The 144,179-nt window shown below is 35.9% G+C and overlaps 13 protein-coding genes across 15 annotated transcripts; 6 read left to right on the forward strand and 7 right to left on the reverse strand.

The window, feature by feature from the left end:
- Window positions 1-4,159: 4,159 nt before the first annotated feature.
- Rbm13 (RNA-binding motif protein 13) lies at window positions 4,160-7,889 on the reverse strand. The gene is made up of 8 exons (XM_028172743.2): window positions 7,731-7,889; window positions 7,616-7,662; window positions 7,382-7,525; window positions 6,638-6,820; window positions 5,675-5,804; window positions 4,951-5,154; window positions 4,383-4,454; window positions 4,160-4,271 (listed from the first exon to the last, which is right to left on the reverse strand). Exons 1-8 carry the CDS (start codon window positions 7,743-7,745, stop codon window positions 4,170-4,172), a joined length of 897 nt encoding a protein of 298 aa, XP_028028544.1. The 5' UTR covers window positions 7,746-7,889; the 3' UTR covers window positions 4,160-4,169.
- Window positions 7,890-8,829: 940 nt separating this feature from the next.
- Window positions 8,830-35,752, forward strand: LOC114241728 (uncharacterized). Of its 2 annotated transcripts, XM_089732229.1 has the most exons (27): window positions 8,830-9,177; window positions 9,291-9,525; window positions 10,242-10,398; window positions 10,931-11,005; window positions 12,617-12,822; window positions 13,744-13,869; window positions 15,030-15,165; window positions 15,939-16,138; window positions 16,621-16,769; window positions 17,488-17,547; window positions 18,410-18,522; window positions 19,078-19,245; window positions 20,716-20,863; window positions 20,954-26,483; window positions 27,574-27,748; window positions 28,174-28,321; window positions 28,814-28,919; window positions 29,247-29,274; window positions 29,864-29,984; window positions 30,496-30,716; window positions 30,907-31,000; window positions 31,666-31,837; window positions 32,400-32,565; window positions 32,780-32,915; window positions 33,670-33,758; window positions 34,795-34,911; window positions 35,045-35,752. In XM_089732229.1, exons 1-27 carry the CDS (start codon window positions 9,027-9,029, stop codon window positions 35,174-35,176), a joined length of 9,159 nt encoding a protein of 3,052 aa, XP_089588355.1. In that variant the 5' UTR covers window positions 8,830-9,026; the 3' UTR covers window positions 35,177-35,752. The 2 variants fall into 2 exon arrangements, with proteins under 2 accessions (XP_089588355.1, XP_089588356.1); XM_089732230.1 differs by lacking the exon at window positions 17,488-17,547 and having other exon boundaries at window positions 8,843-9,177.
- A 1,206-nt stretch (window positions 35,753-36,958) lies between these two features.
- LOC114241749 (gem-associated protein 5) lies at window positions 36,959-63,588 on the reverse strand. The gene is made up of 18 exons (XM_089732231.1): window positions 62,987-63,588; window positions 61,205-61,364; window positions 60,415-60,631; window positions 59,553-60,147; window positions 59,138-59,317; window positions 58,647-58,889; window positions 57,251-57,437; window positions 51,201-51,354; window positions 49,703-49,862; window positions 48,455-48,591; window positions 47,349-47,473; window positions 45,993-46,170; window positions 44,715-45,122; window positions 42,922-43,069; window positions 41,700-41,779; window positions 39,321-39,453; window positions 38,509-38,595; window positions 36,959-37,916 (listed from the first exon to the last, which is right to left on the reverse strand). Exons 1-18 carry the CDS (start codon window positions 63,181-63,183, stop codon window positions 37,625-37,627), a joined length of 3,681 nt encoding a protein of 1,226 aa, XP_089588357.1. The 5' UTR covers window positions 63,184-63,588; the 3' UTR covers window positions 36,959-37,624.
- On the reverse strand, window positions 55,246-57,244 carry LOC114247813 (uncharacterized). Its single transcript, XM_028180863.2, has one exon. The coding sequence runs from the start codon at window positions 55,942-55,944 to the stop codon at window positions 55,369-55,371; it is 576 nt and encodes a 191-aa protein (XP_028036664.2). The 5' UTR covers window positions 55,945-57,244; the 3' UTR covers window positions 55,246-55,368.
- Window positions 63,589-65,228: 1,640 nt separating the features above from the next.
- On the forward strand, window positions 65,229-70,248 carry LOC114241740 (protein FAM50 homolog). Its single transcript, XM_028172676.2, has 6 exons — window positions 65,229-65,769; window positions 66,194-66,295; window positions 67,791-67,995; window positions 69,146-69,300; window positions 69,664-69,776; window positions 70,147-70,248. Exons 1-6 carry the CDS (start codon window positions 65,425-65,427, stop codon window positions 70,244-70,246), a joined length of 1,020 nt encoding a protein of 339 aa, XP_028028477.1. The 5' UTR covers window positions 65,229-65,424; the 3' UTR covers window positions 70,247-70,248.
- A 1,861-nt stretch (window positions 70,249-72,109) lies between these two features.
- On the reverse strand, window positions 72,110-78,672 carry Dhdds (Dehydrodolichyl diphosphate synthase subunit). Its single transcript, XM_028172790.2, has 5 exons — window positions 78,300-78,672; window positions 78,024-78,157; window positions 75,330-75,478; window positions 73,506-73,681; window positions 72,110-72,724 (listed from the first exon to the last, which is right to left on the reverse strand). The coding sequence occupies exons 1-5, from the start codon at window positions 78,489-78,491 to the stop codon at window positions 72,521-72,523; spliced, it is 855 nt and encodes a 284-aa protein (XP_028028591.2). The 5' UTR covers window positions 78,492-78,672; the 3' UTR covers window positions 72,110-72,520.
- A 4,282-nt stretch (window positions 78,673-82,954) lies between these two features.
- LOC114241761 (tRNA-splicing ligase complex subunit RTRAF) lies at window positions 82,955-84,625 on the forward strand. Its single transcript, XM_028172717.2, has 4 exons — window positions 82,955-83,121; window positions 83,199-83,423; window positions 83,774-83,857; window positions 84,166-84,625. The coding sequence occupies exons 1-4, from the start codon at window positions 83,052-83,054 to the stop codon at window positions 84,462-84,464; spliced, it is 678 nt and encodes a 225-aa protein (XP_028028518.1). The 5' UTR covers window positions 82,955-83,051; the 3' UTR covers window positions 84,465-84,625.
- An 842-nt stretch (window positions 84,626-85,467) lies between these two features.
- Tim8 (translocase of inner membrane 8) lies at window positions 85,468-86,476 on the reverse strand. The gene is made up of 2 exons (XM_028172744.2): window positions 86,285-86,476; window positions 85,468-86,087 (listed from the first exon to the last, which is right to left on the reverse strand). The coding sequence occupies exons 1-2, from the start codon at window positions 86,378-86,380 to the stop codon at window positions 85,914-85,916; spliced, it is 270 nt and encodes an 89-aa protein (XP_028028545.1). The 5' UTR covers window positions 86,381-86,476; the 3' UTR covers window positions 85,468-85,913.
- A 2,924-nt stretch (window positions 86,477-89,400) lies between these two features.
- On the reverse strand, window positions 89,401-94,452 carry Ada (adenosine deaminase-like protein). The gene is made up of 7 exons (XM_028172688.2): window positions 93,917-94,452; window positions 93,670-93,818; window positions 93,195-93,383; window positions 92,713-92,932; window positions 91,888-92,044; window positions 89,727-89,827; window positions 89,401-89,624 (listed from the first exon to the last, which is right to left on the reverse strand). The coding sequence occupies exons 1-7, from the start codon at window positions 93,953-93,955 to the stop codon at window positions 89,433-89,435; spliced, it is 1,047 nt and encodes a 348-aa protein (XP_028028489.2). The 5' UTR covers window positions 93,956-94,452; the 3' UTR covers window positions 89,401-89,432.
- A 1,363-nt stretch (window positions 94,453-95,815) lies between these two features.
- LOC114241805 (N(4)-(Beta-N-acetylglucosaminyl)-L-asparaginase) lies at window positions 95,816-100,587 on the forward strand. Of its 2 annotated transcripts, XM_028172783.2 has the most exons (6): window positions 95,816-96,048; window positions 96,116-96,269; window positions 96,345-96,573; window positions 97,326-97,516; window positions 99,675-99,782; window positions 100,345-100,587. In XM_028172783.2, exons 1-6 carry the CDS (start codon window positions 95,895-95,897, stop codon window positions 100,568-100,570), a joined length of 1,062 nt encoding a protein of 353 aa, XP_028028584.2. In that variant the 5' UTR covers window positions 95,816-95,894; the 3' UTR covers window positions 100,571-100,587. The 2 variants fall into 2 exon arrangements, with proteins under 2 accessions (XP_028028584.2, XP_089588365.1); XM_089732239.1 differs by lacking the exon at window positions 99,675-99,782 and having other exon boundaries at window positions 95,835-96,048.
- A 3,947-nt stretch (window positions 100,588-104,534) lies between these two features.
- On the forward strand, window positions 104,535-106,011 carry RpS2 (ribosomal protein S2). Its single transcript, XM_028172786.2, has 3 exons — window positions 104,535-104,692; window positions 104,992-105,511; window positions 105,704-106,011. The coding sequence occupies exons 2-3, from the start codon at window positions 104,993-104,995 to the stop codon at window positions 105,968-105,970; spliced, it is 786 nt and encodes a 261-aa protein (XP_028028587.1). The 5' UTR covers window positions 104,535-104,692; window position 104,992; the 3' UTR covers window positions 105,971-106,011.
- On the reverse strand, window positions 106,009-108,745 carry l(2)37Cg (RNA polymerases I and III subunit AC2 l(2)37Cg). Its single transcript, XM_028172722.2, has 3 exons — window positions 108,596-108,745; window positions 108,236-108,336; window positions 106,009-107,574 (listed from the first exon to the last, which is right to left on the reverse strand). The coding sequence occupies exons 1-3, from the start codon at window positions 108,608-108,610 to the stop codon at window positions 107,388-107,390; spliced, it is 303 nt and encodes a 100-aa protein (XP_028028523.1). The 5' UTR covers window positions 108,611-108,745; the 3' UTR covers window positions 106,009-107,387.
- An 8,778-nt stretch (window positions 108,746-117,523) lies between these two features.
- On the forward strand, window positions 117,524-134,239 carry Cyp4l6 (cytochrome P450 CYP4L6). The gene is made up of 11 exons (XM_028172657.2): window positions 117,524-117,733; window positions 119,229-119,335; window positions 122,145-122,235; window positions 122,728-122,913; window positions 124,370-124,439; window positions 125,819-126,015; window positions 126,498-126,607; window positions 127,656-127,789; window positions 131,820-131,920; window positions 132,680-132,859; window positions 133,781-134,239. The coding sequence occupies exons 1-11, from the start codon at window positions 117,583-117,585 to the stop codon at window positions 133,951-133,953; spliced, it is 1,500 nt and encodes a 499-aa protein (XP_028028458.2). The 5' UTR covers window positions 117,524-117,582; the 3' UTR covers window positions 133,954-134,239.
- Window positions 134,240-144,179: the final 9,940 nt, after the last annotated feature.

Raw genomic sequence — 144,179 nt, forward strand, 5'->3', positions numbered from 1 at the left:
TTTTGTTCTACCTAATCGTTGGTGGTAACTTAAAAGGCTATCCCAAATACGCGCAAAGAGCTAGTTCCGAGAGAACTTGCTAACACTAGCCCTAGCAAAGAAACTATACTCAACATTATTCAACTTCTTCGATAAAGCGGTACGACGATCCTCTCATCGTGGCCGCCGGAAATTACATAGCCGACCATGCGGACCAAATGGTAAACAGTCGATGTCGCCCAAAACACGTCATTTCGGATCCTCCTAATCCACTAACGGTACTGTTAGGTACCCCAAGCACCGGTCATCGTTCTCGTCGAACCCGTCGCTTACGGCGAAGGGCTCGGCGAGTAAATTAACCCACAGGCACAGCCCACTGAGTTTCTCGCCGGATCCGATCCGGTGGTAGATTCTGCGAAGCACGGCTCTTGCTGGGGTTCGTGTTAGCAATATCGTCAGGTTTGAACCCCGTGAGCTCACCTACACTAGTTAAGGTTAAGGTTACGCTGCTAGTTAAGGTTACGCTGATATGGTCTCTCCAGACCATCAACTTAGGTAGGAAAAAAATTGTTTGTGGTTAAATGTTTCCATTAAAAAATGTATCTCGAACTTCACAATGAAATAAGTTATTTGAAATTAGGTACCACAAAGAGAATTCACGATTGCTTCAGCTAAAAGTTCGGATAAAGTTTTAACAAGAGTTGATGAAATGAATAGCCAATCAAACGTTTATTTACGAAATATTTCTGTTACGTAAACCTAATCGAGTTACCGCGCTCGGACCACAATTGTTAATAATATTAGGCATTAAAATCTACACCAAACTCTTGCCTGCTCTAAAGAACGTTTTAAGAACCTCATTTATAGACTTTGCATTAGTATTATTAGCATTAGTATTTCTAATTGAAAATAACTGGACTCTATAAGTACAGGTACTAGCTCTACTATAACACGGTATTTTACAACACGGTTCCACCGAAAAGGAACATTCCCCAAAACTCTCTTTTTTTTCTTTTTTTCTTACCTATGCTAATAGCCTTGAGAAGCTTTACCCTAACGTGTAGGTGAGCTCACGGGGCTCAAACCGGAAGTGTTGCTAACACTGGCCCTAGCAACAGAAGTGCTTCGCAGAATCTACCAGCGGATTCGAAACGCGACCCACTGAGAAGATCCGGCGAGAAACTCAGTGGACTGTGTCCGTGAGTTGATTTCCTCGTCGAGTCATTCATCGCAAGCAACGGATTCCGCGAAGACGGTGACCGGTGCTTGATGTACCTTAAAGCACCGTTAATGAATCGAGAGAATCCATAATGACGTGTTTAGGACAACGTCGACTGTTTACCATTCGGTCCACAAGGTCGGGTATGAAACTCTCTAATAATACAGTACTTCTACAACGCGATAACGAGATTTTTGTTTAAAATTATTCAGAAAATCACATTAAGCACTATGAATACACAATATGTATAATGGGAATAGCCGAAATTACCTACTGATTATTTTTATGTGTAATAAGTAAAAATATACATAGAGGCATAGTTGAAATGTTTCATTCAAAAAAAATACTCTTGTTTTTGTACCTACTGGCTTCTAGACTCATAAAACACGGTTTCGCACAACACGGGACTTTGTAGGAACATATCTACCGTGTTATATGAGAGTTACCTGTATAGGTATATATATATCTCTTCGATTTAAAATTAAAAGTACATAATTTGTATGTTAGTAAAGTTTTACCAACATTTAATTTACATACTGATTAAATATCCAATGAATGGCAGTCGGAAATAATTGAATTCCCTTCAATCGGGCATCGGAAGAGTTTGCAATATTATATTCGGAGCACGATGATTTCGTTCAATGTCCAATTTCGGCTTCATTATCGTTTCTGTGACTATATTAATTAGTGAACAATGCTGAAATAATTAAACGTGAATATTCGTCAAGTTTCATTGAGAAGCGTTTAATTAACTTTGATAACGAAGGGAAGACTCGATTCCGAAAACGTGTTTACCTACTTTCAATCGAAACCTGAAATGCATTCTTAATGAGAATGTATTTGAAATATAATATTTTATACATGCAATAAAATAAAATATTACAAATGTAATTCAATAAATCGATGGATTCATACAAACTTGTGGTAGGACGACTTGTGAGTCCGCACGAGTAGGTAGGTACCACCACCCTGCCTATTTCTGCCGTGAAGCGTTTCGGTTTGAACTGGAGGCCATAGACATTACAACGTAAATTGCGCCACCTACCTTGAGATATAAGTTCTAAGATCTCAGTATAGTTACAACGGCTGCCCCACTCTTCAAACCGAAACGAATTACTGCTTCACGGCAGAAATAGGCAGGGTGATCGTACCCACCCGTGCGGACTCACAAGAGCTCCTACCACCAGTAATTACGCAAATTATAAATGTGCGGGTTTTGATTTTTATTACACGATTCTATTCCTTCACTGTGGAAGTCAATCGTGAGCATTTGTTAAGTAGGTACGTATTTCATTAGAAAAATTGGTACTCGCCTATTGGATCCCACGACAACTTCGAAGTTAGGAAGTTCTTCTAGCTCATTTCTACTTAATATGTATGCCTATACTCTATCGTTACATATTATTATTAAATTCAAAACGTTCTTTTACGAACTAAAAATAAATTCAGCTATGTCAAAACATCCACAAATAGGTATGTACACAACGCATCTAATAGTAAACAATATTGTTTGGAGCGTACAAAATGGCGTCATAACACAAGTTATGGCCGCAATAACTGGTGTTTGTCGGTAGTCGCGCACGCCCCCACATTCTGTACGATATACGTGTAAGCTCTGAATCAAATCACGCAACATTGCTTCTACAACACTGAATATAACTAACGAATGTTACACGATATTTATACTAAAGGTAAGAGAGTCTTGTTTCAAAATCTATTTCGGAGTTTTCTTTTCCGAGTTTACTCATGTCTAATATCAATTTAAACTAATGTATCTATTCTTATAACTGAATTCGGTGTTTGTAAATTGACGTAAAGTAATGAAAAATAATAAAGGGGTAATTAAGAAGCCTAATTGAATATAAAATAGCTAATTTTAGAATGATTTCTTCGGTCTATTTATTTGTTCACTCACGTGAACGTTGCGCCTTCTCCTGGACTAACTAGTAATTAGGTTTTCATAGTTTCAGTTATAAAACAGAAAATATTATTGAGCAAAGACAAGACTCATTAAAATAGACTGTTACAAAAAAAAAAACAAGTCAGTCAAAGATTTTTTGAATTCACCTCCAGTTTAGATGGTAAAGTTACGTCTACATTTAATACGACAATAATAAGGTTTTGACGAAATTTCGTAAGTAAATAATTTGACTCCTGGAAAAGGCAACCCTGATTCCACCGCTGTCCACGGATATCCACTGACGCGATATAAGTTGTAATCCAAACAGGTAAAGCTGCGAGCGGAAAGCTAGTTAATATAAATAATAATAATAATATGTGTAATGAATAATTTAAATCGTCTAACACACACTCGTCATATCTACATTAAAAAAACTTCGATTTCGTGTCTCCTGATGAGCTGCCTGTAATTTACTTAAAAGGCGAATAATGTCTGTTTATTTATGAAGAGATATCGATACACATCGTTTATTTATGAAGAGATGTGGTGCTGGAGACGCATGCTGAGGATAAAATGGACTGCTCACTGCACTAATGTATCCATCCTCAAAGAGCTCCAAATCAAACAAAGGCTTTCGTCGATTGTGCAATTGCGAATCCTTAATATGTTTGGACGTATCATTCGTAATGAAAGCTCATTGTAACGTTTAGTGGTTCAAGGAAGGGTAGACGGTCAACGCTCTCGCGGCCGATCATCCACAAGGTGGACAGACTTGGTTAAGTTATCTACGAAGTGTTCCCTTACTGAGTATACACGTACCGCCACAAATAGAGAGAGATGGAGAAGTCTCTCAAAAGCCGCAACCAAACATAAAGACATACGTAACCACGACCACTCCGCCCGTAGTGTACTACTGAGAAGAATCGATACACAAGCATTATTAAGCATTTATTGCTTTTGCCTACAGATGGTGTTACCAGAGCACTTCTGAACTTGGACTAACCTCTGGAAAACGGACTTATCTATTTTTATTAAAAAAATTGCCATAATAAAATAACAAATTTATTTCTGTCAATGCTTTAATTTCTTTTTAGAAACGCTAGCGACGGACTCCGTTTCATATTCAATTTCAACGCGAGGCTTTTTCTTTCTCAGTACCGATTCCGCCACGTCCTGCGAATGGAAATACACATTTATCAATGTCCTTTATTTTTATTAATTATTCGTTTCGTTTGTTTTCATTAGTTACTTATTTTCAAACGAGTTAAATAAAATTTTTTTTACCTCGATATCAGAAGTTTCAGACTCAAAATCACTGTTGACATCAACATTTTCTTTCCTTCCAGAATCACTCTCCTGGAATTTGATAAAGAAGAATTTATAGAATTTTCTAAGAATTCAAGACATGTTTGGAAAAAATCAGATTCACAATGATTGATGATGTAAATACACAGAATTGGTGTGAGACTCAGGAATTCCATGATATCAAAAAAAAAATAAGATTCTACAAAATAATGCAATACAAACATTCTTTTTTAAACTATAACTTTTAAACTATATATGGAATTTTGTAAAAAAAAGACATTTATCAAAACCTGTCACAGTAAAGCAGTAATAAAGCTTTCACTAAGGATTCTTTTACAATTTTGTACAATTACCAGTTAATATATTTTTATGTAACGATATAATAAACTAAAACGGGAGACATGTAAAAAATAATGGATGTTGCGGTTAATAGATTTACAAGCCAAAAAAGGTTGAAAACCTCTACTCTACTCTATGCGACTCTAAAACTTTTTGGATTGGATTGTATTGGATAATGCAATAACTCATATCAGCTTATTCTGCATACCTCAGCACTGTCGATATCACTGTCAGCCTCAACAAACTCATCAGTTTGTTCGACTGCCTTCTCCAGTTCCCTTTCCAACTCTGGTTCAATTTCTCTCTCCACTTCATCTTCATCTTCCTTTTCAGATTCGCTTTCATCAGATATCTCTTCTGCTTTTAGTGCAGCATCAAATGCCATTTGTGGGAAGTTGTAGATGTCATTATACTGAAATAATTTAAAATATCATAGAACTAATAGAAAGCTCTTAATTATATATTAAAAATGACAAATTAAATCAATAACAGTTTCATATTTACATCAAAAGCTAAAATATGCGTATTAAAATATTCAACAGAGATATTGACTAACCAATAATCTTTCTTATACCTGTACAGAGTTCAGAGTTACTACATGAATTAAACCATGAGAATTTAATATATATATATAAAATGAATTAAACCATATATATACCAATATATTATATATATTTAATTCACTATTTTATTTTTATTATATTTAATTTAACCTCACTTATTCTGAATTATGCTTCAAATTATGAAATGATGAAATTATTTTAACAATTCACAAAGGTCCACAAATAAAACCCTTATCAAAAAGTCTCAATTAATTATTAATACTATTTAATATCTATAGGATTTTAATAAAATTTTATGTAAATATACTAATTGCAGTTTCCACTTGAAACTGTGACGTCTTGTATAGATACCAAAAAAAATTCACTTACAGTGCCTTTTTTTAATCTCTCTAACAATTGCTTTTCTATTGCATTATCTATTCTGGCAGCAACTAAAGCCTTCTCTTCTCTTCTTCTCTCCCGTCTTTCTATCTTACGCTGTATTGGTACTAATTCTTTCCTGGAATTCAGTATAACTAGATTACTATCAGAATATATATCATCATCAGATATCATCCTACATCACGAAGTTCTGGTGCAAAACTCAACAGAATGTGAACTTGATACAAATGATGTCATTTTAGACTAAAAAACATTAATTATCATTGATTACAGATTACAGATTTAGTCACTTATGATATCACACATTTTGATTCAGGTTTGAATCGAAAATTAATAAAAATTAATTGATTTTACAAAGTGATTTAGCATAAATATTTTACAAAAATAATTATTAATACTTTCACGGCAGGCAATCTGTTTTATTAGGACATCCTAGAAGATCCTTCTCCTAGATCATATCATATTCATCACTTCTCTACACGAAATCTAATTGCAGTGACAACTTCAAAACAACAAAGATGTCTTAGTCTTTTTCAGCCCACAGAGATACAGAGGAGACATACTAACCCACTTCCACATTTAAGGTGTTAATATTACATTATTATTGTCTAATTATAATTGCATAAGTTGATAAAAATGCTATGCAATAGCTTTACTGCAGCAGTCCCTGAGTGCCGCACGTGTTTTTTTAAATAATAATTGATGTCCACTTAACTGTAACTCTTATTTCTGTGTTAGTGTGTAACTCTTATTTCTATTGTCCCTTAATAAACCAATATATCAACTTATTGGTAATTTTCAGTGTGCGTTGTTTTGATATCCACAACATAATATTGTAGCTATCTCTTACAAAATGTATTGTGTGTGTTTATTCCCATTCAGATTAGTGTACAGGGTTTATAGGTTTATTTACTGTTTAAATTTATAACATAGAATAAAAAGGTGACTTACACTCTCCTCAATTTGAGTTTTCTCATACGTATCAAATACTGTGTTATCTTCACAAATCTTTGTTTGCATTTAGCTTTAATAAATGCAGGCCAGTACAATAAGTTTTCATTTATTTGATGTATTGCCTTCTCAAAGTTTCTGGACAGTTTCACTTTCTCCCATTGTTTTGCTGGGAACATTATTCTGAAAAAATTTAAAGAAGTAATTTAATTTAGTAATTAAATGACATCTGTACGTACTGTTAGAAAGACCCAAACAATAATATATGTATTCTATGCAGTGGACCAGTTTTGAAAATTCATATTTTCAGTTCCAGAAAATTTTAAGCTTTATATATTGTTTACAATATTATTTATTACAAAAATTGCTTCTTTGGACATGTTTTCAGGAAATATGGGGTGGGTAAGATAAGAATTACTTTAAGCCTAGGAAAATAATCTGGTTTTCAGTTTATATCAAGCTATTACATAATTACAATTTAGGTATTATGACACGTATTATACAAACTACTGTGTATTATACAAACATTTTTAGTATAGTGTTTTCTTACTGACACCAACACAGAGTAAAAATTTTTTTAATGAAAAATCAAAATTAACCCAATTTTCTGTTAAGACTTTAAGCTTCACTTTGAAGTTAAATTGAATATTATATGAAACTTTAAAATTTAAAAAAGTTACAAAGTGGATGGCAATGTTCTAATAATAGTTTTCAAAAACTATTTAAAAATAACACTTTACTAACCTCTCAGCTGTCTTCATATACAAATAAATAATGCCATTTTCTTCTCTTATTGTAGCATATTTGCTGTTGGCAAGTGGACATGAAGATCTACTACATAGACCGGTCAAGTTGTACTCATTCCGACAAAACTGCTGAGTCTTTGTACTAAAACGTAATCGAGTTAAAATTTAAACTTATTTTCAAATAAATAAATTCATAAATCACGAATAAACAGTATAATATGGTAATTCTTACGTTACTTTATGCGAACAGTGTGTTTTATTTATAATGGCCCACACAACCTGTAAAATATCAATCGTTAATTATTTAGCACAGCACAAAGAGACATATACTGTAGTATGGAACTTACGTCATCGTGCTGCATTTTAACTATTAGTGTAAATTCACAATCAGTGACGAGAAGAATGTTTGGTCAGTATGAATTCTAACACATGTATCACACAAAAAATTAAACAACATAACCTTAAAAAAACACCCACATATGTTGGCTATAATCTATGTCTAGGTTTCAGAACTGTTTTTGTCACTTGTCGTTGTCTTCTTGTTTTTTTTCCTACTAAGTAGGCAAAGGATATCTGGTTTAATTTTTCTTAAATATGTATGCATTTTTCAAAAATCAAACGAATTAACTAAGATAATCTAAATCTTAGTATGGCACAAAATTTAATAAAATAAGATAGGAATAAAAGATACAAAATTCAACAACTTTTCAGCAAAATTATGGAATTTACTAAGGCTTACCCCGGAAATTTTGTTCCTATTTAATTTAGATATTTCGTACAGCTTTGCACAGATATTATGTGGTTTTTAAGCTACAATTACGAACTTTAGTTCGATCCGCGTTTTCTTGGAAGATACCTTCTATAATGAGTACCGCTTTTTTGTAATAGGAATACTGAATTGGGAAACTTGTTCCAAACCATTCCAAACCACTACCAAAATCTATTCATTAAGCCTTTTTGTTATGTTTTGTTTTTAACATTGTTTTGAGGAGGATACTTTTCGCAGATTACTTTTTCAGATTCTTTTTTTCCCTACGTACCTATTCGCTGGTAGCCTACGGGGCTATTCCAGCTATGCCCGGGCGGGTGGGTGAGCTTACGGGCTCAACTTGAAAATTTGTTAACAAGAGCTCTAGCAACGGGGCCGCCGTAAGCGGGCGTACAAAGCGGGCGTCACACCGAGGGGGTGGTAAATCGAGCAACTCATCTCGAATTCAAGTCACCCACCACAAAAGCTTAATAAGAAATGTAAGAAATGTAAAGAAATAATGAAATGGTAAATAATTTGTAAATATGACTCAGCAAAGATATCGGTCGGTAGTTTACAACTTTATAAATTAAATAGTCAATTATCTATGACAATAAGTTTATTTTACAAATAGGTATGTACCTACGTATGTACCTACTTAATGCACTAATCGATTTTGTTTGAATTAATGTCGGTTACAATCTGACGTCTGACTGTTGACATTAGCACAATTAGCGGGTATTTTCTCAAAGTTGAAAGACGTTAGTTGTGTTAAATTCCTCAACATTGAAAGACTACCGAAACCTAGATTATTCCTTAAATGTTAGAATAATGAGCGTGTTGAGATGTGAATTAATTAAAATTTTAATCTAAAGAACAATATAGTAGCTTTATAATGAGTGATAATATCAAAGTGGTTGTCAAAGTTCGGCCTTTGATTACAAGGGAAATTGAAGAGAAACTCCCTTACCAGTGGCGCATTAAAAATAATTCCCTATATCAACTAGATCAGAATGGCAAAGAGTTCGGATCTTCATTTACATTTGGTAAGAAACAAAAAAAACTCAATTTCACTGCATCGTATTTTACAATTTCAATGGTAATGTTATACAAAATGACTTGGAATTAGTCGAGTTTAGCTGAATTTATAATGTTTTAGACAAAGTTTATGATGAAAGTACAAAAACCAGTGAAGTTTACAATGATATTGCAAAGCCTATCGTTGAAGCAGCAGTTGCTGGATTCAATGGTACTATCTTTGCATACGGGCAGACCTCCTCCGGGAAGACTTACACTATGGCAGGAACCGAGAGCTCGCCGGGTATAATAACATTAGCTGTTTTAAACCTATTTGAAATTATCAAGAATATACCTGACCGTGACTTTTTAGTAAGGTAATTATGTAATTTAAAATGCTGCCCACACTCCTATTAAGCATGCTTTATAAGGTCTGAGTTACTAAAAAAACGATAACTATGCTTAATAGTTTGCTCTACACTTAAAAGTATGATATATTGCTTGGGTACTCTTAATAAATGTTTCTCAAATAATTTTATTAGATAACTGAAATGATATTTAAAAAACAATACACCATCACCATGGTACCATAACATGAGCTACTAGCTTAAACTACACAGACAAAGTTTTGTGTGTGATTTAAGTGGTAAGGTAAGTAAGGACATCTTGTGAGTCCGCACGGGTAGGTACCACCCAGAATACCGGAAATAGGTTTCTGCCGTGAAGCAGTAATGCGTTTTGGTCAGAAGAGCTGCACAGCCATTATGTCATAACTCATGTCTCAAAGTGGATGGCGGCCTTTACATTGTAGATTTCAATGGGCTCTGGTAACCACTTAACACCAGGTGGGTCGTGAGCTAGTCCACCCATTGAAGCAATAAAAAAAGTACACTGTTTGTAATTGGATTAGTTTAGATTATTGAATTTTGGATACTGGATCCAGATTTCAAGGTTGTTTTTTGCATGTCGTAATATGATATTGGTTTTAGTCATGTTACAAAAGAAGCTTAATATTATTTGATATTTATTCCTAGGTCAGAAGATATTAAGTTTATCCGGTGATGTAAATAAAAATAATGATTAAATATTTCAGAGTATCTTACATAGAAATCTATAATGAAACTGTGAAAGATCTTCTTAACATTGAAAAAGACAACATAAAGATCCATGACACTTTACAAGGTATTAAAGTGGATGCAACTGAGAAAGTCACTTCCTCGCCTGAAGAAGTACTGGAAATTATAAAACAGGTAAACAAAAGATTCAATGTTTCAATTACTCACTAAGTTATATTTTAATCAGTTATTGTATTTCATTAACACTATATGTTTAATGGTTTCTCATCTGCCACTGATCTTCCTTGGGAAGCTCACAATTTTACAGATGAATTTGTTTTGTCATATATATTGACAATAGCGTCATATATATCCCATATAGAGTATATACCCTACAGCATTCGAATGTGAGACGACAAGATAACTTTAACGTGGTCACCTCTAATAACATAACATTGAACTCATTAAATACTTCAACGTGCAGTCTAGCCCACAGACAAAACCTACTGAGTTTCTGATCTGATGTTCTCAATGGGTCGTGATTTCGATTCGAAGATATAAGTAAAAAAAAAGGAGGCTCTTGCTAGGGCTAGTATTAGAAAGTTCTCACAGGTTGAGCCTTGTGATCTCACCTACCCGTCCGCCCGTATTTAGATTAGCATCTTAGGCTACCAATGATACAAAGTAAAATTAACTTAACAGATAAATAGTAGAATCTTTGTTTTAGGGTGAAGCAAATCGGCAAACAGGGTCAACGAATATGAATGAGAAAAGTAGCAGATCACATTCTATCTTTCAAATAGTAAGTCAACATTTAGTACTTAATGCACTACTGAAGAAATTCTATCTAAAATCTATACCTAAAATAAATCCTTAACAAAACGTAACCTTTTTGTGAATTAATTTCTAATTAAACTTATAATGTGGTATAGCAGAACATGTTAGCCTTAAGCAAGTTAGTGCCGCAGAATTTCGTACAAAAAAGCGTACGTAAAAGCGCTCTTAAGCTAGGTTGTAGTCTAGACTCCCTGGGACCTGGAAGTGGAGACGCTTGCTGCGGATTACGCGTGGCGTTGCGATCCGCTCCAGGGGGGAGCCGCATCCCGGCGCGGCGAAAGTTCGGACGCGAAAGCTCGAAGCGTGGTCTTGCCGCCTGGCGGACCCCTCCTTTGGGCGACGGACCGTCGAGGCGATCCGCCCGGTCCTATTGGACTGGGTGAATCGCGACCGAGGACGTCTCACCTTCCGGGCGACGCAGGTGCTCACGGACACGGCTGTATCGGTCGTTATCTGGACCTCGTCGTCCGGAGAGAGCCGGCGCCGAAGTGCCACCATTGCAGTTGCGTAACGAGGACACGGCGGAGCACATGCTCGCGTACTGCCCCGCTTTCACGGAGCAGCGCCGCATCCTCGTTGCAAAAATAGGACCAGACTTGTCGCTTCCGACCGTCGTGGCTACGATGCTCGGCGGCGACGAGTCCTAGCAGGCGATGGTCTACTTCTGCAAGTCCACCATCTCGCAGGAGGCGGTGGAATAGGAGAGCGAGAGCTCTTCTTTCTTCTCGGTGCCGTGCCGCCGTCGCCGAGCCGGGGGTCGGAGGAGGGCGTTTGTTCAGCTCCGGCCCCTGTGGGGAGGCAGTCTCCTCCCGGTGATGGTCACGGGGCAGCCTGAGGGAGTTGAAGCTGCACCGCACGCTACCGTCACTCTAACGCGCTGGCACCAGGAGGACGACGCGTCGGCGGTCCGCATTGTCGTCGTCGCTGTCATCGCCGAACATAAGTGGAAGAGCAACCTGGTCGGCGGCGTACCGCGTTCCGACCCGGCAGGCTGGTTCTGGCCCAGCGGGTATCCTGGAACACCAGCGGCATCGCCCGGGCAGCCTGGTAGAACCGCCGTACCGCGGAGACAGGCGTCGTTGGTCGTCGGCTATCGCCTCTACGACCCGTCGGTCGGGCGTCCTCGGGTTGGCGTCTCATGTTTTTTTTTTTTTAGGATTAAAGGATTACTGGTGGCCCGGAGGCCTTTCCAGTTTCACCAAGACATATAGTGTTGACCGCGGAAACCCCCCTACTCTGACCGGGTTCTGACCCCGGACGGAGATCGGACGTCGGGTGTAAGAGTGCAGGAGAGTCGCTTAGTGCGGTAGGGCCCTAAGTTTTGCTTGGCCCCGCGGTCATCTCCCAACACCTGCAGATCGTCAAGTCCCACATACTGTGAAAATACGTCATCACAACCCAGATTCCGAAATACGTAGGCATTATTTTGCTACATATAGTAAAGTAAAGTAGATAAACATATATCCTGCCAATGCTTAGAACTGAATAATAATACTTGGAAGTCCATTCCAAGTTAAGCAGCCTACAATAATAAATCCAGTACTGTAAATTCTAATACTACAATATTTTTTCACAGACCATTGAATCTAAAGAACATGTTGAAGGTAAAGAGGAGGTTGGTAGTGTTAACGTATCACAGCTGAATCTAGTTGATCTTGCGGGCTCTGAACGTGCAGGACAAACAGGTGCTAAGGGCTTACGATTCAAAGAGGGAACCCATATTAATAAATCGCTGTCTGCCCTTGCTTTGGTCATCAAAAAACTTGCTGAGAATCCTGGGCAGTATGTTTTTTTATTTATTTATATAAAGATATATCTTTTTTAAACTCTCTTTTAAATGTGATTCAACTACGTATCATAAAACAATTAGTATGATGTTCTTAGCCATAACACTAGCCAGTATTATTGAGACACTCTGTATTTCTCCATAATCTCTATTTCAATTTTACTATTGACAATAGCAGGTGAAAATACTATTCCCATTAGGTGCATAAGTAACTATTGCTTAAACACCTCAATAATATTAACGCTACAGTAAAAGAATTATTATCTTATTCAAAATTAGTGATTATTGTTAGACTAATACCACAGAAAACCTATATGATTAAAATAGAAGTGCCGTCCAGTGGTGGTGTTTAAATGGTTTTACGCGTCCTAGTGGACGAGCGTTGCCGGCTTTGAGTTAACCACTACATACAAACAGTACTAAGATATTTCATATTTTTTGATGACTGATAATATGGAACCTTCATGGTCGAAAGTCAAATTTGAAATATGTCTTATTAACTAATAAAAGTTATACCTTGCATTACAACAAAGTGACTCAGAAAAGGAAAAGTATTATTTTTAGGTCATATTGTTTTGTCACATTTAGTAGGATGGCCAAAATGAAGAATTCATTAAGTTAGTCATTTTATTGAAAGTGGCGGTATAACTTTGTACAGGTAACGTACCTATACAAAGTTATCAAGATAGCTTTTATGTGCAGCACCAGTCTATAGTGTCTGTTTCTTGTATTGACCTCGAATAAAACCTAAGCGGAACAATTGCCATTGTACAACTATGAGTCTGACTTTAGTGAAAAAGTCTCAATTGATGCTACGAGTATATTTTTCGCTAACTAATTTATTTTCATTAGATTTCATTTACATAAATTTCCATGAATTCTAAGAAAAATTAAGTAAGCAAGCAATTTGGTTATAGGTTCAACAACTATCGTGACAGCAAATTAACAAGAATACTACAGAACTCACTCGGTGGGAATGCTAAAACAAGTATCATATGTGCAGTTACACCAGCTGCTCTAGAAGAAACAATTTCTACCTTACAGTAAGCCCTGTAGTTCAGCCTTTCCCAAAGTCGGCGATAACGCCCCCTTGTGGGCGCTGTAGGCCCAAAGGGGGGTGGTAAGGAACCCAGAAAAAAGGGTCGTTGTGTAGAAGTTTGGGAAGCGATTTGTAATTTCATCTAGGAGGACTCTTAGACACCGACTGAGCTCTCGCTATAGTGGTTTTTAAGTAGGTGAAAAAATGGGGACGCTAAAAATTTATTTATTCTCAATGTGGGCAGTAAACAACATAAGTTTGGCAACCCCTGCTGTAGTACAACCGTACAGTTACTCTGTAGGCCACAAACAAAACGATACACATATATCTCTTTTTTCCCACTCCTTATTTTATTAAACTTAAACTAAGAGGCAGTTACTAAAGGGTATCTTAGCCAAAACTTATTTATATCATTGATAACATATTATCGTAGAAAAACTGATTTATGGACCTTTTTAAACAATTAAAAGAGCTCGGATGGATGCATGATAGCTAGAGAGATACTCCCGTCACCGAGGAAGATCAAAAAGAGTTGTTTGAGATCATTCCGCATCCCCATTCGAATACCGCAGGCGGGTACCAATTTTTCTAATGAAATACGTACTTAACAAAAGTTTACGATAGACTTCCACGGTGAAGGAATAACACCGTCTAATAAAGTGAAACCCGCAAAATTATAATTTGCGTAATTACTGATGGTAAGACGTCTTGTGAGTCCGCACGGGTAGGGTACCATCACCCTACCTATTTCTGCCATGAAGCAGTAATGCGTTTCGATTTGAAGGGTGTGGCAGCCGTTGTAACTATTCTGAGACCTTATAACTCATATCTCATGGTGGGTGGCGACATTTACATTGTAGGTGTAGGCTCCAGTAACCACTTAACACCAGGTGGGTAGTGAGCTCGTCCATCTATTTAAACAATAAAAAAAAACATAATTTCCTTTCACCGTCGACAACATTCATTGATACCGTTTAACAAATAAAAATCACTACCTTAGGACTGCTTCAAGAGGCACAAGAATACCCACAATTTTCAAGTTATTTATTTTTAAACATCCTATACGCTAAGTTAGATCTTTTATAATTTGCGGGTTTCTTTGTATTAAATGAAGAAATTTATTCATTGTAGTAAAACGCATTTGTGAACTGATTTTTTTTTTAGATTCGGAAACCGTGCGAAATTTATAAAGAACGAACCTATTTTGAATGAAGTACAGAGTAACGCTACAATGATCCAGAAGTTAACTAAGAAACTTGGGGCCCTCCAAACTGAACTTGAATGCAAGAAACATCTTGAGGTAAATATATTTCGTATACTGTTGTCCACTGAGCTTCTCGCCGGATCTTCTCAGTGGGTCGTGATTCCGATCCCCTGTTAGATTCAGCGAAGCACTGCTCATGCTAGGGCAGATGTTAGGCTTTTGATGTTAAGCATGATGCCCTGTCAATAACTTCTAACGCCATAATGACTGAGTCGGCCATTACATGATCATGATCCTTCTCACCCATAAGGAGACCACTCCTCATTTCTTATCTTTTCGGGATCTATTAGCAATCGTTCGTTGTAGCGGATATCCGTTTGAATATTTGCATTTAATATGGATTAATTATAATATGGATATTATAGAAAGAAGTACAAATAATATCAACCAAAAATGTCCATTCAAAGGATGTTGTCCAATGTGAATCCTACTATGCTAGTTTAAAGTTTTGGATCGATTCATTCACAAACAACTATGTAAGCGACCGTCCTATTTTAGACAAGCATTTTAGGACAAGAACTTTTATTTCTTAGAAGAAGAATTTTAAATTTCAATCCGCTCTCCTTCTCCAAACAGAGGTCATGTTGATTGACAGTTCATAATTCATTTCAATAAAATTCTTGATGACAGAATACCGTTCTGTACACACTAGTATCATTTAAATATTAGTGTCCACTTTATATGATATCTAGTATAAAACACTAAATTTCACTCTGCGGCTGGCTTGATCTTGAAAATCCACAGTTCTCCCTTACCACGCACCACGAAATCTTCGAAGCATGATTTAAATTTACTAATATCTTTTGCAGCAAGACAACTACAACCTCCAGAAACAGATAGCGGGATTACAGAGGCTAATATTAAGTGGCGTAACGCGACATTCTACCGAAGACATCATCAGCACCCGTCGCAAACATCCTCAACGCAGGATTACAATATCGGCTTTGCACTCCGTCGAAGAATCCACAACTAGCATCCCGAGGTTTTGTACTCCTGTCTTGAAATACAAGTACGTTATACTTTAAATAAAACTAGTTATGTGCTTAGTTCGCATCCTTAATCTATATCTATACTAATATATAAATCTACAGTGGTTTTACGGATGTTCCGTTATAACTACTGAACCATCTATCCATTTAGAAAATACATGTACTTAATGGATAGGCTAATATTTATATGAGTGTTCGACTCCCTAATAATAATGACAATAAATAATAATGTTAATTTTAAATGCCCAGCGAAGCGGGCGAGTACGGTTAGTGCTAAATAAATTAGTACAATAGTTCAGTTCTTAATAAGGTATATCAGCAGCAGCCCGGTCTCAAAAAGTGGGTTAATATTATCTACTGTAGTACTGTATTACAGTTGACTCATGTCTCAAGACGGACCGCCGCATTCTCATTTTGACATCTATGAGCTCCGGTAACCACTGTGTACCAACTGCTATTTAAGAAAATTTGCTAGAAATTGAAATATTTTGCCTTGTTGTAGCCCGATGACGTTAGGCGGTTGTTCATCAGACTTAGCTCCGTTACAACGTCCGGGAACCTTATCCACTGTTCCTGAAGAAACTTCACGGATGGTCACCCCGCCCCCTGGGGACAAGAGAGTCAACTTTGAGGATGAAATCATCGAGCTCGGTATGTATTACTAAACTTTGAGAATAAAATCACTGAGTTTGATATTATTATGCATTGCTACGTATACTTTGAGAATAAAAACATTAAGTTTGATATGTATAACTAAATTATGAAGCTCAATATTGTTTTTTTTTAATATAACTTTTGAGAATGTATTAATTATGGTATGTTTGTGTTATTAAACTTGTTTGTCTAAACAAAAATTCTTGCACTATACACAGCAGTATTGAGGTTTAACTATTTTTCGTAAAACACAAATTTTCGGTAAGTACTTCTTTGAATTTTATTCAGTTACAGCTTGACTGACTCTGCTGATGTTTTCATGGAAAAAATACCTATTGTCGCATTTAATTTCTAACTCTCATACTTTTTTCTATATCTTTAAACCTGTTTATTCGTTTTCTGTATTTACATTTTAACTATTAAATAAAACATTGAGCAATACGGGACCATAATGAAAATAATCCAACTATTCAAATACTAGCAAGCTTTTATTATTCAATCATCGTCTTCATCCATATCTAGCCTATATTTATATTAAATTTAAAATAATCTCAGTGACTGACTATGTATCGAAGGGAAATCAATATAAAAAATCCTTTTTTTTTTACTTTTCCTAACAAAATTTCACTTCATTTTCTAGTAAACTAAAAATAACATTTTTCATTTAACAACTTTCATTACAAAGAAATGCTTTTGAACTTAAAATCGCTTTCAGATAGCGACGATGACGAAGTAGCAAATAATGAAACTTGTTCACCTATTCATAAATGCTATGGTAAGTGCTAACATAATTTAGTCTCAGCTTTTGGTGAAGTGTTTCTTCGCATTGTTATTATCTTTGAGCTCGTATTTTTCATGCCATATACACACACAGATATATAATTCTTATATAAACTTTCAACACCTATTTTACCTTTCCTAGGAATGTTTTTTTTTTAATTATTCTAACTTACAACATAAAAGAAGAACAATTATGCAATTTTCCAAATTTTTCTCCGATTTTGTAACCTCAATGACTTAGGTACTCTGCATTGATGAGTGAGTTTATCTATTTAGATATCTTATATATTATGTAGGTGGTGCCTTGTTTATGTGTGAATGGATTAATATTAAAATACCTTTCAAATAAATAATAATTAAAAAAACTAAGAAAATACGCTTTTATAGAAAATCCAACTATAAAATAGAAAATAAATTTTAATAAATTTGAATTAAAAATAATATAGGAAAAAATGATTTTATTGTAAAAAGCGTGGGGTGCATGGTATCATTAGTTATAAAATTTTTACGAACAGATATGAGTAGAAGGGTTATTTTGATAATATCCTGAAAAGCACCGCACGCTTTTTAGTTTTTTTTAACTATTATTTATTTTACATTTTTTAGTTGAATTTCAATTCTTTCAATTTTATTTTCTTTCAATTTTTTTTTTATATTGAATTGTCATCGCTCCTTAATAAGTAAATAAAATTTCGAGTTATCAGACGTTTTGAATGGGGTCAAAATTATGCTCAAAGATTCCGTTACAAACATACATACGTCTGGAGCTAATAAAAGCGTATTAAAAATGAGTTGGGATTGCAAAAACAAAGATTGATAATTGGAACGCAAAGACTTATTGTTACAAATCTCTACAGACAAATCGAAGACGCCTCCTTGTGTACTGAGGAAGACAGCGAAACGAGCCGAGAAGAATCTCAAAGACATAGTCGAGTTAACTGAACGAGAGAAAATTTATCCTCCTAGAGTTGTAAGTAAATTATAACAAAACAACATCACATTCACAATACACATATATTAATTGTTAGCAGAGTACTAAGCTAGCACTCAGCTAAGCCTGAATACTACTTACTATTAGTAACTGGTGGTGGGACCTCTTGTGAGTCCGCACGGCTAGGTGCAACCACCTTGCCTATTTCTGCCGTGAAGCAGTAATGCGTTTCGGTTTGAAGGGTGGGGCAGCCGTTGTAACTATACTTGAGACCTTAGAACTTATATCTCAAGGTGGGTGGCACATTTACGTTGTAGATGTCTATGGGCTCCAGTAACCACTTAACACCAGGTGGGCTGTGAGCTCGTCCATACACATAAGCAATAAAGAAATTTTTTTTAGAACATTCTTTTCTCACTAAGAATGCACAGATGAAATCTTAGCACGTACGATGTTTATCGGATACTGAAGACCGCAGGTATCACAAAGAGTGCTGTGGCCTAATTTGAGATGTAACACATCTTAATTAAATTGACTGTCATTAGTGTAATTATTGTAGCGTATAAAACAACAACCACCATCGATATGTTCTAGGCGGAATTATTGGAGAAATTGGAAGAAAAAACTTATGCTATTACGATGCTACAAGACGAGATGGAGACTTTCGATAAACAGAGTAAAGAAAAAGATCTACAGATGGAATATTTGAAAAAGAAAATCCAAAAATTAGAAGACACAATTGTTAATGTCACTTCGCAAAAGGTATGTTCAGTCTCTATATCGGGCAAGGATTAATAAGACACGTGTTTAGTTAAGTGACTAACGTATATTGGGATTACAACCTAACGTGCTATCGACAGCCCGACGATCCCGAGACTGACGTAGCAGCATTGCAATATAATTATCGCTAACACATGCATATAATTATTAGTTGCTATGGGGACAGTGTGTTTGTAATTACATAAATTAACGGCCGTCTGGTGTAGTGGTAAGTGACATGGTCACTACACAAGGGGGTCGCGGGTTCGAATCCCGTCAAGGGAAGATATTTGTATGATAAATATAAAATGTTTTTTCCAGGGTTATGGATCTATATTAAATATATAGACGCTTGAAAGGCAAACGTGACTAAGCGACAATAACTGCTTTATACATAATTATAGGCAATAACCATATTCGATGCGCAAAAAATATATATTTCTAGGTCTATTAAAATCATTTCAATCCTACAGCTAGATTCGTTAAAATATAATTTTTTTAAGTATTTCAAATTTAAATTAGTCTACTGTAAAGTTCACGCATTGTCGCTTAGTCACGTTTGCCTTTCAAGCGTCGATATGTATGTGTATAATAAAAATCTTACATTTATTTCCGTTATCTGGTAACTGTAAAACAAGTTCTTTACGAACTTAGCACGGGACCAGTCAACGTGGCGTGATTGTTACTTTAAAATGACAGTCCGTTAGCATCTGAATTTGAATATAAAATATTCATAAACTATAGGTGGTCGCGCAAAACGAACGTACGCCTGTGAACTCTCCTCCTTGTTTGCATTTATTATTATTACAATAATTTATAAATGATATGAACTATCAACAAACGAAATATGTACGAATAAATAAATGAAAGTTTCAATTCTATCAGATAAAAGATGTAGGAGCACACAGATCACGAACACAGAACAACAAATGCCTAGACATTCATTTTATTTATATATGTATATAATATATTTTAGGGAGTTGAGTACATGAGCGACGGTGACCACTTACCATCAGGTGGGCCGTATGCTCGTATGCCTACAAAGGCAATAAAAAAAAAAAAAAAAGTTGAGCGTACGGCCCACCTGATGGTCATCGTAGCTCATGGACGTCATTAATGCCAGGGGCAGAGCCAAACCGCCTCCATCCGTATGTATGAGATTAAATAAGGTTTAACAGAATAATAAATAATACATTCAGGTGCTAATCTGCTATTCATAACTGCTATGCACACGGACCAGTTTTTTTTTTAAACGGTTTTTTTGACGGATTTATTAGTAAATGTTAACCTAAATAACAAAAACAATTGATTCTACTGGTAAACGTATGATAAGCATAAGTACAATCACCTCAAGATTTGAGTCTGTTCTCGGAAAGTAGGGATGATACCTGGGCCCTTTATCTCAAGCCTCAAACGCAATCTCCCCACGCGCTAGTTGTAAATAGTTAGCTAAAGACATCAATTTTATCTTAGGAAAAATTAGAAACCCGTTGCAAAGATGTTGATATCAAACTAACGGACTGGGAAGTTAGTTACGACACTTTCAAGAAAAAAGCGAAACGAAGAGAAGAAGAATTGCTTTCGATAGTAGAAGAACTGAAAACCAAATTACATACAGGAGGTAAGGCAAAAACATTAAGATTATCTGCAGATAATATTAATTTTACAAGCAATTTTAATTTAAATAAGCCTATTTCTTTTTTCGTTAAAGGTATATCGCTAAATCAAAGTCTCAAAGAGCAATCGATTTTAAAATGTCCAGAAATCAGTACAAATAAAGAAGATGAATCTTCAACCCCAAATTTAGTCTCAGATTTACAGTCACAACTGGTCGTCAAAAACCAAACTATCGTAGAATTAGAGGCGAATATCTGTGCACAAAATCAAAGGATCACGTTCTTAGAAAAATCTAGTCAAGAATTAGAAGACATGATAAACAATTACAAGGAAAATCTAACGGATAAAGAAGAAGAAATCAGTTTGCTTAAATGTGCCATAGAAACATTAAATTCGACTATAAAAAGCCAAAAATCTTGCCTAGATACTGCAAACGACGACATTAAATCATATAACAGTGTTATACAGGAATTACAAATAAAACTCACGGGTAAAGAGACCAAATTAAATTTAAACATAGAAGACGATCTTTTGCAAAACATGATTGACAATGAAGCAACACTTTTTGCCAACAACGAAAACATTAGAAACATAATACACGCTTTCAAAATTAGACTTGAAGAATGCTATAAGGAAATTGGCCAATTAAAATCTAGTTTACAACAAAATATTGGCGTTGGAGACAAAACTGTAGCAGAACTAAAAAATGATGAAATTAATAGCATGATTCGTCAGTTGGAAGAAGAGATTGAGAAATGTAAAATAGTCGAGGAAGAACTCACCGAAAAATTAACAATAGCAGAAACTAAACATAATGATTTGAAAAAATTATATGAGGATAGTGCATCAGAATTGGAAGCATTAAAAAGAGAAAACATACAAGTGCACACAAGTGAGGGTGAATCAAAAAAAGTAGTCGAACAATTATTGGAAAAAAATATAATATTAATACATGAAATAGATGCCATGACCAAGAAAATCACAACATTACAAGAGAACATTAGTTCAAAAGAAATAATAATAGAATCTTTACAAGAAAACAATAAAGACAGAATGGAATATTTAGATAAAGCTAAATTAACCATTAAAAAACTTCAAGATGTTTTCTTAATTTTATCAGGTGATGTCATGGTGGTTCCAGAAATTATTGATAGTTTAACAGAAGTAATCAATACGTTGACTAACGGTTTTGAGTCTTTAGAAGAAGTAGCACTAGAAATAGACTTAAAGAAAAATTCAATAACAAAAGATAATATATCCATAAAGACCTTGTTAGATAAATTAATAACCAAAAATGAAACAGACATTAATGAGTTAAGGAACTCTATAAAATCTCTTGAAAGTGTAAAAAGTGAATACAATACTGCTAACGAAAAGCTTTTTGAACAGTTAAATAATGCAGTAGATAAACAAAATTGCATTCAGGAAGAAGTGGATTTATTAAAAATTGAAAATCAAAATCTATTACAAGAATTACTATCTCGTAAAACAGAACTAGAAAAATTGGAGTTAGAAATATTAGCCCGCGACAAATTTATTACAAATTTAGAAGAAATGAAAACTATGCTCGTCGAGGAGAAGCTGTCAGAAATTAAAGAGAAGGACGAAATTTTCAAACAAGAAATTGGTATGTTGAATGAAAGGTTAATCTGTGATCGACGTGAATTTAATGAAACTATGCAAGAGAAAAACATACTACTCTCTGATTTGTCTAAAAAAGTCAACAAAACAGAACGCGAGTTAGAAGAGAAACAAGATCAACTTACCCATCTAATGGAGCAACTAAATGACACTGAGAATAACAGTTACAAGCTTATCGAAAATATGTTCAATAAAGTTTCTCAAATCGCATCAGATTTTAAAATTTCCAATCAGCTGTCCTGTGAACTTGATGATGAGAGTGAAAACACATACGAAAGAATTAGTCTAACGTTGGACAAGATAACTAATCACATAACGTATTTAAACACGCAAATAAATGAGACACAGAAGAATGATAATGCGCAGTTATTATGGGAAGCAAAGAAACAGATTGCAGATCTAACGGAACAAAATATCATTTTAAAAGAAAGATTATCACAATTAGAAACCGAGAATAAAGAAATTCTTATTGAAATCCAAACAGTTCAAGGCAGTAATGAAGAAGTAACACTAAATTTAAAAGACAGCAGCACATTGCTGAAACAACTCAAAGAAGAATTGAAACAAAAAAGTGACGAGATAGAAAATATGAAAACTAAAGTGTTGGAATGGAAAAGCCAATTCGAGGATTTAGATGACGTGATGAAACAACAACAAAAAGAATTAAAACTGGAAAATAAAAAACTTCATGATAAAAGAACTGAAAAAAGTGCAGAAAGCTTAGATTTTGAAGAGGACGAAGAATGTGTGAAGAATCTTTATGAAATAAGCGTGAGCACAGACACTGAAAATACATTAGAACAATCAGCCTATTCTCCAAAGAGCCTTGTTACAATATGCTGTAGCAAGATTTTAGATAGCATTCAATCTAATGATACAAAAAAAGACATATCGACTTGTGACGAAGACGAGACGACGAAGTGCAGCAACTGTGATGAGTTTTCCTCCCAATTGACTTCTGCGCAAGATAAAAACGACAAATTGACGCAGAAGGTACAACAGCTACAAGCGTTTAACCTACAACTAATGGACGAACACGAATTAGTTCGTTTAGAACTACAAAAACTAATAGAACCAGCTCACGAATTACAAAAAAAGATTATCAATCATAAAACGAATTTGTCGATACTCACCGCGACAACGTATGCTGAGAACAAACTACTCAATTCTCAGGTTAAGAGTTTACAACATCACCACGGTCGCTTTCACTACGTATGTCAAAGAGATTTGCCAGCGTTTAAAAAGCAATTGTGTGATCTCTTAGCAATCCTAAAAAACTGTCCTACATTAGTTGAATCAGAAAATGGTAGTTTGAAAAGATTTTCCTTGCCAGATGTCTTAGAAAAAAATACAACGATTGCAAGAAACGAATCCGTTTTGGATGGTGATTTATTAATGCTGGATACAAATGTTAGTCTTACAACAGCTGACAATACCCTGGTAGCCTGCGACCAAACATGTCTAGATTTGACCCAAAACCTAATAAATGAAATCTCAATACAAACTAATTTCAACCAAACTATAGAAGCAAGTGATGTCAATTCTCAAATCGAAATGTTAAATAATGATAACCGAATTATGTTTGAGAAATTAGAAATTTTGAAGGAGGAAAACGAAAAATTACGTAACCAATTAGATGGAGCTAAAAATAAAAATGACAACATTATAGAAACACAAAGTAATCTAATAAAGTTACAGGATTCCGGAACTATAACAATTTCTTGTAAAATGTGTCAGAGTCTAAAAGAATCTTCAAACGAAACCAATCTAAAACTTGAAAAGCTATCCGGAGAGTTATTCAATATTAAAGAACAAAAGAGTGCTTTAGAGGGTAAATATCAAAATTTAATACTGGAAACACAAACGAGAGATCTACTGATGTCCCAAATTAAGTCCATAGAAATGGAAAACCTCACTAAAGATAAAGAAATCAAGAACTTAACAGACTCTTTAAAAACTAAAAGTAAAAAAATTAATGAGCTGCAAGAAGAGAATGATACACTTTCCAATCTTATAATGGAAAACGTTACCGAAAGTGATAATTTGAATAAAGAAGTAGATGATCTAAAGAAAAATAATGAATGTCTTACACAAAAATGTATTGATTTGGAAAAACTTGTTAATGAATCCGAAAATAAAATTGGACCTAAAAATATATGCGCTCAATGTAAATTAAAAGAAAATTTAATACAATCTTTACATATCGGTTACGACAACACTCTATCAAAACTCAATCGAAGTATTAGTGACTCGAATACTTCAACACGATACAATAAAATTTGTACACTACAAAGCGAATTGGACGCGGGAAGAGAAGATTGTAAAGAACTCTGCGAAGATTTTACGTCAATAAAGAACCATTTAGAACTACACGAACCTAATATGACCATGGATTTAGATGAAAGTATTGAAAATGCAAACTTTTTACCACAATCAACAGCAAACCTGTCTAAAATCGCTGACGAAAAAAATCTTGACATGTCTTATGTAATGGATAAAACGATGTGCCTAAATTATTATACAGAAATTGTAGGAGTGGAAGATCACGATCTAAAAGAGAATATTAAAATAATTGATGTTATGAAAATGCTGCATAATCATTTGTTAACGAGTCACGGTAATGAAGTTGAAAATCTAGTGAACAAGCTTAAGGATTATGAAGAAACGAAAAATGACTTACTGAACCAGTTGGAGACTACTAGTGCTAAATGTTCAATAATAAACAAAGAACTTGGAGAAAACAATGAATTTGAAACTAAAGCCGTCAAGGTCATGTTTGAAATCAAAAGAAATTTAAACTCCCTTAGCGAACAATTAGTAAATAATGAAAGTAAGAAAAGCAAAGATCACATAGACAGATACAAAGATAACTTACTTGCTGTTCTGGATGCAGAATTCGGAACTACCAGCTTAGATGTATTTGAAATTCTAATGGATAACATAATAAACAAATATCAAATAGACTTAGATGAAATCTTGGAAAAATACACCAAAGTACAAGGAGATTTAAATGAGTGCACTTCGGAACTAAAATCAGTAAACGAAAAATTGTCATCACTGAATAGTCAATTAATTGAAAAAGAAAACGCCTGTAATATTTTGAGAATACAGAAAGAAAGAATACATGAAATCAGCTCAGCGGTTACAATAGATATTGTTAAGAAAGAAAATGAATTAAAGGAAATACTGACCAAAGAATGTTTGAAACTTTCAAAATTAAAAATAGATATTCCACGCGATTTAGATCAGAACTTACCAGCGCATAAAAAAATTACTATTCTGTTTGATGCTCTCATAACACAGTATGAACTCTCGCGAACGGATTACGAAATGGAAAAGGAAAAACTTAGCTTGGAAACTAGTACGGCGAAAGCAGTGTTAGAAGAAAAAGAAAAAGAATTATCTGAACTTAAATTAAATTTCGATACACTCGAAGAGGCGCACAACGAAGTAAAATCATTGCATGAAGAATTAACGAAATTGTACAAGAGTAAAGTAGACGAAAACAGTGCGAACTTGAATTTAATAAAAATATTATCCGAAGAAATCGATGCACTTAAAATAGCGATAGCTAAAAACGAAGAGAAAACGCTGTCTCTATCTGAAAAAGAAAATAAATTAACAGAGCTGGTCTCTACAATAAACGGCTTAAAAGAAGAAAATAACTCACTGAAGTCGCTCAATTATGTTATAACAAAAGAAAAAGAAACTCAAGCTTCAGAATTGGAAAGGTCGTGTCAAGTAATAAAACAAAACGGTTTCGAACTGGACAAGATGAAAGCCGATATATTGATGTTAAATGAAACTATCAAAGAGAACACAGTAGTTGTTGAAACTTTAAAAGATGAAGCTAAATCACTGTTGGAGCAAAATCTAGCTTTGAAGGAACAGTGTGAGGAGAAAACGCGCGATTGCTCTCGCCTCGAAATTAACATCAAAACACACGAGAAAACTGCCGAAATCCAAAACAGAATGATTATGAGGTAAGTGAAAAAAATATCGAATTAAACTTTTGGTCTCGAAGCTCAAACCAACTCTAATTATTATATTATTAAGAAAAACATATACAGTTAATTAATAATGCTAGTAGGTTCTTGAAGCTCCAATGTGAAGTGAAAGCATCTAGAGCAGTGCTTCCCAACCTTTATTGCGCCATGGCCCTCTGTAACAATATAATAATATACAATATATAATTTTAACATTAAAAAATTGATTTGTTCACTTAAGAAACATAAATAATAGGTTTTAGGAAGAAATCACTATGAAATTCTTATCAAAGCACAGTAAGTAATATTTCAAAACATATAATAAAAAACTGAAATTCAAATTCAAAATAATTTTAGTATGTACGGATTTTCTATATTAACTTAGTGCGATTGCCCCCCTTAGTTATCGAATTGCCCCCTTGTGGGGTGTGGGCCCTACGTTAGGAAACACCGATTGGAGGGTGACATTGCGAACCCAGGAATTGCGAAAATTCGTGCTGGCTGGTTTTAATTTGTGTATAAAAAAATGCACATAATGCAAAAAAATGTGCATAATGTGCTAAAAATACATTGCCTGATTATATTTTGCCACTGATCTAGACCGCAGACATTGTGAGGAAGAGAGACAAACCCCTCTTCATACTGTGTGACTGTTGCACCCATAGCTAACAGTGGTCGGAAAACATTTGTTCATATCCACAGGGCAATGTAACTCAATAGATAAGACGGTGCATTTGTATTGAGTCATGCGACTGCGCCAGTGTTCGAATCCCGCAGGCAGCTACCAATTTTTCTGTTGAAATACGTACCTAACACAAATTCACGATGTAGGAATAGCATCTTTTAATAAAAATCAAACCCGCAAACATTTTAATTTGCGCAACTACTGGTAATAGGGCATCCTGTAAGCCCGCACTATAGAAGTCATGTCTGAAGATATATGATGGTATGTACGCTGTTGATGTCCACGGGCTCTGGTAACTATTTAACACCAGATAGGCCGTCAGCTCGGTCAGCTCGGACTATAAAAAAAGACCACCTATCTTTGTTGCAATACAAGCAATCCTTATCCTTATAATCCTTACAGACTTCAAAAACAGAAACAGGAAGACGATAAACTATTCATAGAGAAAAAAACTAAATTGAACGAACTAACGAACAAATATGAAGCTCTGAAGAGAGATTATGATGCGGCGGTAAAGGATCTCGAGTCAAGCAGAGAAGCGGTGAACCAATTGACTACACAGAAAGATCTTGTTGAGGTAATCTATCTATATAGATAAAAATGAACTGCTGTTCATTAGTCTCGCTTCATCATCATCTGACCCATCAGGTGACCCGTCTTGCTCGTTTGCCTCTTAGTTGTTATAAAAAAAAAAAAAACTCAACGGCAATTTTACACGCGGGAGGAAATGTCCTACTTTTCTCCCCTGGTGCACAATGTACTATATAATTGTTAGAAGAAAAAAAAAATGTTTTTGGAATATAATATAATAAAGTTTCTGCAATAAATTAGTTATTAGTAATTTTGAAAAATAAAATATATAAACTATAAGTTTTAAGTAAAATTTCAGCATTGGTGCGGTTTTTTTCCGGTGCCCAGGACCGGTATTAAGTTTAAGTCCGGCCCTGCAACGGACATGACTATAGTCTGACAGAATCCTTAAAAGCGCGTGCTTTGTTCTAGGGTCGTATAGCCGAACTGGAATCTGATATACGAACGGAACAAACAGCAAGAGTTTCGCTAGACGACGCGTCCAAGTCGTCTAGGAGCCGCCGCCGCAGTCTGCACGACTCGAAGAGGACGCTTGGCGACGAAAACCGTGACCTGGCAGGTACAATCAACACATTACAGTAGATTGGGGGGAATAGTGACTAGAGTTAGAATAGGGGCAAATCTGGGATGACCCAATACTTTTGTTGTAAATTAAATATACTAGCCAACTAGGCTTTGGGTTCCTTAACAACGCCATTTGCTGAAATAGCTTTAGTGTTATTGTGTCTTTAAAGCAGTTAGTTGCTCTCAATTATGAAAAATAGTATTATTATTCGCCAATAGATGTCAGGAGGAGTCATAAAGTTAATTAACGATAAAGTTGATTATTGAAAACACGAATAAAACAATATTTTCTGAAAATAAATCGTAGCTAGATCGATTTATCACCCCCGAACTCCCCCGTATACTAAATTTTATAAAAATCGTTGGAGCCGTTTCCGAGATTCAGATTATATATATACAAGAATTGCTTGTTTAAAGATATAAGATAAGATAAGATATAGGTAGTAAAATAAAAAGCACTTTTAAAGGACCTCATTCCGATTTCCAGAAAGCAATTTGGAAGCTGTTTTCGAGTCGCGTCGCCAACCCGACGATCTCTTCATGGATGTAGACGGACACGATTCAAACAGAAGCACACCTATTCGACTCAAAGGGTAATAATTTTATCTCTAATTCCTAAAAAAAAAAAGATACCTGTTCCCAATCTATGGATTCGCGTCTGTTATCCGATTGAGCTGAAACTTTGTATAGTTCTTTTTGACTCCACAACTAAATTTTAATTATAGTATCATCAACCTACGACAGATGGCGCATGAAACATTTTACCAAATGTGTTGCTTTCCATACATTTTTTTAGCTAAAGACCAGACGTTGTGTTATTCCACACATGAATGTTCTCAGAGCCCTTAGAGTCGATACAATATTAATAAAATCTTATTACAGTATATGTGTGACTAATGTCTGTCAATTCTGTGTTTCAGACGTGACAGTTTACTAAAATCAGATAATGTAAGTTTTTTATTTTTATTTATTTTATTACTACAGGAGCATCCTACTTATGTTAAATAGGAGTCTGTGTTATTTTACACCAAAATTGTTATTCACCATGACACTATGATGGTGAATCTTCATCACCATCATCATGTGTCAACATTTCGCCACGCCATGACGTACCGCCATAAGTTAATACGACTTAACATTAGTTGTTGATTTATTAAAACCGAGAAATAAAAAGATATGATATAGTCAATTAATTATAAAGGTAGCTCGGACTCAAGCTTTTCAAGCTTTTTTTATTATTTTTTTATTGCTTAGATGAGTGGACGAGCTCACAGCCCACCTGGTGTTAAGTGGTTACTTGAGCCCATAGACATCTACGACGTAATTGCGCTACCCACCTTGAGATATAAGTTCTAAGGTCTCAATATAGTTACAACGGCTGCCCCACCCTTCAAACCGAAACGCATTACTGCTTCACGTCAGAAACAGGCGGGGCGGTGGTACCTACCCGCGCGGACTCACAAGAGGTCCTACCACCAGTAAATACCAAGCACCCGGAATAACTTCGTTTACTAATCTTGTATGCGTTTATGTTTAGAGCGACGTAGGAGAGGAGCACTCGTCCCGACCCGGCAGCGTGCAGGCCTCGCGACGGAGGCGACAGAGTATACACGACTTCCACAGGAGTATAATGCGGTCTAGCCGAGATACTTCCCACGGTGAGGACTCAATAAACATAACATAAAACCTATACCTAATACCTATACCTATACCTATACGTAATATCAATACCTATACCAAGACCTAATAATAACCTAAATAACCTAAATACTAATAGTCGAAATGAAAAGGTTATTAATGATTAATTTAATTAATAATAACTAATTAATACAATTGAAGACACGAGTAGCTAAAGAGGATATTATTATACAATATACAAAACTTTTGTTACTTGTACTTTTTCTTCGTACATAACTTCTTCATCACATGCAATTTCTAAAAATAGCCTTTCAATCCGAAGCTTTAAGGTCTAATATGGTTTATAGGCACATAACATCTTCATTCAATGTAAAAATTCAAAAATCTTAAAAATGGTACTTAACCCACTCATGTCTTCAATTATCCTTGAATAAAGTGAGTGTCGAGAGCAAATTGGGACTCTTCATACATACGGCAATATTTTAATTAAATAATAATTATAAGCAATACGTAAAACCTGTTTAATTTCAGAAAATCCAAAACTTGACGATTCCCCAAAGAGATCAATATCAGTTATTAGTGACAGCGAAGTGTCTCAGCTTAAGGAGCGGCTATTGTCATGTCAACAAGAACTAGACGATCTAAAGGAGAGGTACAAAGAATTGGACGACGAGTGCGAAACCTGCGCAGAGTACTTGCAAGAGAGAGACGAGCAATGCGCTCGCTTGAAAAAGGAAAAATTAAGTTTAGAGGTAGTTTGATTAATTGTACAAGTAAAGTTTTGACTGCATTCAGTGATGCTGGGCGAAATGTAGGCATCACATCGAGATCTGATGTTACAATAGAACCTTTTTTGTTTTATTAACATATCTGTATCTTTTTTGTTTTATTCACATATCTATATCTTTTTTGTTTTACTTACATATCCGTATCATTTTTCAGCAACAAGTATCAAATTTGAAAGAACAAATTAGTACACAGCGACCTGTTGAACGTCAAGCAAAATTCGCGGATGTCGCTGTCAACACAGACGAAGGTAAAATCAATAACAACAACTATTATTTTGTTTGAAAGGAGGTACTTGGAATTTCGACTAGTTTTTAACTGGGTTAATGCTTAAAACTATCGAAACAAACTCGATTTTTTTTATCTCTCCTAAAAAGTTATTTAAATTCTACAGTGAACTATAAATGGAACTTCTTAAAGTATGTCTTCAATCAAATTATAGACATGGCTATTATATCTAAAATATATCAGTAGATTTATACAAATTTTCAATTTTCTGTCAAGGTTTTGATTGTGGGTCATCAGTTTTATGTTTATAAATGTGTGTGTTCACTGTCAAATACAAGTTGAGTTATATTAATTACTAACTGACCCGGCAGACTTCGTAGTGCCTCAATTGATAAATAAAAGACCTAAACTTTTGTATAAAATAAACTTAAAAACAAACAAAAGGAATCCGTCCGACGGAGGGACACATCAAAGGGAAAACAAAATTGTTATTTTTATTTAATTCCGAGCATTTTCATATTTATCTACCTTTGAAACTTTCTGTGGACTCCCACATTTGTGGATTTGGCTAATTTTGGTCTGGATTAAATAAATCGGCCCAGCCGTTCTCCAGTTTTAGCAAGACCAACGAACAGCAATTCATTTTTATATATATTAATTATTATATAAATAAATTGATTGTATTAGATTGGGCCAATCTACATTCGGTGGTCGTCGATCGAATGTCGTACGACGCGGAGGTCGAAAAGAACAAGAGGCTAATGAAAACCATTGAAGAACTGCGATACAAGAAGCAAGACCTGAAGAATACTGTCACAAAAATGCAAAAAGCAATGGAGAAATATACTAAAAAAGACAAGTAAAATCATGTTTTAATATAATAATCTACTCTTATCACTACATAGTATAAAACAAAGTCGCTTTCTCTGTCCCTATATCTGTCTGTCCCTATGTGTGCTTAAATCTTTAAAACTACGCAACGGATTTTGATGCGGTTTTTTTAATAGATAGAGTGATTGAAGAGGAAGGTATGTATAATAACTTCCATTAAATAGTGGAGAAATGAATAATAAATTGCAGTTTCCGAAGCGAAGCGAGGGCGGGTCGCTAGTAAAATATAAAATTAGGTGGGATAGCCATTATATATAGCTCAAAGTCACAGTTGTATAAATAATCGTAATAGTCGATAGTAATAATCGAGTTTCATATCTAACTAGAAGTGAAACCTTCAGATTTTTTTTATCTCATTCTCTCTTTTAGGTTAAATCCTATAGATGTATATATTGTATTATTTAGGCTAGCTTTTCGTTTTGTATTATCAAATAACAATGGTGCTAAAGAAGTTTTTAGTTTAAGAACATTAAAATATTTCACTCATTCAAATAGCTCATCGAGATATTAATTAAATATTTTTTTAACAGAGAATTCGAAGCGAAAAGGAAAGAGCTGGAGGATTGTAAAGCAGAACTTGAAGAATTGAAACAAAGATATAAGGAGTTGGACGAAGAATGCGAGACATGTGCAGAGTACCTTAAACAAAGGGAAGAACAATGTAAGAGGCTTAAAGAGGCTAAAATCGCTCTAGAGGTAAACAAACAATGTTTTAGAACTTACAATCAAATACCTTATTGTAATATTAAACAGATAAATATAATTAAGAATCAAGTTAATATGATTTTTTCTCTGGGGGGCAGGTATTATTAATTAACAATACATCACGAATTAGTATAACATAAACTACACACCATTAATATAAAGATATTTGCGTGCGAGAGAGATAATGATAAACTGATTGTTTTAGATGAAATTACAAGAATTCCAAACCGAAGCCGGTATAGTACATCTGCAATCCGTACGTAAGAAACGAAGGAGCATACACGATCAGAACCGAGCTTCCAACCTCGATCTTGTGGATGCATCCACTCAGATTGGTGACGGTAGGTTTAACTCACACCACAATCAAAAGCCATGACTAAAGACAGTGTCTAATTTAGATGTTACTTGAAAAGTTAAATGAACGGATAAAGCCAGTATCTTGATCGACCGTTATACCATTCACACCTTCTGTTACTGCTAGCGTTCTGATGTACTTACCTATTGTCGATCTGGTAACCTTTAATCAGTAAAAGTAGTAATGACTTGTGGACTTGTTCACCCATCAATGAAATTGCAGTTCAATGCAATAGAGAAAATTGACTAACAAAGGTTACTTTTACTTTTTACTGGTGGTAGGACCTCTTGTGAGTCCGCGCGGGTGGGTACCACCGCCCCGCCTATTTCTGCCGTGAAGCAGTAATGCGTTTCGGTTTGACGGGTGGGGCAGCCGTTGTAATTATACTGAGACCTTAGAACTTATATCTCAAGGTGGGTGGCGCATTTACGTTGGTGTATGGGCTCCAGTAACCACCTAACACCAGGTGGGCTGTGAGTTCGTCCACACACCTAAGAAATAAAAATAAAATAAAAAAAATACTGTTTATGTAGGATTGTGAAAGCAAATTTCGCATCATGCTGAGATATAATAAAAATATCTCATTGTCGTATTTAAGTTTTGAATTTATATCAAGAAGGAATTTGTGCAAAAATGAAAACTAGTGAGTTTTAAATGCAATTTGCAAACGACACGTTTTGAATATTTCATGATTAAATATGAAATTACTAATCTCGATTTTTCTTTCATGACAATTACAGATTTTCTAAATAATCAAGTTGAACGCGACCGCGGCTCCGGTAACGCAACCGACGAATCTCATGTTCGTGAAATCCAACGACTTCAGAAGGTAAACCTCACTTATAAATTTTTTTTACGTACTATACTAGCGACCCGCCTTCGCTTCGCTTCGGAAACTGTAATTTATTATTGATTTCTCCACTATTTAATGGATGTTATTATACATAACAAGCGACCCGCCCTCGCTTCGCTTCGGAAACATTAAAACACACATGAAATAAAAAAAATAAAATTAAAAAAAAGTAGCCTATGTTCATCAGGGACAATGTCGGCTTCTAATGGAAAAAGAATTTTTCAAATCGGTCCAGTAGTTTCGGAGCCTATTCGAAACAAACAAACAAATCTTTCCTCTTTATAATATTAGTATAGATTATAAACCTTCCTCTTCAATCACTCTATCTATTAAAAAAACTGCATCAAAATCCGTTGCGTAGTTTTAAAGATTTAAGCGTACATAAGGATATAGGGACAGATAAAGCGACTTTGTTTTATACTATGTAGTGATAGAGGTTCATGCTGTCAAGTAATTTCCAAAGCACTAACATCATAACACGAATGGCATCGCTCGTCTTGAGACATGAGGACGACTCGCTAATTGCAATACTGCTAATATACACGTCAATGTGCATAAATATAACGATATGAAATTAACAACAGCTATACATTTAATAGAATAAATATTAATTGTTCATCTCTTATAAATTTCGAAATCAAGTTCTTATTAACCGTTTTAGTGCTGGGCTTATTTTCACATATTTTGCAGAAATTGCTAAAGTATTTTTCAAATAAATTACCTAATAAAAAAACTTAAACCAAATAAAACAATGCTAAATTGTTTTAAATTGTTATTTGTAAATGTTATTAACTTAATGAAAACCTTGTACATGCGCGCGCTAAGACACGTCCCTACAGTCCCGTCCGTCCCAATACCTACCCATAAAAAAACTGCGCAATGGTCGGTATTCCGACGCTCTGTACTTTATGCATTACGCATTATTAGAGAATCTATTAACGGTTCGCGCTCTAAGGGTTATTATTATAGAACGAAATAGGTAGTCAAAAAGTAATTTTTTTATTATTTATAGATTGTGGACAAGTTAAGCAACCAGAAGGTCGCCTTGGAGAAGCAAATAGAATCTTTGAGTAATACGCCTGTATCGAATTCCACTATGTATGTGGCCACTGGCAGTGCGATAGTGCAGGTACAAAAAAACCTATACTTTTTAATTTACTTGTAAAGCACAAATTGTGCTAAAACTACAGTAATATATTTGATATAACTTTTTAGTAATGGCTTCAATAATTTAAATTAAATTTGTGTTAAATTGTTCTCAGAACCAACAAATAACTGACGTGATGAAGGAAAATCAAAAACTAAAGAAGATGAATGCCAAACTGATTACGATATGCAAGAAACGAGGCAAGACAGGCGCCAACAGAGAGAATGAGGATCCGTCCGATGTTTGAATGTATTTAAACTTTTGAGAAGTTTAACGACAAACTAATTTAAAGCCTTTACTAAATATTGACTAATACTCAATAACAATTAGAGAAATTAATCTGAAGAGTGATTTAGTTTTAAATGTAAATTTTATTTAGATTTTGAATTATAATAATTTAATTTTTGTGTTTGTTGTGTCTCATAAATGGCCAGTCCAGGCCGTTTTTAACTGACTATAAAAATATATATTTTATGGCAATTCTTTCAAGCAAATAGTCTGAAACATCTTACATTTTCATACATTCCTTGCGCATTTATTTACAGGAACGATTTGTACACACATGGACCAGATATTTGTGCCATTTTCATTGAAAAACTAGAATGTACAATATAAAGTATTATTAGTACTTAAAATTTCCTAATTTTAATTATATTTTGTTATATGAATACAGATTGAACCGAGCGAGCGAATAAAAGAACAATCATATTATTGTAATGGCAATAATTTAATTGAATAATAAGTGTTGTAACTATTATTATGTGATTCTAATTAATATTTTCTTGTGGTGCCGATATTTGTAATTAAACATGGTTGATTTGAATACATTTGTATTATTTTAAATCGTTTATAGAATATATAAATCAATCCAGGTTAGTATACCCTACTTATGCTGAGAGCCTTGGGAGGCTATTTCATCGGAACCTTAACTAGTAGGTGAGCTCACGGGGGCGCAAACCTGACGACGTTGCTAACACTAACCCTAGCAAGAGCAGTGCTTCGCAGAATCTACCACCGTATCGGAAACGTGACCCACTGAGAAAATCCGACGAGAAACTCAGTGGGCTGTCTGAGGGTTAATTTACTCGTCGAGCCCTTCCTTCGTCGCAAGCGACGGGCTCGACGAGAACGGTGACCGGTGCTTGAGGTACTTAAAAGCACCGTTAGTGGATCGGGAGGATCCGAAATGACGTGTTTGGGGCGACGTCGACTGCTTTCCATTCTGTCCACAGGATCGGGAATGGGGGTGCACCAACGAAGACTTTTTTCTATGAAACCTTTATTGTATTGCCTAGATGTGTGGACGAGCTCACAGCTCACCTGGTGTTAGGTGGTTACTGGAACCCATAGACATATACAACGTAAATGCGCCACACAACTTGAGATATAAGTTCTAAGGTCTCGGTATTGTTACAACGGCTGCCCCACCCTTCAAACCGAAACGCATTACTGCTTCACGGCAGAAATAGGCGGGGCGGTGGTATCTACCCTTGCGGACTCACAAGAGGTCCTACCACCAGTAATTACACAAATAATAATTTTGCGGGTTTGATTTTTATTACACGATGTTATTCCTTCACCGTGGAAGTCAATCGTGAACAATTGTTAAGTAGGTACGTATTTCATTAGAAAAATTGGTACCCGCCTGCGGGATTCGAACACCGGTGCATCGCTACATACGAATGCACCGGACGTCTTATCCTTTAGACCACAACGCCTTAAACTTAACGCGAAAACTTAAGATTTGTTAAAGTTATAAAAATAGTAAATTGAAATAAATGTCTCTTTTTAATCAGCTTAGGTGAAGACATCCCATCTGATGTTAAACGGTGATCAGGGCGGCGAAACATGTCAATAGTGTTACCTATCTTAAGCATTCACATTCATTCACACATCTGCAGTCCTTCCTACCCTTCAAACTGAAACAAAGTTGATGGCTTCGCGATATAAACAACTTATGCAGGTTTGATAAATGCCCTGCTAGGGATTAGGTTAGTTTATTTTATTATCACTCAGAATAAAAGTAAAATTAAGTTGATTTTGTTTATTTGTAATATCACCAAAAATATAATGTAACAAATGCAAATACGTGGATAGTGATGGATAACTTTAAAACTAAAAGGATTCACAGTACGCATAGTTATATTAAAGCTTTATTGATATTGACAATCAACTGCGCGAATTATAAAGTTACAGGACTAATATTAATTTACCTAACGCTGATTTGATGCAAGAACGTGCTGACGTGAGCACTTTATAGAGTTTCAACAAGCCCATAAACAGTAGAATGCAAATGCCACCAGCTACGTTGAGATATTAGGTTAAAGTCTTAATATAGTATTTTATTATTTTATTTATGGATGACAAAAAACTGTACTCTTAACATACAACATAACTTTACAATTTTATTTGAAAAAAAAAAACAACATGCATTCAGTTTAAGGTACTAAAAAACAAAAAGTTTGACTGTAACACACATAACCCGAGTATTTTCATCGTTTCAAACCTCAACAATATTTTAGTTGTAATCGAGATCGTGCACAAGATATCATTGATCGCTTAAGCCTATTTTGCACGTGTACACAGTTAAAAATACTTCACAAAACTCATAAAACAAAAAGTGTGGATTTTTAAAATCCTTCCACAATACAAAATCAACAAATATCAATCACAACAGTCGTCAATCCCTGTATTTTTACTCAACTAAGTTTCCAACCGGCTCTTCGTCTTTCGAATTCACTGCCTTATCTTCTGAATTATTGTTTTGCTTTAAAAGCAATTCCATTTTAGTGGGGAGCTCTTTCAAAATTTCTTCGGTCTCATCTGAAGTTGATGGGATTGTGTTTTGTGCCTTTTTCTCGATGTGATCAGCTAGAGTGGCCCGACCGGCTGCCTTAGCTATTTCCGCTGCTAAACACAAGTTTTCTTGTTTCTTTGACTTCGCGAGCACCGTGGCTGCTTCGGATAAATCTCCTAAAGCAATAAAACTGTAAAAAAAATATATAATTATTATATGTATATATGTAAATGAAGCTCTTTTGGCCCTTCATTATATTTAAATTTCCCGCGCATTAGCTTCGAATATCATAATAGTATTATCTATGGTGGAAGCTATGTTCATTCTATAATTGAAATTGCTCTCTGGCCTCGAACATTCAAAAAGATAACGTGCTTTCTTAAAAAATTAAAAAACATGCAGATTTAAAAAAAAAGGTCTAAATATTAAAGCAATAGCTTTAGATGTTGTTTCTCTTTGCTGGTCGAAAATAATTAATTATAACAATAGTAAGTGTAGAAATAAGTTAATAAAATAATAATAATAAATAACGCTTTGCAGAGCAAGAACTTGGTTTTTTGTTTCATTAACAGCACATTACATGTATTAATTTCACAGTTTCGGTGTGTATCATTATCGTTAAAACTATACAATTGTGTGCACTGCATAAAAGCTAATGGCATAACATATGGTATCACCAATATCCAAGACACACGTTATTAACTTGAGATCAGGAGTATCGTAAACTCATTTATATGGAGGCCAATAGAAATACTGAAACTCTCATGTAGTTTTACACTTACCAAACTGTGGCTATTTCAAAATTCCCGCAAAGGTTGGAGTAATTTGCCCATTGGTGCAGAATTTGTGTTGCAATGCTGTCCATGTACCTAAAATAATAATAATTAATCATAATTGAAAAGTAACGCCATCTGCCATCAAAAATAAAAAAACGGATATCAAAACAACAAGAACTATCGGAAATGTTCTGAGAAATTGAAAGTACTATTCGAATCGAAGCAAAAAAAAAATATTATAGTAAAGACTATGTTAACCATAATAATAATTAATTTAATTTATTGAAGTTATACTTCTTTAGGCGCGTTATGAAAAATTGATGAGAGTGAAATTTTACGATGCGCGCGCACCGTGACACAAAATTAACAGAATGATAACAAAATTAATAATAATTAAAAAAATTGCTAAAACAAAAACCAGTTACTACCATTACCGAAATACTAATTAAAAAAGGTGCGTGTACTTATGTACGCGCGTAAGAAGTTATACTTTATATTTATTAAATTTATTTCTTTTTTTTTTATATTAAATAATTAATAATAAATATTTAACGTTAAAAAATGAATGCTAATAACACTTTTTTTTACGAGTGTACATGCGCGAAAGTTCACCTGCGGCTATATTCAGACTCGCCAAGCTACGTCGGTCGTATTGTAATGAGCGATTTAGTGGGCAACTTCATTTCTGTTAATTTTGCGTCACGGTGCGCGCGCATCGTAAAATTTCACTTTCGTCAATTTTTCATAACGCGCCTAAAGAAGTATAACTTCAAAAATGTATTAAGTTGCTGTAGCGAGCGAGCAATGACTACGAATACCTGACACGACAAAGGACGTATGCTTCTTTGTATAGTTTGTTTTCGGCGAGTGTCGCGACGGCGCCCCGCACGTCGTGCGTGCTCAGCCGCGTGAGCGCCTTGCGGTACACCGGCCCGCCGTAGTACTTATTCTCTGCAACAGATTCACTGTATCAATAAAAGTAATCGATAAAATTATTTAGATACTATTAACTATAGATAGATTAGACCCGTGGTCGTGGACGATGTTTCAACGGCCCGCGGCAGAGTAAAACAATTTTAGTAGAAATAAAAAAAAAACTGATATCTATACTAATATTATAAAGAGGAAAGATTTGTTTGTTTGTTTGTATTGAATAGGCTCCGAAACTAGTGAACCGATTTGAAAAATTATTTCACAGTTTGGAAGCTACACTATTCCCGAGTGACATAGGCTATAATCTTTTTTGAAAAAAATTAGGGATCTTTACTAAAACTTCAATAATGTAACCCAAGGTGTAAAAAAATACCTAAAATATTCTTTACATCGCGTGCCCTGCGAAAACTAATGATGATAGAATAAAATAATGTACTACGACTTTGTAAAACACATTATTAATTACAAAAAGTGTCGCGACAGGATATGTCTAACTATTATAGTTATGCCACCATAAGTGTTCTTTTATTTTAAAAAATAAAACAACGTCAAATATCGTTGAAATTTTTGTCAAAGACCCGAGCGAAACCGGAGCGGGCCGCTAGTAATATATATTTAACTTTACTTTTTCATTACAGATATGTTTTCACGCCTATTCCTAATTAATAAGCTACCCACGTTACATAAATAATAATTATAATTGATTTATCTATGCGACAATCGCCTTTTGACACTTGATATTAAATATGTCAATTGACTGATGGTCAACTAAACAGTCCAAAAACGTGTGGCACGCAGTGATACATCACATTGTCCTATGTGGTCCTTGAGCAGAAAAGTGACGACCACTGGATTACACTATACTTACTACTATTACTACTATACTTGAGAACTTAGAACTTATATTTCAAGGTAGATGGCGTCATAGATGTCTATGGGCTCCAGTAACCACTTAACCAGGTGGGCTGTGAGCTCGTCCACCCATCTAAGCATTAAATAAATAAAACGATATTTTGTCCAATTTTTTGAAAATTTATTTGTTGGGTCATAAAACCGAATAATCTTGCATATGCGGTAGGGATTTCCAAGCTACTTTGAGCAGAGGACCCTGAAAACGAATTGATACCTCAGACCGCAATAGCCAGATCAAAAATTCTATCTTTAGTTATATAGCTATGGGTTGTTCGTTCAATTTTAGAGATTCAGATCAATACTGACCTGTTGACAAAATGATCCGGTTCGTGCGACCCGTTAAGTCGAACGATTGGTTCACTAAAGGATTCGGCACTCAATTGTCGTCACAGTACGCAAACTAGCTCACGAACCAAGGAACCAAGCGGCTTTTTTTTTATTGCTTAGATGGGTGGATGAGCTCACAGCCCACCTGGTGTAAAGTGGTTACTGGAGCCCATGGACATCTACAACGTAAATGCGCCACCCACCTTGAGATATAAGTTCTAAGATCTCAGTATAGTTACGTAGTTGGTTGCGTACCTTACAAATTAAATCAACCAATTACGTAGGTACATACAACCAAGCGGGTCGTATTTATTTATATACAAGCAGGTAATAGAAAAAAAAAACAAAATGTGTGCAATTCACACGTGGTAGAAGTGAAACCTTCCAAAATTAAAATACAATTATCCTAAACGTCTTAAGTATATGTAAAATTTTGTCATTAGTAAATAATTGTAAGGTAGCGCCCTCTGTGAATTGATATTTTAATTTCACGTATAATCCTAAATTAAAATTCACTACAAGAGCTTTCATACACACGTTAGTATTAAAAAATCTCACAGATGGCGCTGTATTAAATAGTATGTATATTTCTGTCTCATTCTTTGCTGGCTTCATCCTACACATTTTTGTATTTGTGTCTCTTACCTGTCGTTTTTTCCGTTGCATCCGGTTTGAAATCACAACGATTTTAAAGAAGTTTTCACTTCAAAAAAACATCACAAAAAAGTTGAAACTTGTATTTAAACGAGTACGACTCATATTTTTTGAAGTGACCCTATCGTTCGCGCGGATTTTGAGAGGCGGCTCGTTTGATTCGTTCGTTCGCGAACGACACATATATATAATAATATTCCTATTTTTCGACTTCGATACTATTTTTCAAGACGACGCCCATCGGTTCCGACAAACAGTTAACAGATGCGTCATTTAGCTCCTCTGACTATTTACCACAGCGTAAATTAAATCCTTGTATTTTTGTAGTTTTTTTTTTCTTAAAACAGATAACAATTCACTGTGAGACATACCATATAGTTTATGACCTTCAGTCTTCGCTACCAGTCGATCTATTTGTGCTAAATATAATTGTGTGGCATCCTTCCAGTACCTACGAAATAAAATACATAAAAAAATTATTTCTTTTAATATTTTTTACACACATACTGTAGGCGCGCGAGTTCATGTTCATCCTGAGGAAGTAGTGCTGTGACCTAGTTAATTATGGTAATGTCGATAATAACTACCGATTTAGTCAACAGCTGTCAATTTGATTTAATGTAACTTTTAAGGTAATTTTGCAATTTATGAAATAAAATAAATGTGATAAGTAATTACTTGTTTATTTCTAATAGAGAAAAATACTTTTTAAATTCCAATTCAATCACTATCAAATGAAAAGACAACCGAAAGATCAGAGTCGGAATCATTATGTATCTTTTTTGCGTAGGTTTTTTTCTACCTGAACTTGTTGGAAGCGGTGTAGTCATGGTTAAAGAACACAATAGCGTTAGCGTAAATTTTCGATATCGATAAACGCGCGTCACAACCGTCAAGGACACCACTCGAAGTCAGACAAATGCGGGGAGGCGGGCCGAGCTGTCCCCCGCGCGTCGCTTCTGGCCCCGATGGACATGAACTCGCGCGCATACAGTAGATACTTGTAACACATTTACTAGTTTACGCCAATAGTGATAAAAAAAGGGTGCGTGTACTTATGTACGCGCGTAAGAAGTTATTCTTTATTTTTATTAAATTTATTTCTTTTTTTTTTAATTTAAATTTTAATCAATTTGAAAAAAAATCGATTAAACAACATCCTCAAACACGCATATTGGACATCCCTTTTCTTGACATCGTATAAATTCGGTAATTCTCGGTACGGTTCGGAAAGTTCACCTGCGGCTATATTCAGACTCGCCAAGTTACGTCGGTCGTATTTTAATGAGCGATTTAGTGGGCAACTTCATTCTGTTAATTTTGTGTCACGGTGCGCGCGCATCGTAAAATTTCACTCTCATCAATTTTTCATAACGCGCCTACAGAAGTATAACTTCAAAAAGAAGATAGTCGGTCGAAGCTGTTTTCACCCGTCCGACACTAGATGGCGCTGCTCGACTTCCACACAAAACTCCCCGCACTTTAACGAGCTCAAAGAGGTATGATATCAATAAAAGTTCAAATTCCGCCTTGGCCTTTCCCCGGCTAGTTTTCGAGCGAGTATTCAATAGAACTTGACTACGTCATACTTACTTGAGCGAGACGCAAGGCGTCAAACTAAGTAGATAAGGACAGAGCAAATCGTTTTGGCTTGCGTATTGTATGGTGGCGTCGATGTGCCCCCGGAATATCGACAGCATCATCCATGATTCAATATTGGACAATTCTAAATGACGTGTTTCTAAAATCAATACAAATTTATTACATTAGCATCAGTGCCTTAAAGTTATAGCCTTATTATTGAATTATTTTACTGGTGGTAGGACCTCTTGTGAGTCCGCACGGATAGGTACCACCATCCTACCTATTTCTGCCGTGAACCAGTAAGGGCCTGGCCACAGCTACTGGCGGTGCGTTTTGCGGTGCGTTGCGAGGCGCGGCGGGCGGCGTGATTTACGGGGGTATGCCACAGCTGCACTAGTTGCGACGGCGGCGCCGTCAGAGGGGCACGTATTTAGAGAGCCCTGTCAAATGTCCCTATCAAAAGTGGCACGATATTACCTTGAAATAAGTGCGTTCTTAGCTGAAGATATTATTCAATCAAGAATAGGAGCGCACCCAGTTAGAAAAGGAGAGAGCTTGGCGAATTTCACACTATTTATTATTATATTAGGAATATAAGAACTATCCCGATAAATAGATTATTAATAGAAAATAGATTCAACCTTCACAGAAATTACCAGGTTCAAATCTCAATTTACCACACGTGATAATTGGCGATGAAGCCTATCCTCTTAAAAATTATTTGATGCGCCCATATCCACCGGGTGGTTTAAATGCGGAACAAATAATTTTCGACAAAATATTATCCCGGGCAAGTGTCACAATTCAATACGCGTTTGGTATTATAACTAATAAATTTCGTATTTTTACGAAAAGTTTAAAGGCAAACAAAAAGCACGCGACATTGATTATAAAGGTTTCGTGCATTAAGAGAAAGAGACGGAGACAGAGATGCAGATTTTCAGCAGTTTGTTTCCCAGTTTGGAGACTCCAATATTCACAATAGCGTACGCAGATCAAGACGGAATAATCGAGCAACGGTTCAAGCATCTAGAATACGAAATCAATTCAAATTTCAAATTTTATTTCAATAATCCTATCCAAGAGTATCTATGAAACCATTACTACCAGAAAATTGTTGTTTTATTTCGTACCACATTTTTTTTTATAACATGCCTATATTTGTGATGTTGATGTTTTGACATCCATATTTCTGGTCTACTCAGTATTTCACTAATGAATTGTTCCACATCCATTATATTTTATTAGCTCAACGCGCGGTAAAAACAAAATGATTTGTTTCGGTCGCGCGATGCCTCGATGCGTCCACCGACACCGCCGCGCGCGCCGCTCTGAGCTGTGGCCGCCTCCATATTGTCTAGTACATTTGTTTCACTCGCACATCGTGCAGCTCGTCGCCGCCAGATGTCACGCGCCTCTCACCGCGCCTCGCAACGCACCGCAAGACGCACCGCCAGTAGCTGTGGCATACTTCATAGGTTGTCTACCATTTGTTTTCGCCGCTCCCGCTTGCCGCGCCTCACGACGCACCGCAATTCGCACCGCTCTCGGCTGTGGCCAAGGGGTAATGCGTTTCGGTTTGAAGGGTGGGGCAGCCGTTGTAACTATACTGAGACCTTACAACTTATATCTGGAGGTAGATGGCGGCATTTACGTTGTCGATCTATGGGCCCCGACAACCACTTAACACCAGGTGGGCTGTGAGCTCGTGCAATAAAAAAATTTAAAAAATCTGGGTATATAATATTTCCGACAGATGAAGGTATCATTAAAACACGATAAATTAACTAAATTACACTTACGTTCCTTATCTAAGACTTCGTTAACTTCCTGAATAGTTCCGAATATTTTAATGAAATCGGCACCGTAGTCTTTACCCTTATTTTCTTCTATTATTTCGCTATTAAGTCCATTGTCTACTCCGTCGCATTTTATATTCTCGCCTGAACTAGCCTGGACTCTCTCGATAGTGAACGGACTCGTGGATGATTTCAGGCCATACTTTTCAAACATTCTCCTTATTAAGCCGTCCGTACAGCCCAAAGCTTGTTTGCACAATATCGGGAGTAAAAACCTTTTCGCCGACTTCGTTTTCTCTTGCGCTGCCAGATTCAGGGTTGCCACTTCACTACTGGCGGTCTCATCTTCTTTTTTTACTTCCTTTTTCTCTTTCTTATTTTTATCTTTCTTTAAAGGTTCGTATTTGTTTTCTAAAAAAATATTTTCACGTTAATATCAGAGCTTTAAGAACTTTAATTACCGTAGATTAGGCAGAATCGGGACTCTTTCCAAATCCAACACAAATTTTCAATGGTTTTTCTTAGGGTAATACCAATAAAATTGAGATTAAAATGGTGCCGGAGGTTTAAATTTTTATATAACACTAGCCATACTCGCCCGCTTCACTGCGCATTTAAAATTAACGTTATTATTTATTGTCATTATTATGAGGCAGTCCAACACTCATATAAATATTAGCCTATCCATTAGGTACATGTATTTTCTACATGGATACCAAGTTTCAAGTCAATCGGATGCATGGTTCAGTAGTTATAACGGAACATCCGTAAAAACCACTGTAGATTTATATATTAGTATAGAGTATCGATACGTTACTATACATGGTTCATTACAAAATATACACAAAAACTGAATAAACTAGCTTGACCCGATTCACCTTTCACGATTCGCCTTTGGGGTGAATCGGGTTACGTACGGGGACAATAGAGTTTTTCGATAGGGCTGGCACTACGTACTGTTAGATGAGTACCTAGCTTTAGATAATTAACTTTTAATATCCTTAATGAGTTACAAAACTTTGATGACTAAATTAAACTATTTAATATTCTTAAACACTAAATTAAAGTCACTTTCAGTTCAACAAAGTTAAATCTCTAACGACTCAACAAAAGTATTGTGACATCCCAGATTGTAATAAAAGTAATTTTCAGTTCAACAATGTTAAATCTCTAACAACTCAACAAAAGTATAGTGACATCCCAGATTTATCCCTAATCTAACTCTAGTCTCTATTCCACTCAATCTACTGTGTATCTAATATTGATTCGTGATGAACTGACCGTCGTATGCTTCGGCGGGGAAGTCGTTCATGTCCCACAACCTCAGCGTGTGGTCTCCTCCCCCGGACAGCGCCTTGGTGGCGAGCTGCGGGTAGGCGCTCCACGCCGCGCCCAGCGCGCTCTGCGCCATGTGCCCGTCGAACACAGACACGCAGGCGCCACTAGACGCCGCCCACACCTGCGACGAACCACACGCTATAGCACCCACACTCAGGAATATAATCATATTGTTACGCCGCTAAGAGTAACGCCATCTATCGTCGAATAGTCGAACGAATATCGAAAGCATCTAGAACGCTCGAGAAGTACAACGCCATCTATTGTCGGATAGCGGAAACACACTACTCGAAATGTGTGGAATATTCTCGATAATTCTAGGGATGTGGTATCGGCTATAAAAGTGTTGCAAAGATGGCACGCAGTCAGTTTGTTGAGTGTTTTAAGTGTTCTATACATAAGTTCTATATATAAGTGTGTTGAATACAGTTTTTACTTTTGTGGAATTTTATTTATCCTGAACCCCAATGCGTAATATAATACTATTAATCTATAGTATTATTGACAACGTATCCAAAATCATAACTAAGTTAAGTTTTACAAAAAAAAATTGAAGACGAGCATCATTGTGTAAAAAATAAAATGTGTGCAATTCACACGTGGTAGAAGTGAAACCTTCCAAAATTTAAATACAATTATCCTAAACGTCTTAAGTATATGTAAAAATTTGTCATTAGTAAATAATTGTAAGGTAGCGCCCTTGTGAATTGATATTTTAATTTCACGTATAATCCTAAATTAAAATTCACTACAAGAGCTTTCATACACACGTTAGTATCATCACAGATGGCGCTGTATTAAATAGTATGTATATTTCTGTCTCATTCTTTGCTGGCTTCATCCTACACATTTTTGTATTTGTGTCTCTTACCTGTCGTTTTTTCCGTTGCATCCGGTTTGAAATCACAACAATTCTAAAGAAGTTTTCACTTCAAAAAAATATATTCTAAATCCATTGCGTTAAATATAACAACAAAGCTGTAGAGTAACAATAATGTAAAGTGAAAATAAATAACAGAGCTGTAACAAACATAGCCTTAGAACTATTATTATTAATGATTAAGATTCTTCCTTTATCGTGGAACATGTGTAAAGTACATATTTATTTAAAAAAAATTATACCTGCCTGTAGGATTTGAACATCGCAGAATAGGCGCATCGCTCGATACGAGTATACGAGGCATCTTATATTTTAAGCCACGACAATCGTGACCCGTGAATTCGATAATGTATGCGATAAAAAACGAATCAAAACAATGAAGTTATGAGCTCAAGTTATTAAACAACAACATAGCTCACCCGCACTGTGGCGTCGGAAGACGTGGACAGCAGCAGATCGTCATGATGCGGGTTCCAAGACGCTTCGAACACGGTTCCCTTGTGGCCTCGTAACGTTTTCCATGTTGTCAGCTGTCCGTGATCGCCTAGCAAATATTTTATAGATATTGTTATGCCGTTAAGAGCAACGCCATCTATCGTCGAATAATAGAAACGAACCACAGCGCCTAACAATATTATTCAATTCTTTTTACACAATCTTTTTTTATTGCCCTTCCAGACTTGGCATGGCAGACGAGCATACGGCCTACCTGATGGTGAGTGATTACCGTCGACCATGGACTTCAGGAATGCCAGGGGCAGAGCCAAGCCGCTGCCTACCAATAGACTAAGTCCAGTAACAATATTTTGAAATTAAAATTAGTTTAATTATGCGATGGTCTGAAGTCAACCTCTTTGAGAATCTTATACAACAGATAAGGAATATTGAAATTCATGAGAATACTATTGCTAACTACGCTACTATTACTACACAGTACAAACTAAGGGTGAATGATGGAAAGTGGTGGCAGTGGGTCGAGGAAGGCGTTCTAAACCTACTGTTTTACGTTTTTCTTTTGTTAGTAACTTTTAAACTACAGATTGTTTAATTTACTACCAATAAACAATTATTGTTTTGTTATGTAATGTAATTTAAGTTCTCAATACAAGGTGCATGTGGGATGACAGGTAAGTTCTCTATATAGTATACATGTGAGGTGATGGCATTCCATCATCCCACATGCAATAGTCTTCAATGAAAATACTGTTTTTATTGGTTGTTTTCGTTTCAATTCATGTAACAACAATCCCATAGCAATCTAGCTTGACACATGATCGAAGATCAAAAATAAGTATTTTACTGTAGAAATAGGAAAGACGAATCCTTTATGAATAAAATGCTCTGTATCTGTATCTGAGTGAATGAATATGAAAATATTTATTATCTATAGGAATAAAATGAAAATATTGGAACTAAAATAATGCTGAAATTGTAACAATTTATGGAAGTAATCTCACTCGGCTACGAATTTCCCAAATAAATGCTCATGGTAAGTAAACATCTTAAGATAGATTCAAATACATACCTTTATCACTATACTCGAGTATTATAATTGTGTTTTGATTGTCCAATGAACAAACCGCAATCATATCTTTTAAAGGAGATTCTTCATTTGAATTAGAAGTTTGTTGAGGATGCCAATCTATTGAATGAATCATTTTACTGAAAGATACAAAACATTTATTATTTATTTATAACTCTGTCATTCAATCTTTCATTTCATTCATTCATTCATTTGTATATTTATTATTTATGTACACACAGAAAAAAGGACATAGTACAGAGTAATAGGAAAATTATGTACAAAGGCACTGCTTATTTCTTTAAGAAATCTCTTCCAGCAGACCTGCGAGAGGATAATGAGAATAATAATAAAAAGTGATAAGTGTGTGTAGAACAAATAACACATAACTAAAATAACAAATACAACATGATACTACTACTATACTACAACAGTATACTACTTGCAAACTAGATAAATCATTAACTGTTAGTTAAAAGGTAATGTGAATAGGGCCGGATTTAAACTTAATGCCACTCCTGGCACCGGAAAGAAATCCGCCCCAATACTGGAATTTTACCTAAGCTATTTATTTTTATATATTTTATTTTTCAAAATTAAAATAACTAATTTATTATGGAAACTTTATAATATGTTCCAAAAACATGTTATATTCCAAAAACATAAATAAACATTTGTTTTTTTTTCTAACAATTATATATTTTGACTAAGGGTGACTCATAATTATATGTAGATATACTTTTTTTGTATGTATTCGTTACCTAATATAAATTTCATTGCACCTACCACTATTTACTCTGCACTACCTTTGGTTGACTGGTAGAGAATGCCTTAGGCATTAAGTCCGCTAATGTAAATTTTACATGAAGTGTAATAAATAAATAAAAAAATAAAATAAAATAATTATATGACATAAAAAAAAACGAATAAAATTTCTTTAATCACAGAAAATAGAAAAATCGATTATTATTTTAAATCTCCAAGGAAATAAATTGATTAAATCATTTTGATTATTAATTTTTACCAAAAGTGCCAAAATTATAATTCACATATAATGGATGAATAGAATTTCTTGAATTGTCCATTAAAAAGAATATTATTAATTATTAGAATTAATTAATTATATTGAGCAATCTTGACAAGACAAAAAAAATTGTTACTTTCAAAATTTTTTCGCCCTAAAAAATTTGCCGCCCTGGGCTTTTGTCCCGACTGCCCCTAGTGTAAATCCACCACTGAATGTGAACATACCTAAATGCAAACACAGCAGCCGTGACTGTATGAGGTAGTTCGTGAGTGAGTACTGCAACGCCACCAGAGTTACTGCCCACCAGGAAGCCGCGACTACTCCAGCTAATTGAACTAATTTCCCACTTTTGCCCTTCAAACTCCACTCCTACTGGTACTGGGGCTGTAAATTGATTCACATGAAGAAGCTGACAGTTGTGTTTAGATTGTTTTATGGACTTCGAATGCTCAAATTTTGTATAGGATTTATGTAGAATAGGGGTTCCCAAGCTTATCTTGTCTACTGCCCCCTTTGAAAATAAATTATTTTTTAGCACCTTAATTTTTTCATCTACTTAAAAACCACTATAGCGAGAGCTCAGTTGGTGTCTAAGAGTCCTCATAGATGAAATTACAAATCGCCTCCCAAGCTTCTAGCACTTTAGCAAAGGCTGATGTTTTTTAATGAACTATTTTTAGTTAGATATCACCACCTTGGCTATTACTGTCGCGATGCAGTAATGCATTCCGGCTTGGGGGTTGAGGCAAGTGTTGTACTATAGAAGTCTGATTTAGAACTCATGGCTCCAGGCGGATGGCGGCATTCACGTTGTGATGTCTATGGACTCCAGTAACAACTCTATATTAGAGGGTCCGAGACCTATACTCGCAATAAAGACTTTATTTTTACTAAAATTTTGCGTAAACAATTGTGAACACTACATGTTTCAAACAAATTCCATAAAAATAACAACATTGTAAATAATATGGTTATTTTCAACGGGGAGGAGGAGGACTTTGATGAAAGTGAAATGGAAATGGATGTTTTAACTATAATAATCGCTCTCATCAGTGAGTTACAACTCGACCAAGCTGAGTTTGCGATTCGCTGGAATGCGGCGCCCCGCCCGCTTCCCCGCTCACCTTCCCGCAATCGCCCTTCGCGTCAGTACGGTTAGCATCTTTGTCGCCGACACGCGTCATACGAGTTTTCATCTCCCTATCAGTTGAATTTTAAATTTTTTAACTGTTCTTGTTAGGCTTTTTGTTGAATTTTATTTATATTATCGGACTATTGTTGTTAAGTTTTTGTTGAACTGTTGTTACTGAACGCTTAACGTAAATTTTTTTTTTTACTTCGAGAGGATTGTTGTGGGCAAAAAAATGAAAGGTAAGGTGATACACAGTGAAGGGAGAAACATAATACTGAAAAAGAAACATAAAGGAAAATTATTACTGAGCAATTGTGGTACAAATTTAAAAAGTGCAAGAACGCCCGTCCGTGTGTTCTTAATACAAAAACCCGATATCGCTATACTCTAATAAACCTATGTATAATATATTGTTAAAAACAATAAATACGTAAAATCTAACAAACATTTGATTGCATTTTTAAAGTCATAGCGAATCCTTTTTTCAGACCGTACCTAAGCGGCAGTGTGACGTAATCGATTGCGAGGTGCAAACTTAGCTTGGTCGAGTTGTAGTTGAATATTGAATTATAGTGATAAGTCGGTCGTACGTTGGTCCGGTCTGGAGGCGTCGTACACGACGAGTTGCCCGGAGGCGCAGGCGTACAGGTGCGAGCGCAGCCCCCAGCACAGCGAGTACACGCCGCCCGCCAGCCCCGGCACCAGCGCGCGGGCGCCGCGACCGCTCGTGTCCAGGATCCCCACCTGACAGCCGTTAACACTTTACCTAATGCAACTAGTGGCCCCGCACTAGTCAAAACTCAACTATAATTAATTGAAATTATAAGTTTAAACATTATTATGGTTCTTGTGTCGAACACTAATAAAATCACAGTATTCGCCAAAACTGCACTATAGATCAATAATATGAAAGACAAACAATATGAATCTATTCTCAATTCGACCACAGACAAACAATAACAAAAGTTTCCCAATTTACAGTTAAAGAGTATATTTTTATGTTTGTGTTGTGTCAAATACATGGTAGTGTGTGTAATGCTTTTTTTTTATTGATTTAATGTGTTTTTTATGCATAATTTAAAAAAAATAGCGTTCTGCACTTCTTCTCTATATTCTCTATAAGTGTGGGAAATTTCATACTCCTCCATCCGGGCAATTTTCGTAAAAAGGGGTACAAAGTTTTTGCTTCACGTATAATAATAATAATAATAAGCCTTTTATTTCATGCAAATAATAGGTTACATACACGTTTCAAGTATGAAGAAGAAATTATAAAGAAGAAAAGAAAAAAGAAAAAAGAAAAAAAGGAAAGAAGAAAAAATAATAGTGATGCTGTTTACACTTGTTTGCCCCTTTCTCCTTCCTCCCCTCATCCCTCTTCCCTCAATCCCCTCGTTTAAAAAATATAAATATAGATAGTGCTTTTTAAAAAAGTTTATAGTGTCTAAAATATAAAAGTTTGTTTACATGAACCCTCCTCAAATGAAGGTGAAGGCCTCCTCTAAAGAATACCATGTATCTTTATCTTGGGCTATTTGTGGCCAGCGGGTACCAGCTATTTTTATCAGCTCGTCTGACCATCTCATGTGGGGTCTGCCTTTACGGCGTTTGCCTATTGGGCCCTTCCACGTTGTTACCCTGTTGGTCCATCTCTCATCCTTTAGCCTCGCCACGTGCCCAGCCCACTTCCATTTTAGTTTCTTAGCGTAGATTAGAGCATCCGTCGCTTTGGTGGCTTCTCTAATTTTTGTGTGACGAATTTTTTGCATCTTTTTTATATTGAGCATACTTCGTTCTATTCCGCGTTGGCAGCTAGTAATTTTGCTTTTTAATTTACATGTAAATTTCCAAGTTTGACATGCATAGGTTAGACAAGGTAGGAGGCATTGCATCATGACTTTTGTTTTGATGTTTGTTGGCATGTTACTTTTGAATATCTCTTTTAAGGACCAATACTTGTTCCAAGTATTTTGTACTCTTCGTTCTATTTCTAGGTCATTTTGTTTTCTGTTCAAGCCAATTTGTTTTCCAAGGTAGATGTAATTCTCTGTATATTTCAGAGTTTCGTTTTCCACTGATATTCTTCTCTGTAAACTATTTGTCATAACCATTGTTTTAGAAAGATTCATTTCCAGTCCTACCTGCTTACTAGCTGTGTTTAGTGAATCGATCATGTTTTGTAATTGTGTGCTAGATTCTGACAGCAAAACTAAGTCATCTGCGAAGCATAGGTGAGATAAATACTTGCCATTGATGTTCAATCCTGTCTTTTCCCAGTTGAGTCTTTTTATTATTGACTCTAGGAGAGATATAAATAACTTTGGAGATAGCGGGTCGCCTTGTTTCACGCCTCTTCCGATGGAGAACGTAGGACCAGTGGATTCTAGTTTTATTTTTGCTGTACTACTTTTGTAAATGTTACTTATTATATCTATATACTTTTGTTCAACTTTTTGAGCTTGCAGGGCGGTCCAGATACTTGAATGTGACACGGTATCAAAAGCTTTTTTATAATCAATATATGCAATGTATAACGTTCTTTGCTTCTCTTGATATTTTTCCATTATTTGTTCTAGAGTATGTATGTGGTCGATTGTTGAAAAACTCTTGCGAAAACCTGCTTGTTCTATTGGTTGGTTTGCTTCTATTGTGACACTTATTCTTCTGTTAATTAAGGAGGAAAACAGTTTGTAGATACATGAGAGTAAGCTTATAGGCCTGTAATTTGTGATATCTTTTGAGTCACCTTTTTTGTAAATTAAAATTATATCCGATTCTGCCCACTGCGATGGTATTTCAGCAGTTTTTAATATAAGGTTAAATAAGTGTAATAATGGGAGAGTCAGTAGCGGCCAAGCAACCTTTATAGCTTCATTTGCAATGCCATCTGGTCCTGGGCTCTTCTCTAGCTTTAGCTTTTTTATTTCTTGTGTTACTTCTTTTTCAGTTATTGGTGCTATGTCTCCGCTTTTGTTTGTAGAGTTAATATCATTTGCATAGCTATGGCTGGTACACTCGTTTCCTTGTGCTTTATATAGTGTTTTATAGAAATGTGTTGCTACATCTATGATTTCTTTTCGATTATTTACGGTTTTGTCCTTACAGTTTAAGCTGTCTATCCAAGATTTATTTATTCTTAGTTCTTTAAGGGCCTTTTTTGAGCTTCCTGCTTTTTCCAGATGTTTTTCAATAGTCTTCAATCTGTAGCATTTGTAGTCCTGTTTAATGTGTTTACTTATTAGTTTGTATAGAGCTGATAGTTAATTTTTTGTGTCTCGAGTTTTTATCTTAGTATGTTGTAACTCTTGTCTTCTCTTGATAAGTTCCAGTGTATACTCCTTTAAAACTTTATGGTTACCTTTTGATATTTCGTTGGAAATTCGGGCGTCCTGTAAGCTCTGGGTTATGGCCTTGGTTAGTGTGTTATATAAAGCCTGTACTGATGTTTTTTCTTGGGCTTTATATAAATCCTGTAATTGTGATGAAATGTTTTGTTTAAAAGATAATATTTCTTGTTCAGTTTTTAGTGATGAATATCGATTGCTTTTATAGGCTGTGCGTTTTTTCGTCTGCTTTGTGATAGACATTGTTGCTCTGATTGCCCTGTGGTCTGACGGGTAGTTCAGATTTAAAACTTCTATGTTTTGGAAGATGTTTGGTTGATTTGACAATACGTAATCTATTTCATTTTTGTATTTATCGTTCGGTGATCGCCAGGTCCATCTTTGGTTTGGTTTTTTATGAAAGAAAGTATTTAAGATGGCAAGTTTGTGTTCGAGGGCGAAATCAATTAGCCTCTGACCTCTCTGGTTTCTTTCACCATATCCGTTTGGTTTCATTATTAGATGTTCATCTTTTCTTGGTTGACCTATTTTCGCGTTAAAGTCACCCATTATTATATAGTTCTTGTAGGCTTGGTCTACGGCTCTATTGACATTTGTGTAGAAATTGTTAATCTCTTCTTCACATGCCGTTTCAGTTGGAGCGTATATCTGTATAATTGAGATGGACAATCCTTGTATGTTTAAGTTTAATAATGCTACTCTATCGTTTATTCCCATGAAACTTTCAATCCAGTTCTTACGGGTTTTATTTATTATGAAACCGACTCCACGTTTGCCAGGTGTGTGTCCTGTGTGGCATAGTATGAAATTATTATATTCTTCTATCCTGGTGCCCATTCTCCTTATTTCACACATTCCAATTATGTCGAATTTGATTTTAGTGAGAGCTTCGCTAAGTTCGATTAAGCGTTCATAAGTAGATAAAGTTCTGACGTTGTAAGTTAATATGTAGAGCTGATCTTTCTTCTTTTTAGTTGAATTAAGTATTTCTTGTGTTAGTGTTCCATTTCTTATTATTGAAGGAGTTTGAGATGTCTTCTTTAGAGGGTTTTGGTCTTGATCTTCCACGGTGACCAGCCGGATTGGAAGATGGTTTTCGTTGCTTAGTTGAAATTGATTGAATGTTGCATCGTTGAGGGAGGGGGAAGTTGATTGTTATGAATGTAAGTTAATGGTTTTATCGTTGGTTTGGTTATGTGGTGTATTAACGTTATTGTTTACTAAATAGCTTAGAATGCTTGGTTTAAGAACTCCTTCTGAGACACTATTTGATCTAGGTATATATGGGTTTGATTGTTTTATTTTTTTCTTAATGGGTCTTGTTGTACTATTACCAACTAGTGCTTGAGAATTGGGATCTGACTCTGGTGAAGTCATCAGTATTCTTTTGTTATTTGATTTTAATATAACAAGCTTATCGTATTTTTATCGTGACTTTATTTCCTTTCTCGGGCTCTCTATTTGCTTCCTCCTGTAGTTCTTTCCTTTTTTCTAGTATGTATTTAGGGTAGTCTTCGTTTAAGTAGTATTGGGTGTCTTTTAATAATCTTTTATGCTTGAGAATGCTGAACTTTGAACCAAGGGTAGAAAAGGTTACAATTATTGGTCGCGGCTTATCACCCTTTTTCCCCACTCTCTTTATTTCTTGAATATCTCTACAATCCAATTTTAATAACAGTCTTTCACTTATGAATTGCAATATATTGTTCTCCAAGTTATGATAGGATGTCTCACTCTCTTCGATACCGAAGAAAATTATGTTTCTTTGTCTTGCTTGTTTTTCCATAAATTGAATCCTTTTTTCTTGTTGTTCAACATTTTCTTTCAAAGTTTGATGTTTTTCTTCCAATATGGAAAATTTCTCTTCTAATTTGTTAATTATGTTGAGTGTTACTTGCTCTGTCACCTTTTCACCACTTTTCTGAATTTCTATTTTTTGAGCGTTCAGTTCTTTTTGAATATTTTGTAAGGCTTTCATGATTTCTTCCATGCTGTCTGTTTTGTTTTGGTACTAGTTGCGCCCTCTAGTGGAGCTGGATAGTTTTTTCATACGTAGTGTGCTTTTTTTCTAATAGATGGCGCTGTTTCCCAGATTATTTTGATATGACAGATAGGTAAAATTGCAGACTCATTCAGGAGAGAAGTTATGTTTTCCAAAAAAGGGATAGCTTTCGCGATTTTCATTCACTTGCACTCCGGCACTTTCATAGACCTTGGTACAATTATAATATTAGTTCCTGGTTTCGCGAGAAAGACTTGAAAAGTTCGTAGGTTGTTGTTTGTTAACACTTCAGTTTTTTCTTAGGTATTTTATGGATTATTCGTTAACTTAGGACCCTGCCTTCATTATATAGTCACATTCACTAGTTTATTTGTCACTTGTACGGTTTTTTATCACTATATTCACTTTCAATTATATTTTTAAATAACTTTTTTTACGATCTACGTTGTTACCGCGTCTCAGTAACGCCTACCCTCTACATAATCTTTTGCTTCACGTATTAATATATAAATAATTCGACGAACACCACTCATTGTATGTACCCCACTGAATCTTTTCAGTGGGTCGCGTTTCCGATCCGGTGGTAGATTCTTTTTTAATTTTTATTTATTACTTAGATGGGTGGACGTGCTCACAGCCCACCTGGTATTAAGTGGTTACTGGAGCCCATAGACATCTACGACGTAAATGTGCCACCCACCTTGAGATATAAGTTCTAAAATCTCAGTATAGTTACAACGGCTATCTACACGTTAAGGAGAAGCTGAAATAGCCTCTCAAGGCTATCAGCACGGGTAGGAAAGAAATTGTTATATTTATGTTTCATAGGTATTTTAAGTATGTTTTATATGTAAATTGTTTATTCTTATTTATGTGTAAAGAAGCAAAATTATTATTATATTACATTATGTATTTGTTTGTGTATGTATATCGACGCTTGAAAGGCAAACGAGACTAAGCGACAATGCGTGAACTTTACAGTAGACTAATTTAAAGTTGAAATACCTGAAAAAAATATTTTTTATCGAATCTACCTGTAAGATTGAAATGATTTTAATAGACCTAAAAATTTTTTTTTTTTGCGCATCGAATATGGTTATTGCCTATCATTTATGTACAAAGCAGTTATTGTCGCTTAGTCACATTTGCCTTTCAAGCGTCGATATGTGTGTATGTAGTGCTATGTACTACATACATAGTTCCATTATTACTTAACAATGTTCAATCTTCTGCATTAGTCTTAAATCGTCACATGTTAAATATGTATCGTTTTTACAAACTTTTAAGAACTTACCCTGGACTCGGCAGTGCTGAAGGCTAGCCAATTTTCTTTTGTCGGATGCCAGGCTAATGTCAAAACTCTTCCTTGAACGTTCTGCCAGTAGGCAGTAATCGTGCCAGCAGCAAGTTTAGTATCATCATGATCCAGTGTATTCGTTTCCCAGATGCGAACTGTACCATCTCCAACGCTTATTGCTATTCTGAAGGAAATATAGGTAAATACTTAAACTAATCATTACTACATTTTTCTATTGCTTAGATGGGCGGACGAGCTCACAGCCCACCTGGTGTTAAGTAGTTACTTGAGCCCATAGACATCTACCACGTAATTGCGCTACCCACCTTGAGATATAAGTTCTAAGGTCTCAATATAGTTACAACGGCTGCCCCACCCTTCAAACCGAAACGCATTACTGCTTCACGTCAGAAATAGGCGGGGCGGTGGTACCTACCCGCGCGGACTCACAAGAGGTCCTACCACCAGTAATTACGCAAATTATAATTTTGTGGGTTTGATTTTTATTACACGATGTTATTCCTTCACGGTCAATCGTGAACATTTGTTTAGAACGTGTTTCATTAGAACAATTGGTACCCACCTGAGATTCGAACACCGGTGCATCACTCAACACGAATGCACCGGATGTCTTATCCTTTAGGCCACGACGACTTCATATATGTATATATTTATATACATATATGTATATAAATGATTACCACAATGAACAATAACAATCAACATTGCTGTGCATAGACATAGGAGCTCAGGATCAACCTCATGTTAAGTGGTCACCATAGTACCTACTCATGCTGGCACATAAGACACCCTACCAGCATTTAAATTTCTTTTGAGGCTATACTGTTCTATATAATGTTTTGTTTAACTTTCTATTGATTGATGTAAAAACTTCACATCTTTACTTCTGTTGAGTTTGTGAATTTACATATTACTAGTGGTCCCGCAGAAGTCGAAATTCGACTTTAATCAATTGAAATTTTGTTTCTAAACATTATTATGGTTTTATTGTCAAATACTATTGTACTTATATAATATAATCGCAATTTCGCGAAAACTACACTATACATAAATAATAGTAAAGATAAACAATATTCATCTATTCTCAATTTGACCACAGACTTTAAACACTAACAAAAGTTTGACAATTGACAATAAACAAAGAGTATATTTATGTATATGTGATGTGTCAAATACATGGTAGTGTGTGTAATGTTTTCTTTATTGATTTAATGTATCTTTTATGCATTATTAAAAAAAAACATTAGCATTGTGCCCTTCTTCTCTATATTCTCTTTCAGTGTGGAAAATTTCATACTCTGTGAAATTTTCGTAAAAAGGGATACAAAGTTTTTGCTTCACGTATTAATATATAGATTTATCAGTTACTTACTTGCCCGCATCATAGGGACAACTCCGTATGCAATACACAAAACGTCCACAGGTGGCATGTACGGCTACTTTCTCCCGTTTCTCGACACAATATTCTATGATATTTCTGTCCTGTGACGTAGACCACACTGACCAGATTTTGTGTTTGTCAGCTTCTGTCTGAACTCTTGGAGCATTCGTTGTCAAAGAATACAATCCGCGCTTATGTAGACTGTGGACTATTTTCCAGTCTAATTTATTCTTGCTGGAAAAAAAGTAATTTTTTAACTAATGCCTTTTATATACCTGTTACTCGAAGTTACTAATAAAAAATCTTCTATTTATAAAGTTTCAGTTGTGTTTCTGATTCCCAACAAGAGAGCACTACAAATCATGTTCTGAAACTTGTATCTTGTATCAACATTTGCAATACATCGAATGTGACATCCAATTAACTGACTTCACCTCATATGACATAAAGATTTTACATTATATTTATACAAAATTACTCACCAATCAATTACCAATGGATTGCACTCCAGCAACTGACTTCTGTTGTCTCCGATGAGTAGCATATTCGATTTATACCATAATAATGAAGGCCAGCTGGGTGATTTTATTTTCATGTTCTTGTTCTGTGGCACTGCACAACTTGCTATCAACTTGCCGGTTTTCGACCATATTCTTACTCCACTGAAAATATATGAATATTTGCAACAGTACTCAAATATTATAATTATATATTTTATTTAACATATGTCAGCGTAATGTCACTATTTAGTTAACTAAAAATTAATTATTATATTATATAGTTAACTGTTTCCTTAATGTTACACATGTCAACAACTGTTTAAGACAGTGTCCAAGAGAATTCATGACTAAGCTACCGCCACTTTCATGTAATATCAATAGAGCTTACGTTTCTTACCCCAATTTTCCAATTGTAGCTAAAAGATGCTTATGCACATGATCACTGCCTTGTACTAGATCATCTTTGTTTTTATCATCTAATACATCATTATGTGATACATCATTACTGACGTGAGTTTTGTCTAGGGCCTCAACTAATGACTCTATAGATTCTTCTGTTTCATTTTTATTTCGTAAAATTTGTTCCTTCAATTTCAAACATTCAGCTAAATAATCTTCTTGTTTCAAATCTGGTTTTATTTTTACACGTATTTCTTCTGGTTGATATTTTTTGTGTCCGAATTCATCAGCTTCGTGATCTTTATAAATGTCAAACATATCATCTTCTACAGTGACAGATTCATCAAAACTATCCTCAGGAAGGCTCTTTACCATGCCAGACGCTTCTAAATTTTCACTACTCTTCGGATTTGAATCTTCAATTTCATCAGGTTCTGGTTCGTTTCTTATCTTATGTAGTCTTTCAGACACACTGGGTCTTTTATCCGATTCCTTCAACAATTTTTTTATAACAACTTCATACTGTGGGCACCAACTTACAGTCATTATCTCATCATCTTGACCTCGAACTTTGTAAATAGTTTTTCCCTGACCTGTGGATTTTTTTTAGGTTGTACCAATAGTTTTATTTCCATAATTACACTAGACAAAGCATCTGGTACCAAGAAGTTATTGTAGATATTGAAAGCAAAACACCAAATGCCTTAAAAACACAAAAGTAGTCCGAAAGCTGGTAACAAACTAGGCATATTCGCTTTTGCGATGGCTTACTCTATTGTCAATAATTATGCAAATTTAAAATACTAGATTGTGATTTTTTTAATTACAAAATATTTACAAGGAATATAATAACCAGGTACCATTCAGATCCAAGACAAATATAACCCCTTGCTTAGTACCAACAGCAACATGTAGCAGCAGATGTGATGAACAGGACATACATACTGGCTTGAAACTTTTCAACAGGTGTTGGTAATTTTTAACTACATTTGATTTCAGATCCCATTTAACAACAGTTCCAAAAGAACCAACTGTTATTGCAAATTGTTCATTGCTATACCCAACACCAGTTACTTCCTGAAATAATAATTTTATTATTTATAACATATTTTAACTGACTAACATCTTAACCCATAGACACAGCCCACTGAGTTTCTCGCCGGATCTTCTCAGTGGGTCGCGTTTCCGATCCGGAGGTAGATTCTGCGAAGCACTGCTCTTGCTAGGGACTTCTTCATCTTACTGAACCATTCGGGCCGTGAGGGTCACCCGTAAGCCGCGTGAAGGTTCCAACGTAAACGCTTCCTACAAGCCCCAGATTGCAGCTATCAATCAAAATGAGTATAGAAGTAAGCCTTGGCTGAACCGAACGACGCGGTTTTCAAATCCAATAGAAACTTGTCGTTTTTATCAAGATTATGTTTTAAGATATATTAAAAACTAGATGGTAAAAGTCACTAATTTGTATCTTCCATGCATATCATCGCATTATATAAGTTTTTGAATGAAAATCTCAAGTTGATAAAATTTACTGAATTGATTTTGGCTTAGCCCAAATGGTACAGTATACTAGGCCTACCAGTGATTCGCAAAATGTTCAATGTGTTATTTTAAATCATCATTTACTTTAAATTAATTAAGTTAAATTACTTCTTTTTCATTATGATGCACTTCATGGCTGTGTGTTGAATTTATCTTGAATTCTTGGGCTATATTAGTGATCACCCACTGCTTAACTGTTCCATCAGCAGCACCTGTTAGGATACATCTCTTCTCTGGCCATTCTGGTGATAGGTCAACACTTACAATTCTGTTGAACACATAATTATTATCAATAAAACTCAAAAAGTAAGCTTTTTTTTCATCTTCATATGTAATAAAAAGTGAAATAAAAATATTACAAGAATCCAATTACAATGACCCCTCATAATCTGCCAAGTAGTCTGCTGTACTGCCCAAGACCCCCTTTAGTCTATTTTTTTTTTACAAAAGAGTACCTAATAATCTGACAAAGTAATAAGATTCTATATGTTATATTTTGAAATGCAAATCATACTGCAATAGGTACGTTGAATTTACTAAATGAAACAACACAATAGAAATTCTACATTTTATTATAAAATTAACATTATTACTACTACTAGAGGTCCCGTAATAGTCGAAATTCGACTATAATTAATTGGAATTGTAAGTTTGTACATTACTATGATTGTATTTTATACTTCTTCACAAATTTGCCAAGACTACACTATAAAAAATATTAACAAAGACAAATAATATTTAATCTATTCTCAATTTGACAACAGACGTCAAGAACAAAAGCTTGACAATAAATAGTATGCATGCGTGTGTGCGTCAAAAACATGGTACGTAGTGTGTGTAATGTTTTCTTTATCGATTTAATGTATCTTTTATGCATTATTTAAAAAAAAAATTAGCCTTGTGCACTTCTTCTCTATATTCTTTATAAGTGTGGATTTCATATTCCCCCGTCCTCACAATTTTCGCAAAAAAGGGATACAAAGTTTTTGCTTCACGTATTAATATATAGATAAAACGTACAAAGAATACTGTATGTGTGCCATGACAACTTTTGAAACATTCTAGCCATCCCTTGCTAGCCACTAAAACATCTTTTTTTATTATTTCCTTAAAAAACTTAAGCTTTCATGGCCAGTATAGGTTCAGAAATAGGTGCATGCCTATCCACCTATGCCTATCAGAATCGAAACAATACCTAAGTGTCAAATACAAGAGTTGTAACCTGTTCAATCATGCATTATCTCTATATTGATGAAGATTGTCAAAAAATATTCAATATTAATAGAGATGTCAGATTACCAGGAGTGCCAGATTAAATTGTCCAGATTACTGTGGGTTCATTTTTTATGGGCTTTTTAATACTGATTAGGCTAAGATCCGCTTGTATTCATTATGAAACCTATATGACAAAATGAATGGTGCTATAGTATTTTAAACATAAGGCACTTATATTTCTTTATGGCTAGCCTATGCTCTTTTGTAGCCTGTACACTATTCCATTGTACTGAATCTTTGTAAAAATAGTCATAAATAAGGTCTTGGCTCGTTTGAATTTTATATATACTAAAGAAATCAATAGATTTGTTGATCATTCAATAACCTTACCATATTTACAGCTTTTGTGCATTTGTATTATTCAGTATAAGGTAAGTAATTACAATTAAAAGGTATGTTATAAATGCATACCATTCATCTATTATTATGTGATTATATTATTTTAATCATTTCTTCTATCTAGATCTGCATTCATCACACCCCTCTTGTAATATGTATGGACACGAGTAGCCACTTATCAGACAGAATGTCTTTTATATATCATGAAAATTGAAAATTTTTAGTGTTCTGAATTTCTTCTACAAATGATATTAAAAACTCAAAGTTTATACATACTTGTCATTATGAGCTCTATTCCAAAAATGTACACAGTACGGCTGCTTTGAATCAATGACACTGTTATAGTTTTTGAGGGGTTCTACAATACAAAGACTTTTTCCCGGCCCGCTATAGACGAGCCAACCATCTTTCGAAATTGCTAGGCCAGATACTTGAAACCAATTCGGTGAAGGAAACAATACTGATTCATCCATTTCTATTTATTATTTACAATATATAAGCAAGTAATTTTAGTGGTCGACTACGGTAAAATAATGTCCAATTTACAATCAAATCGAAAAGGGAACTCGAAGACAAAATTGAAGTTCAAGATTGGAATAGACAATACACTTTTTCCCTTTTTTAAGAAAATAACGGACTAAGCAATGACATTTGCACCTTGTGCTGTAGGTACAGTGACAGTAGGTCTGTGAACAATTTATCTATGTGTGAATGTTCGGTTCGGGTCTTTAATAAATTAATAAAATAATAATAATAATAATGTATTTAATCAGTTTATAGAGCGAAAGTAAATGTTAAGAAAATTAGTTAACTTAATAAATATCTATATATTTTGAGTACAACTGTGTAACGGTACAAAAGTCACGTCGAAAGTACTCGAAAGACTGCTTTACTAATGAATAACAAAAAAAAGGGTGCGTGTACTTATGTACGCGCGTAAGAAGTTATACTTTATTTTTATATACTATAACTATACTGAGACCTTAGAATTTATATCTCAAGGTGCGTGGTGCATTTACGTTGTAGATGTCTATGGGCTCCAGTAACCACTTAACACCAGTTGGGCTGTGAGCTCGTCCACTCATCTAAGCTATAAAAAAAAATATAATAATATATTAAATTTATTTCTTTTTTTTTAATATTTAATAATTAATAATAAATATTTAACGTCAATAATTTAATAATATTTAGTATGAATTATATTAAATAATAATTTTGTCATTTATATTACTAAATAACAGATATAGACCAGGGTCGATAGTTTTTAAAACCAAAAAAAAGTAGTAGGATGAAACCCATTAGAAAAGGAGGGGAATATTATAAAACTATATTATATAATAATATATTATTATTAAAATATATTATAAAATAACGGTTTTTCTCGATTTCCGGCAAAACTAAAAGTCCTATGGAATAAAGTCAAATGGCGAAGTTGTAGGTAATAAAAATATCTAAAACTTTTGTATTTACACTTTTTTCATATAACCTCAAAATTTATGTGAAAAGTTCAAAAAACCAAGTTTTTGGTTTTTTATTTTTATCTTTTTCAAAAAAAAAACTTTTTTTAACGAAATTTGGTAAAAACTTACTTTTTATGTCCGAAATACAGTGTAACTTATTTGATTAGAAAGATTTATTTTTTCACCTTATTTTGAATTAATATCGTAAAAGCACTCTAATTTTCAATCGAAAATTCACCCGTAAAAATATCAGCTTTTTTCAAAAAGTTGGTATGTTTTCCATTCGTTAAAATCTCTACTTTCCGATGGTGAAAAAAAAATATATGTTACTGTAGTAAATCTTCTCAGAAAATGCAAATAATCGAACAAAAACTCGAATTCGATTATTTTTATTATTATTATATACAATTTTTAATTTTAAAATTTACTCTTCAATTACTCGGAAAATGTAAGATTACATGTTACATTGATAAAAAAAAATTGCAAATCAAAATATACTATAATTAACAAACAAATAAGTTAATAAAACTAATATTTAATAAGACATCTACAATATTTGGAGAAAGTTGTCGAATCTTCTTTAAATTATATGCGTAGATGCCTTGTTGCAACTTGAATAATAAAACTACTACTACTCGTTTTATTTTGTCTATTTTGTGTTTCTTTGGGATTCAATGTGTAATAACGGTGGTTTATTGACTGTTTAGTATCTGTGAAAGTGCACAAATGTGAGAAAATGAAACAAAGCCACAGAACGTAACTTGTCGGGATCCTCCGAAAAGTCCACTGAAAAAATTTAGTAAATGACCACCATTTTACTGAGATTTTATTTCATCCCATGACATTTCATCTCATTTTATATGATTTAATTTCAATTCATTTCAGTTCATTTCATTTTATTTCATGCCATGTTTCATGTTAATCAACTTAATTTCATTTATTAAAATCATTTTTCATATAAAAAAATATAAAAAATTAGGTTGTATCGTATGATACGTTTGCCTTTCCAATTGGAAAATAAAACTACGACCACTACTACTGTCAATTGTCAATAAATACAAATTATCAGTGGTGTATGGTGGTGTACCGTATGTGTGATGTGATAAGTGTTAAGTCAAAAATATTTTACACAAGTGCATTTTTGATAAGGTTTGGAGAAAAAATCTAACACGCGTTAAACTAAAGAATTTAAAGAATACCTTACTACTAACTACTATACTACTAATACCTGTGAAAAATCTAATCAAGAGAACCATGGCGCATTATAAAGGAGCTGCCTCTGAAGCTGGCAGAGCCATGCATCTGATGAAAAAAAGAGAAAAAGCACAGCAAGAAATAGAATTACGCAAAAAGAAGATAGAAGAAGATCTCAAAATCGACAATATTGAGAACAAGTTTGCCACACACTATGACGCCGTTGAGCAGCAGCTAAAAAGTTCAACTATTGGTCTTGTTACTCTTGATGAAATGAAAGCAAAACAAGAACATATAGTTAGGGAAAGAGAAAAAAAATTGGCCCAAAAAAAGGCTGAGAAAGAGAAGGAAAGACAAAAGGAAATTGAAGCAAAACAGGCTCAAAAGAATAAACAAAAGAGGCAGGTATGCTGCACTAAATTACATATTCATGTTCTTATCATTTTGTAAAACAAATACAATGTTTTAAGTATACCTAATTACAGTGAAATATGGCTGTTAAAATTTTAATTACTACTTAATAATAGTAAAAGACAAAGTTACTGAAAATTGCCTAAATTACCTAACATTTGAATTAAATGAGAATTAAAATTCAACATATTTGTAATTCAATATATTTAAGACTTCAAAATCATGCTTTAAAGGGAGTGGTGATATTCAATCACCACTTACCAAATCATGTAGGCTATCAAAATGTGGAGTACACTTATAGATATAAACTCTCTGAAAAAATGGTTAATTTGAAAATAGTTATTTATGCTGCACAACATAATATTTGCAATTACTATAAATTATTTAAAAAAATAATTGGCCATCCTTTTGTTTTAAGATTCAAGCACTCTCATTTAATATGAATGAGGAAGAAGAAGAGGATGATGCAGAAACTGAAGAAGAGAAACCAGAAAAGAGTTGGAAAGAAAAAGAGGAGCCAGTATGTATACTATACTATTATTGCAAGAAATGTCTTCTTCATTAATCCATAGTTCTTAACCAAAGATGTGCTTCATAATCTATATATTAATACGTGAAGCAAAAACTTTGTATCCCTTTTTAAGAAAATTGCGCGGACGGAGGAGTATGAAATTTTCCACACTTATAGAGAATATAGAGAAGAAGTGCACAATGCTAATATTTTTTTTAAATAATGCATAAAAGATACAATAAAACAATAAAGAAAACATTACACACACTACATACCATGTACACATGACGCAGACACGCATGCATACTATTTATTGTCAAACTTTGGTTCTTGACGTCTGTTGTCAAATTGAGAATAGATTAAATATTGTTTGTCTTTATTTTTTATAATGTAATCTTGGCGAAATTTGTGATTATAGAAGTATAAAGTACAATCATAATAGTGTACAAACTTACAATTCCAATTAATTATAGTTGAATTTCGACTACTGCGGGACCTCTAGTTATTGATAAATTGAACTCATTAAATATAACACAATATGATGTTGATTTATGTTATTAATAGTTGACTAAATTAATTTACTTAACATGTTAACATTTGAAGTAGTTGTGGTATAAAGAATAAGACTTCCGGTGCATTTGTATCTTGCGATGCAGTGATGTTTGAATCACACTGGCAGGTACCAATTTTTATGATTAATTTTTAATGATGTACTTAACAAATGTTCATAACGTAACATACATAGGAATAACATCATGTAATAAAAATGAAAGCCGCAAAATTATAATTTGCGTAATTACTGGTGGTAGGACGTTTCATGAGTCTGCACAGGTAGATACCACCGCTGTGTTTATTTTTGTTGTGAAGCTGTAATGCGTTTCGGTTTGAAGGGTTAAGTAGTCATTGCAACTGTACTAAGACCTTAGAATTCATATCTTATGGTGGGTGGTGGCATTTATGTTGTAGATGTCTATAGGCTCCAGTAACCATTTGACACCCAATGGGCTATGATCTCATCCACACACCTAAGCAATAAATAAAAATAATATATTATATATATAGGTTTAATATATTATATAGGTTTCAACTTACTTTTGCTAAACACTTTTGCAAACTCCTGTGTACATTTGCTTCCTTCTCATTTTGACCATTGTAATTCTACTAATATCTTCCCTAATTCCTTTCTGTATTACCTAATGGTGTCAAAACATTATTGTGCACATATTATTGATACCATAATCATAACTAAAACAACAACTAATCAATGATGCATTCTATTGTAAAGGCACTATTGGTATATTTAATGTAATACTTTAATCTCAAATATTAGGAGAAAACTATTTACATTCTTTGTATCCACTTAACACCAGGAAGGCCACAAGCCGTCTAGTCATTAAATTACACTAAAAAAAATGTTTTAGTCAAATAATTAAACAATTTTGCACTTAATATTTGCAGAAATTAAAAAAAATTACCAAATATTATATTTTTTCTAATTCAACAGATACTAAAAAAGATAAAAAAGAACCCTGATGTGGATACATCGTTTCTACCAGACAGAGAAAGAGAAGAAGCGGATTTGAAATTAAGGGAAGAACTCAGATTGGAATGGGTAATGACACAGGCCAGTCTCAAAGATGAACCAATCACAGTTACATTCAGCTATTGGGATGGATCTGGCCATAGAAGAAATGTTACACTTAAAAAAGGTAAAATGTCATATTGAAAGTAGCAACTATGCCGGTATTGAAATCCTGTAGGCAAATAGTTTTTTTTGTAATGAAATATCTTCTTAACACATGTTCACAAATGAAAATCGATTATGTAAAAAAATAAATATTTGTATCTACACAGCATTAAGTTAAGCCATAAAACATTTAACTGTCTAATTTATTGCAGCTTTGAAATCAATGAAAAACTTATTTTCTGTATATTTTCTCGAAACTTTATCAGATAATAATAACTGTTATTCAGTGGTTTATGTATGTTTCTGTTGGTATTGTAAGCCATTATAACAAGATAGTTTTATCATGTTACACAAAACACTAGTCTATAGTAGTGTACCTAATACACTGTTGACATACACATAAAGCTTTTTTTCTCTTACTCAGTTTTATAAAAAATAATGGAGTGGAAAAATAAAATAATGGATATATATTACTATGTCCACTGTAAAAGGGTAATACCATCTGACTGGTTTGTAATTACATAAACCTTATAACCTTATCTATTCACAGCGGTGACCCTCATTTTATTTATCTATAAATCTATGGTAGCCACTTAGGGGGCGTCCATAAATTACGTGAGGTGTTTTTGAAATTTTCTGCCCCTCCCTCCCCCATCTCCCAATCTCACGTGAGTTTTTTTAAAATGTGAGTTTCTTGCGTAAACGCCTTGGATTGTAAAAAGAAAAAAACAAATTTGTTTCGTGCTTTTATTTACGACTAGTTATGACTAGTAATCAATGTTGCTCAAGATTAAATCTTAAGCATGTACAATCTGGATTAAATAGACCAAAATAGTATAATTATTTTTTTTGTTTCAATCAGAAAAAAAATTGCGTGATATTTGCCGAGACCCCCCCTCTCTCCAATGTTAGATTAAATGAGATTTGACTCGACCCCCTCCCCCCCTTAAACACCTCACGTAATTTATGGACGCCCCCTTAGATCATATTTGCAGTTAGTGCCCATCTATGAAAACATTTCAAAAACAATCTATAAAAGCAGATTAGCATAATATGTTTCCAATAAAAGACCTGAAAATACCTAGAGAAACAACATTCCATGATCCCTAATAATTGTGAAGTTTTCTATAATATAATGTACAAAACGAACTTGTCATCACATTTATTTTTAGGTAATTCCATATACCAATTCCTACAACGGTGCTTAGACGCTCTGAGGCCAGAGTTTAGTGAATTGAAGACAATCTCTGCTGATCAACTAATGTATGTGAAGGAAGATCTTATATTACCACATCACTACACATTCTACGACTTCATTGTTACAAAGGTAAAACAAATTTTGAGAGATTACTTACTATTAATTATATTATGTAAAAGGCTGTTTCCCAACTAAAATATTATATGGATAGTGAATTGTGAATTAAAATTAGTTGGTGTTTGTTTAGGCTAGCAAACTTTTATTTCAAACTTAGCATAAAATATCCATTGTTTCATTCAATTGAGGATCTTTTGGCTCAAGCTTGGTGATAGCAACAGTTTAAAGCATTACCCTGAAAATAGAAATGAATTGTCAATTGAAAGTTTATGTGCTAAGAGCAAAAACACCATGAACTCAGTGTCCGAGTAGTTTAGATACACAATTTAGATTTCCAACTCCCTGTGAATACTCCCTGTATTTTCGGTTTTTCAGGCTAGAGGTAAAAGTGGTCCACTGTTCCAATTTGATGCATCAGATGATGTGAGACTTGTCAATGATGCCACCCAAGAGAAGCAAGACTCGCATGCCGGAAAAGTTTTACTAAGGTTTGTAATACATAATTTTTTTTTTCCTTAACTAATCGTTGATAGCTTAAGGGGCTAGTCGAAATAAGCTAGGACTGGTAGGTGAGCTCACGAGCTCAACCTGAGAGAATTGCTAACACTCGCCCTAGCAAGAGCAGTGCTGAATCTACAACCGGATCGGAATCGCGACTCATTGAGAAGATCCAGAGGTTGTGTCTATGGGAAAGACGTGAAAATATTCTCATCAATTTCTGTCAGTCCTAATGGTAAATAATTCAAAATTAATGGAGGAGATTATTGTTTTTTGTATATATGATCAACTATTAAGATTTCACACCTTAATTTAAATTTTTTTGGAGTGATTTCTATAACATTTCATATTAATTTTCAGATCTTGGTACGAGAGAAATAAGCACATTTTTCCAGCATCGAGATGGGAGCCATATGACCCAACAAAAACTTATTCGAAATATACTATTAAAGGAAAATAATCAAGTGTTTGAATCATTATTAATAGGGATTAATGATTGAAAAATCTAGATCTATCTAAATCTAAATCTATCTAGAAAATAAATGTTTCTTAACATTGGGTTTAAAAAAATAATTAAGATAATAAAATAATAATAATAAGCGTTTGAAGTCGTCGTGGCCTAAAGGATAAGCCGTTCGGTGCATTCGTGTTGAGCGATGCAACGGTGTTCGACTCCCAGGCGGGTACCAATTTTTCTAACGAAATACGTATTGGACAAATGTTCACGATTGACTTCCACCGTGAAGAACATCGTGTATTAAAAATCAAACCCACAAAATTATAATTTGCGTAATTACTGGTGGTAGGACCTCTTGTGAGTCCACGCGGGTAGGTACCACCGCCCTGCCTATATCTGTTGTGAAGCAGTAATGCGTTTCGGTTTGAAGGGTGGGTGGGGTAGCCGTTGTAACTATACTGAGATCTTAGAACTTATATCTCAAGGTGGGTGGCGCATTTACGTTATATACGTCTATGGGCTACAGTAACCACTTAACACCAGATGGGTTGTGAGATCGTCCACCCATATAAGCAATTTAAAAAAAAAAAAAACTGTTAAACGCTGCACTCGACGATGTAGTGTGCAATTCTTCGTATCCCAAATCTTTCTCTCATCTCAAAGCAAAATATCGCTGGCTCGAACGGCTCGTCTCTCAAAACACTCGTATATCGAGGTACCACTGTATTCGGCTTTGGATTAAACATAAATCTACGGCTTTTTCCGAGCGCTATGATATATCTTTCTTCGAACGAAGTTTACGGAGCGCACTCAGTGGTGGGACAGTGGCTTGTCTCTGCCCCTGGCAGGGTCTTTAAGTGGCGGCAACTGCTCACCATCAAGTGGGCCATATGCTCGTTGGCTTACACAAGGGCAAAAAAAACTTGTTCACGAATAGCCTCGCATGACGCAGGAATGACTTCAGGAAACCAAACCTGCAAATATTGTTTTACTGACGTAGGTAATCAATGTCTGTACGGCTAGGCTCTACCCTCTTGTATTTCTATCAGGAAGTATTTAGCCTAAAATTCTATCCTGATGATTTGGATCACAGTACTTCATAGAATTACAACAGGATTTTATCTACCGAATCGTTCCAACATCTCATAAATGCTAAAGTATGTGTTACACATAAAATTGAGGCCTATAAAATCAAAGGCAGCTAAATCCAAGTCTGTCAAATATTCAGGTAAACTACAAAAATCGGCCCTAAACACGTCATTACGAATCCTCTCGATCCATCGAAGTACTGCTCTTGCTAGGGCCAGTGTTAGCAACACTCTCGGCTTGAGAAGCTGAAATAACTTGTTCGGATAGCTACGATATTCTTTATTTTAAAGCAGATTTATAAAGAATGACAATATTACTAAAAATCTGAATTTTAAATGATAAAACTTCGTTTATTAGTACTTAGTACAGAGTAAAAATAAGATTTTTGAACTGAATTTGTTAGAGATTTATCTGCATTTGTTATAACATGAAAACACTAAAGCGTGTCCAACTAACTAAACAAGATAGCGCCGTTGTTAGTTAATCCATTTCACGACATTAAGGCGTTTAGCTGCCTTTGATTTTATAGGCCTCAATTGTAGTAATTATTTTATGCATATTTGGTAACATCCAAAAAAATACTGAAATCGGTCGATATCACATCGCAATAAAATTTCCAGACTTGTAACCGGTCACAAATAATCGATATTGTAAAACTGAATTGTTAAATTATTTATATATGAAAAAAACTACTGTACAAGCTTATGTGTGTTTAAAAACATTTCAATAAATATAAAAATTTGTAATGTATAACTGAAATGTAGCAATAAAACTGTCTTTTTCACAACCACATAAATGCGATATTTTATTATATTTATTATGCTAATTAAAACCAAACCTAAATCTTAGGAATAAAAACAAAATACAAAAAGCAAGTAACTATAAATTAACTGTTTGATAATAATTTATTTATATTAGGTATATATTTATTCATAATATACATAGTCTCTTAATTTTGTTTGTTTGACAATGTAATAGAATATAAAAAACAAAATTATTTCGGCCCACATTGGGTTTAACTGATATACAACAATATATAGAAGTAAAGCTAACCTTTTTAGAAAAATACACCATACTATCATTAAGATGCAAAGTAGCATTAATCACTATGTGATTAACGCCTATTGTATTTACGTTAAATAGTTGAAGCGTTCTGTTTGATATACTTCATAGTATTAATACGGAACATCAACTAATATATTTTGTTAGTTCTTGAGCTCTTCTTTGCTCTAAATATTTCAAAAATTCCTCCTTTTCGTGCGCCGTTTCATTAATGTCTTCCGCTTTTAATGGAGGTGCATTTCTCTGAAAATGTATAATGGCCGCCAATAGATTCCAAATCGTGAATTCTGGCCACAATACATCCGTGAAATAGAGAACGGTATTCGAAATCTAAAAAAAAGAACAATATTAAAAAATCCACTTCATGCGAATTAAATGATTTTTATCTTATAAAAATGTTGAAATTTTTGGGAGATACAGTCTACTCCTTATTTCTATCAACCCGCCACCAGGGCAGTCACCCACAGTGAATTTCTAAGGAATCCAACATATACTCTATAGCCTTCTAGAGTTACCCCTATATTTCTGCAGTGCTATGATATCTCCTTCAAAGTAAGTTTGAAAAGGAACCCTGATTTTGCTAATATTTATCATTAGTTATTAATTATGTTATCAATATTTATCATCATTACTTGTTATTGGTCCACACGCACAGTGGACTTTGTTATACACTCATCTAACATGAACGAGAGTAAAAAAGTTGACTATAATACATGCAATGTACTTAGGTACATAAAATATATTCAGACATAAGGAAAATGTCATGCTGCGAAGTACCTACTAGTGGTTAACTAATGACGACATATTTACATTATACACCTTATTAAATTTATACCTAAATTCGCCATGAGGAAAGGAGTTTTTTTTTTCAACATGACTCCTAGAACTATAAATTTATAATGTAATAAATTTGACTCAGTCTTTTTGTTTTAATAAACATGACATTAGCCAAGTAACGAATTATCAATCATGGTGGTGAAGCATAGTGTGCCCCTGGAAGTTTGTCACACCATTTTGTTGCAAACACAAAATGTGATTGGTTTTATAACGGGGCGGACCATTCACCGTTCATCGAAGGTTGCAGCAAATAAAACTTAAAATAAGTAATGACCTGCCAAAGCATAAAATCGGATAGCCTAACTTCTCCTGATGTTCTAACAAGCAATTCAGGCTCTCCAAGATCCAGTGATTGAGAAATCAGTTCTTCATCTATATTTTCTGGAGAAATTTTATTTTCTTTGACTCCGTCAATTATACGTGAAGCTGCTCTGCTTATTTCATCACGACCTGTAAATAACAATATTGAAGTAAAATTACCAATATTCACCAAATTACAATGAACCATTTTGAAAAAAAAAAGAGTTATATTGATTGGTTTTTGACATTAAGCAATTTGAGTTTTTCTGAAGTTTTGCATGAAATTAATGTTATGACGTTTTCCAAAAACAAGGTCAATCGAGTTATGTGAGAATAACAATATTTTTTGTTACTTTGTTCTGACATTGTAACAGGTTCATGACCCTCGTTATTGCGGTCGGAACTTTAATACATTATAGTTAATAAAATATTACAATTATTTTTTAAAATAAGGAATGGTTATAATAGCCGGCAAACTTCTTGAGCATTTGTTGACGTAGTGGGGGTAAGTTTGCGCATGGTACACTCACGTGCAAAAATATTATTTACTCTGCGTCATAATGCAATTAAATTATTAAAATCAACATATGTATTTATTTATATATTTATTAGAACATCAACAAAAAATATAGATTAATAATTGTAATAATTTAATCTTGGGGTAAAATAGATATTCCTTCTATTAAGTCAAAACTAGAGCTGTTGCCAGGTCTTCGTTCAGTTGAAGCGAAGCTGGTATTTGTAATTTTTTTTTCGTTATCATAATCTTGACCATTATCATCATCACTGTTTTCATCACCCGAGTCGCCATCATCGTGTTAAGTCGACATAGGGCTCATCGGTGTAGTTTACGACTCGGTCGGTTCGATCTTCTTTTTTGTCTATAATTAATTATTTTTTGAAGATATTCGATTCGTAGTAATGGAATGTTACTTTTTTAAATTACCAGTTTCCGATTATTTTCTGTTTTTTTTTTCCATCTGAAGCCTAGCTCTTTCATAATTCGTCGTAAACTTCATTCCGAGCCATTAAAATGTATATCTTCTTTAAAATTTTCGAAGCCTTTTTATTACAGATTGAACGAAACTATCCATTCCGGTAACTTTCTTCTTCCCTGATCTTTTCTTACCCGGAGTCCCAAGCACGATGAGCAAGCCAGAGCCTTTAGCTTCGTTAATAATGCACCTAACAGTACTCACTGATGTTTTTGTTGCTTCCGAAGTCTGTTTTACTTTTTCCATAATATCATTCTTCCCCTGTTTTATAATGAAGCAATATACGTCGTACACAATTTTTCTACCCTTTCTTTTGAATACTCCACCAGTTTGTCGCGGCATAGTGTATTTTTTATAAAAAATCAACAAACACAACAAATAGCAATGGCAACAAAGTCAACAAGCAATTATAATAAAATATAACTTAACGATTAATAACGATAGATTTTTCACTGTACGCAAGCGTACTTTACGCAAGGTTCGACTGATCTACCAATAACGCGCTCGATACGATTTCCCCTGCCGTCGCGCCTCACCCTCACCACCAAAGTGATCTAAAATTCGGTTCTGCGCAGCCAAGGTCATTTGCTCACGATGTTTGCCGGTTACTATAACTTTGTTGAGTAACCATCATTCATTTTCTTTATGTCAATGCAATGTCTTAATTAGTGTGACTTGATTTGCATTTCTAGGTAATAATGTGAAAAACTGCATTATTTATTGTTGTGCATAAACACCTTACAATTATGTATATGTCTAAACTAAAACGGCCATAATTTAACATAATCAAAGTTGAACTTAACCTGTGTAGGCATAAGCAATGTTCAAACAAAGCCTGTTGTTCTCTTTGGTTGCAAGCATGACCTTTGAAACTAATTTTCTCAAGTGCTCCGGTAACAATGAGAGTCGCCCAGCCACATGTACTCGTACACCCCACTCATCAATTTGATCACTTAAAATGAAAAGCAATTGTAAAATGAATTAAAATATATATATATATACACATAATTCTTGCTGATGCAAATCTTGCTGGACGAGCTCACAGCCCACCTGATGTTAAGTAGTTACTGGAGCCCATAGACATCTACAACTTTTAAAATGCTATTTTACGGACAAACTAAATACAGATGGCGACTCAACATTATTAATTGCAAAATTATTTTACAATGATTGTTTGGATGATTCCAAATTTTCCTTTTATAGTTTTACCTGTAGCTTAAAATAACTAACAAAATTAACATCCTTAATCAACATATTATTTTTCTACTTAGCTAGTGCAATAAATACTATCAAATATAAATGCTATCAAATAACACAATTCAAGTTGCGGGTCTTATTACAATGGTATTGTATAATATCATCAGAGTGTGAACATGTATCATCGATTTTCTATTATTGCAGTTTCTTTTTTTCTTCCTACCTATTCTAGTAACTACATGGGTTTATACTAGATTCGCTGAGTGAGTGGTTGAGTTCACGGGGCTCTAACCTTTTTTTTTCGGTACTGGGGCCGAACCTTTTAGAAGGTACCCGGGGTATGTGGGACTTGACGATCTGCAAGGTGTTCGGAGCAGTGTGCGGGCCCAAGGAATTTTAGGGCCCTACCGTACTAAACGACTCCCCTGCACTCTTATACCCGACGTCTGATCTCCGTCCGGGGTCAGAACCCGGTCAGAGTAGGGGGTTCCCGCGGTCAACACTACAACCAGACACGCGGCGCCACCCCGAGGACGCCCGACCGACGGGTCGTCGAGCCGATAGTCGACGACCAACGACGCCTGTCTCCGCGGTACGGAGGCCCTACCAGACCGCCCGGGCGATGTCGCTGGTGTTCCAGGATACTCAGCTGGTCCAGAACCAGCCTGCCGGATCGGAACGTGATACACCGCCGACCGGTTTGCTCTTCCACAGTAGGTTTGAAGTCGTCGTGGCCTTAGGGATAGACGGTGCATTCGTGTTGAGCGATGCACCGGTGTTCAAGTCCCGGGCGGGTACAATTTTTTCTAATGAAATACGTACTCAACAAATGTTCACGATTGACTTCCAGGGTGAAGGAATAACAACGTATAATAAAAATCAAACCCGCAAAATTATAATTTTCTCCTATCCTCTCGGCTCGTTTTTACATCTCATGACCCGCAAGAACAGATCGCGCAAAAACAAAAAAAAAAAACCTCTTAATGCTTAGACCTTAGCTTTTCTGCAGTTAATTTTGGTTTGTTAACAAACAAATTAACCTTAAGAATGATAAAATTGTCAAAATATATTTTTTTGTAAGACCAAAAAAATTTAAGAATTTTCCACCTAGCTGTCTTTGAAGGCCAATTTTAGCCAAAGTAGCCCGTTATGCTTTTTTTTATTGATTATGAAAGCTAAGAGTCTAGCGCTTTTAAAGTTACTTAGAAACTATTTAATCACCTGTTTAGATTTTTAATTTAAAGTTGAAAATGTAAGTCTAATTCACCGACCGTAAATTTTTCTTTTAACCCAAAATCTTTGCAACTTCCATAAAAGTTACGAAGCTGATTATTTTATGTGTAAAAGAACAACTTGTAGAGAATTAGTTGCAAAAAAAAAGTCTCGAAAAGTCTCCTAATTTTTTTTTAAGTGGGCCATGTCGAAAATTCTCGATAAACTAGAAAAAAATTCATAACTCGAAAACTATCAAAAATCGCGGAACATACATGGGGGTGATTCGGATACCTCATAACACGAGGGACCTAAATTTTTTTTGGACAACAATGTTCCGGCCACTCTGTATATTATAACTATATCTATACATATATCTCAAGGTGGGTGGCGCATTTACGTCGTAGATGTTTATGGGCTCCAGTAACCACTTAACACCAGGTGGGCCCGGGCCACGACCATAATATAGTCCGCGTAGCAAACTACCCACAGACTCGGGAGAGGAGTACGAAGGGCGCCCCGCAGGACCCAGTCGTAGTCGATGTTCCACAAGAGAGGGCCAAGGACCGACCCCTGTGGAACATCGCGCTCGGCACCATCAAAGCAAAGCACCATCCCACCGTACCCGGTGCACACGACTCACAAATACACATTAGGCTACCACAACTTCAATAAAAGTACACTGAGTGTCTTACTGATAAAACCAATGGCATCTACATAGTTGACACTATCTTATGTAAAAATCGTTATCTAAAGCGCAAATAACAATTTGATCTTCATCTAATGGAAATACATAAATATTTTGAAACAACATATAATTTCATTAGTTTTTTACCAAAAGCTGTTGAAGATTTTGACTCAATTGGATAAATTAAACATAATCAGACAGAACGAGTAGAACCAAGAAATATTTGATTTAAATTAAAAATACCACTCATTGTTCAAACTATACGATTTGATCTCATTACATTTCAATATAATAATGGAACCTACTATCCTTCATTGACCAGCAGAGAATGCTTTCCTTAGACGTGAAGTCCACCACTGTACCCTTGATGATGTATGAATAAATTAATATTTATATTTACATTTCATCCAAGAGATTTTGGAATTTTTCTCGAGCCAATTCCATAAGTGCATCAACTTCTTCTTTGCTTCTCTTAAAGTTTTCTATGCTGAATGCATAAACAGTTACCTCAGGTATTCCTAAATCAAGGCACCACTGAAAACAGAATGTGTGAACTAATTTAAATTTATCAAACCTTTTAGTATTCTAAAATAATCTTGAGTAATATTCTATTTTATAAAAAAAAAATTAACTTAGACTAACTAAGCAATTAAAGAAATTAAATATTTTTTTGCACCTTTAAGGTTTCAGAAAGCTTGTCAAAACCTTTATGATGACCAGTACTCTTGTCGACACTATTTTTTTTCGCGTAACGTCTGTTTCCATCCATTATGAATGCTATGTGTTGGGGTACTCGGCCGGTCTTTATTACTTTGATACAAAATAGTTGGAAAAATGATACACAGTTTTCTTTTATCCACAAAGACATCGTTAAAGAATTCACCAAAGCGAATATCGGTGTACATAAACGTAAAAATAATACGGTACGCGAAAACCACAACTTTAGCTTAGTATACAATATACAAATATACAATGTAGCTTAGAAATACAGAGTTAATTAGAGATAATTTACACTTTAATCTAAAGTAACGTCAACCATCCACCAAACCATAGCTTATAAACTTGACATATTAAGTGTATACCGGTAAAATGGGGCGATTAGGGACAAATTCCAACTTTATGACCAATTTTATGGTAGTTGTTGATGTATATAATGCTATATCAGGATCAAAATGATTGAGTCTTGGGGGCATCTTTATTGTCCAATTTAAAACTATGCAACTAGCATTCCAGTATAAGCAAAAATAGGTGTAATCCCTATTTACCCGAAAATTGCGGTTAATTGGGACGAAATGAGAAATTTGCTAGGGTGGGCACTACTTGGTTTTAATTTATTTATTTATTTAGTTTCACCAACAAAGTGATCATCAATAAAAAAACATTGAAAAACTGACACTGAACAAATATTAAATATTTAATTATGTATTACTTAGACATTTTTGTCCACCTTGAGATTGTTCTTATTACATGTCTGTGCAAAATTGACTTACTTATATTAAATTGCTTAGCTATTTCAACTAAAGACTTATTCCCAATTTCATAGACTTTTATTTCTGTTTTTAATATTAAGGGATCATATCTCTTATAAGGTTTTGCACTCTTTGATACGTACACGCGAGGCATATCTAAAAAAAGAAAACAATACGTAACTGATAATATAAATATTTACCAAACAATAAAATAACACATTGATAATTTTGAATAAAAGTTCAGACAAAAACATCATGAATAAACCAGATTTTTACCAACAAATTTAAAAAATATTGTTATAACTACATAGACAACCCTAGAAACCTGTACCTATTTAAACTTAAGTCGTTTCCATTTCACGTATTCTCATCCCAATTGACCCCTTTTTCGTTGTTATTTGTACCTAAGACGTCCCCAATATCCCCAAAAACAACAGATTTTTACATGTATTTTTATTTTATCAAATACATTAAAACCAATAAGAACTGAGACTTACCTTTAATATTCAAGTGGTTCAAATACTAAATAACGTTTATAAATCACAGTCGTCTTCTATTATTATCAAATAAATAAAAGAGAGCAAAGTTTCTAGCACTAAAATAATTACCACCACTGAAAGTTAATTTGAAACGCGATTTTTTATAAGTTAGCAGCTATTATCATGCATATTCAGAGTTTTTTGTTAACTTTCAACATTCTACTATTAAACTACAAAAAATGAAAGATTTTACAACGAATTTATAACTAATATTGAGTGTCGAAAGATTTTCCCGGTTTTATCCCGATTCGCCTCTCAATCCCTAATCGCCCCATTTTAGGTAATGTATGTATAAGCGTATAATCTATGCACCTGCTAAAGTGTTCTATACACGTTCCATCTTGCTGTACGTCTCGCCAAGGCCATGCACGATCCACGATGCAAAAGTACCATGAATAGGCTTAACGTACGTCGATAATTAATATTAATTGTTTGCTGGATTTGCACGATCAATTTTGCATCCAGCGAGCGCCCCCACCACTGCGAACGTCGTGCAGAGAGACAGTGAATAACGTGAACATACATCAGAGCGGTCCTGCGTCGTGCGTGCTTGATCGTGTATAGACTTGTTTTACAGCAGATTTAACATATAAAGCTTGTTTCGAGAGGAGACTGCACGTCAAAATGGATCGTGAAACACTTTCAAGATTTATTGAAAGATATAAGGTCCATACATGTTTGTGGAATGTCTCAAGCGCAGACTATATGAATAAACCAAAAATAATGAACGTATTACAATTTTTAGGCCCATTTTAGGGTAAGCTGCAACGATTGATAGCGTGCGTAAAAAAATATATTAATTATTTGAGTATATTCTGCACGTTTAAAATAATAAAAAAATGATCCAAAACCTCTTGCTATTTTTTGCCTCTCTTCTGCTGCTGCTGACATCAGAAGAACTCCAATTTTTGGGCGTTTTGATAAAACAGCTGGCATTTTAAATAAATTAAAACCCTCTCATTTAATTCGTTCGATTTATTCTCATCACGCTTGATGCGCGCACGATAGTCTGTATGCTACATTCAGCACCGCGGCCTTGAGCTGCCGTACAGCCGCGATAGATCGTAAATAAAGCGCTTTACCTGACTACAAGCCAAAAAATTAAGGAGAAGTAGTTCTTTTTTCCAACAGGAAAGACTCCCCGTGCAGACTCAAGAGGTCCAACCATCCGTAATTACACAAATTAAAATATTGAATTTCATTACATGATGTTATTCCTTCACCGTGGAAGTCAATCGTGAACATTTGTTAAGTACGTATTTCATGAGAAAAATTGATACCCGCTTGCGGGATTCGAAAGCGGTACATCGCTAGATACGAATGCACCGGAAGTCTTATCCTTTAGGCCACGACGAGTTCAAAACTGTTTCCATGCAGAAAAATAATTGTGACATCTCAACAATTAAAACCAAAATTTGTTGATATCCAATCAACCAATCTAATGGTGAAACTAAATTGTCTACTCGTATATTCAAAAAAATACCGAAGGCGATAAAACATTTGTGTCCGATGACGAATTGTGTCAATGACATAGGAGCTGTGGCCATTAAAAACACAATTACTCTCTACCGAAAGCATCGATAATGCATGTAATATTGACCGAGCCTGATCAACCGGCCATTTAACTTAGCTTAAGTAGTCTGGTCATTAATACTGTTACAATTAAAAATAAAATATTACATTTGAATTTGGAATCTGTCATTTTTATATGATTGCTCATTGAATTTTCTCATTTTGGCGCCAATACATTGTACAATATTTTGCGATATTAAAATGGAGTGGGGTGATAAAGAGAACCGAATTGCTGTGATTGCATTACACAAAGTAGGTATGGAGCGATTTTTAAAACTCTCCATACGCTTGGTATTACTAAAATGTTTGTGTACCGGCCTATTAACAGGTGCAATGAGACATCCTCTGTTTGTGACAGAAAAAGATCTGGCCGTCCACGTACTGTTCGTACGAAAAAGGTGGTCAAAGCAGTAAGGGAAAGAATTCGAAGAAATCCTGTCCGAAAGCAAAAGATTTTATCTCGGGAGATGAAGTTACCACCTAGAACCATGTCGCGTATTTTAAAAGATGACTTAGGACTTGCAGCATATAAGAGACGTACTGGTCATTTCTTAGCTGATAATTTAAAAGAGAATAGGGTGGTAAAATTGAAACAGGTACTGAAGCGGTACGCAAAGAAAGGTCATAGAAAATTTTTGTTTACGAATGAGAAAATTTTTACAATTGAGCAACATTTTAACAAACAAAATGACCGCATTTATGCTCAAAGCTCTAAGGAAGCTTCCCGATTAGTCGACAGAGTGCAACGTGGGCACTATCCGACTTCAGTGATGGTTTGGTGGGGTATTAGCTATGAAGGAGTGACTGAGCCATACTTTTGTGAAAAAAGTATCAAAACATCGGCACAAGTGTATCAAGATACCATTCTTGAGAAGGTAGTGAAGCCCCTTAACAACACCATGTTCAATAATCAAGAATGGTCCTTCCAGCAAGACTCGGCGCCAGGTCATAAAGCTCGGTCTACGCAGTCTTGGTTGGAAACGAACGTTTCGGACTTCATCAGAGCTGAAGACTGGCCGTCGTCTAGTCCCGATCTTAATCCGCTGGATTATGATTTATGGTCAGTTTTAGAGAGTACGGCTTGCTCTAAACGCCATGATAATTTGGAGTCCCTGAAACAATCCGTACCATTGGCAGTGAAAATTTTTCCCATGGAAAGAGTGCATGCTTCTATTGATAACCGGCCTCAACGTTTAAAGGACTGTATTGCAGCCAATGGAGACCACTTCGAATAAGCTTTTTAAACATTAAATTGTTTTATATTTATGTATTAAACTAACACACTGTAAAAGTAATAAATGTTATTTGCAATAGATTTTTTTTTCCTTTGTCTCAATATTTATGGCAAGACTAGGTACATATAAATAATTTGTGTATGCTATAGGCCTTACTAGACGGATTCAGCGCAGACAAGATTTAGTTGAAACGTTGAACAAAATCACTATAGAAAGGTGAACGCTTAGAGTATACATATAGCTTGCTTATGTATACTCTAAGGGTGAACGAATTTATTTCGCTCATCTAAAAGAAGCAGTTGATCGGAGTGTTACACTAATTTAAGTGTGAATTATTTTTTGTTGCGTTCTAATAAAAAAAGAATACAATTTCAATTATCTAATGTCTTAGATCTACTCATTTTGGTACAAATCAAATGGTTTTTGTTGAAAAAATTAATTATTCGATATTTCGATCTCAGATCGCGTTCCTAACGTCAATTGTCAAATATTGGTGTCTACCATAGATTATACACTTATGTCTACTATCTATGCTATCGTCATGTCGAATTGCGTTTGGTTAATTTTGTGAAATTTACTCCTACTTGCTATCTAAAAACTTAGTTTTTTAACAATGTCAAATTTATTTAAATTGAAACTAAGTGCATTAGGTCATCCAAATCCAGAGTTCTTTAACTGCGAAGGTTTTGTTTAATTTGATGACCCGTTCGTTAAAACTCGTGAGTGAAGATTGTAAATAACAAGTCTCTGCAATTTTTAGATGAGAAGGAGTATAGAAGTGTAGTGCTGTGGTTAGAAGATCAAAAAATAAGGCATTACAAAATTGAGGACCGAGAAGGGTTGAGAAATATTGATTCAGATTTCTGGAAGGAGGCATACAATACGTATCAGAAAGATTTGGTGAGTCCAGCGGCAGAAGGGACGCTGAATGAACAACTCAATTGGCTATTGTCGTATGCGGTGCGGTTGGAATACGCGGATAATGGTAAACAGAAAATTTTAATTAAATATTTCATGTCAAATTATTTCTTTACTTGCTACCGTTTTTTTTACTTTTTTAATACTTAGACATTTAAACAAGCTCATTGCCCAATTGATATTAAGTCGTTACGGGAGCATACAGAGATAACAACTTGAATGCTGCATGTTTGAGACATGAAGTCTAAGACTCCATTAAAACATATAGCAGTTATTCCACCCTTCAGACTAGAACACAAAGCTCTCCTCTGCGTCATAAATAGGCAGGGTGGTGGTGCTTACCCATGTGGGTTTACAAAATGCTCTATGATCAGTAATCATCTAAATTTTATAAGAATGTCTAATTTTAATTTACAGTTGACAAATATAAAAATGCCAAAGTTGAAGAGAAAAAGAAAGCTCCCAATGTCGTGTCTTCTAATCCATTAGACAATCTGGATTGTAAGTACATTCATAATAAAATTTAAAAAAACATTTTAATTTCTAACTATCAAAAACTAATTTTTTAATTACAATTAAATAATTAAACTTGTTTAAATAATTGCCAACAAGAATTGAATTTGTTACTAATGGTTCTAAAATTTTATTAATATGTTAGCTTAGATTATCTTGCTTCTTCTTTATTTCTAATGCCTTCAATATTCCAAACTTCAACTTCAATTCTTTAATAAAATTCCGTTGAGGCCCTGATGTCTATACTCATCACGTTTCTTTGGTGATCTCTGGTAATATTCCAAATCTATTTTCAGTCTCAAGTCAAGCATTCAAAGCAGGTGTCAACAGAGTCTGTACAGTAGCAAGCATTGGTCCTCATCCAGATCCTAAAATAAGACTTGCTGCCTTAGCCAAAGTACTGAAAACTTCTCCGCATCCGGAACCCCTACAAACTGAAGTCAATTTAGTTAATCAACCCTCAGATGTGTTAAAGTTACTGTTTGTTCAGGATCTTAGAAATTTACAAACAAAAATTAATGAAGCTTTAGTTGCTGTTCAAACTGTTACTGCTGACCCTCGAACTGATACCAAACTCGGTCGAGTAGGAAGATAAAATGTTCTCCACTAAAATTTTGTAAAATTATCTTAACATTTTCTTCACGAAATCACAATGGCCAAGAACTGAAGCTATTGTTTTTATACTATGTTATGTAAAACCATATTAAAATGATAATAATTGATCTGCTGAGTACTAAAAATAAACTGTGCATTGAATTTCGTTTTTTCATTTACATTTTTATTTTTATTTGGGTTATACCAATTTAACTTTAGTCTTATTCACTTTTTTATTGTTAAGATGTATTTAATGTAAACCTAAGGCTTGTGGTCTAAGTCTTATTGGTGGTAGTTCTACACTTCAAACCAGAATGACCAGAATGACTAATTATTATATACTAGTTATTATGGGTAGTGTTGGTATGTTGTTGGTATGTGCAAGCTCACAAGGCTCCCCTGTACCACCCATAAAATTGGTTTAGTTTTATTTGTTGGTGTTGTCAGCAGACCAGCAAACATCTGGTAGCTGCTTAATACTATATAGATTGGTAAGTTACAGCAATAACAAGATAACTGAAAAAGTTTTAAATTGAAATATGTACTCTTTTAATCTTATGTTTCTGTAGAATGTTCAGAATGTTAATTACATAATAATTCGTAAGTTTTATAATCAAGGATGTGTGAAAATGAATTTGATAAACGTCAAAATTAAATATTCTTGGTAGTGAAGGAATAACATCGTGTAATAAAAATCAAACCAGCAAAATTAAAATTTTCATAATTACTGGTGGTAGGATATTTTGTGAGTCAGTGCGGTTAAGTTTCAATACCCTGCCTACTTCTGCAATGAAGCAGTGATGCTTTTTGGTTCGAAAGGCGGGGCAGCTGTTGTAACTATACTGAGACCTTAGAGGTTATATCTCAAGGTGGGTGGTGTATTAACGTTGTAGATGTCTATGGGCTCCAGTAACCACTTAATACCAGATGGGCTGTGAGTTCGTCTACTGATCTTTATAAAAAAATCAATTTATTGTATTAAGGGAAATGGAAGGTCATACACATTGAGGCAACAATATTTATTATTAGAAAAATTATCTTTGTTGCATATTTCTAACATATAATTAAGCAGAATTACCTATGTAATTAACCTGAACTAATATTAGATATCTGTTCTGGACCAATAAGATTCAAGCTTGAACTAAAATGCTTTTTCCACATAAATTTTGTATTGGAGCTATCAAAGTACAACACACATTAGAGGGAAATAGATAATTAAGTCAGACTAGCACGGATATGCATTATGGCCTGTGCATTACAAACAACAATTACATGCTCAAATTCAGATTTCCTAAGTCTAAATATGCAAAATAATCATTATTACACAACAACAGTGAAACAGTCAATCGTCAACAGTAATTTACTAATCTACTATTACACTAATATAAATTTATAGTTCTCATTGTATTACTTTATGAACTGAAACTGAAAGTTTCAGATATTTTATACATCAATGCATTCCGCCTCCCTTTTCTAGCATCTGTGCAAATCTATTTGTTATTAATAGTGAGGTATCAATGAATCTTTCCACACAGTTTGTGATACATGTTTCGGTCCGAGAGTCCAGCTTAGCTCCAGGTTTTTCAATACACTTGTCCCAACAGAAACTATTGAATTCGTGTATCTGAAAAATACAACAAAATCATCTAAAGTTAATCGAAACCTCTTTGTTCTACTTGGACATATCTCTAACTTAACAGTAATGCCTATTAATTTAACATGTTTATTAATATAAAAATGATTTAAAGAAACAAAATATTTTTGGTATCTAGTAGATATTCAGCGATTCCTATTGCAATAAAACAATATTCGTTATATTACCTGTGCTTGGAACTGTGCCTTTTGTTTTTCTTGTATTAAGAAATCTTGAAGTTCGGAATCTGCCCCTTTTGGACTAGGAAAATCAATGTCGCTCATTTTGGTCTTTTGCTGAGTATTGTATTTTTAAATCTGAAATATTCCACCAAACTACATAAAGTTTTGAGGTTACTATTTCTTGCTTAATTCATCCATTGGACAGGCAAAGGAAACACAGATCATTATCGACAAAATTTTTGTTATTACAGTAGAAGTTATGTATAATTCATAAAACGGAATGAAATAAAAAAATTATATTCCCACTTTTGCACTATCAATTCGATGCTTTTATATAATTCATTCTTTCATCAATTCAATTTCACTTATGTATATTACAAGCCACAAGATTTAAAACTAGCCATAGACACCCAATTCGAGTGCATTTAAATTTTTGTACAGGCCTAATATTTTGCGCGAGCTGCTGAGATTCTTACTGGGCTGATACTATGGACTAAATTTTATGCCGAACTCTTCGACGAATATGATGAGCTGTAGTTTAGCTGTTGCTAGCGTTACAACTAGTAGCACCCGACTGCATTAAAAGTGGTTCAAGTGGATCAAACAAGTCTGTCTAAGAATCCAACGGTGGCTTGTTACTGCGTGAGAGTAAGGGGTATAGTTAGCGGCGGCCACAGTAAGTGGGTTATCACAATAAATCGCTGTCGTAAATTAACGTCTGTAATATTTTGGAAAAGTTCGAGATGTACATTTCTCTGAGGAATTTTGTATGTGTTCCGTCATGGTGTTCCGACACCTACATTGAAGTTTAAACGGGGTTTATGTGGGTGCGTGCCACGTGAGCTAACACCATAGTCGCACATGTGATGTTTGAATTTATTCAAATTCTGTAAAAGGTCACTTTACCACAAATGAACTCCGAGTAACTCCACTTGCAGATGATAGGGTAAAGCTTGATGAGCGAGGCTACACGGATTAACTTTACAACTAAGACGGAAGGTCATGATGGAAGGCGACATTCCTGTGTTCGAGCTTCCTCTTTGAAAAAGCAGAGCTGTATTTTGGTAGTGACAACTTCGAAGCGCTACTTGTGAAATTAAATTAACTCCTAGGGTTCCGGCTACGGTATAAAGAAGTTGTTTCTACCGGGATAGTACAGCTGTGTTTTCGGCAAAGCATTATTATTTCTTCGGCGGCGATAGGGGAATGTGGTAGCAGCAGGGAGAGAGCAGTCTTGCCTCCGGCTGTGATTAAGCGGTGAGAGGCACGAGTTCTCTCGGAGATGAGTGATTCGACAAAGTGTCGAAAAATAAACAAGACTGTCCGGCATGTGCATGTCGCATAAAGTATATTGGAACCTCTGGGTCTGCGGAGGGACTACGCTTTTCTCTGTATTTTAAACCATATTTTCCATGGGGAGTTCTCTGAGAAATTGTTTGAGATGATTTCATGATCTCGTTTTTACCATCGCACCGCCCGCCACCGGAGTAGAGTTCATCCATACTACCTGGAGCCACTGCGTTCGCCACAGTGCGTTTCCAGAGATCTTTTTTGCCACGTACCGTACGGTTTTAGAATGAACTCCCCTCCGCGGTGTTCCCTGAGTGCTATGACATGTTCTTCTTCAAACGACGCTTATGGACAGTACTTAACGGTAGGCAGCGGCTTTGCTCTGCCCCTGGCATTGCTACTGAAGTCCATGGGCGACGGTAACCACTCACCATTAGGAGGGCCGTATGCTCGTCTGCCTACAGGGGTAATAAAAAAATACTATTACAGTGTTCCTGTGTAAAAAACTAGTTCTCGATAGCACTAAGAAAATGTGTTACGCGAGTCAGTGCATCTGTTAAACGTAACAGCCTGGCCACGGGACATTCGCGGATACGAATATTCGCGCGGTGCGAACGGCGAAGCGTCTAGCGACTAAAACAAGCGCATAGAAATGTACCTAACAAGCCACGCGCACCGGCGACCGGCGAAGCGACCGGCGAAGCGACCGGCGGAATGTACCGAGCGAATCGCGCGGGCGACTTACGATGCGGCGGGCGAGCAAAACAAATGCATGAATAAGGACGGCGCAAGCCACGGAGTCGAGCGGTAGTCGCGGCGAATAGTGCAGTGATTAAATGAGTTTAGTTGTTTTCGCCGCGAAAAATGAACGCCGAAATTTTTTTATTTTATATTTTTTATTAATTTTTTTTTAATATTTTTAAACTCGTCGTGGCCGAACGGATAAGACGTCCGGTGTTGAGCGATGCACCGGTAGTCGAATATCAGGCGGGTACCAATTTTTGTAATGAAATACGTACTCAACAAATTTTAATGTTCACGATTGATTTCCACGGTGAAGGAATAACATCGTGTAATAAAAATGAAACCCTCAAAATTATAATTTGCGTAATTACTGGGGGTATGACCTCTTGTGAGTCCGCGCGGCTGTTTCTGCCGTGAAGTAGTAATGCGTTTCGGTTTGAAGGGTGGGGCAGCCATTGTAACTATACTTGAGACCTTAGAACTTATATCTCAAGGTGGGTGGCGCATTTACGTTGTGGATGTCTATGGGCTTCAGTAACCACTTAACACAAGGTGGACTGTGAGCTCATCCACCCATCTAAGCAATAAAAAAAATATATAGCTGAAATACTAGCTAGACCAGCTATTTGGAAGTCTAGTCACTCAAAGTATTTCTCGTACTTCTTGTGGAATTCTCCATCTATAGGTATACTCCGATTCTTATTCAAATCATGTACTTCACAATCTTTTCCAAATAATAGGTCCTGAACCAAAAAAATATTAATTTGTAAGCAATATCGAGATAATTTCAATATAGACATTTCGCTGTCGGACTTCCTTACTAGTCGCGGCGGCGAACGTGAGTACCCGTGGCCTGCAAACGGTGCTGCGCGAATGGTCGCCTCGCCCACCGCTTCGCTGTTCGCACCGCCGATCCCCGTGGCCAGGCCGTAAGAGTGTTTGCAGAGGAATTCGATTCGTGACCAGGGCAGATGGATATTTTTTCTACGGGCTGTGAATATTTAGTGTTGGGCCTACCCACTCGCTAATAATATTTAGTGTTGGGCCTACCCACTCGCTAATATATCGTTAGTATATAAGACAATCTGTTTATTCAATTACTGAAAACCTTTATTGAGAATTATGAGGCATAATCGTTCATAAATTTTAAAATCTTTCCAATGATTAACTCTCTAATATTCGCTTCTGAAAATATGTATTGTGCTGCGTCTAAAGATAATTTTGCTACTTGAATCCGTGTAAGTGCAAATGATTCAGCACATAACCTGTATTCTTGAGACAGAGATGTCGCAAATACTCCTTTGTCATCAGTCTAAAACAAACAAACAACCATATAGATAGACAAATAAAATCAACACATAAACATTAGGTAGGTATGTAGGTACACATCCCATTATAATATTATTTTTCTTACACAAAGTACAACAGGCAATCCAGCTTCAATAAGTTCTTTGAAATGATGCGACTCGTAATCGGGCGTTATTTTTGTATTCACGTTGCTTGTCAGACATACTTCTGGAAAGTTAGCGACTTCTGTTAAGAACAGTAAAATGGTAAGCGGTTTAAGGTTCGGTTAGAAATATTTTTACGGAACTCCAATTATAAACGGAAATGATTTCATTGGAGCATATTGGTGGTGGCGGTAGTGAGTAAGAATTGTATTAGAACAGAATTTAAATAATTTATACCATTAATATATACATTTAATGTATTAGATAACTGATACACATAAATGACGATAGCTATTTTCGCTATATTCTTTTTATTTTACGAAATACACTAGCAGTTTGGTTTGTAGGGTGCGTTTAAAAATTTCTATATTTCGAGTCAGTAAAAATTCTTTTTGATGGAGTTTAATGTTGGCGCTTGCTGTCTTTCGCGATGAGAGGACATTGTGAGGCGCATCAAAGCTAATCCAAAGTTTGCTTTGTCTGGTTGGGTCATGTCTATATGTGTATGTATATATTCAAACGTATATGTATCAGTCTCCTTTTCCCATAGCACAGGAGACACACACACACATTTTGGAGACAGGTGACGCGTAACAGCCTGGCCACGGGACATTCGCCGATACGAATATTCGCGCGGTGCGAACGGCGAAGCGTCTAGCGACTAAAATAAGAGCATAGAAATGTACCTAACAAGCCACGCGCACCGGCGCGGCGGCGGAATGTACCGAGCGAATCGCGCGGGCGACTTACGATGCGGCGGGCGAGCAAAACAAATGCATGAATAAGGACGGCGCAAGCCACGGAGTCGAGCGGTAGTCGCGGCGAATAGTGCAGTGATTAAATGAGTTTAGTTGTTTTCGCCGCGAAAAATGAACGCCGAAATTTTTATATTATTTATTAATTTTTTTTTTATATTTTTAAACTCGTCGTGGCCGAACACATAAGACGTCCGGTGTTGAGCGATGCACCGGTAGTCGAATATCAGGCGGGTACCAATTTTTGTAATGAAATACGTACTCAACAAATTTTAATGTTCACGATTGATTTCCACGGTGAAGGAATAACATCGTGTAATAAAAATGAAACCCTCAAAATTATAATTTGCGTAATTACTGGGGGTAGGACCTATTGTGAGTCCGCGCGGGTGGGTACCACCACCCTGCCTGTTTCTGCCGTGAAGTAGTAATGCGTTTCGGTTTGAAGGGTGGGGCAGCCATTGTAACTATACTTGAGACCTTAGAACTTATATCTCAAGGTGAGTGGCGCATTTACGTTGTGGATGTCTATGGGCTTCAGTAACCACTTAACACAAGGTGGACTGTGAGCTCATCCACCCATCTAAGCAATAAAAAAAATATATAGCTGAAATAGAATAGCTAGACCAGCTATTTGGAAGTCTAGCCACCCAAAGTATTTCTCGTACTTCTTGTGGAATTCTCCATCTATAGGTATACTCCGATTCTTATTCAAATCATGTACTTCACAATCTTTTCCAAATAATAGGTCCTGAACCAAAAAACTATTAATTTGTAAGCAATATCGAGATAATTTCGATATAGACATTTCGCTGTCGGACTTCCTTACTAGTCGCGGCGGCGAACGTGAGTACCCGTGGCCTGCAAACGGTGCTGCGCGAATGGTCGCCTCGCCCACCGCTTCGCTGTTCGCACCGCCGATCCCCGTGGCCAGGCCGTAAGGCTCGTCCTCGGTTATTATTATTGTACAATGCAACAGTTTGATCACGAATACTCTGATAAGAGTGTGACGACTAAGAAGATGAATATTGGTAGCTTAGGAATAACAAAGTTGATACAAACAATAGAGTGATAAAGGTTGTATGGATAATATAGTTTTGTTTTTAATTCATTTTCTTGATACAGGAATATATATTTATAATTCCGAAATCCAGTAAATAACAGTGCCACTGGAAATGGTTTAAAATAATGATACAGAACAGTGTGGATAAATCTAACAAATATTTAAAATATTATTTTTGACTCATCAACATAATTAAACCACTACAAACTGGTATATTAATAATATACTCTTAAGGCTTTTATACGCTTGTATACGGCTCTTATGAATACTCATATATAAATCATATTGAATGTTACCAAGACTAACCCACAGGTATCTTTGATTGGCAAAGTGCTATCCATGTTTCTTCCGTCCCCCCATATTTAGGGTGAATGCAAACTCCATGTCCAATTCTTTCAGGTTTAAAATTTAACATTTCCAGTACTTCCTCAGGGTTGCATACTTCTCCACAATGCAGTGTTACCTGTTGATTTAAGGTTTGATTTTTGTTTAGGGACTATCTTTTTCATGCTTTTTGTATAATGTTCATTTAGCAAATGCAATTTGTGACTTGACTTAGGTGCCTAGTATAGAATAAGCCGATCCTTCAGCCCATGCCCATTCAATTCTCCAGAAAACGGATTAACTTGGGTGGCAGTTAACTGAGTTAGCTTAGACAGACCATTCTAAAAAAGGAGATAAGAGATAAAGTTCATAATTTTTTTTATACTGCCCTTCTAGGCCGACAAGCGTATGGCCCATCTGATGGTAGCTGGTTACCGTCGCTAATGGACGTCAGTAATGCCAAGGGCAGAGCCAAGCCGCAGCCTACTAACTGCTGACATTTTAGTATTTTTTGTATGTGATTGCAGCATGTGTGTTTGAGTTTGTTGGAGTTAGTAATCGTATGTCTGGATATTGAATACTTTTTGTTGTCTTGAATACATGTTCTGTCACCCATAACTTGTTTGATGATTGATTTTTAAATAACTTTTAAATGGAAAAATAATTAAAGCAGGTACACAAGTGATGCAGATTGAATCCACCAGCTACTTTGGCTCACTGAATTTAACTTTCAGTATTTGTTGGTAATATTGTACGCATTATAACTTAATGAAAAGTTCCTTTATATCCAAATTAAGTAAAAGTTACTTTGAGTCCAGATTGTCTTGCTCTATTCAAAGCTGGTATAAAATCTCCAAAATTTCCCACTGCTGGGTTACCACTTAATTCTATTCCCACAACTGTGTCAGGGTGTATTTTATGCCTTTCTATTGCAATATCAGCTATTTCCTCCACTTCTTGTAGCTGGGATGCCCTATTTATTGATATAATCAATTTAGATATGATAGACAGGTTTATTGATGGTTTTCTGAAATAAGTAAAATGCAGTAATTTAGTATTGTTTTTTTTTAAAGTAAATATAAACAGATGATTAGCCCACTTGATCTTAAGTAATCTGAGATCTGGGATTCGAATTTGAATAATGCGGTTTACCTTAAGGTTCCACTAATAGGTATCAAGTATCCAGGCTTGTATGCTTTACTGTCCAAATATGTTATACAAGTAATCAGATAGCATAACATAATTTTTCTATTTAGAAAATGAAAATGCTGATGCCTTTAATTACTTACTCCATAGCCCTTATAATACTATCAATATATTGCTTCTTTGTTATGTACTGTGTGTCACGTGGAGTACTTCTCAGCTCAATATAACAACACCCATCTTCTTGAAACTCTTGGAGTGTCAGTTCTGTAGCCATTACTAATGCTTCAGACGTGCTTGTTAATGAATGTGCAATACTGAATACTTGGAAACATCTGAAATTCAAACAGTTGCAGGGAAAAAAAATGTTTTTATATATTTTGATGCTTTTAACTACGGCATACGGCCCACGACTGATGACCGTTCTCGGACGTCAGTGCCAAACACAGCTGGAGAAACTTTTTATAACTTTGACTTACATTTACTTAGTGTAGGTATTATAAATTATGAGTTATTTATTGTATTACATATTGTACACAATAAAGTGCAAATAAATATTTATCCTAGGACATAAATACTACATATAAAAGAGCATTATAAAAGCTTTCTCTCGGAACTTACTCTGATAAATTTCTTGTATCTCCAGCGCCTATTTGAAATTCGTCGAGAAATGTGTTTGTTTTATCAGATATGCCAGCGTCGACATAATACCTTTGAAGCTGAAGCATAGTTGCTTGGCTCAAAGATCCATTTAAATGTGCATGAAGTTCCTGAAAATTATTAAATTAAAAGCTTTAGATAAGACTTTATCTAAGGTTTATTGTTTATATTTCATAAATTCCCATAAAATTCAATAAATAATACGTACTATTTTAGGTAATTCCTTACAGAAAAAATTAAGATCCATGACAAGAAAGACTCAATTTTATGAAGCTTTGCATTTTTTAAATAAATAAAGTATATTATCTATGAACTCCTATAGCTTTGCTTAATTTCCTAATTTTGTATCTTCGATCAACAATAGTAACTAGGTATACTATACTATATATACCGGTAAAATGGGGCGATTAGGGATTGAGAGGCGAATCGGGAAAAAACCGGGAAAATCTTTCGACGCTCAATATAAGTTTTATATTCGTTGCAAAATCTTCCGTTTTTTGTAGTTGAATAGTAGAATGTTGAAAGTTCACAAAACAAATCTGAATATGCATGATAATAGCTGCTAACTTATAAAAAATCGCGTTTCAAATTAACTTCCTGTGGTGGTAATTATTTTAGTGCTAGAAACTTTGCTCTCTTTTATTTATTTGATAATAATAGAAGACGACTATGATTTATAAACGTTATTTAGTGTTTGAACCAGCATATATCTTAAAGGTAAGTCTCATTTGTTATTATTATTTTAACGTTTTTGTTGAAATAAAAATACATGTAAAAATCTGTTGTTTTTGGGAATAACGAAAAAGGGGTCAATTGGGCTGAGAATAAGTAAAATGGAAACGAACTAAGTATAAATAGGTACAGGTTTGTAGGGTTGTCTATGTAGTTATAACAATATTTTTTAAATTTGTTGGTAAGAATCTGATTTATTCATGATGTTTTTGTCTACAACTTTTATTCAAAATTATCAATGCAGTGTTATTTTATTGTTTGGCAAATATTTATATTATCAGTTACATGTTGTTTTCTATTTTTAGATATGCCTCGCGTGTACGTATCAAAGAGTGCAAATCCTTATAAGAGATATGATCCCTTAATATTAAAAACAGTAATAGAAGCCTATGAAATTAGGAATAAGTCTTTTCTTGAAATACCTAAGCAATTTACCATAAGTAAGTCGGTTTTGCACAGACATGTAACAAGAACGATGAAATCTCAAGGTGGCAAAAATGTGTTAGTAATACATAATAAAATATATTAATATTTGTTCAGAGTGGGGGTATCCACCTAATTAATTCATGTAATAACGGACACACCTAATCTCTTAACCCAGATAAAAATATCAGCCCCTAAGTACTTACTAAGAACAAATAAATATAAACCGCTTATAAGAAAGCCCACTCGTTCGAATTTAGGTGCTTACTCTCCCTTAAACAGAATCCTTTGGGACTACTATAATTTCCACGGTAGCGCGGTCTCCGTCAATGTTCATTCGGAGTTGTCCGATTGCGCTGAACTAATTTTAAGTGATGAAATAGATGTTTTTTCTAATTGTCTCACAACTTACAAGAAAAATCTGTCGCGGATAATTTCCCAAGTAAATATAAATTAATCATATGTAATTAAATGTAATCAAGTTTTAGTTATATATTTTTATTTTTGTTGTCAATGCACTGTCGATTGCACCTATAATTCATGCCATCTGCCTTGTACTTTTGTCATTTGTCAGTTTTTCAATGTTTTTTATTGATGATCACTTTGTTGGTGGAACTAAATAAATTAATTAATTAAAACCAAGTAGTGCCAACCCTAGCAAATTTCTCATTTCGTCCTCATTAACCGCAGTTTCCTGTAAATAGGGATTACACCTATTTTTGCTTTTTTTGCTTAAGCTGGAATGCTAATTGCATAGCTTTAAATTGGATAACAAAAATAGCCCCAAGACTCAATCATTTTGATCCTGATATAGCATTCTAAACATCAACAACTACCATAAAATTGTTCAAGTTGGAATTTGTCCCGAATCACCCCATTTTACCGGTACCTACATAATGTAAAAAAGACGCTCGTTCAAGTTTCCACAGAAGCTGTCATCACTGTCATCAGTGTCATCGAGAAATTAAAGAAATGGAAATATAGTCTAATTATTTAGAGTGTGATCAAGACCAAAAGCATAGGTTTAATGTATGCATATGAAACAAAAAGTTTTAGCGGATTATAAAATGAACCAAATTGGAATATTTTTAACTTATGTATTAGTTTATTTAACGAATGTTTGTTCCGAAACAAATATTCCCATAGTGATTACTACTTGGTCGTTCACAAATTCAACGGTTAAAGGTTGCAATAGTTTTGAATTTATGAAAAATTCTGTTTTCGAAAATGTAATAAGTCATATTTTGTTTAGCTTGGGAAGTTCTAAATAACGGAGGCACGGCATTAGATGCCGTAGAGCAGGGCGCATCGGTCTGTGAAGACCAACAATGTGATGGTACTGTAGGATATGGTGGAAGTCCGGACGAAAACGGAGAAACTACATTAGATGCCCTTATTATGAATGGGTAATAGTAGTTTACTATGTAAACCTTCATATTTATATAATTATAGTTTAAAAATGGTTAAACTTTGTTACTCAGGAGAACTATGAATATTGGAGCTGTGGGTGGCTTGAGAAGGATCAAACATGCCATATCTGTTGCTAGACATGTATTGGACCACACAAAACATTCCTTTTTAGTTGGTGAGCTTGCCACCCAATTTGCAGTAGAAATGGGCTTTCAAGAAGAATCCCTCACTACCTCTGTATCAAAAAAACTATGGATGAAATGGCATAATGAACATCATTGTCAACCAAATTTCTGGCTGGTAACTATACAATGCTTAAAATGAGTTAATGAGTTCTCAGCATAACTAATGTTAAGTGATTACTGGAGCTTGTAATAAATGGCCATAATCAACTGAGTATTGAAAAGAGTTTAGTATTAGATTGTTTGGTTGTGTACCTGATATTGCTGACATCTATAAATAAAACAATAATTACTTTTAGTACCTATCATTTAAACCTTTTTTTGCTCAGTGTATGGTGTCCATTGCTGGATATTGGCCTCCCCTATCTGCCTTTGTCTGATATCATAACAAAGTCCCTGTTGCAGCTTTAAAATCAGAAATAGCATCTCTATTATATATAATGTATAATAGCAGTTGTATTAACTTGTAACTCGCTGTACTGCCAATATTTATAATAGGATAATTTTAGCATGAATTAGGGAGCTAAGAAAATGGACGAGTATAATAATTTTGCAGTCTGATGATAGATATTAGACTTTGAAAGTAGTTTTAATTAGGTTTCATAATACTTCTGATAATTTTTTTGTTAAAGCCTCCCAAACTAAAAATAAGCTTACATTTGCATTTGTGCAAATGAATTTTAAATTCCAAGAAAAAATTACATAAAAAAAACTGATTAAAATATGATGTATAATTTATAACCCAAATATCTATTTACTTTTTAAGTCATAAATTTCATAACAAATTGTATTATCTAACTGTATAGCAAAATTTATGATAATTTTACTGATAATTTTATGATAACTGATCTTATGTTTATCTTATCATAGAATGTCAGTCCAGATCCCACTCGAAACTGTGGTCCATATCAGAAACACGAGTACTCTCATCATCTACTTAAGAAGAGCCATCTTAATGTGGATCGGTTCAACCATGACACGATAGGTATGGTGGCTATTGATCAACATGGTGATATTGCAGCTGGAACTTCAACAAATGGTGCTAAATATAAAATACCTGGGTAATATTACATGTATAATTTCAAAAAAATCAGGTGCAAAAAAAAAACTTTTTTATTACTGTCCTAAAGTGACCCTGCATTTCTTTTTATTCTTTTCATTAGTAGAGTAATGACATTTCACTTAGTAGTACTTTTTTAATATTGTTTCTAAGGACCCAATTTAGGATCACATGTAAATATTACACCAAAGGTTAAGATGCTAGGAAAACATACAGCACTGTGGGAATCACTTAAGTATAATGTTTATGATTAAAGTATGATAAATTTATACTTGAAAACCTTCATACATACATTTGAAGTCGTCGTGGCCTAAAGGATAAGACGTCCGGTGCATTCGTATGAAGCGATGCACCGGTGTTCGAATCCCGCAGGCGGGTACCAATTTTTCTAATGAAATTCGTACTCAACAAATGTTAACGATTGTCTTCCACGGTGAAGGAATAACATCGTGTAATAAAAATGAAACCCGCAAAATTATAATTTGCGTAATTACTGGTGGTAGGACCTCTTGGGAGTCCACACGGGTAGGTAGTACCACCCCACCTATTTCCGCCGTGAAGCAGTAATGCGTTTCGGTTCGAAGGGTGGGGTAGCCGTTGTAACTATACTGAGACCTTAGAACTTATATCTCGAGGTGGGTGGCGCATTTACATTGTAGATGTCTATGGGTTCCAGTAACTACTTAACATCAGGTGGGCTGTGAGCTCGTCCATCCGCCTAAAAGCAATAAAAAAAAAGTACAAAAGATGTAGTTAAACGAAAATGGTAAAAGAGAGAAAAATGTAGTCCGTCGTGGCCTAAAGGATAAAACGCCTGGTGCATTCGTATCAAGTGATACGACTGTGTGATGACCGGTGTTCGAATCCCACAGACAGGTATACATTTTTCTGTTGAAATAGTACTAGCCAAAAGTTCATGTCATAAAAATCAAACCAGCAAAATTATCATTTGTGTAACTATTGGTGGTAGGAAGTACTGTGAGTCCGCGGGGGCAGGTATCACTGCTCTAGTTGTTACTGCTGTGAAGCAGTAATGCTTTTGAAGGGTGAGTCAGCCGTTGTACTGTAAAAACGGAGATTAGAACTCGTGTTTCAAACTGTATGTGGCATTGTTGATGTCTGTGGGCTCCGGTACCCACTTAACACCAGATGGGTCGTTCAGTTGAGATCAGTGTCACGGTAGAACTCGCATTGGCCTAAAGGTCATGGTGTCATGACGTAGTGGATAATACGTAAGGTATTAAACTCATGTCAAGTGAACCGATTTTAGGTCTTGCAGGCAGTAATATAATATATTATTATTACTTATTCAACGATGTGATATAGCTTAATAAAAATCTGCTTGGGTACCTACATCTCATCTACGACTAGTTCGACGACCAGTGTGCTTAGTGCGAGTTTTTTAACTTCTCGATCGCGTAAAAGTTAACTCAAATATGTATGGAGTTGGAACAGTGCCTCTAGTGGCAAACGAAGGGAAGCTGTTCCAGTACGTTCAACGATTGAAGAAATTAAAAAAAAGATCCCAGCAAAAAGGTAAAAGGAATCATAGATGGGATGTTAAAAATTATTTTAAAAAATAGCTACCTGCTCGCTATGAATAGCACTGATAATGAATCGGGAGGATTCGAAGTGACGTGTTTTGAGCGACGGCGACTCATTCCCGATCCTGCGGACAGAATGAACAGTCGACGTCGCCCCAAAACATCATTTCGCATCCTCCCGATTCAGTAACGGTGCTTTTAGGTACTTCAAGCACCGGTCATCGTTCTCGTCGAACCCGTCGCTTGCAACGAAGGGCTCGAGTAAATTAACCCTCAGACACAGCCCACTGAATTTCTCGCCGGATCTTCTCAGTGGGTGGCGTTTCCGATCCGGTGGTAGATTCTGCGAAGCATGGCTCTTGCTAGGGTTCGTGTTAGCAACGTCGTCAGTTTTGAGCCCCGTGAGCTCACCTACTAGTTAAGGTTACGCTGAAATAGCCTCTCAAGGCTCTCAGCTAGGTAGGAAAAAAAAAGACGGCGACTGTTTACCGTTTGGTTCTCTGGACCGAGTGTATCGTTGCAGGCGGCCATGAAATTATTGAGTTATCGTGTCGCGCCGTTCGTTCGAAGTTCATAGTTACCGCTTTAATAGCAACGAATTTATGCTTTTCATAGAAGAATAGGTGATTCGCCGATTCCTGGGTCCGGCGCTTATGCTGACAATGATGTAGGCGGTGCTGCGGCGACTGGCGACGGCGATGTGATGTTGCGATTCCTTCCAAGGTACACACATCTTTGTTTTTTTTTCTGGCTTAGATAAGCGGTTACCGAAGCCCATAGACATTTACAACGTAAATGCGCCACCCACTTTGAGATACAAGTTCTAAGGTCTCAAGTATAGTTACAACGGCTGCCCCGCCCTTCAAACCGAAACGCATTACTGCTTCACGGCAGAAATGGCAGTGAAGTTATTGTAAAATTACTCAATTGTTAAATTTCTCTCTCACTTTCCTTCTTTAGAAAACACCCATACTAAGTTGAGTTCTTTGTACAAATTATAAAGAAGCTGTTTATAAGCAAATGCCAATTTATTTTAAAAACAATACAGTTGACAAGTAGTGAATGAGTGCAAATTATGATTTATCAACAAAGGCACACTGTTTTGTGTTAGTTGTATATTTTGGGTTCTAAGTCATTGTCGAGACTCTTAGAGAAGTCTAGAACCGTATCAATAACGAAAATGGTTGGCAGCCGCTTAGCAATGCCTGTATTTATGATGGGATAGTTGTCTGTCAATGTGGCGATTTAAAAAGCAATTTACTTTAATGACGTTTTTTCCTCTCAGTTTTTTAACAGTAGAAGAAATGCGCCGAGGCTCTTCACCTACTGATGCAGCTAAAACAGCAGTTGCGAGAATAGCGTCCCATTATCCGGATTTTATGGGAGCAGTTGTTGCATTGAAGAATGACGGCGAATACGGAGCGGCATGCCATGGAATAAACACGTTCCCTTATGTTGTATACGATAAAAAACATAGTTCCTATCAAATTGTTAACGTATCTTGTAGTTAATTAATAATAATTAAATATAATAATTGTGTTTTATGAATAAATATATATTTACTACTAGCTTTTGCCCGCGACTCCGTCCGCGTGGAATAATTACTTCGGCATAACGCTTAATTTTACCCCCTACTTCATTTGCGTAGAAAGTGAAAATATTGTTGAATTACAGAATGTTAAGAAGCTATTCAAATCCCTATTTTGAAATATTCTATATTGGTGCTCCACTTTTTTAGGTCTTACCGTGATGTTATATAGCCTATAGCCTTCCTAAATAAATGGACTATCTAACATTGAAATAATTTTTCAAATCGGACCAGTAGCTCCTAAGATTAGCGCGTTCAAATAAACAAGCTCTTCAGCTTTATAATATTAGTATAGATTATATATCTTTTTGGAATAATTATACGTTAATCTCAAATAAAGAAAAGTGATTATCATCACAAGATCCAAAACTTCACCCCATACCATTTCCTACCGAAGATTAGCCAGCTTTACGCTTATCCCCTGCGTAGCTGCGCAGAATGGAAGGGGTGTTGTGTTGATGTTGAGCCACAACCAGAGGTTTTTAAGCCATAACGTCTTCTTCCGGGTGGCCACGTCCCCTGGATTTTCTTTTTCATTCTCAGCAGGGGTAAATCCTATTTATAATTTCGCATATTATTATGCCAAACATACGTTTTTTAAATTCTCGGTGTGTTTTATATTTCACGATTTTACGCCATAAAAATATACGAAAAAGCAACACCAGGCTAGAGACTATAAAAATGCAGTAGTAGTACAGTAAAATCTTAACACCAGGTGGGCCATGAGCTCGTCCACCCACCCAAGCAATAAAAAATTAGCATTGAGTTATTCTGAGTAAAGACAGCGCATCAAACAAAACGTAGCAACTTAAACTTGTGGTTTAAGGTCACTTTACATTACAATCGTCTCGCCGGATCTACTTAGTGGGGGCGCGTTTCCGATCAGGTGGTAGATTCTGCGAAACATTGCTCTTACTAGGGCAGTGTTAGCAACGTCGTCAGGTTTGAGCCCCGTGAGCTCACCTACTTGTTAAGTTACGCTGACTTAGCATCCCAAGGCTTAGCAAGGTTTAGCAAGCTTAGGGAGTTTACCTATGCTAACAGCCTTAAAAAAAAATTTTTTTTAAGGGATCTTTCGACATGGTAACTAAGACCTTTAGGTCATAAATAAATGGTCTGTGCTTCATAGCGACTAGAGCTACGCAGCACAAATCACTCCAATGAAATGTGAGATTTTTTCAGTCTACGAGACTATTAGCCCAAGAGCCCGTGGGCTCTACCTGTATGTATTTGACCAGACCTGAATTTTCGTACATTGAGACCCCTATACCTAGCATGCATGAGGTGGGGACTCACTAAGCTCAAAGTGGTCGACGCGCCGAGCGCTCAGGTAGGCCAGGTACCGATTTTGACGGATTTTAAATCCATATGACCACGGCTGCCGTTTTGAAATTTTTAAAATATATGATTATTATTATTGGAAAATAAGAATGGTAGACCATTATCGCGCATTTTACTTTGTGGCAGACCACTTTGAAAATGCTAAAAAATAAAATTTTGAAAGTAATTGACCAGATTTGCCATTGATATAATAATATGTTGTTTATTATAGTCTTAAAAACATATTGATCACGGCAGACCTCTACATTGCGTACACACATCAACATATAATAAAATCTTAGCTACTATCCGGCCAGATGTATATTATGTTTTCCGTTCACTGTTTTAGAGGAATATAATTTACTTGCGATTTACTTTAGCAATGAATTTACCGAAATTAACATTTTTTTATATTCTATATACTAAACTTCATTAGTTAGACAATAAAGAAGTGAATTTTCATGGAATAATTATAAATAATACGGTATAATGCTGATCAAAAAATAATTCAATTCCTCATTTTTATTTCGTCAAGACAAAATTTAAAAGTGTTAAATCAGTTAAAAAAATATATCATGCATGCATTACATATATATATATATATATATATATATATATATATATATTCACTCATCATCATCATCATCATCGGAGTCATCTTTATCATTAGGCGACTCGTCTTCATCATCCATTGAATCGAATACTGCAAAAATAAAACATAAATTGTAAAATGAACGTAAATTCATCTGAACATGTTCGAGAAAGAATTGTTATCAACTTACCAGGAACATTGGTGATTAATTCACTCACAAAATATGGAAGTTGGTCACCTTCTAACCCTTTGAAAGCATATTATTATATGTTGTCTTGCTCAATCCAACCATACTCCAATGGGTCTAAAGTTGTGGGTTGCTTTTTGTAAGCATTTCTCCAAATAGAAGAAATATAGTGGGCCCTCAAAAGTTGTTGATAAAGCTCACTCTTACGCGGTGGTATTGAGCTTGCCTCAACATTTTGAATTTTTTTTCTATAAATTTCATTGATGTCTGAATCTTTATAGTTGCTAACGAATAGCTGGAACCTTCCATCATCTACATCACCAGATTTTTTGGCATTGTATAGCTGGCAAGTTAAATGTTGAATGATAAAAATGAGGAATTGAATTATTTTTTGATCAGCATTAAACCGTATTATAATTATTCCATAAAAAATTCACTTCTTTATTGTCTAACTAATGAAGTTTAGTAAATAGAATATAAAAAAATATTAATTTCGGTAAATTCATTGCTAAAGTAAATCGCAAGTAAATTATATTCCTCTAAAACAGTGAACGGAAAATATAATATACATCTGGCCGGATAGTAGCTAAGATTTTATTATATGTTGATGTGTGTACGCAATGTAGAGGTCTGCCGTGATCAATATAAGTTTTTAAGACTATAATAAACAACATATTATTATATCAATGGCAGATCTGGTCAATTACTTTCAAAATTTTATTTTTTTAGCTTTTTCAAAGTGGTCTGCCACAAAGTAAAATGCGCGATAATGGTCTGCCATTCTTATTTTCCGATAATAATAATCATATATTTTCAAAATTTCAAAACGGCAGACGTGGTCAAATGGATTTAAAATCCGTCAAAATCGGTACCTGTCCTACCTGAGCGCTCGGCGCGTCGACCACTTTGAGCTTAGTGAGTCCCCACCTCATGCATGCTAGGTATAGGGGTCACAATGTACGAAAATTCAGGTCTGGTCAAATACATACAGGTAGAGCCCACGGGCTCTTGGGCTATATCTCTAAACCATAGATTATACACTTAATATATTTGAAACGAACTACTTTAATGATAGAATAGATGCATGAGAGTTTGTCGACTGAAATTAAGTAAAGTGGTGTCGTTTTTTGTTTTTTTTTACCTTTGCTGATAGCATTGAGGCCATGTGAGGCTATGTCAGCGTTACCTGACGAATTGGTTTCGACTTTTTTCTAGGATGATTCTATGTCCAACTAGATTAAGTACTTATGTAAGATTGTACAGATACGACGTTTCTGAAAATTTAATTAGGTTGGTGTAATAGATAAATTTGGCTCTCTTTAATATTTAAATCTTATCAGAAATACAGATCGAGTCACGCGTAACTGAATTAAATAAACACAAAAAAAATAGTTACATAAACATTTTGAAGATTCAAGTAGGATCAAAGATATTCAACGCAGCACATTGTTGCACAACAAAGCACAATGTGCCTTATTGCGAAAGTATAGTGAAAAAGTTATTCTATTACTCATTACTCTTGGTCTCAGCACTGACTCTACAATGAATACCGCTCTCTCTATCCGCTTTCTTATGCATCTTTTTATTTATAACGTCGATAACTGAGGAATCCAACCTCACTGTGTACCCAGATAATCTTAGCTATCCGTATATATATTATTATAAATAAAAAAATCCGCATTTAGAAGAAAGATATGTTAGTAGTTTAGTTAGTCCTTATTAATCATTATAAAACTTGAGATATTGATTTAAAAATATTTTAGGTTTCTAATTAATTAAACTATACCATTTTCGGATCGAGTTTTTAAAAAAATCGAGGGTTTTCAAAAAACATCGATAATCTAATGACAGCACATTCGATTTTCTCGATACTTTGTTAGGCTCTATTGAACTAAGTTCAAACGGCCATTTTGTGCTTGACTGTCTATCAGAGCCCATCGTTCAACGTAAGTTTTAGAGTTAAATGAATTTAATATCCCAATTATTTTAAGTTATAACTTTTTAGTTATGCAAGTGTTTTGTTTACTGAGTAGACTCAATTTAAGCGTCCATCGTCCAAAGGATCTCTTTTCAATTTTCAACCCCTCACCACGTGGTTTATGATGACACAATTTTTTTAATTCATTCGTGGTATCTACCATAGTGTTAGCACAGTGATGGCCTTTATGCGTCTGATAAATAGCTATTCTTTGTGTAAATTGTCCATAATTTGATAATTATTAACAAGATAAACTATAAATTCCAGAATGGCGGACGCTGCTCCAGCCGGTGGACGTGGCGGTTTTCGCGGCGGATTCGGATCACGCGGTGGAGATAGAGGCCGCGGCGGTCCTCGTGGACGCGGTCGTGGTCGCGGCCGTGGTCGTGGGCGCGGCAAGGAAGACCAGAAAGAGTGGGTTCCTGTCACCAAACTCGGCCGTCTTGTTCGCGAAGGAAAAATCGACAAACTCGAGAGCATTTACTTGTTTTCTTTACCAATCAAAGAATTCGAGATCATTGATTTCTTCCTCGGCCCGTCCCTGAATGATGAGGTTCTAAAGATCATGCCTGTACAGAAACAAACACGTGCCGGACAGCGCACACGTTTCAAGGCATTTGTTGCCATTGGCGACAACAACGGTCATATTGGTTTGGGTGTGAAGTGCAGCAAGGAAGTCGCCACTGCCATTCGAGGCGCTATTATCCTTGCTAAGTTGTCTGTTCTACCAGTCCGAAGAGGTTACTGGGGTAACAAGATCGGAAAGCCACACACCGTCCCTTGCAAGGTAAATGCCAGTTCTATATATTTTATTATTTAAGTCTGTATAAATGATGACAACATTCTAATCATTTCATTCGTGGTATCCTCTTGAGGTTTGTCCTGTGAAGCTTTTGAACGTCTGAATTAATTTAATGGTGAAATGAAAACATAAAAATGAGTACGCTGTAATAAATCAAACAAACAATTGTTTTTTCAGGTCACCGGCAAGTGTGGTTCTGTAACAGTCCGGCTGATTCCTGCCCCTCGTGGTACTGGAATTGTGTCTGCGCCAGTTCCTAAGAAACTTCTTCAGATGGCTGGTGTACAGGACTGCTACACCTCAGCTCGTGGTTCAACTGGCACCTTGGGAAATTTTGCTAAAGCCACATACGCTGCCATTGCCAAGACATATGCCTACCTCACTCCTGACTTGTGGAGGGACATCCCGCTGACTAAGTCTCCATACTCAGAGTTCAAAGTCTAAGACAGTCATTGTATAATAACTGAATAAAAGAATTTGTCTTACTTTCTACTTTTATTGATTAAGATTTTCTTTTTCCTATTCTATCACACAGACATGAACTGCTGGACATGTCTTGTGATTCTTATTGATTAGTAGGTAAGCTTCAAGAAATACAAACTTCGCTTGCAAACTACAAACTTAGCTTAAAACTTTATTTAATATATTGATAACAAGTTACCTAAAAATAATACTTAAGATGTCATTTTAGCTTCGAATTTCTTGAAAAAGTTGAGTCTAGCATTTATTTATCAGCTGGGTGTTTTTATTAGGGTGTTGAACTCACAGTCCACCCCGTGTTATGGTTACTGGAGTCCATAGACATCTACGACGTAAATCGCCACCCACCTTAATATTTAAGTTCTAAGGTCTCAAATAAGTATAGCTACAACGGCTGCCCACCCTTCAAACCGAAACGCATTACTGCTTCACGGCAGAAATAGGCAGGGTGGTGGTACCTGCCCGCGCGGACTTACAAGAGGTCCTATCACCAGTAATTACGCAAATTATAATTCCCGGCATTGATTTAAAAATTTAAACATAGTTATATTTCAACTCGGATTTTCGGGGTTTTCATTTTTATTACACGATGTTATTCCTTCACTGTGGAAGCAAATCGCGAATACTTGATGAGTACGTATTTCGTAGAAAACTTAGCACCCCCCTGGGATTTGAACATTGGTGCATTGCTCAATGAGAATGCACTGGACGTCTTATCCTTTAGGCTACGACTTCGACAGCTTAGCTTAGCTTTCTCTCATTTAAGCTTAGCTAATATGTATTTCAATAGGTAGGTAATATAAAATTGATATCAAAAGTAGTCTTCCTATTTTCCTGACAAATGCCTGATGGTCATTTAAATTTGATCACCTACTGAACATTTTTACTGATTGGATGTACTTTAAGCTTTCACAGATTCCATTTCCAGTCATTACCTTCACATTTCTGTTGCAATTTAATCTTCAGTTTTGAACTGTAGAACTGTTTAATGCAATTGACACTATTGACACTGAACAAAAGTTTGACATGAGTAGCTACTGCAGTTGTAAATAAAAAATATGGTTACATTGGATGACTGGATTTTTTATTGCATAGGTGGGCTCATGGTCCACTTGGTGTTAAGCAGTTGCCAAAGCCTGTAGACATAACAAATTTAATTTGAGATAACTGACAGTCCTGATATTGCAAGTGTCGTACAGTCCTGTGGCACATCTTTGGTTGCCCAAAGAAGCTCTGGTTGCCTTTTTTACAGAAGAGCACAAAATTTGAAGATGTTCAAGGATCAGTCAAGGAAAGTGACATTGAAAAGCTTTTAAGTTCTGTACAGGGCTCCAGATGTGAGAACAGCCATTGCATAGATTCAAATAATATTTTTTGCATTCTATACTTTATTAAATCTTTTCACTTCTTTGTCAAATAAATTTATGGTGTGATCACACACCATTTCTAGATCTTTCAGACCTCTTTTTAGAACTTCCAACGCAGGTGTTTCTCTGGCTTGTATCCTAAAATGCATTTTTGATTCTGCTGGGTGTGGAACGGTATATCCACAGAATTCAACATCATCACTGAAAATAGAATGATTAAATAAAAAAAATTGAATAGCATGTTCAATAAAATTTTGGTTAGAATTCCATTATTAAATTATCAAGGGCAAAGTTCGATACACACTACACAGCACACTTTTTTAGTTCTGCATTCATAAAGTATTCATATGGAAAATTGATTAACAAATATCAACATCATAACGAAAATAATGTGCTAATAAGCATAATGTGGTAAGCTTCTGTATATTATAATTAGCCTATGATCATCTGCACTACATTTTCTGCTGAGCTGAATCTGCAGTGAATACTAGATAAGAAAACACAAAATTTGCTATTATTTGGTCCTCTTTATTTTCACTGGGGAACATTTTAAAAAAACCTTTTGGGCCACTGAAACTTTTCTCAATTACACTCATAACTAAAACGAGGCAGTAATTTTCATAGTTTCTATAAGTTAGGAAACCACATGACTTTGTATTGGTAGGAAGAGAGGTAACAGCCACTAAATGTTATTCAGAAACAAAAGATTAAAATGTTTCTTGTTTTAGATAGCATTTGTTGAGTGTGTGCAATTCACATATCATATTTTTTTGTTTTTAAAATTGGAATATCATAGCTATATCACAAGTTTCTTGTGAATGTTTGGTGGCTGCTTGTTACTTAAATGTGTATGTATACTTACTATTTGTTTATAATACATTTTAATGAATTCCCTAATGTATGGCTTTCATTTCGGAAGACGTATGTTCTGCAGGTAGGCCCTGAATCGTCATCACCAGGAAGCTGAAATAACATGAATAAAACATTTCAATATCTTAAGAAATTGTAAGTACCATGGTCGGTATAAGAACTTAGAACGTTTCTTATAAATAGGTATTTTTATAATTATGGTAGAGTAGTAATGATTTTAACAATTAGTTGTCTATAATTTTAAACTATAAATTATGATGCACAACTGAATGTTAGATTTTGTGTATTATTTATGTATTGGCTTAGTTCATTAAATTAAAATAATTTTATTTATAACGTATTTATGCAGTACCTCAGAAATGTTCATTCTGTTACTTTTCACAATGACTGTGTGGGTAATATTATTTTTTAATTATTATTGACCGGTACCGTACCTATTCAATTCTGTTATTTTTTGACAAAAAAACTAGTAGTAGTTTTATTTTTCCAATTGGAAAGGCAAAGATATCATACCATACAGCCTAACCTTTTATTTATATATATTTTTATATGAAAAATTATATTATGAAATGAAATCATATGAAATGAGATGAGATGATATGGGATGAAATATAATCTCAGTAAAATGGTGGTCATTTATTGAGACTTTCAGTGACTTTTTGGAGGATCCAGAGAAGTTACGTCCAGCGGCTTTATTTAATGTTCCCACATTTGTGCACTTTCACAGATATTAAACTGTTAATAAACCACCATTATTACACATTTAAACCCGAAGAAACACTAAATAGACAAAATAAAACAAATCACACAACTTCAATCCTCGCGCTCTCGCCAAAAAGTCTTACAAACTTTACAAAATATCAAAAATGCTTTTTGTTATAGGATTTTATGACTTGGTAACTAAGACCTTTAGGTCAAGATATAAAAAATGTACATTTAAACATGGATATTACACCATAAATGACATCCAACTGATCCAACAGAAACCGGTTTTTTTAGATGTTAAACCCTCATTTCCTGGGAACACATGAATGCCGAATTCTCAATGATCGCTGTTACGGCAGTTTAGTTGGCAGGCCACTTATGTAGCCTAATCACTGGTTTTTTGAACCTTTGGGGAGCAAGGACGGGGCTTGAACTTCATGTGACAAGCTGTGAGCTTCGTTATCGCAAAGTCCTTCAGTGGGTCCGCCATTAGGCAAAAATAATTTTCACCGTGAAGAATAAGATTCCGATGTTCTTTTTAAAAAATCATCAGTTTCCAGGAATTGGTAGCTAATGTGGTTGAGTTTACATCGAAAGCATTTATGTGTATTCGGCTTCGTTACAGTTTTATTTTATTTCATAATATGTACAGAAGAATCATTTAGGTGGCGGCATTTACGTTTTAGATGGCTCCGGTAGCCACTTATCACCAGATGGGCCGTAAGACGAGCTCACCAGTTTAAGCAGTAAAAAATAAATAAGAAACTTATGGTATTTCTTTTTTCTCCTACCTACGTCGAAAGTTCGGTTTTCGTCCCGCTGTACAGGGAAGAAAGTGTAACTTTTTCTCCCTGGGTACAAGTGCGCATGCGCGTTAGTGTCTACGTCTGCTCTCACGCACCTAAAATTCTCCGCTATTGTTGTTGTGCTCGGGTAATTTGCAATATTGTGTTTAGTGTAAAAGTGAAATAAACAAAAGGCAATAAAATTTACTAATGAAGTATTAAACAAAGATGAGTTCATCAGACAGTTCCTATTCAATTAGTAGTAGTTTATTTAAAAATTAAAAAACAGTTAAATTGTTTTTTTTTGAGTACGGGGGGGCTCGGCCCCCCCTGACCCCAGCCAGAGAAAAAATAGTATGTGCACCGCGGGATAAAAGTTCCAACTTTTCTCCCTTGGTGCACAATGTACTATTAAATAAAATAAAAAATAAAAATAAAAAACTTTTATTTCAAGACAAAGGTCTCATATTGTGTTAGTATTACAAATAACTTACGAACTATGTTAGTATTTAAATAAATCAATCAACTCCGTCCCTGGCAGCCCCATCAAGCAGCATGTAGAACATGCAACTTGATGAACCTACCCAGGGTCGGGCCATCCAGTCTTTCAGCTAGTACCCTCAAGACGTTGTTGGTGCTTCCTCCTACTCTACGCATAATGGATGCCACCTTTTTGCGCATTATCGCGAAGTAGTCATCCGTGTGCGCATCGGCGAACATGCCTGATGCACTACAATAAGGTGGAAGCCTCAACAACGCCCTGAAGGCATTATTATATTGTATGCGCAGGGCATTATCCGTTTTTTGGGTATGAGTAGCCCAAAGACCGCTTGTGTAAAAGGTTTGGCAGTAAGCCTTGAAGAGGGTAATTTTGACCGGCACTGAACAACTTGCAAATCTTTGTGCCACTACATTCCCTCTGACAGCCAACGCCCTGCGTTCCCTTTCCATGTCCATATCATCTTTTAATTCCTCATCTACAATATGCCCTAGATATTTGAACTGTGTTACTCTTTGTACAGGTAAGCCACCGAGCATTAGAGGCGGGACATGAGGTGGACTTTTGTTTACACCTCTGAACACCAACAGCTCACTTTTACTCGGGTTATACTTTAAGCCATGATCCTCAGCATAGGATTCACATATGGAAAGCAACTTTCTTAACCCACATATTGATGGGCTCAGCAGCACCATGTCATCCGCATAGCTAATGTTATTAAGACACAAATCATCTATATGACAACCAACATGTGTGCTACTGAGCTCCTCAAGTAGCTTATTTACATAGATATTAAAGAGCCTCGGGGAGGTCAAACCACCCTGCCTTACACCACATTCTAGTTTGTAAGGGTCCGACAGTACGTTGGACCACCGTACAAAGTTCCTCTGCTTCTCATACCACAAACATAATATATTTACTAATGAAGGAGGTACACCCTCTCCCAGTAGCTTTTCCCACAAGATATTATAGGAAACAAGGTCAAAGGCTTTTGATAAGTCCAGGAAACAGGCATACACTGGTGTTTTCCTATCAGTGTAGTATTTGACAGCATGCTTCAGTGCAAAAATGGCACTCTCAGTAGATAGCCCAGCACAAAATCCAAACTGTGTATCATGCAGTTTAGTGTATCCACTGAGATGTGAGTCAAGCACGCTGTCAAACACCTTGGCTATGACGGTTGCCAGTGAAATTGGTCTATAATTTCCCTTGTCCGCTATGTCTCCTGTCCTGTTTTTTACAATAGGTACAACTATTGTGTCCAACATCTCCCTTGGTAAGTGAGAATGCCCTACAAACAAATTGAACAACATAGTCAAAACTCTCGGCAGGTGAACACCAGAATTCTGGAGATGCTCAATGCTGAGTCCATCATTACCAGGAGACTTGCCTCTTTTCATACCCTTTATCACAGTTTTTATTTCTTTACATGTAAAATGAACTGGCAAGCCTGATTGACAGACTATTGCTTCATCCGTTTTTTTTTCGGTTGCCCGGTTTTGCAATTATTACTACCAAAATACGAAAATATCACAATTTATTACTGCAGTTTTGGCCTAATAATATATCGATTTGTTTTAATGTACATACCTGACGTTAAAAAATCAATTAGATTTGAACACAGCCCAGTCTGAAACACCAACTGTACCTTGTCCTTGTAATCGGAGCACATGGCAGATATCTCATGAAGTTTCTTTTATCGTAGCCAAACCACAAACTTAACCGCAGAGTAGCGTTGCTCGGTTCTGTTACGACAAATTGTTCAAATAAACGTTGTTTATTGTTGTTCCACTCAATTAGTAATGAAATTTTACATTAATTTAATTTTTTTTTTTTTTTGGTCAGGAGGAAATCGCCGGACTTCCGCCCTCCACTGGGGATGGAGAGTGGGGTGTGTCAGAATCGAACTGACTAAAACCTCCTGTCGCTCAACAACCATCGTCCAAACCTCGCATGAGACAGAACTCATGAAGAGGCAAAGGGGGGAAAGCGAAGCGCTTAGTGCGGAGCACATCTCTCCCATCACCCTCCCCCTCGGGACGCCGGACTGGCGGTCGTCGGCGCCACGACCACCAGCCCTCTCGGTCGGCAGGCTATCTGAAGCCCGCCTAGATGGCGCCGGTTAGAGTGAGCTATCCTACGGAATACCCCGCTGGACCAGAACCAGCGTGGGTCGAGGATAGCCGGCCTTCCGTCACCCGGATGCTCTTGCGTAAAACGCGTGCAGAGCAGCTTGCACGTCGTCTTCTTAGGCGCCCATCGCCGGTCCCCAGACCGACATGTGAGGGGGACCCGAAACACTAAGAGGGCCAGGGCTTGGGCGAGATCCGCCTCCCTGGCCCCCGCTCGACGGCGGCGGGATTGTGCGTCTCTCACGCGCCCCGCCGCCTCCTTCTGCGAGATGGTGCACTCGCAGAAGTCGAGCATAGCCTTCCACGACTCGTCGTCGCCGAGCATCGATGCCACAACACTCGGCAACGACAAGTCGTTTCCTATTTTTGCGACGAGGACACGGCGCCACCCCTCCCATGCGGGGCAGGCAACGAGCGTGTGCTCCGCCGTGTCCAAGTCGCAACCACAATGGTGGCACTCTGTCGTCGGCTCGGCTCCGATCCGGTGCAGGAACTCACCGAAGCAACCATGCCCAGTGAGCACCTGCGTGAGCCGGAAAGTGAGCCGTCCTCTGTCACGATTCCCCCAATCCACAAGGATCGGGCGAATCGCCTCGACGGACCTACGACCAGCCGAAGAATCAGCCAGCCGTCTGGACCATGACTCCAGCATGGACCGCCTAGATTGGGCCCTCCGCGCTCTGACCACACTGGGGCTGGGACGCGCCACGCCCCGGGCACGAAGGTCAGCCTGCCACTGATAGTCAGCGGCGAGCGCCTCCGCTTCCAGAACCCAAGGCGGCGTCCCAGCCAGTACATACGCCGCCTCAAAGGAGATGGTGCGATAACCACGGATGACCCTGACCGCGATAGTGCGTTGCGGCCGTTGCAGCAGCTTCGCCACCCCCGCGGCCAGGGACTGGCCCCACACAGGCGCCCCGTATAGGGCCATTGATCGCACCACCCCCGTATAGAGACGGCGCGTCACCTGGTCAGGCCCCCCGACGTTGGGCAGAAGCCGGCTTAACGCGCCGGCCACCCCCAACAAACGAGGGACCAGGTTCTGAAAGTGACATTAATTTACTTAGATTAATATGATTTTTTTACATTATGCAGCCTACCTACCATTTCCACGAAGTACTTATTTGTCTAAATTCCATTCTAGATAATAATTAGTCACAACAGTTCAAGTGACTATATTGTTATAACAGTTGTTATTTTTTATTTATTTTTTTATTGCCTTTGTAGGCAGACGAGCATATGGCCCACCTAATGGTAAGTGGTCACCGTCGCTCATGGACGTCAGCAATGTCAGGGGCAGAGCCAATCCGCTGCTTACCATTAAGTACTCTCCGCAAGCCTCGTTTGAAGAAGGACACATCATAGCGCTTGGAAAACACCGTGGAGGGGAGTTCATTCTAAAGTCGGATGGTATGTGGCAAAAAAAGAAAAAAACTTAATCCTACCTAAGAGAGACCATGTCAGGCTCACCGGACTATTAGGTGAGCTCACGGGGCTCAAACCTGACGATGTTGCTAACACGAGCCCTGGCAAGATCCGTGCTTCACAGAATCTAACACCGGATCGGAAACGCGACCCACTGAGGAGATCCGGCGAGAAACTCAGTGGACTGTGTTTGTGAGTTAATTTACTCGCCGAGCCCTTCGTCGGAAGCGACGGGTTCGACGAGAACGTTTGTAATATGCGCTCAAAACTATGATGTTACTGTTAAATTACCGATACGTTATTGAGTTTGGACTAGGACTATATTGAAATGTATTTTAGATTATTCCTAGAATAATAGAATTATACATTTAAAAGATAATTTACAAACATTTAGGTAAATGTTAACCAATACTAAGTAAAATCATTCATAAACTTTCTTCCAGGAATTCTCGTTCGATTTGACATTTATAGTAGTTTAAATTATAATTAAATCTACTTTTACGGCTTAATCTCGTTTTTTATTTAATGTTATTCTATTATTCCTGACGAGTCGAACACTTTACAGTTTTCAAAATCGTGTATTTAGACGTCAGGCAAGTTATATAATGACAATAAAAAACACTAGATTAAATCGTAAAAGTAGTTTTATTTATGTCTTGACTCGTATGAAACAAAAAAAGAATACTATAATTTAAAATACTATCTAGTGGCGTCTTTATTAATTAAAATTTTAATGTTTGTCACGTAAACAAAATACAAGACATCCTAAGCCCCGACCGCACTCTGCTTTCCTAAACATTTAATGAAGTGCTCATAACATCTAAAGTAATTTCGCTTTATATCCTTTGTCGCACATACATAGTAGAGTTTATCTCATCATTACTCCGAGAGGGTTCTCCGCTAGTAATCTTTCTTAGAGTAAATTAAACTTTGCGGGTTGCGGCCTCGATTATGTAGACGGCGTCACGTCGTTGGGCGTGTAACCCAGGTATATCGTAAATAATATGTACATATTTGGTTTTGTTTCGAGAATAAAACAATACTGTTGTTTAAGCTTAGAAATAGTCAAAATTAAAATGAGCGCAGCTTTCTCTATCCGCCGAACGAATGCGCGAATGAACGAATGTAAAATATTACCTACATAAGTAGGTATACAACAAATGATTTTGGTAAACTAATTTTAAAAAGTAAGTTTTTAATTTCGCCTTTTAGGGTTTTATGGAAACCCTAAGCGTCGTGGCTTCGACCTCATTATCAATTTAATACCGGTACGCTGTGAATAGTGATACCTATATTTTTTTTATTTTTTTTTATTGCCTTTGTAGGCAGACGGGCATACGGCCCACCTGATGGTGAGTGGTTACCGTCGCCCATGGACTTCAGCAATGCCAGGGGCAGAGCCAAGCCGCTGCCTACCGCAAAAATATGAGCTATATCCTGTCAGATTTTAATTTACATACATTTTAGGTGGTCGTGTTTGAGGTGCTATGAAATAGTGCCACCAGCCGTGGTGTGCGTGTCGTAAAAGGACGATTAAGGTGTTTACCGGAGATTGGGCAGATGCATGGTCTAAGTAGTATACCAGCGTATTCTGCATATTCTTTTTGTTGCTTATGCTGATAGCCTTGAGAGGCTATTTCAGCTTCTCCTTGACGTGTAGGTGAGTTCACGGGGCTCAAACCGGAGTGTTGCTAACAATGGCCCTAGCAAGGGCATTGCTTCGCAGAATCTACCATCGGATCGGAAAAGCGACCGAGCAAGAAGAAGAAGAAGAAGCTCATTGGGCTGTGTCTATGGATAGTTCACTGGTGGTAAGCCATATTGTAAGCCCGAAAGAGTAGGTACCACTATCCTCTGCCTATATACTACTCTCGTTAGCCGATTTCGGCCACGGCGAAAACTTCAACTCCGCTTCAATTGTCACGGTGTGCTCGTGTGTGGCTAACATATCCGATCTTATTCCTAAACGTTCGTGCATATTGCGTACAGGTGAGCACACCATTATAATAATTGTAAGAGATAGCACAAGGCCAACGTGCTTTCAGTTCATCGCAGAGCAGCGTTCAGAGCAGCATTTCTCCTCAAAGTTTTCACCAAAGATAAAAAAAAATATCGTTGTTGCCTATTTCAGCCGTGAAACTGTCATGCGTTCCGGTTCAAACTGTAGGTTTTTATTTTTTATCGCTTAGGTTCACAGCCCACCTGATGTTAAGTGGTTACTGGAGCCCATAGACATCCACAACGTAAATGCGCCACCCACCTTGAGATATGATGAGGTCTCAAGTTTAGTTACAACGGCTGCTTCACCCTTCAAACCGAAACGCATTACTGCTTCAAGGCAGAAATAGGTAGGGTGGTGGTACCTGCCCGCGCGGACTCACAAGAGGTCCTACCACCAGTAAAAATTGTCGTTTTGTCGTGATATAATATAATCGTCACCTCAACATTTTATCTTAAGGTGACTTGCCGCATTCACGTCAGTCTTTACACTCCGGTAATGACCATGTGGGCGCTGACCTTGCCCACAGATCTACGGAATAAAAAACAATAAAAACATTGAAGGTCTAAATAAAACCTTATCTGTCTCTCGGGATTATTACAGCTGTTGTGTCTAAGCTTTTAAAAACTACGTTCACTACATTTGAGTTCATATGAGGCTCTAAAACGTTCTTATTAGATTTGATTAAGTTTAGCAGTGGACTAAAACAGGCTTAGTAGTACTTTTACTAGGCTCAGATACGTAAATAAGCTCTCGATCTCCCTCTGTTAACAAGTGGTTACTGTAGTCCATGGATATCAGACAGCGAAAGTCGTTACTCGATTTACTTGCAGTCCGCCTACTTCTTCAGTCTACTTCAAGCAGAGCTCAATAGAACAATAGCAGGAACACAGAAAGTACATAGTTTTTTTTTATATGGTTACTACCATGTAGAGAGATATTGTAGCAAAAGAAGTAATAGTAGCTGAAGGATCATAGACTAGAAGCCCATGATTATGTAAGAGAAAGCTATAAGGAATTATCTCATTATTAATATTTTATCATCGCATTACGCGCCATCATAGCAGTCTTCATCCTTTCCACCTTGTCTTCTTCTCAACCGTTTTATTATAGACAGAGTGGTCGTGATCGTCATGTCTGTGACGTCAGAATTGACGCGTCTCATGATGTCCTGCTATCCTACGTGCTCGAAGTCATCCTACTGCACTTATTCTACCTTGTATCACCGTGATTATCCATAGTGCGTTTCCAGAGATCGTTTGTGTAACGTTTCATACTAGATATTAACGTATTCAACGTTTGACAGCGCCATTTACTGGTGGTAGGACCTCTTGTGAGTCCGCACGGGTAGGTACCACCACCCTGCCTCGTTCTGCCGTGAAGCAGTAATGCGTTTCGGTTTGAAGGGTGGGGCAGCTGTTTTAACTACTACATGAGACTTTAGAACCTATATCTCAAGATGGATGGCGCATTTACGTTGTAGACGTCTATGGGCTCTAGTAACCACTTAATACCAGGTGGGCTGTGAGCTCGTCCACCCAATTAGGAAAAAAAAAACCTCGACAAGCGACGCTAAGTATTCATCACAGGTCATATGTTTACCTTCATAGATAATAAAAAAACGTACTCACACTTAATATTGTAGTACTAGTACTAGTACGTACGAGCTCGAACACTGAGACGACACTCGATACTAATATATTATTTAATCTATTCAAACCGGTGATTCAAAGATCATAAGACACGACAGTTTACTTATTATTCTGGTTGAATCAGGCCGCGTTTACAGCTATAATGTATTTAATTCTATTAATTTGTTTATTAGTGTTAGTTTTAACAGTGTCTTGGTGGTCGATGTTAAATCGCATATGTAAAAGCAATGTACCTGGACCATTTCCACTGCCGATCATTGGAAATGCTCATCAGTTCGTAGTGAGATCCACGGGTATATATATTTAATATTTTATGTATAAAAATAATAATTATTTAGGTAAAGTTACTTATAAATAGAAAAACTGTGTTAGCTCACCGCCGGTTGGCAGAGTTCCCAGAAGGCTGGCAGCATTTCCACGCTGGATAGCAATGCTAATTCTTTGTGCAAAATACGTACCGGCCTTCTGGTCTCCCGTCAAATAGAACACAATTTAATGTGTTGACTTCGATTCATAGCGGACTTAGCGATTCGTTTTATTTTTAAATTTTTATTTTAATTTAGTTTTAGTATCGTTAAACGATTTTAACAAAGAATAATTATGAATATTTATTTTAAAACAGTAGAATTCAGTGGATAATCTGTGCATTGACGAAACATAATAAAACTGGAATAAAAAGGAGGTGTCTAAAGAAAAGCAATAAAACATTAGTCTGTTATTTTTTGAATTATTTTCTGTTTGTGTATTCACGCACAACTGATTCATCGGACTTCCATATAATATATAGTTTTCTTAGGTACATAGAGATCAATTTGGAGCAGAACATAAGTTGTTTTTTATTTTATTAAAATACGATCTAGCGAAAAAGTTATTGTTCTTAAATAATTCTGTAATTTATGTTAATGTTAGAAATTATATAACAGATGATAATTAACATGATTATAAAACAATTTAAGTCTCTCCGTTAACTTTTAATGTCCAAGTCACTGAGTATGAGGGCTACTTAAATTAGACAAAGTTGAAATAAATATTTTATTTTCACTCTGTTCATCAATTTAATCAATAGATAAAAAACAATTCTTATGGTAACGTTTCAATGGGTTATAAGGCTGTATAAATAACACATTTTATATTCGACCGCTTACTCTATGACTTCGGTTCATGCCTAAGTCAGTCATCGTCAACGCCCTAGATAGGTTCTTACGAATACATCCCCTCCACTAATATCGGTATTAGACGCCTGCAGCTCTAGCACTAGGAGATGTAGGGACTCTGGTAGCCGTACTCGTCCAACTCGTCGAAGAGTTCGACGTGAAACCTAGCCCATACATCAGCTCGCCGTGTTTCTCGCCCGATCTACTCAGCGGATCGCGATTCCGATCCGGTAGTAGGTGCATTCGCGAAGCAGCAGCTCTTCCTACGCTCTCCTGGCTGAGCCCGTACTCGCTCACCAGTCGCGGTGAAACTAGAAAAGCCTACGGGCCTCCAGTAATCTTTCCTAAAAACATTTTATAATAGTTTAGTAGTAGTGATAGAGAGGAATTAATTCCAAAGACACAAAGAAATTCGAGAATTCCTTCGCTCTCATTTAAAATGAGTACACACATAATTCGATATTTGGCTTGATTCTGGAATCTTCCACTGTTTCTTCCGAGACGAGATTTAGGGAAAATTTACTTAAGACATACTTAATCTGGATAAAAGTGGACCTTTTATTAGTTAGATCCTGCGATTGGTTTAATGTAAGATATTTAGTGTTAAATATATTTTTTCTCTTTTTTGCCGCAGAATTTCTGGGACTTCTCAAAAGTTTCACGGATAAATACGGTGACGTCTTCAGAGTACATTTCTTTAGCTATCCCTATGTATTAATATCCCATCCAAAGTATGCCGAGGTAAGTTTCATAAAATAATAATAATAAAAAAAACACATATCGAGGAGTGAAAGGCTATCTTACTGATGGTAGGACCTCTTGTGAGTCCGCTCGGGTAGGTACCACCATCCTGCCTATTTCTGCCGTGAAGTAGTAATGCGTTTCGGCTTGAAGGGCCGCCGTTGTAAGTGTTGTAACTAAACTTGAGACCTTAGAACTTATAATTCAATTATTTATATTGTAGCATTTACGTTGTAGATGTCTATGGGCTCCAGTAACCACTTAACACCAGGGGGACTGTGAGCTAATCCATCCATGTAAGCAATAAATAAAAAAAATTGCTTTAAGCGAAATTTTTGCAATTGTACAGGAGGGCCATTCAAATTTTTAAATATGGAGAAATTTATTATAGTTAATATTTTTTTTATCAGCTAATCGAATGAAGTAAATTCAATTGAAGTTCAAATAAAAACATCTAACTGTTGATGCTAATAACAAATAAACGGATCTTTGATAACAAATATAAATTTACCGAAATGTTATCTGCCCACTTCAGTGTCCAGTATTGAATCTACGAAGACTTGATTGAGGGACATGCACACAATAGCATTTGGATTATGATTGCAGATTAAAGTAGTATTCGTTTTTTAGTTGAATTTTATATCAGGAAATAAAATAAATCTATTATTTGGTGACTGTTACTTTAGTAACCTTGACTTTTGGAAAGCAATCTACATGTGTAGCTTTGCAGCATATTTGTGTAGGTTTTAATGGCGTTGTGCTAGTGATCGAATTTTTATGGTCTTAGCAATAAAAAAATTGTAGTTTAAAAATCTTATATATACCTAGTCAGGTCATAAATTCTGTCACATGTTTAATGTAAAATAATTGAAACAAGTTTATTCATTATGTAACCATTCATATACCAAAATGAACTTAACAAAACATAGATTCTTATGACACTAAAGTTTATTCAAAATGACCTCCGTGATTTTAAATACAGGCCTTCAATCTGCGCGGCCAGTCGTGTATCGCAGCACGAACGAGGTCCATGTCAATGGATGTCTTGAGTGACTCCAAATTGGGATGAGGCTTTGAGCACGCCTTTTCCTCCAAGTGTTGCCATATCTTGTAATCTAACGCATTCAAATCTGGACTGGAGGAGGGCCAGTCTTCGTGCCGGATGTAGTCGATTTCACGCGCCGCCAGCCAGTCTTGTGTGCTCTTCGCTCTATGAGCTGGCGCCGAATCATGTTGGAATACCCAGTGCCTGTTATTGAACATGGTATGAGAAACAGGTTCCAAAAGGTTCGTCAGGACTGTATTTTGATACACAACTGCATTCGTTTTTACACCTTTCTCACAAAAATGTACCTCTGTTAAGCCCCAATAAGAAACTCCCAACCATACCATGAGCGAGGATGGAAAATGACCTCGTTGGACACGCGGAATACGGTTGCTCGCTTCTTCACTACTGTGTGCGTACACCTTATCATTTTGTTTGTTGTAGCTCTCTTCTACGGTAAAAATTTTTTCATCCGAAAAAAGAATTTCCCGATTTTTATTTCCCGCGTACCGCTTCAACAAAGCGCGGCATCTCTTCAGTCTCAGGTCCATTAGACGAGCATTCAAACGATGTCCTGTTTTTCTTCGATATGCCCGAAGCCCTAAGTCTTCATTTAACACCCTTTCACCGTGGTTCTGCTTAACCCCATCTGAAGGGCCAACAGTTTCTGCTTACGTTTGGGATTTCTTTGAATTCGCGCCTTCACAGCTTTTATCACTGCTGGAGTCCTAACAGACCGAGGGCGACCACTTCTTGACCTGTCATCTACACTAGAGTCTTCATTGTATCGTTTGATGGTACGATAAACAAATCTTTTGGTTATATTCAAATTTTTCAGTATGTTAAAAATTTGAATTGGCGCGTAACCGCAACGATGCAACGCAATAACTGCAACACGGTCTTCTTTAAGCGTCCACTCCATATTTAAAAACGAGTAAAATTCTAAATGTATACTATTTTTATTTTCATGAACAATTCGAAATTCGAATTCAATAAACTTTTTTGTGGCCAGCATTCTAAAAGAAAAGTTTTTACTGTGTGACAATACTTATGACCTGACTAGTTATATAAAAATAAATTGCTGTTCGTTAGTCTCGCTAAAACTCGAGAACGGCTGGACCGATTTGGCTAATTTTGGTCTTGAATTATTTGTGGAAGTCCAGAGAAGGTTCAAAAGGTAGATTAATATGAAAATGCTCGGGATTAAATAAAAATATCAATTTTGTTTTTCATTTGATGTGTCCCTCGTCGGACGGATTCCTTTTGTTTGTTTTAAGTTTATTTTATATAAAAGTTTAGGTCTTTTATTTATCGATTGAGGCACTACGAAGTTTGCCGGGTCAGCTAGTAAACAATAAAAACGAATAAATAGCAAATTGATCTAACTTTTGATTAATTTCTTTTTTTATTCTTTTGTCAGTGGTCAGGATATTAGAGTGAATTCAAAAAAATATTTTGTCGTCATCGGTCCTTGATGCGTGTGCAAATTTTCAAATTAGTTAGATGTCTTAAAGTCTGTAAAAATGACCTTGTGACATCATAAAAAAAAAACCATAATAATATGATACATACATACGAAGCTACTAAATGCTTGTTAATGCGTTATAATAGAGACTGCTTTGTAATTACGTCCGGTATTATTATTGAATTTCATTAGCGACTTAAAAACCTTGACCAACAAATAGAGGCCAATAAAAAAAAACGTAGACGAATTATTGAGCGTCCGAAGTAACTAGTTTATAAAAAAAAAAAACTTTGTTCTAGGCTTTGGTTTCAAGTGCCGATTTGATAACAAAAGGACGATCGTATTCATTTTTGAAAGCCTGGCTGGGTGAAGGTCTCCTTACAGCTTCAGGTAATTTTAATTAAGCTCTCAATTGAACCTACCTATCTATAATAAACTTGTTTTCAAACAGGTTTCTCGCACAGATATTTATCCACGAGTAGTTAACTATCAGAAGCATTACTTCACCATTTAATACAGGATTTATAGAAAAGCGTACGTTGATAGATTATATTTATATACATATTTTTACTTCAATATAACAATGCACCTACGACAACATTCTGTATATCACTTTGTTGACTGGTAATGAGAATATTTTGTTCCCAACGTTTAGTTCCCAACTTTAGCTTTATTGCAAAAAAAATAATGGAAAATAAAAGTTTTAATCATGTATTTTGTCTAATGCAATCTTTGTATAAACATTATAAAGAGGAACTTACGGTTCATCTATAGTTAAGGGAGTCTAGAAAAAAGCAAAATACAAAAATATATTCCTTTAAGAAAACCTTTCTTCAAAAAACATATTTTCTAGTTGGGTAACGCACATTGCATCGTTTCAAGGCCCCAGGTGGAGACTACATCGCAAATTCTTGACGCCGGCTTTCCATTTCAACATATTGCAGAATTTTCTGCCTGTGTTCTGCAAAAATTCGGAGATATTACGAGACAAAATACGGCGTCTCGCTGATGGACAACCCATCGATTTGTTTCCCATTACCGCTTTGGCAGCTCTTGATAATGTTGCAGGTAAGTTCTAAAGTCTTAACGACTATGTTTTTGTCCATAGGGCGAGGTGGCATTGACATTGTATCTGCATCTAATTAAGTAGTGAAAAATAAAGAGTAAAAATGACATTTTAAGTTTTTTGAAGTGAAACTTCTAATGCGACTTCCAACAAAGCTGCGTTAAACTTTTAATGCTACCTTACTAGAAAGAGATAGAGCGAGAGTGAATGCGTGGCACTCGAACGCATGCGAGTAGCGCCCAATATATAAAAGAAGTATTAACTCTATTTTTTTATCTATAATTAAAAATATACATAATATAAAAGTTGAGGATCTCATCTCTTATACACAGCATTCCCAATTATATGAGCAATCTGATGTAAGGATGAAAAATGAAGAAAACCACAATACTACATACGCATCGAAAAAGAAGTTTCACTTCATTCACATGAACCAAGTTGCACGCGCACCGTTTTTTTGCACAATGCATAATGCTTGTATGATTGTTATATGTAAAAACGTTCAGAGATGCGTTAGTATAGGCTGCTTACATATCATTACGGATCCTCCCGATCCATTAACGGCCACCGTCTTCGTCGAACCCGTCGCTTGCGACGGAGAGCTCCACGAGTGAATTAACCCATAGACACAGCCCACTGCGTTTCTCGCCGGATCTTCTCACTGGGTCGCGTTTCCGATCCGGTGCTAGATTCTGCGAAGCACTGCTCTGGCTAGGGCCAGTGTTAGCAACACTTCTGGTTAGAGTCCCGTGAGCTCACCTACACGTCAAGGAGAAGCTGAAATAGCCTCTCAAGGCTATCAGCATAGGTAGGAAGAAACCAAAAAATAGGTTGCATGTGCAGCAAAATTAATATTTTATCATTAAGTTCACTAAGTTCACAAAATAGTATTAAATTAAAAAACATAATTCATAGACATATCTTTTCCCGGTCTAAATAAGGGTGATTGTCGCCCATGAATATAATCAATTGAATACTTGAAGTCGTCGTGGCGTCCGGTGCGCGATTTGTTGAGTGATGTACCGTTGTTGAATTCCAGGCGGGTATCAATTTTTCTAATACGTACCTACTGAAGAAATGTTCACGATTGACTTCCACGTTGTAAGAATAACATCGTGTAATAAAAATTAAACCCGCAAAATTATGATTTGCATAATTACTGGTGGTACGACCTCTTGTGAGTCCGCGCGGGTAGGTACCACCGCCCTGCCTATTTCTGCCGTGAAGCAGTAATGCGTTTCCGTTTGAAGGGTGGCGCAGCCGTTGTAACTATACTGAGACCTTAGAACTTATATTTTACGCATTTACGTCGTAGAATTCTATGGGCTCCAGTAACCACTTAACACAAGGTGGGCTGTGAGCTCGTCCACCCATCTAAGCAATTAAAAATATAAAAAAGTCGCTAGGTACTTAAATTTAATTATTTCTTTTAAGCTTAAGTAATAAAGTTGTTCGCAGAGTCAATCATGGGGGTGTCAGTGAATGCTCAACAAAACAGCGAATCCGAATATGTTCGCGCTATCGAAACGTACGTATTTAAATGGCAGCGTATGCCTCTCTTCCGAAATTATAATGAAAATAAACTTCAACCTAAATGCAATACACGAAATGCACTGGCTTCGCTTTCGACTCATTGGCAGGAACGCGACGACCGAAGTTACATGAACATTTACATTTTATTAATTTAGTATTAACCGTTTATTTATTTATTTTACTTGTCATTAAAATCCCACCGCATTGTCGAGACGTTATATCATTTTTCATCTTTTTTCATTTAATTCCATTCTATTTCTACAATACTCCGTAATGAATTCGTTTATTAATTTTATTTTATTTGAAACTCAAGATTCAAGGTTCTTTCGTTTTTGCCGACTGTCAAAATATACGTTTTTCACCGCATGCTGTAGCTACGAGAACAATCTGTCTTAATTTTCTGGTGCGATCTGTACCTGTACTCTGTGTATTTTAATTATGTTTTCGATCGTAAATTACGGTGTATATACACGTAGTTTAAAAAAAAAAGCTCTTCGATATTAATACCTACAGAATTGCTATGAGTACACGTATCTGTAATTATCTACTTTATGCTAATTCTATTGCCGCATCTTTAATATACGAAACATTCATAGACAAGTCCATTGAGTTGATTTCAGTGGTTATATTTGAGATTAGTGGCCCGCTCCGGCTCCGCTCGGGTCCTTAACAAAAATTTCAACGATATTTGACGTTGTTTTATTTTTTTAAATAAAAGAACACTTATTGCGGCATAACTATAATAGTTAGACATATGCTGTCACGACACTTTTTGTAAATAATAATGTGTTCTACAAAGTCGTAGTACATTATTTTATTCTATTATGAATAGTTTTCGCAGGGCACGCGATGTAAAGAATATTTTAGGTAATTTTTTACACCTTGGGTTATATTATTGGAGTTTTAGTAAGGATTTAGTAAGTAGAGATTAGTATAGACTATTGCCCATTTTTGGAACTGGTAGTACGTTTAAAGTGTTATGATATCTTCTTCTTTCTTTCCTATCACCCTCTGCTGGGGTGTCTCGGGCAGTCTGTTCAATGATACAATGATAAATTGAAATGATTAATTTGGATTTCAATTGAAGTAAGACCTAATACGAAACCAATGTAATGCATATTTTGCTACAACGTTTTCCTTAATGCAAATCTCACTGGATGATAATTTCAGAGAAATTAGGGCACTTTGGTGTGCACGGGTATGTGTCATTGTTCTGCTATTGATACAGCGAATTCTTCATCTGTTGATTTTAGATATTCAACGTTATTGAGATGTCAGCTGTATGTCTAAAAGTGGCCTTCTATAACTACTTAAAAGCAGGCGAGCGATGAGATTCTACATCAATATAAAATAATGCATGTGGATTTTTAACAGTTTATCACAAATAACAACATTACGTATGCAAATTCCATTGCTGGGCGAGGATTTCGTCTTTAATCTGACGCCGTATAAAAAGAAACAGGATATCGCCTTGGAAGTGGTACATGGACAGACAAAAAAAGTGATTGAAGCGAGACGTTGCGAACTTGAAAAAATAAATAAAACAAATATCAGTGGAACAAACGAATATGGTAAGAAGATATATGTATTTTTTTTTTTTTTTTTTTTTTTTTATTGCCCTTGTGGGCAGACGAGCATACGGCCCACCTGAAGGTGAGTGGTTACCGTCGCCCATGGACTTCAGCAATGCCAGGGGCAGAGCCAAGCCGCTGCCTACCTACTAAATACAGAATTACCGCTTAAAGAGGCCTAGTGACGCCAGATCGAAATCATAATTCCTGTTTTTTGTGTTACATTTAATAACAGAGAGTAAAATCACAGGAATTCTGTTCTATTTATCACCCCACTCCATTTTATTATTACACAAATATTTAACAAAGATTGGCGTGAACACGAGGAAACGTAATAAATATTAATATGAGAATGACAGGTTCCAAATTCAGAGGTTATTTTTTTTATTGTTGTATTATACTGGATTTATGGTCAGATTTAGGTTTGCTATCATTGCTACTTTAAGTAAAACTAGATTTATTAAGTAAATATTTTTTTATAGGTATAAAAAATAAACATGCATTTTTGGATCTTCTGCTTTTGGCCGAAATTGACGGCAAACTAATTGATGAACAGAGTGTCAGAGAAGAAGTAGATACTTTCATGTTTGAGGTAACATTTAACGTTTTTAATGTCATGAATATGGAAACATCACACGTATCCTGTAAATGTTGATGGGCAGACCCAAATATGGTGTCTGTGTTAATAGTGATCTATTTTCCTCTCGTTTCTAAATATATATCTAATATAATCTAATTAATATCTGTCGTCTCTTCAAAATAAAATGCAGAACTGCAATGAGGTACCATCACGAGTTAAGCACAGTTTTACTAAATATGCCGGTCTTTTTACAATACAATGTTAGTAATCGTGCAAGTAATAAATTTATTTATGGGATTTTTGCCCACGTCCCCGGATACTACTATTATTATTAGATGATTCACGTTAATAGACATAAATCCAATTAGCATTGCGATAAAATTCTTTATTTTTTATCACATGAATTCTAAAGGTTTTATGTGAATTTACTTTTTTTTTTTTTTTTTTTTTTTTTTTATTGCCCTTGTAGGCAGACGAGCATACGGCCCACCTGATGGTGAGTGGTTACCGTCGCCCATGGACTTCAGCAATGCCAGGGGCAGAGCCAAGCCGCTGCCTACCGCTTAATACTCTCCACAAGCCTCGTTTGAAGAAGGACATGTCATAGCGCTCGGGAAACACCGTGGAGGGGAGCTCATTCCATAGCCGGATGGTACGTGGCAAAAAAGACCTCTGGAAACGCACTGTGGATGACCGCAGTGGCTCCAGGTAGTATGGATGAACTCTACTCCGGTGGCGGGCGGTGCGATGGTAAAAACGAGATGCCGGTATCATCTCGAACAATTCCTCAGAGCACTCCCCATGGAACATACGGTACAAAATACAGAGGGAACCGAAGTCCCTCCGCAGACCCAGAGGTTCCAGAGGTTACTTATACTACTACTTTAAGTTAAATCAAGTATTGACGTGACAACGTCTTATAATTCGATGGAGCCGGCTGCACGCCCGAAAAAACGACTCATGCGGCGTTACCTCGCTCTGAGGCGTATTTTCTTATGACGTTGTCACGTTCAACTATCGTCAGTAAACCGACTTTACAGACAACCGATTTTTTTTACAGGGTCATGATACAACAACTTCTGGTATTGTGTACACATTATTTTGTCTTTCGAAGCATCCTGACATACAAGAGAAATTGTATGAAGAGCAACTAACCATTTTCGGCGAAGAAATGGACCGGAATCCTGCGTACAAGTACATATTATTTTTCTTTCAATCTTTGTTATCTAGCGTCTAGAATCACATTTCACGTAGCGGGCGGCTTCTGATATCATTATTCTTAACGAGTTGTACAGTAAGTAATATTTACGGTGTTCGCTCGTGCTGTTACAGGTTATTAAATGGATAGGATTTTACAGTGATGATAAATAATATAAATAATAAATTTAAATAAATATTTACTAACAACCACGCCACGTTAACTGGTCCCGTGATAAGTTCGTAAAGAACTTGTGTTACAGGTACCAGATAACGGAAATAATTGTAAGATTTTTATTATACACATACATATAGTTAACATACATCCATAACCCTGGAAAAGACGTTTTATATTTATCATACAAATATCTTCCCTTGGCGGGATTCGAACCCGCGACCCCCTTGTGTAGTGACCAAGTCACTTACCACTACACCAGACGGCCGTTAAATAGATCAGTTATTCATCAAAGAAGACATGTACGTTATCCGGGTTACATTCAGCTGCTGCAACTAAATACTCTCAAATCCCTTGTAGTAATTCCTCTTCAATTCCCTTTTCCTACTCAATTTCGTTTTTTTTATTGCCCTTGTAGGCAGATGAGCAATCACCTGGTGGTGAGTGGTTACCGTCGCCCATGGACTTCAGCAATGCCAGGGACAGAGCCAAGCTGCTGTATACCGCTAAACACTCTCCACAAGTCTCGTTTGAAGAAGGACATGTCATAACGCTCGGGAAGCAACGCGGAGGGGAGCTCGTTCCATAGCCGGATGGTACGTGGCAAAAAAGACCTCTGGAAACGCACTGTGGATGACCGCAGTGGCTCCAGGTAGTATGGATGAACTCTACTCCGGTGGCGGGCGGTGTGATGGTAAAAACGTGATGACGGTATCATCTCGAACAATTCCTCAGAGCACTTCATCTTCTGCCTCGTCTCTAGTTTTGCCGGTTGTGGGATATAGCGTATTCGCACGAATGGGCACGTGCTACGGTTCCATTTATTTCTGTGGTGAAGTAGGTATTCATGCGGCATCGATTGAGCGATGGATAAACATAGCTGAAGATGGACTGTATTCACTTCATGATAATTATAAAGTGACGTTATACCGGCGCCAACTATATAGCTTGTGAGCTCATCTACGCATATCATTTAAAAAAATAAACAATTTAGAGCCGTGGAATCTTATCTTACAACCACTTTGTTATTCATAACTGGTTTGTTAACCTACCATATTACGAGTAGGTATATGTATTTTATAAATCAAGATGGACCGGGCTGCGTAATTCTTTATGTAAATGTTGAAGTATGAAATATACGTAAAGCATATTGTTAAATATGTATGTATTTCGGATTGATTTTTAAGTATCGTGTATCAAGAAAACTAAAATGTAGTACTTAAATGCATTACTTAAGAACGGCCGCACTGATCTGTATTTTTTTTATGTACATATTTATATTGTATTGTATATTATTATATATCGTCACTGTCAACCCAAAATCTGCTATGTGCAAAAACTCTATTTTGAATTAACGATTAAAAGCATTTTCGTATAAAATTTTATTTCAAGGTCAATTTTTAAGAACTGTATCAAATGAAAGCTATAGGTAAATATTAAAGCTATAGACACATAACATAGATAGGGCTGTGAACTATACAAAAAGGTCAAAAAGTAAAAATCTGGAAAAGTGTACATAGCAGATTTTGATTTGACAACAGCGATATATTTTTATATGTCGATGCTATATATTGTTTTTGAAAGCGAGGAAAATTGTGAAAGAACAACTTGCGTAAGAAAAGATCTTCTGTCACGTTAACTGGTAGGAAATATACGCTAGAAATATTTTTGTAAATACATATTCGGTAAAGTATATTTTTCTTGAGATATTAAACGTCAGGTGTCTTGGTCGGTCGCCAAGAAACTGTGCTGTTCAATTTTCCGAAACTTGCAGTTGGTTTCACGCCAGTTAAGTTTCCTTAAGGTATTCTCGTCTTTAATTCCGAGTCCGGTTTTAATATTGTAAATAAATTCTTCTTCGAAAAGCTTAAGTTAACATTGCTGTTTTAATAATAATAATAACTAGGTAAAATCACGCATGGTCATCAAATTAGGATACCCTGTGTTATGGGTATCGGAGATTGACATATCGCACATACAGTGCTATTACGTCACTTATTGCAAATTATGTAATTTTTCAGAATAAGAATTTGGAAATTCAACATCTTATTACAATTATATACCTAGTTCTTTTCGACTAAAGAATTTTTATTTTTATTTTTATTGCATAGGTTGGGGGAAGAGCTTCAGGGGGAAGAGAATCAGTAAAAGCAAACATATCACTAATAAGTATTATAAAATGAATTTTCTCAAACTCAGTTCAGTTTTAACAAGAATCACATAAGTGACATTATAGCTCTGTATGTGCGATATGTGCATACTTATAAACAATTAATTATGTGCATATATATGCTATATATTAATACGTGAAGCAAAAACTTTGTACACCTTTTTACGAAAATTGCGAATAGAGAATATAGAGAAGCAGTGCACAATGCTATAATTTTTTTAAATAATCCATAAAAAATACAGTAATTCAATAAAGAAAACATTACACACACTAACATTTGTATTTGACACACACACGCATATATACGATTTTTTTTGTTGTTAGTCTGTGATTAAGTTGAGAATAGATTCAATATTGTTTGTCTTTATTAATATTTGTCTAAAGTATAGTCTTGGCTAAATCTTTGATTATAGAATCATAATAGTGTACAAACTTATAATTTCAATTAGTTATAGTCGAATTTCGACTACTGAGGGACCACTAGTGGATAATAAACACCCAGACAAAGATCAAACAAACCTGTTCATCATACGAATGTTTGTCCGATTTGATAAAGATAAAAGAATACAATATATAATATTATTTTGTTCACGGACACCTTCTACAATGAAAACATACATCATGTGACACACAAACGGGCGAATTGGTAATATCCTGATATAATTTGCTGATTGAACTCAACCGGTCAATTTGTGCGGTCGCTTTCACGTTGCATCTTTGAATTCTTCTTCTACTTTATTTTTGTATTTATTGTCTTCTGTATTTGCTCTGGTCCTGAAACATCTTGAAGCATCTTCGGAAATACAGATTATAGGTATTTAAAAAATTAAATAAAGTCAATTCGAAGATAATCCTTCAACCTTTTATTGTTATATTATATATACTTATAATAAAGCTAGTTTTTTTTTGTAGGCAGACGAGCATACGGCCCACCTGATGGTGAGTGGTTACCGTCGCCCATGAACTTCAGCAATGCCAGGGGCAGAGCCAAGCCGCTGCCTACCGCTTAATTAAATTCTATTACGCATCTATACTAATATTACAAATGTTAAGGTTTGCATATTATTATTATTATTAGGTTCTAAACTACTAAATCATAAAAAAACTAATAAAAGAATTTGGTTGAAATCACGGTTAAAAATAGTTTTTGACTATGATTAGAATCATGTACAATATGACACTATTATCATAGAAAATGACCCGAGGAGAGCAAAGTCCGGTATATCTGCTGTCATTAATATGATAGCGTGTTCGCTGGTTAGTGACTTTACGTACCGACAAGTAGACTAGTAGTTCATGACCCAGAGAGTGACACAAGATTCTCTTTATCCAGGGAAAATGATAAATGTTTCATTCATTCGAAATTACGAGTAATATCGCGGGAACGTCTTTTTTTTTTTTTTTTGCTTTGATGGGTTGTCGATCTCACAGCCCACCTGGTGTTAAGTGGTTACTGGAGCCCATAGACATCTACAACGTAAATGCGCCACCCACCTTCAGATATAAGTTCTAAGATCTCAGTATAGTTACAACGGCTGCCCTACCCTTCAGACCGAAATGCATTACTGCTTCACGGCAGAAATAGGCAGGGCGGTGGTACCTACCCGCGCGGTAGAGGTCCTACCACCAGTAATTAATGTAATGTGCTAAAATTCTATGAACGTTGTTGATGTTGCTTGCAGTGAACTGGCACAAATGAAGGTTCTGGAATTGGTCATCAAGGAATCGTTGCGGATGTATCCATCGGTACCGCTGATTGAACGTTTGATCACAAAGGATGCTGGTAAGAAGAGTTTCGAAATATCTTATAGGTTATTAAAACAGAGACAGAGTGCTCTGAGGAAGTGTTTGATAGGACTGGTGGTAGGACCTCTTGTGAGTCCGCACGGGTAGGTACCATCACCCCGCCTATTTCTGCCGTGAAGCAGTAATGCGTTTCGGTTTGAAGGGTGGGGCAGCCGTTGTAACTATACTGAGACCTTAGAACTTATATCTCAAGGTGGGAGGCGCATTTACGTTGTAGATGTCTATGGGCTCCAGTAACCACTTAACACCAGGTGGGCTGTGAGCTCGTCCACCTATCTAAGCAATAAAAAAAAAGGAAAAGAAATTTCTCATGTACTGTTTCACTTTGTAGCTTCCCTTCACAGTGTGCTCCGGGGCGCTACGACCTGCTCAACTTCTAATCAGCTTTTAAAGGATATCATAGCAGAACGCCCCATGATTTTTTGTATTTCTTAAATGTCTGAATAAGTTTCCTGCCCATCTGAAATTATAATAAGTACTTATAGCAATCGAAATGTGAACCGAACCGATGTCCTAAGCACGCGATCCAAATCTGAATAGTTTACTTTCCTATAGAACAATACAAGACGAGGAAGAAAGAGCTTGTGGATTGATATAACCGTCACGGTTTCAGTTTCAGCAGTTATATCTGCGCCTGCTTAGACGCCTATAAAACACGAGTATATAGAACCAAATTTAAAAAAAATTTAATTTGCTAATTTCTTTTTCGTATTATTTCAATTACAAATCTTTCCAGAGGTCGGAAGTCTGAAACTATCTAAAGGAACATCGGTCGTGTTAAACATATTCCAGATGCATCGAAATCCAGAAGTATTCGAGAAACCCCTGGAATTCATTCCTGAACGATTCGATACATTAGAACACAAAAATCCTTTCAGCTGGCTCGCTTTCAGCGCTGGCCCGAGGAATTGCATTGGTTAGTTTATGTGCATTATAACTTTATTAGTCTTTTTCTTTTTTTTTGCCTTGATCCCACTATGTGGAATAGGCGCGGCATATCCTCTTTTTCCATTCAGGACTAACATACGTCATCTCCGCACTCGCATCGTTCTCCCGCGTATCCTAACGGTGCTTTTAGGTCAAGCACCGGTCATCGTTCTCATCGAACCCGTCGCTCGTGACGAAGGGCTCGACGAGTAAATTAACCCACAGACACAGCCCACTGAGCTTCTCGCCGGAGCTTCTCAGTGGGCCGCGTTTCCGATCCGGTGGTAGATTCTGCGAAGCACGGCTCTTGCTAGGGTTCGTGCTAGTGACGTCGTCAGGTTTGAGCCCCGTGAGCTCACCTACTATTTAAGGTTACGCTGAAATGGTCTCTCAAGACTATCAGCTTAAGTAGGAAAAAAAAGTGTTTTATTATTATACTGGTCAAATTCGACTCTTCATATCACACTTCGTTGGATCACCCACTAGGCCAATCTGAATATTTCGTGGTTTTTTTATTGCTCGAGCAGGCAGATGAGCGTACGGCCCACCTGAGGGTAAGTGGTTACCGTCGCTCATGAACGTCAGCAATGTTAGGGACAGAGCCAAGCCACTGCCTACCAAAATGTTCATCGAAATCGGTCCAGCCCTTTCGGTGTCTATAGCGATCATACACACATACATTTTTAATTCGATATAAATACATATATGTTGTGTAGTCCAGCAAGAACACAGGAATAAATTAATAGTATTCGATTTAGAGGTACGAGTTTCCGGCCAGTCAAGCTAACCCATGCACGGAGCCAAAGTATCAAACAGTCTATGTTCTCAAGAATAATACTAATGTCTCAACTTAGCAGTTACAATTGTTCTCCCTTAAAACATGCACTTAATAAAATATGTACGTTTCCAGGTCAAAAGTTTGCAATGATGGAGATTAAAGTGACGCTATCAACAATAGTAAGAAGTTTTAAACTGGTACCGGTCGATATAGAACCGATATTATGTGCAGATCTTATACTCCGTTCCCAGAATGGCGTCAAAGTTGGATTTTTACCAAGAACTCAATCGAATTCAAAAACGTAATTGGATTTGATACGAATTTCGTACGAAAATTATAACCAATAAATAAAAAGTAGTACGTGAAAGGTAGCTATTAATAAATACCAAATATAGATTATCGAAAGCAAAAAATGTAAGAGGGAATTCCATAATTCCTTTCTGTCACAAATATTAATGGAACATATGGGCTATGTACTAACATAGTTTTATCATATTAGTAGTTTTATTTTTAAGACATGTTTTTGTTGAATTGGTACGGATGTATTTTTTACTTTTTGGGGAGATGGAATTAAAGTTTAATGTAAAAACATTTAACGTTTTTTTTACATCTAATTGATTTATGCTTTATACCTGAACAACTGGTGGTAGGACCTCTTGTGAGTCCGCACGGATAAGTACCACCACCCCGCCTATTTCTGCCGTGAAGCAGTAATGCGTTTCGGTTTGAAGGGTGCGACAGCCGTTGTAACCATATTGAGACCTTAGAACTTATATCTCAGGCTGGATGGCGCATTTACTTTGTGGATGTCTATGCACTCCAGTAACCACGTAACACCAGGTGGGCTGTGAGCTCGTCCACCCACCTAAGCAAAAAAAAAAGCTATTTATGTACGCACTGAAGAAGATATGGAGTAATATAATAAAAGCAAGAAGCACACGACTTGTGAGTATACTTATCTTCCCACATTTTTATGTGTCGAGAGCAGAAAGAGACTGGTGCTCTTGGAATGTGGTGTTCGAGGTACATTATTCGTACATTATTATTATTATTATTATTATACAGCTGTCTTCGAACTTTCCTTGGTATCTGTCAATGTAGTACTAGGTAGACTTTCAATCTCTAGGCTATCAGGTATATAGCGCCAGAAGCTACCAGCTATAAGGTAGGGTAAAAATAGGAAATCAAAGTGCAAATTTGTAATATTTATGAATTCCAGTAACCGCGTATCACCAGAAGAGCCAGGAGTTCGGATGTTCATTTAAGTTAATTAAAAGAGAATATTTTTTTTTTATATTTCTAATTCTTACATTTCACTAAATAATTAAAATACCAAAATTCTCAATATGTCGTCTCACGTCACTAACGGAAATGTCTTTTAATAACCACGAATTTACCGTAAAGTATTATATTATTTTAATAACTAGTAAAAATTAGCTGCGTCAAGCTTCCTGGGATCGACACTAAAATACTCTCAGGAGTTTTCGTAATAGAGAAACTTGTTTTAGCTTATTTCGGGCATAGTTAGGAGGAAGTAATCAAAGTTCTCTGCGCCTGTCAAATTATGACACTTGCTCAACTAATTTCGGTCAGTCTAACAGGAACGCACTTTTCAAGAGTAACATTTGGCTTAGTGTTTGTTTGACGATCTATCGAAACTTTGTGTAAAGCTACTGAGCTTCTGCGTGTTACTCTGATGCTGTTTGATTCTGTCTGAAGGAATTGAAAATCGAAATTGAATTGATTGAATGTTTTGTTGAAGCTTATTATTTTTATTTTAGACTAGCTGACCCGGCAGACTTCGTAGTGTCTCAATCGGTAAATAAAAGACTTAAAGTTCTGTATAAAATAAACTTAAAACAAACGAAAGGAATCCGTTCGAGGGGGGACACGTCAAAGGAAAAACAAAATTGTTATTTTTATTTAAGTCCGAGCATTTTCATATTTATCTAAAAGGTACCAAGGTAAAAAGGTACCAATGTCTTAAAAACCTTCTCTGGACTAACACAAATAATTCAAGACCAAAATTAGCCAAATCGGTCCAGCTGTTCTCGAGTTTTAGCGAGACTAACGAACAGCAATTCATTTTTATATGTATAGATATGTGACTAAGCGAGTGCAAGTTGGTGTAGCGAACGCGTCGTTGTGTAAGCGGAAGCGAGGACTAACAAGTAGTTAGTATCGAAGAGTAATTATATCATTTGCAATGGCTCGCTAGGCATGCTAACGGATTCACTCGCGTTCAATTTGTAATTAAGCCTTATTTTTTGTACATCATACTCTCGCACTCTCCGACCTATTTGGAAAAAAAAGGCTGTATCAGAGGATTTCCTTCAATGCATTAAAAGAAGGAAAAAGGAGAGAAAAAAGGAGAAAAGAAGTTAAACTTCTTTAGGCGCGTTAAGAGTAAAATTTAACTCGCGACAGATTCGCTACGATTAGAGAGAAAATATACAATTTAGGAAGAGCGAGATTGAAAAAAACGACAGACCGCATCGCGAACTTGAACGTGGACAAAGCGAGCTAGGTCGTTTCTCTTAGGCACAGTATTCCCTATTACAAGAGAAATTTGACCTAAGGATAAAAAATAAAGAAAATCATAATACTATACACCGCAATAGAAGTTCCACTTCTTTCACGTGCACCAAGTTGCACGCGCACCATTTTTTACATATATTTTACATATATTGTTTTACATATATTTGACCGGATTTCGTTTTAAGACGATAAAATATTATTATTTAGAAAAGATGTGTTACATTTTTTTGTTTATTGCTTAGATGGGTGGACGAGCTCACAGCCCACCTGGTGTTAAGTGGTTACTGGAGTCCATAGATATGTACAACGTAAATGCGCCACCCACCTTGAGACATGAGTTGTAAGGCACACATCACAGAATTAATTCAAAGAATAAATTTCTGTATGTATCACAAACGGTAACACGACGTAAACAAATTAAGGTCACTCAATACAATTATTCTATTATGGAAAATACTAGCCCAGAGCTGCGCTAATATGCATAATAATTAATGTCTTTATTCTATAATTGTGTAGTATTAGACATTGCGAGTTAACGAGATGTACCAGTCAAAGTCAAAATGCCTTTGTGACTGACGCCTGAATGTTGTGTATGGATTTCATATCTTAATATGTTTATTTATTTTTAATGGCTAAAATGCGAATACGAATTCGCGAGCCACTTAATACTCTTTTTTTTTATTGCTTAGATGGGCGGACGAGCTCACGGCCCACCTGGTGTTAAGTGGTTACCGGAGCCCATAAATATCTACAACGTAAATGCCGCCACCCACTTTGAGACATGAGTTGTAAGGGTCTCACTTTTAACAGCATAACGGCTGCCCCGCCCTTCAAACCGAAACGCATTACTGCTTCACGGCAGAAATAAGCAGGGTGGTGGTACCTACCCGTGCGGACTCAAAAGACACGATGTTATTCCTTCACCGTGGAAGCCAATCGTGAACATTTGTTAAGTACGTATTTTATTGAAAAAATTGGTACCTGCCGGCGGGATTCGAACATCGATGCATCGCTACATACGAATGTACCAGACGTCTTATCTTTTAGGCTACGATGACTTACAGCCATGATACTTACAGCACTATGTGGATGCCGCTTTCAGATGCATCTTAATTGCGTCGATTCAAGGTTGTCCGATCCTTCAAATGATGCGCACGATTTCTTCTGAACAGGGAGGGACAGACATGGACGGCGATTCATTCGGGAAGGCTTGTAATATGCTGATCTGCCAACAAAAACATAAAAATTTGACTTGGTCTTTTGTGCTTCATACAATGATGTAACTAGTTTTCAGATGGGTTGAGCAGTTTTAACACTTTTTCTTGTCTCATCATCATCATTATCCTGCCCTTCTCCCAGTCACCTCAGGTCGGCGCAACATGTTTTCTCTTTCCATACTCTTCTATCATATACCATTTCTTCGCTCACTCCCCTCTTACCCATATCGTCTTTCACACAATCCATCCATTTCTTCTTAGGTCTACCTCTTCCTCTATATCCTTCCACATTCATAGTTAACACTCTATTACCAACCTCATTTTCATTTCGACTCATCACATGTCCATACCATCCCAAACGCGCACTCCTCAGCTTCTCTGTCACAAGTGCCACTTTCAGACTTCCTCTAACATATTCATTCCGTATTCTATCCATTCTCGTTACTCCACACATCCATCGCAATATTCGCATCTCTGCTGCATGCAATCGCCTTTCTCAACACTTTTTCTCGTCTAGGTTATTGAAAAAAAAAACATTGTCCCTTATTGGAAACTTAGATTTGTAAGGTAGGTAGGAATAGGCGTTGTCCCCATTCAACTAAGACCACCTTCAGGAGGTCCGTAAGCTGCCTAACTTATTAGCAACGTCAAATAAACTTTGGGAATCTACCCTACTATAAGGGGGCAATTTTAGTTCTGCCGAAACAGACTAAAGTCGAAATATTGAACGACTGATGCCAGTCGTGTTGCTACAAAATTTCGGTCATAAAGGCTTTCCCCGAAAGTTTAAGCAGAGTTGTTTTGGGATTCTGTGGAATATTTAATACTTTCTCAGTTCTAATATGAGTTTCATTAAGGTCGGCCTCATACGAACGTTGTTTGAATGCTTTCTGTGACCTTTTCGTGTAAAATAATCCAACATTACGTACAATTTTGGACCGTGTAATTTTTTTTATGATTTCAAATATATAGTTTATTAATGAATTCTAAGAATTTAAATATTATTAGTTTACTTCAGAATATTTTAAACAGTAGATTACACTGCTTATTTCTAAACTAATTTTCTGGATATTAAAATAATTAATAACAATATTGCCATTTATAATCTGTCAAATTTAAACCTAATTTTCAATATCGTGAAACGAATGAACAGCCAAGTGTAATTTATAAGTTCCAAAAAAAAAAAACGAATATAGAAAATTTGCAATAAAGAAAACGTGTATCTCGTCAAACTTTTAAAAGTAGAAAGGTTGTTGCCATTTCTAACTTTAATAAACTGAATAAAATCTGCAAATTATACCGCTTCCAGTTATTCTTTCAATCCTCAAGTGCTTCCACCATATCTTCAGAACTTCACAAGTCGTAAAACTATATGATAACGGCGATATTCTTTACGAGAATACTTGCTTACCTTTTATATCGCCTGTTTCATATTTGATAGCCACCTCCAGTTTATGGACAGTAAATAATTTGATGATGAATTCTATAAGTAGCCTTTTGTGGTAAGCACTTATTATTTTATGAACTGAAAGATAGAATGTTGTTAAAAGTGAAGATTATTCGCGTTATGGTAGTTGAATATCGTCATTCAATATCATCAATAGTCTTACTAGTTTATTAGTTTTGCTATCGTATTTTACGTCTCTGTATTCAAATTATTATAAATTATATTATATTTATTATATTGTTAACATGAACATACAACTCGCCGTTCATGCTATGATGTTTTTAAATTTAGGTAACTTGATTCAGAGTCAATCTAATAAATAAATCGGCACGGCGCCGGCGTGTCAAAAAGCGCTTCCTAAATTTGAATTTTTTGTACCTTTTTTTTGTTAAATTAAACTTTTTCGGCCCAGGTATCGCCACGAGGCTTATTAAAGAGTCTCTGATGTAAATTTAAGATTAATGGCCCACTGTATATCACGGCCGAGGGCTTTAATAACCGTCGGAAGACAATTCCCGTTTAGCTAGGTTGATACCTTCGCTGAATTTTATGAAGCCGCGTCGGCTTCACCGAGTCTTCATCCTTACAAGGGACTCGCTCTTACAAATGATATGAAATTTTCCAGATGAGAAAACATAATCAATTTTTGTTACCGAAAATCATTAATTTCAATAACAGTAAAACGCTGAGTTATTTTTTAGATTTGTTTTAGACACCTCAAAATTGTGCCAAATTCAAGATAAATTAGGATTAAAACTTATGTCGATTACTGTGTTCCGGGATAATAAGTTATTCGAAATATCTTAACTCATCTTTCAGGGGTAGGTGGCGGCCAGACTTATTATATCGCTAGATAGGTGTTGAGGCTCACAGCCCACCGGATGACATTGGTAGCATTCAAAACGAAATGCTTGACTTCTTCGCGGCTAAAATAGCAGCGCGCTGATATCTACTCGAACACGCACAGAATAAGCCTACCACTACGTTTCACATATAAATATTGCGTTTTTTTTTTAAATATTATATCGATTCTATACTATAGGGCAAGACGTCTTTAAAGGTTATTTCGGGTAATGAGCTACATTCACCATCAGATAGACTCTAGTTATTCTTTCGCAGGCTAAATCCCAATAATGTAAATGTTTGTTTATATTTAGAGTCGATCTTGAGTTTCATCGATTTTCAAACCACAACGGTACCGAAAAAGTTTTCATTTGAAAAATGTTTTATATTCTGATCTTTTTGCCTGTTTGTGGCTTGGTATTTGTCTATTTGAATACCGTAGAGCGAATCATTTTTCTGAACATCAAAGAACAAATAATGTTGATGGTTAACTTATAAATACTTAGTGTGGCCATAAATACTGTTACAATTAAAAATAAACGAAATATTACATTTGAATTTGGAATCTGTCATTTTTATATGATTGCTCATTGAGTTGTCTCATTTTGGCGCCAATACATTGTAAAATATTTTGCGATATTAAAATGGAGTGGGGTGATAAAGAGAACCGAATCGCTGTGATTGCATTACACAAAGTAGGAATAGAGCCAAATGCAATTTTTAAAACTCTCCATACGCTTGGTATTAGTAAAATGTTTGTGTACCGGGCTATTAATAGGTGCAATGAGACCTCCTCTGTTTGTGACAGAAAAAGATCTCCCCGTCCACGTAGTGTTCGTACGAAAAAGGTGGTCAAAGCAGTAAGGGAAAGAATTCGAAGAAATCCTGTCCGAAAGCAAAAGATTCTATCTCGGGAGATGAAGATAGTTCCTAGAACCATGTCGCGTATTTTAAAAGATGACTTAGGACTTGCAGCCTATAAGAGACGTACTGTTCATTTCTTAACTGATAATTTAAAAGAGAACAGGGTGGTAAAATCGAAACAACTACTGAAGCGGTACGCAAAGGGAGGTCATAGAAAAATTTTGTTTACGGATGAGAATTTTTTTACAATTGAGCAACATTTTAACAAACCAAATTACCGTATTTATGCTCAAAGCTCTAAGGAAGCTTCCCAATTAGTCGACAGAGTGCAACGTGGGCACTATCCGACTTATGGTTTGGTGAGGTATTAGCTATGAACGAGTGACTGAGCCATACTTTTGTGAAAAAGGTATCAAAACATCGGCACAAGTGTATCAAGATACCATTCTTGAGAAGGTAGTGAAGCCCCTTAACAACACCATGTTCAATAATCAAGAATGGTCCTTCCAGCAAGACTCGGCGCCAGGTCATAAAGCTCGGTCTAACGCAGTCTTGGTTGGAAACGAACGTTTCGAACTTCATCAGAGCTGAATACTGGCTGTCGTCTAGTCCCGATCTTAATCCGCTGGATTATGATTTATGGTCAGTTTTAGAGAGTCCCTAAAACAATCCGTACGATTGGCAGTGAAAATTTTTCCCATGGAAAGAGTGCGTGCTTCTATTGATTACTGGCCTCAACGTTTAAAGGACTGTATTGCAGCCTTGGAGACCACTCCGAATACGCTTTTTATACTTTAAACTGTTTTATATTTATGTATTAAACTAACACACTGTAAAAGTAATAAATGTTATTTGCAATAGAATTTTTTCAGTTTTTTATTGTAACTATTTATGGCCAGACTAGGTATATCTATTATTATATTATTTTTGTTACAATATAATTTTTATTACATTTGAGACTAGAATAGAATAAAATATTATGTAATTAGGAGTCGTCGTAGCCAAAAGTATAAGATGCTCGGGGCATTTTGTATCGAGCGAAACGACTGTGCCCGTGTTCGAATCCCGCAGGCAGATACCAATTTTTGTAACGAAATACGTATTTACTCAACGAATTTTCACGAATTCCTTTCAAGGTAAAGAAATAGCATCGTATAATAAATCAAAGCCTAAAAAGTATAATATGCATAATTACTGATGGTAGGGCGTATTTGAGGTCGCACGGGTATGTACCACCACCCTGAAAGTATCGCACAACCACGACCAACACCACCTCGTCAAACAGTAATGCGTTTCGGTTTGAAGGGTGAGCTATCGGCTCTACTGTAGATCTGAGATTTTTAAGATGAGATTCTGAGATGTCTAAAGGTAGGCGGCGGCATTTACGCTGTTGATGTCTTTGGGCTCCAGCAACCACTTAACACCGGATGGGTCGTAAGGTCGTTAAGAAATAAAAATTATACAACGTGGTATGCTGGTGGTAGGACCTCTGAGTCTGTACGGATAGGTACTACCACACTGCCTATTTCAGCCGGGAAGCAATAATGCGTTTCAGTTTGAAGGGTGGGGCAACCGTTGTAACTATACCTGAGACCTTAGAACTTATATCTCAAGGTGGGTGGCGGCATTTACGTTGTAGATGTCTATGGGCTCCGGTAACCACCTAACACCAGGCGGGCTGTGAGCTCTTCCACCAATTTTTCCAATTTTTCATAACGCGCCTAAAGTATATACATAAATTGCATTGATAGTATTTTAAAGTTAGAAGCTGTGACTCTACAAATATATTTCCTAAATAAACAAACACTGAACGAAAACTAAGAAGTTTAAAAGAACGATAATATAACTTTCCTGTAATTGTTAACGAATCAACGTCGGCTTACGAAGACGTCATATCGCACGAACCAATAACAAATCAGGAAACACAATAGTGGCAGCAATTGTCAAAATAAAAAAAATATTACACGAAGAAAAAAGGTGGACGCGCATGTCAATTCTGCATTTGTAAAATAATTAAAAACTAGAGGTCCCGCAGTAGTCGAAATTTGACTATAATTAATTGGAACTGTAAGTTTGTACACTATTATGATTGTATTTTATATATCTATAATTACAAAATTCGCCACTATAAAAAATATTAACAAAGACCAAGAATATTTAACCTATTCTAAATTTGACAACCGACGCCAAGAACAAAAGTTTGACAATAAATAGTATGCATGCGTGTGTGCGTCAAATATCTGGTATGTAGCATAGATTTATACACTTATTGGTATGTAGTGTGTGTAATGTTTTCTTTATTGATTTAATGTATTTTTTATGCATTAATTTAAAAAAATATTAGCGTTGTGCACTTCTTCTCTATATTCTCTATAAGTGTGGAAAATTTCATCCTCGTCCGTCCGCGCAATTTTCTTAAAAAGGGATACAAAGTTTTTGCTTCACGTATTAATATATAGATAATATAATTAGTGTTCGAAGAAGTAAACGCATTTATTAATTTTCCTGGCCACCTCAAGATACCTCTAAGAAATAGACGCAATAGTGATTAATTCAAATAAATTTGTGGAGCTAGAGGTGAGGTCTTTCACATGAGACACACGTGTGGTTGACGGTACACATTTTATCGTCGAAAAGGAATTTATATAGCTCGAACAAATTTATAGCGGTTGGCTTAGCAAGACGTTTTGCACGATAAAGAACGGGAAATGCATATTTTTACTCGAATTCCTTCGAATCCCGTAACAAATGTATGCGAATGTTCCAGAAGAATTTATTTCCATTGAAGCTTTCTGGGAAACGCTCACGTTTGCAATATAGTGTAGCTTTTAGTTATAAATGCTTGAAGTATGTTTCATGATTTATGTTTTTAAAGCAGCCTCATTTTTCATACCTTTGCTCTAATATTTTGAAAGAGGGGACAATAGTGGGAGCTTTTAAATCTGATGACAATGCGTTGAGTATTGACAGAATAATTAATAAAATAGGCAATGTGCGTCATAGGTTTAACCTGCTTAAAATCGTGATTGTTTCCCTGACGACCACTATCATTCCTCTTACAATCGTACTATATGTAGCGCATAAGGTCGATTTTCGTGTAAATAAATACCTTTCAGTAGATAACAGTAGTATCGACAGTTTTTATTGGCATTTGAGTGTTGAATACATTAACGTGCGATATGAATTGTGCAAGTCGTAGGGCGTGGTGTGAACTCGTAACTATTGGTACCACTGTTTTACCGCGAAGTAAACTTGCGAGATAGAAAGTATTTCTGTAACTGATACTTAGGTATAATTCCTTAATTTTCGACCCAGAAGGTAAAAAACGAGATAAAGTAAAGAAAAAACCTACACACACACGCACGCTCACACACGCACGCACACACACAGACACACACACACCCACACCCACACACACACGCAGAAATACACACACACACACACACGCACGCACGCATAATATGTTTTTGGAAATCAACAAAATTATGTGTCCGACAAATCAATAAACTTAATAACGCTTCATTTCGTGAATAAATGAAATACGAAAAATGTTATTCAATAGAGTCTTTCTGTGCGAGAATCAAAGCGTTTGACTGCTTTGCGGTTTCATCATTCGCGTTAT

The sequence above is a fragment of the Bombyx mandarina genome, chromosome 13, assembly GCF_030267445.1.
Source record: "Bombyx mandarina strain Sakado chromosome 13, ASM3026744v2".
NCBI lineage: Eukaryota > Metazoa > Arthropoda > Insecta > Lepidoptera > Bombycidae > Bombyx > Bombyx mandarina.

Bases quoted from the DNA above. Each gene is read 5' to 3' on its own strand.
- RpS2 (XM_028172786.2), top strand. From the start codon at position 104,993: ATGGCGGACGCTGCTCCAGCCGGTGGACGTGGCGGTTTTCGCGGCGGA. The intron at 105,512-105,703 runs GTAAATGCCAGT...TTGTTTTTTCAG, and splicing joins CACACACCGTCCCTTGCAAG to GTCACCGGCAAGTGTGGTTC.
- LOC114241740 (XM_028172676.2), top strand. From the start codon at position 65,425: ATGGCGCATTATAAAGGAGCTGCCTCTGAAGCTGGCAGAGCCATGCAT. The intron at 67,996-69,145 runs GTAAAATGTCAT...ATTTATTTTTAG, and splicing joins AAATGTTACACTTAAAAAAG to GTAATTCCATATACCAATTC. The intron at 69,301-69,663 runs GTAAAACAAATT...TCGGTTTTTCAG, and splicing joins ACGACTTCATTGTTACAAAG to GCTAGAGGTAAAAGTGGTCC.
- Ada (XM_028172688.2), bottom strand. From the start codon at position 93,955: ATGGATCTTAATTTTTTCTGTAAGGAATTACCTAAAATA. The intron at 93,819-93,916 runs GTACGTATTATT...AATAATTTTCAG, and splicing joins GTAAGGAATTACCTAAAATA to GAACTTCATGCACATTTAAA. The intron at 92,045-92,712 runs GTAACTTTTACT...TTAAATCAACAG, and splicing joins CAAGACAATCTGGACTCAAA to GTAACACTGCATTGTGGAGA.
- LOC114241805 (XM_028172783.2), top strand. From the start codon at position 95,895: ATGCATATGAAACAAAAAGTTTTAGCGGATTATAAAATGAACCAAATT. The intron at 96,049-96,115 runs GTTGCAATAGTT...TATTTTGTTTAG, and splicing joins CACAAATTCAACGGTTAAAG to CTTGGGAAGTTCTAAATAAC. The intron at 97,517-99,674 runs GTAATATTACAT...TGCTTTTCATAG, and splicing joins GCTAAATATAAAATACCTGG to AAGAATAGGTGATTCGCCGA.
- LOC114241749 (XM_089732231.1), bottom strand. From the start codon at position 63,183: ATGGATGAATCAGTATTGTTTCCTTCACCGAATTGGTTTCAAGTATCT. The intron at 61,365-62,986 runs GTATGTATAAAC...TGTGTTCAACAG, and splicing joins AATAGAGCTCATAATGACAA to AATTGTAAGTGTTGACCTAT. The intron at 60,148-60,414 runs GTACCTGGTTAT...AAAAATCCACAG, and splicing joins ATTTGTCTTGGATCTGAATG to GTCAGGGAAAAACTATTTAC.
- LOC114247813 (XM_028180863.2), bottom strand. From the start codon at position 55,944: ATGGAAGAAATCATGAAAGCCTTACAAAATATTCAAAAAGAACTGAAC.
- LOC114241728 (XM_089732229.1), top strand. From the start codon at position 9,027: ATGAGTGATAATATCAAAGTGGTTGTCAAAGTTCGGCCTTTGATTACA. The intron at 27,749-28,173 runs GTAATCTATCTA...GCTTTGTTCTAG, and splicing joins CACAGAAAGATCTTGTTGAG to GGTCGTATAGCCGAACTGGA. The intron at 28,322-28,813 runs GTACAATCAACA...TCCGATTTCCAG, and splicing joins CGAAAACCGTGACCTGGCAG to AAAGCAATTTGGAAGCTGTT.
- Cyp4l6 (XM_028172657.2), top strand. From the start codon at position 117,583: ATGTATTTAATTCTATTAATTTGTTTATTAGTGTTAGTTTTAACAGTG. The intron at 119,336-122,144 runs GTAAGTTTCATA...ACTTTGTTCTAG, and splicing joins CCCATCCAAAGTATGCCGAG to GCTTTGGTTTCAAGTGCCGA. The intron at 124,440-125,818 runs GTACGTATTTAA...GATTTTTAACAG, and splicing joins TATGTTCGCGCTATCGAAAC to TTTATCACAAATAACAACAT.
- Dhdds (XM_028172790.2), bottom strand. From the start codon at position 78,491: ATGTCTTTGTGGATAAAAGAAAACTGTGTATCATTTTTCCAACTATTT. The intron at 78,158-78,299 runs GTGCAAAAAAAT...TTCTGTTTTCAG, and splicing joins AGCTTTCTGAAACCTTAAAG to TGGTGCCTTGATTTAGGAAT. The intron at 75,479-78,023 runs GTAAATATAAAT...TTTCATTTTAAG, and splicing joins CAAAATCTCTTGGATGAAAT to TGATCAAATTGATGAGTGGG.
- Rbm13 (XM_028172743.2), bottom strand. The intron at 6,821-7,381 runs GTTAGTAAAGTG...AAATTTTTTCAG, and splicing joins TATATGAAGACAGCTGAGAG to AATAATGTTCCCAGCAAAAC. The intron at 4,272-4,382 runs GTAAAAAAAATT...TTCCATTCGCAG, and splicing joins CTGAAACTTCTGATATCGAG to GACGTGGCGGAATCGGTACT.
- LOC114241761 (XM_028172717.2), top strand. From the start codon at position 83,052: ATGTCAAATTTATTTAAATTGAAACTAAGTGCATTAGGTCATCCAAAT. The intron at 83,424-83,773 runs GTAAACAGAAAA...TTTAATTTACAG, and splicing joins GTTGGAATACGCGGATAATG to TTGACAAATATAAAAATGCC. The intron at 83,858-84,165 runs GTAAGTACATTC...ATCTATTTTCAG, and splicing joins TCCATTAGACAATCTGGATT to TCTCAAGTCAAGCATTCAAA.
- Tim8 (XM_028172744.2), bottom strand. From the start codon at position 86,380: ATGAGCGACATTGATTTTCCTAGTCCAAAAGGGGCAGATTCCGAACTT. The intron at 86,088-86,284 runs GTAATATAACGA...TGTATTTTTCAG, and splicing joins AGGCACAGTTCCAAGCACAG to ATACACGAATTCAATAGTTT.